General features: G+C 48.8%; 1 non-coding gene and 2 pseudogenes across 1 annotated transcript; 1 reads left to right on the top strand and 2 right to left on the bottom strand.

Moving 5' to 3' along the window:
- Positions 1-34,747: 34,747 nt before the first annotated feature.
- On the bottom strand, positions 34,748-116,803 carry LOC103000883 (cytochrome c-like; annotated as a pseudogene).
- Positions 105,733-105,859, top strand: LOC114236343 (small nucleolar RNA SNORA49). Its single transcript, XR_003622318.2, has one exon. It is a non-coding gene; the product is annotated as a small nucleolar RNA SNORA49 (small nucleolar RNA).
- A 9,715-nt stretch (positions 116,804-126,518) lies between the features above and the next one.
- LOC114236332 (mpv17-like protein 2) lies at positions 126,519-127,174 on the bottom strand (annotated as a pseudogene).
- Positions 127,175-144,179: the final 17,005 nt, after the last annotated feature.

Genomic DNA, 144,179 nt, shown 5'->3' with positions numbered 1-144,179 from the left:
AAATATTTTCCTTGTCTACAGAATTCTAGGATGACTGTTTTGTGTTCTTTTGTTTTTTTCCTTTTCAGTACTTTAAAGATTTTGCTCTGCTGTCATCTGGTTTACATTGTTTCTGATGAGAAATCAGCTGTCCTCATTTCTTTCTTCCTCTGTAAGTAATGTGTCTCTTTCCTCTGGCTGCTTTTAAGATTTTCTCCTTATCACTGGTTTTGATGAATTTCATTGTAATATGCCTTGGTATAGTTTTTTCATGTTCCTTGTGCTTGAATTTTGTTGAGCTTCTTGGATCTATAAATTCAAAGTAGTGACCAAATATGGGGAGAAAATTGACCATTATTTCTTCAAATGTATTTCTGAACCCCTCCCCTTAATTTTAGGGACTCCAGTTACACATATAACAGGCAATTTGAAGTGGTCCCACAGATCACTGATAATCTGTTTATCTTTTTTTATATTATTCTTTTTCTCTGTGTGTTTCCTTTTGGATACTTTGTATTTCTGTGTCATCAAATTAGCCAGTCTTTTTTTCTGCAATGTCAAATTTGCCATTACAACCATCTAGTGTTGTTTTCATCTCACACATTGTTACTTTCATCTCTAGAAGTTCAATTTTGCTCTTTTGTATATCTTCCATGGCTCTACTTATCATTTCCAATCTTTCTCCTATATTTCTGTACGTATGAAATAATGTTATAATCATTGGTTTTACCATTCTTTTCTGCTAATTATATCATTTGTTTTATTTCTAAGTTTTGATTGATTGATTTTTATACTTATTATAGGTCATATTTTCTTTGCTTGCCTGGAAATTTTTGACTGAATGCTAGTCATTATCAATTTTGTCTTTCAGGGTACTTAATATTTGCGTATTCTTATAAATACTCTTAAACTTTGTCCTGGGACACAGTTAAGTAACATGGGCACACATATTTCAAGTCTTGCTTTTAAGCTTTTTTAAACATGAACACAGCAGCATTTAGCCTAGAGCCAATTTTCCCACATTACTGAAGCAAGACCCTTCTGAATACTCTGCCCCATGACTGATTTGGTTTTCCACTCCGGTGGAGTAGGAACTGTTTGAGTTTCAGGATTGTTCCCTCAAATCCTTTTGGCTGTCTTCCCCCAGACTCAGGTGGTGTCCACACACCAAGATTTGAGCAGACTCTTGCAAATCCTCGGTGTCGTCTCTGTGTGAAGTTCTCTCACCTCCAGTACTCTGCCCTGCAAACTCAAGCTGCCTCATTCTCCCCAAATTCCAGCTCAATCTCCTTAACTCAGGAAGACAACCCAATTCTGCCTGGATTTCCTCTCTCTGACACCTGGCCTATGATTTCTCTTTAGGCAGTAAGCTCAGGAAATTATAAGGCTATTTCCCATTTCTCAGGGATCATTATTCTTTGTGGCTTGGTGGCTGATGTCTTGGAAACTGTTGTTTCATATATTTGGTCTGTTTTTTAGTTGTTTCATGTAAGCAGGTAAGTGTGACCCCTGTTATTCCATCTTGGCTGGAAGAAGAATTCTTGGTAATTTATAGAGCACTCATAGATGCCAGGCCCTGTTCATAGCATTTTCCTTGCATTAACTCATTTTATCTTCACAGCAACCTATAATATAGGGACAATCATTGTCCCCATTTTACAGATGAGAAAACTGAGAGGCAAGAAGTGGAGTTACCTCCCCAAGGCCACTCAGCTGGTAAATGGTACAGCCAGGATTCTTACCTGGCCAGGCTGTCCCATAGGCTGCCCTCTTCACTCTACCCAGCACTTCCTGACCCTGGTGCCTCAAATGGGTTATGCGTGGGTTTCACTTATCCAGCGGTCTGATGGCTGGTAGCTCTCACTCAGGAAGCAACATTGTCTCCCTCCCAGGGTGCTGGAGAAATGCCGCCATTATTCTAGGTGGTCCCTGACAATGGAAAGCACAGCTATGTTCCATGTGGTGCATCCTCTCACAGTAGGCACTTCATAAAGTAGCTGTCACTGTTGTTGTTATTTATATTATTCTTACTACGAGAGTCAGGACTCAACATGGTGCCTCAGGATGTCTGCACATACCAGCAATTCAGAAAAATGCACATCACTTAAGAGCACATAGGTGTCAGCTACAAATCCCCACTGGGGCTCCTGCTCTGGAGAACTCAACCAAGACACTTCTGACTCTCCCAGACCCCCTGTACTCATTAGCCCAGATTAGGAGGGGGTCCTTCCAACCTGCTCTGGGCCTCCAAGGAATGAGGCTGTAATCTTGTTGCCAAAACAGGTCTGCTGTTCTCCTCTATGGGCTTCAGGAAGAATAAAGACACGTGGGGAACATTCATAATATGAACGTTAGGGCAAGAGACACACAAGTTCAAACCCTGAGTCCTTATGAGCTCTGTGACCCTGAGCTTCAGTTTCTTCATTTATAAACAGGGAGTTGTAATAGCCACCTTACAGGGCTATGGAGAGGGTTAAACCAGATCATGGATGGGGATGGGCTTAGCACAATGCCTAGAACAGTTTTCTCTGGTCAGAACTGTTGCAGTCATCACCTACTAGCCCAGTGACCTTGGATAAGTTATCTCATTTCTGTAAAATGGGGGAAATAATAGGATTTTCCTTATAGTCAAATTATAAGGGTGAAGTGAAATAATCACATCTGCCTGATTCCTACATCACTCACCTCCACCCCTTTTGTTTCACTGACCCTCAAACCCCCTTTCTTAGCGCTACCATCCTGAGAAATCCCATGCTCTGAGGCTGGGGGGAGCAGAGGCAAAGGGTCTCCATGCCCCCGTCTCAGAGCAGACTAGGCAACCACAGCACTGGAGTTGGCTTGATAGTTTACAAATGTCTCATAAAGCCAAACAGCCTGTCAGAGAAACAAGGGTGTCATCTCTAATTTCTCTGATGCTTCATTTAAATGCAGCTATTGCCCAAAGGCCTCCAGGTATTTAGAGAAACATCATAACAATATGATCCCTGCCTCATGTGCATGTGGAATTATGCTCTTCCTGAAGCCCTGTGAGTGCTACACATGTTTATTTGAAAACCAGGTGAGTCTCAGCCATGAGAAATGGAGGAGACTTTGCCCCCACAGAACATCTGGATGGTCCTGAGTTGGCTGGGGGTCATGAGACCCACAGTATGGACTGGCAACAACACACATCAAATGGTTCAGGGTCACACCCACCACCTCATCTGGTCCTGTGGGTCTGAGTGAGCTAAGGCAGGCCAGAGCCCCAGAGTTTGCAGACATAGCAATCGGCAACCACAATGTAAGGTCAACAAACTAGCAGCCAATGTTTCCTGAGTGCTTTCCATGTTCCAGTCACTGCTCATCATCCCCATTTAGCAGATGAGAAAACTGAGACACAGAGAGGTGAAATGACCTATGCAAGGTCCCACAGCTGGGAAGTGGCAGAGTGGGATTTGAACCCAGACCACCAGGTTCCAGAGCTTGCAGTAAAGTCACTGTAATGAAGTCCAGACTCCCCACCTAGCACAGAAGGCAACTCCCCTCCCCAATCTGACTCCTCATGTGTATCAGTTAGCATTTGCTGCATAACAAATCATCCTAAAACTTAGAGCTTAAAACACAAGCATGTACATTTCTAATGGCTCTGCTGGTCAGCGAGGCAGCTCTTCCAGGCCAGGCTGGCCTGACTGGGGCTGATGGTTCCAAATGGCCTCAGCCAACTGTATGGGCCTCCAATGGAACAGCTGAGATGGCTGGGGCATCTGTCCACATAGTCTCTCATCCCCAGAAAGCCAGCCTGAGCTTGCCCGGGGGTGGCGGTCACAGGTCTCCCAGCAGCAGGAAGGGGCTCGCCCCTTGCAGAGCATTTTTCAAGTCCCTGCATGTGTTATGTTATTAATGTCATCTTGATCAAAGCAGGTCATTGTGCCAGGCCCAGATTCAAGGTAGAGAAACAGGTTCAACCTCCTGGTCAGAGGAACAGCAACCAACACTGCATAGCAAAGGGCATACACTGTGGGGGAGGCTGGGGTTTGTGAGCACTTTGCAATCTGTCACACCATGTCTCCAGCTTCACCTGTTGCCAGTCTTCCCTCCCCTTGTCTGCTGCTGAAGTTGCAAAAATACTCTGGATTTCCACACATGCTGCCCCTTCTGCCTGGAGTGCTGTTTCCTTAACTGTCCCTGGGAAGATCTTTCAAAATTCAGCTCAGGGGACAAAAGACTTCCCTGAGCACCCATCCCAGCCCCCGGCAGGCTGGATAGGGCCTCCCCTTCTCATCCCTCTCACAGCACACAGGGGGTGAGTACACCCCCTCTAGGAGGCTGGGAGCCCTGAGGTCAGGAGCAGAATCTTACAACCCCAGGGCCTGGCATAGGGCCTAGAATGAACAATTAGCTCAGTAACTGCTTCGGAGGCTGGGAGGGAGGGAAGGAGGCATGAAGGGAGGGAGAGAGGGAGGCAGGACAGGAGCGAAGGAGGTGGGGAGGCAAATGAATGAGCCTTGGGTGAAAGAGACAAGGCGATCTAGGGTCAGATGCCAGGTCAACGACCAGGCAGGGCCAGGCCCAGGGCAGGTAGCAGCTGCCCAAACACCCACCAAGCCTGGCACAGAAGAGCCTGAGCTCAGGGTATATATCCTGGTGGGAGGAGGAGGGGTAAAACATTTACTAGCTGATAACAAAGTTAATTCCCACAGGCAAGTGTTGCCAAGGAGAAGGGAAGGTGCCTGAGATGGGTAGCAGGGCTTGATACGGTCCCAGGTGAGGTTGGGGGAGCCTTCTTGAAGGAGGTGACATTTGATCGGAGACTGAAGGATGCAGTGAGGTAAGTAGAGGCAGGGGTGTGGCAGGCAGAAGGAGCAGCGTGGATGTCCTCTCCTGAGGTGGGAGGGGCAGGGCCAGTCTAAGGAGCTGAAGTAAGACCCCCAGGCTGCTACCCAGAAAGGGAAGCAGGAGGGCTTTATGTGAGGCTGGGAGGGTAGCCAGAGCCTGGGGTGGAGGCTTGGGCCCTCCTCGGAAATCCTGTACAGCTTGAAGGTATCTGTGGGATGGGAGGAGGGGCTGAATCTCAGCCCTGAAAGGTCTGGGGTCTCAGGAAAAGGAGCAAAGCAGCAGCTCAGATGCTGAAATCTAGAACAATAAGGATAAGAGCAAATCCTCACATACCACGTACTACTACAGGCCAGGTCAGTGCTACATGTACCCACTTAATCCTTACGACAACCCAGTGAGGCATGGTGTCCTATTGTTCCTATTTAACAGATGAGAAAACTGAGGCACAGGGAGACTGAGCAGCTTGACCAGGGTCACACAGCTAAGAAAGTGGTGGAGCTGGGCTTCAAACACAGATCATGTCACTGCAAAGCTTGTGCTCTTACCCACTATCCTCGCCTGCCTTGTTGTTTGACAGTCATTCAACAAGCATTCATTAATCATGTAGCACATGCAGACACTGCCCTTGGTGCTGAGGATATGGCAAGGGACAAGAGACACCTGGTCTTGGTCTCTTGGCACTGATGCTCCAGAAGTAGAGCAGCAAATGTCAGATAGCAATAGAGGCTATGATGCAAATAAAACAGGGCAATGCAATAGAAATTATGTCTGGGTAGGGTATGGGGGCAAAGTTGGGTGAGTGAATGGATAGTCCCCAGAGGAAGTGACATGTGTGCCAAGACCTCAATGCCATGAATGGATGAGGAAGAAGAGAGCCTCCCAGGGAGAGGAAACAGCAAGTGCAAAGGCCCTGAGGTGGGAGTGAGTTCCGTGTATCTGAGAAACTGAACAAAGGTCAGTGTGTTGGAGACAGGGTGAGTGAGGGGCAGAGGGCAGAAGACGAGGTCCGAGGGGCAGGCCGGGCAGATCTGGTTGGGTCTCAGGGGCCACATGTGTTGCTGTCCTCTGTGTGCCCTCCAGATTCACCCTCACCCTCCTCCACTGCTCTGTGCCTGGGACACTGACCTGCAGGGGCAGCACCAACAGGGCCTTGCACCCTCCTGGCCCCCAGCTTCTGTTGGGTCCTGGAGGCAACAGAGGAGACCGGGGGAGGAGGAGAGAGGTCAGGTGTTTATTCATGGCTCTTCCCGCTAAGCTATGTTTGGCAGTGGCTGCGTCTCTCTCCTGTAGCTCCAGCTCCATCGGGTAGTCCCTCTCCCATGGCTGCAGCTCTCTCTGGAGTCTGATAACCACCCCTCCTTCGGCCCCGTCAGGACTGAGATAGACACAGCTCCCCACTCTTGCTCATCCCAGGGGCCCCACCATCCCTTGTTGGTTTCCTGTATCCTGTCTATACCTTGATGAATCATTCCTCCATCAAACTCCCTTCAATCACCCTCCTTCATTGGTCATTTGCTCCCTGAAAAGACCATACTTGATTCTCCATGATGAGTTCAGATTTTATGTGAAGTTCAATGGGGAAGCCACTAGTGAGGGGATGGACTTATTCTGACTCACCTTTTAGAAAGATTCCCCCCTGGCTGCTGTGGAAATGGATGAGAAGAGGAGGCAAGGAAGGATGGGGGACACATGAGGGTCCAGGCAGATTTAATGAAGTTGGTCCAAGGTGGACACATTAGAGATAGGACCCCAGCCAGACAGGACCAGTTGCATCATCTACTGAACCCATGGCTCCCAAGCTCCTTGTTCAGGGTCCTGAAATCCCCAGTGAAGGGGAAGTGGCGGGTGTAGAACCAAGGACCCTGCTGAGGCTGGGGCAGGGGCAGGGGAGCTCAGTGTGGGAGTGCTCCCTGGGGCCCGCCCTCTAGGATTTAAGAAGGAAGGACAGGAGTGGGGGCTCGAGTGGGAGCCAGGAGCTGCTCTGGGCCTTGAGGAAGAGCTGCCTTGAGCTGGGATGTCAGGAAGCCCATACATTCCTGCAGCTCCATGCAGCCTGCATCTAGACAAGGGACCATTAAGGCACTAAACCAGCAGCCATAAGCCTCATTTTTTTCTCTCCATCTAATTGTTTCAGTCTGGGGAAGGGGGGACAGCATGGGGCAGGGCAGTGATGTAACTGACCCTCCATCATCTCCTAATGAGCAGAACCCAGATGCATCTCAGACTCCAACAAAGGTCCCTGGTCCTGCCCTGCATCTTTCCCTCTATGCTCTGCCCCTGGAGGATAGGAAGTGGAAGGGTTGGGGGATCTCTGGTTGGTGCAAAAGCCGGGAAGGTCAGGTGTCTTTTCCCAACTGGTCAATTTTGTGTTTAGGAGGGATTTGCTGTGGGGCACTGGGCAAGTCACTTAATCTCTGTGAGCCTTACTTACCTCATCTGGGAAATGGGATAATACCTGCATCACAGGGCTGATGTGAACCCTGAGTGAGGTAACCCTGGTGCTGTGCCTGGCCCTCAGCGGGGGCTCCATGTGGGTGAGCCCCGTCCCTACTGCGGAGAGCTTGGCACTAAAGAAGCTCCTAAGATGCAGCCCCTGCACCATTCTCCCTTCAACATCCCCATGTCTGCCTTCGTCCCCCCATCTGGACAGTCAAGGCATCGGGGGGATGGTCACCAAGGCCCTTTTCAGCTTGGACAGTGTGGGACCCCTTATTTCTTTACCGAGCAAGAGCCTCACAGCCCGAGCGCTAACCACTGCACTCCCGGCCTCAGGAGCCTGTCGGGGGCATTCAGGAGACCCTGAAACCTCCCCTGCTGGGCCCCTACAGCTGCAGGCAGGAGAAGAGAGCCCCGCTGAGTAAGGACCCGCTGTGTCCAGGTCCTGGGCTCATAGGGAGGCCCTCTTCCCGCTGAGGTCACGTGCCTGTCGGCAGTAGGGAGCAGGAACCACGGGGACGCACCCTGGGCCCCCAGGCACCCCTGGGAGCAGGGTGCTCACCTGGAGACCCAGGAGTAGACACGCTGGGTGCCTGCGTGAGTGCTGGGCGGCGGCGGCAGCTCTGGCTCTGCAGCCTGTCAGCATTGGGAATAATTAGAATCCTAAAAAAGCCCTCATTATTTCTCCCAGGGCCAAGGCGCCCTTTGGAAAAAGGGATGTCTCCTGCCAGATCGTCCCCTGAAAGTGCGTTTGTCACAGGCTATTGCGTAAATCCGTGTTTGCCCCATTTGAAAAGACGTGATTTAGCCAATTGACTGGCCTTAAGGCTCCTTCTCCAAACCCTCAAAATGCGGCTGTGATTAGGAGCCCAGAGAGGACCCATGAAGCATGAGAGGGCGAGGCTGGTGAAGTCACCCCCTGGGCTCTGAGCCCCTCCTCCTCGTGCTGCACAGGAGAACCGGAGGGGAGGGGATGGGATCGTCCTGCTCAGGAGCTGGGACACTTTAGGACACAGGTTGGTCCTCCAGGAGAGAACATGGGATGCCAGACAAAGGCCCAATGTCAGGTTCACTCATGCCGCCACCAGACTTATTGAGGCCCTACTGTGTGCCAGCCCACATGGGGATGAGGGTGCAGCAGCAAACAGACGAGGTCCCTGCCCCCAGGATCTGACGTCTGGAGTGGGGAGGCAGGAAGGAACAGGTTAACAATCATAGGCAAGAGTATCCCAGGCGGGAAGAGGTGTTGGAAGAAAGTAAACAGGGTGACGTTATCGAGTCTGGCTCTGGCGTGGAGGATGAACTGTGCCCGTCAGATGGGCAGGTCAGTGAAGGTCTTTCTGAGAAGGAATCCAAGATGAGACGTCAGTGAGCGGATGGAGGACAGAGTGGTTAGTTCTGCCTGTGGGAAGGGGCAGGCTCTAGGGAGGAGAAGACATCTGGTCTACTCTTGACGGATGCTTAGAACGGCACCAAGTGGGAGAGAGGAAGAGACTCCAGACACGGAGTCAGGAGCAAAGGCCCAGAGCAGTGCAGGTTCACAGTATGTTGGGGAAGCATTTATTGTGGCCAGAAGTGGGGCTGGAAGTGTCCTGAGGGCTGCATGAGACAGACCTCAAATCTGTGCTAAAGAGATGGGATGCTATCCTGAGGCAAGGGACTCTTCGGACATGTTTATCAGCGAGCGAGTCACACCTCTGAAGAGGATACACTCTGTGGCTTCTAAGGTCCCTTCCGCTTCTAAATCTCCATGAGCCAGAAGGGCAAAGACTTTAGTTGAATGAACATTGAATGCTAATAGACTTGTACTCAAATAATCTTGAGTGTCTGGGGTTCCCAGAGACCAGGGCTGGTGGGGGAGACCCGAGCCTCAGTAACCAAGGCTCTCTTGCATGGGGACCTCACACAGATGGATACAGCCGAGGGCAGGGACTCCCACCCTCCTCCCAACAGCCTCTCCACTCAGCTCTACAGCCCAGAAGTGCCAGCAGCACCTGGACCTCCCCCTGCTCCTCACCAGCGCCCTCGGGAGCAGCCCGCAAGCCCAGCCCCAAATAACCGGCCCCGAGCCGGGTCAACCTCCCTCCCCGTCTACTTTAGATCAACCCAGTCGGGCTCCCCTTGGGGAGGAACAGACTCTCATTTCTCTCCCGGGCTCACTAAATTGCTAAGACCCTGTGACTGGCCCAGCAGGCAACAGAAGGAAAAGTTTCCCAGAATTTCAGGCCCTCTCATGGAGAAAGTCTGCCTAATAAATAATTGAGAGGTACCTCAGCTTCCTGAGAACAATGCCAAGCAGTGAAGGTGTCCGTCCCAGTTCCCCCAGCAAAGCAGAGCTTCTGAGCACTCCAGCGGAGGTGAGGAAAAGCCTTTACTTAAAGATGAGTCAGGAAAGGCAAGAGGGCTGCTGTGGAAAGAGGCTGGAGGAGCCAAAGGAGGGTAGGGGCAGGGAGGGGGCCTGCTTCAGGAAAGGATGCAGCCAAGGTAGTTAGTGATTACGACCATGGGCTCCACACTCAGACCCAGGTAGAAGAGCCATTTATGCAGCATAATGCAGGTCAGAAGCCCAGCTCATCCTTTCTTCCAAATGGCCAGATGCATGGAGAGGACAGGGTGGAAGACACCACCAGGCTTACCGTGGCCCAGAGGAAAGAGAGACCTTGCCCTGCCCAGCATCCATTCATCAACCCCTAGAGAAGAGCTCTGATTGGCCTGGCTTGAGCCATGTGCCTATCCCTGCACCAATCACAGTAGCCAATTGGGTTGGGTACTGTGATTGGTCACTTCTGAGTCACATGCTCCTTCCTTTGTTGGGAAGGAGGTGGTTGATTGACAACCAGTCCAGAGCCACAGAGACTGGGGAAGGGGCAAACAAGAAGGAAATGAAATGCTGTTAGCAGAAGGATGGAGAGAGGAGGGAGTGTTGCTGGGCACTTGAACAGGTATTCAAATCCTTTCGTGATCTGGCCCCAGGCTACCTGTCCAGCCCCTTCCAGACACACCCCTCCTGCACTCTGTACTCACCTGAATATTTGCAGGGTCCTCTTGCCACACTCTCTGTCACCTTACCTCCATGCCTTGCCCGTGTGTTCCCTGTGCCTCTGATTGCTTCCCTTCCACCACCTGCACAGCAAACACTGTCACTTCTTTAAGTTTCAGGTGTCACCTCCTCTGTTAAACCTTCAGTTCTGCCTCCTGACAAACTGTGCTCCGTTCCCACCACACCCTGTAAAACTGGGATGATGCGCATGATGGTGACATTGACTATGAAGACGATGAGGAGGACGAGGAGGATGTGATTTTTTCTGGTTGGTCTGCCTCTGCTCACACTCCAACTCGAGAACAGAGATTTAATCTTATTATCCTCTATATTCCTCGTGCCTTGCTCATTATTGGGCACGTGGTAGCCATCAGTGGATGTCTTTGGAATGAATCAATTAATGAATTAATTGCAGTTATTGGCAGAACTGGTCTTTTGCTTACCTGGGAAGGGCAGCTGCTCTCCATGGGCTGTGGGGTAAGGGGTTTGTGGGAGATATCCTTGTCCCAGATTATATTCCCAGTAGACATCCTGGAGAAGTCTCTTCTCTCTGACCTTGGTTTCCTCATCTGTGAAATGAAGGGCTGGGCTCCTCAACCTTTAGCTCTGGTTCCAGTCCTGTGAGTCATTGAAAGGAGCCTCCTTGGGAAACACAGGGCCAACCTGGGGGCCCCTGGACATCCAGGAGGGCCCAGGGAGACTGACTTTCTGGGCAGCATAGGGCAAGGGGCCAAGATAAGACAATTTTCCAAGTGCATAAAAGAAATTCTGTGGAACTTACAGTTTTACTAATATTAGAATACTGTCAGATATTTCCAAAACAAAAAAAAAAGGAGTTCTGAGTCTTGAATTAGCCTTTGCCATTTAAAGGGGAAATTTAGACATGTCTTTGAAAATACAATAAAATGTCACTAACACAAACTGATCATAATTCCAGGGAGGGAACAAAAAATATTTTGTGAAACCATTTAATATTACAAGAAGGACAGGAAGTGAGAGTATTTACCCTACTAAAATTAGCAAATTGTTTTCAAGCCTCCTATTCACAAATTCTTGGGTTTGGAAAGGACCTCAAGATTCTCTCACTGGTCTCCTCTCTCTCCTCCCACTCATGTTACCTGTACCCAGGTGAGCTCTCAGAAGTAGGGAAAAGTTATAAAGGACCTACTGTGTGCTAGCAACTGAGCTAAACACTTTTAATCCTCGCAATTCTATTTCTGCTTCTCTGACCTCATCTCCTACTGCTCTCCCCTCCCTCACTCTGCTCCGGCCACACTGGCCTTTCCTCAGGGCCTAGAACATAGCCAGCTAGCGTGCACTTCCAGCCCTTTACACATGCTGTTCCCTCTGCCTGGAGCTCTCTGCCCCCTGATCTCCACATGACTGGATCCTTCTTACTGCTAAGTCCTGAGTCCAAATATCACCTCCCTCGAGGAGCCCTCCCTGATCATCCGATCGTGCATTTCCGTCCTCCTGTCCCACAGCATCCCCTGTTCAAGCACATCACCCTCAGTTACTACCTGCATCGCCTTCATCATGGTCTGAAGTCAATCTACTTATTGATATACTTGTACATTACCTGCTTCCCCCTCCAGAATGTGAGTTCCTGCAGGGTGGAGCCCTTGTCTATCTTTTTCATGGTTGTATTCCCAGTGCCCAGAACAGTGATTGTCAGAGACCTGGGACTCCATAACTGTGTGTTCAGTGAGTGGATGAATGAATGATTGAAGGGTTTCCATTTCCCCAAACCCTAACCTTGCCCATGGTGCTTTCCAATAAATGCTTATTAAACTAACAAATGGATGTAGGAAGTAGAGTAGACCCAAATAACTCAGAATATATCATGATCCAGGCATGAGTTTATCTCCACTTCATCAACAAGTTTTCCTGAGTCATTTGAAAGATTGTAAAAGGCATATCTGTCCTGTTTTTGAAAGTTCCGTGTTTTCCAGCTATTTGTATTTACAAATTCATCGCCTGAATAGGATTTCAGTGATCACATAGACCATGGCTAATTTAACAGATGAAATAACTGACACTCAGAAAGAGGGACAAGGGTTCAGCAAGATTATATGTGTCAGGTGAAGACCCAGGAAAAGAAGCCAGCTCTCTCCATCCTGTCCTTTCCATGTCTAAAACACTCAAGAGGTGCTGTCAGTCACTAAAATTAGCACAACATTTCTGGAGGCACTCTAAGAATAATAATTAAAAAATAATAGCAGTAGCTACAATTTCTTGAGTGTTTTCTTGAGTGGAGAGTGTAGTAAACACTTTAATTTATCACAACAACCCTAGGAGGGGTGGGTACTGTTATCATCCCCATTTTTCAGGTCAGGAGACGGAGGCACAGAGAGAGGAAGTAGTCTGCATACCGTCACATAGAGAATAGATGGTGGAGCCAAGGCTTGACCCAAGGCATTCTGGCAAAGTGCATCAAAAGTATCTGTCTTGACAAATCCACCCCTGGATACTTCTCTTAAGGAAATGATCATGGTCCAGGGAACGATGCATATTTAAAATGAGTGACCCTCTCTGGTGTGCCCCCTTTACATGGACTTCAAGGCTGCCCATGAGGAGAGGGAAGGAGTGAGCCTCACGGCCTATCACTGGGGGAGACCTATGTGAGGAGGGCCAAGCCCCACCCCCTGCAACGCCCCTCCCCCCAAGACAGGGACACGTGAGGGAGATCCTGACACACTTTCTATCATCTCACTCACCTGGACTCATTTATGGAGACATTAAGACACACTAAACGCTGAGTTCACTGAGATCTCTCCATCCTGCAGTTTCAACTGAAAATTATATCTCTCGCTTTCTTTTTTTCCTTCTCCTACATGTCAAGTGGGTCTTTTCTAGAAGCACTGAATGGAAATAAAGGGGATTAGAGGATAATTTTATCCCATTTAAATGTAACCTGCAGCGAGTGGGAGTAAAGAGACCCACTTGGCAGCCACGTCTCATCCCCCTTCTCCCTCCAGGCTCCTGCCCTCCTGCCCCCACTTCCCACCTCCTCAAAGGCGCCCTGGGAGCTCCTGATACCGGGAGGATTCAGGCCTCCACCGGGGCCCTTGCCAAAGCCTGCCTTCCAGAAGTCCAGTTCCCATATTCACCTCGTGTGAGGCAGGTTGCCAGTGAAAGGCTCTGGTCTTCTGGAAAAGTAAAGGGAGGAATCTCCTGGGGAGAAAGCAGGAGCCCCTCAAGCCTTGGCATGGGACGACTTTGCCAACACTCCTCTCCGTGAAGCCACAGTCCGCAATGAACCTATGCCAGGAGGTCTGATCTGTTGTTTCCTAGATTCCGCTTACCTGCCTGCACGTGCCGTGTTTGCAGCCAGATACCTTGTAGGAGGTGACTCTGCAGCACCGGCCAAGAGGCAAAGCTGAGCGTGGGCAGGTGTGTGGAGGCGGCCTGGGCAGGGGAAATAGTGTAGGCAAAGGCACAGAAGTGTGGAAGGAAGCAAGAAGGAGCTTGAGGTGGATGGTGATGGATGGGGGCAGGGGATGGAAAAGTAGGGGCAGGCAATGAGTCTGCAGACTTTGCCCAAGGACAGACTTGCAATGCCAGGCTGAGGAGTTTGAAATCTATTCTGGAGACCAAAGATTTTTGTGGCCTGCTTCCTCTGAGGTGGCTCAGTGGTTGGGTTGCCAGATTTAACAAATAAAAATGTAAGAAAGACGGACTCTTCATTACATTTGAATGTCAGTTAAACAATGAATATTTTTTTAGTATGAGTATGACCCGTACAATATTTAGGATATACCTATTCTGTTTTTAACTGTTTTTTATTCAATAAATACATTTATTGAAATCCAGGTACTGGAGTTAGACTTTTAAAAATAATTTTCCCAGCCATCCCATGAGATACGTACTAGTAATAAATCCATTTTATAGATAACATCTAAAACTTAGAGAAATTATCAATGACACACAACATAAGCACGGCAGCTGGGAATCAATGTCAAGTCAGCTCAGGTCTTCAGAGCTCCTGTTCTTAATAACTCTCTGTTTTCCTATACAGAATGCTTCAATTAATTCTGCTTGAGATATACTTATCGTAAAAAAGAAATCCGTTGTTCATCTGGAATTCACATGTAATTGGATGTCCTGTATTTTATCTGGCAGCCCTGCTTGGGGATGGAGCAACAGGAGGGGAGGTTGAGAGTGGGTAGGCTCAGGCCCTTCCCCACTGCAATCTGAGAAGCTTTGCTGCTGTCAGTTTTAAATCTGGAGGAATCCATGTCAATTTCCCTTTGAAAACAAATGTCTGACTTTTCATAATAATATCATAATGTACATAAAACCTCTGCATAAATTATGTGTAAGAGCCCCTCAGGTAAGTGTCTAGAAAAGGGAAGGGGTCGGCACACTTCTCCTAGAAAGGGCCAGATAGTCCATGTTTCAGGCGTGTGGATTGCACAGTCTCTGATGCAGCTCCTCAGCTCTGCCGGTGGAGCATGAACGCAGCCTTAGGCAGTACAGGAGAGGATGAGTGGGGCCGTGTTCCAATAAAACTTTATTTGCAAAAACAGACTGTGGGGTCAGACGTGGCCCGTGGGCTGTGGTTTGCTGATCCCTGGCCTAGACCGTTGGGCACCCTCAGGGCCAGCTGAAGGAAACTGTGTTCTTTCCCCTGCGATCCATAAAATGTAACTGGGGGCATCAGCATCTCTCTTTCTGCCACTGACTTATAGGGGGATCGAGAAACAGGCTGCCTTTCCTTCCCCAGGTCTCAGGGGGCGGGCCCACGTCTAAGATGAGGTCGTTGGACCCTCAGGATCTTCCCCAAATCGGATTTGATGACCCGGTCCTGCCAGAGAACACGTGTCTCCGAAGTGGTAGATGCCTTTCTCCCTGCCTCCTTTCCCGGAACTCCCCACTGCCTGGCCAACAGATTGCAAGATAAGACACCGATTTCTTATTCTGTCCACTTCCACCCTTAAAGACTATGGTTTCTGACTTCCAGGGACTCCAGAACCTCTGGCAGCCCTCCACCTCTGCCACCTCCTCAGTCACTTAGCTGGGTGGAATACCCCAGAACAGGAGCACTGATTCAGCCTCCCACCAACTCCCCTCCTGCAAATAAATAGGTGCTAACTCACTGCAAGTTGCCAAGGGCCCTCATCACAGGGAGCTCGCACATAACCGGAAATATCTTTAACACCCTATTGATGGTTCCCCACCCAACCCCCCCATTGCTCTGTGACAAAGTTGAAACAGTGAAAGGCATCGATTTTCCAGGTCTGAGCTGTGAGCCCAAGATCAAAGCAGGGAAGAGGTGGGAGGGACACAGTACAGGAGGGCGTGTTTTACAATGAAATTATGGTTATCATAGACCTGGTAGCATTTCTTCTGTGCCACCATGGCAGACAGCTCTCTGAGTAAGAGCAGGTTTGTGTTTCATTAGGACACTTTAGTCAAAAGATCAATGATACTCTCAGAACGGCTCTGTCAGTCCACAGGGGCGGATGAGCCTGGTGAGAAGCCTGCAAAGATCCAGCTAAAATTAGGCAGCTGCTGACAGACACTGGATTTGCAATCATGGCGAATCGATTTCCAAAGTGATGCTGAATCCAAGTGAATTTCATCGGCCTCCGTGTTGTGTCTTTGTGGAGGGGGGCCTTTCAGAATGAAGCGGGTCCATCTCTGGAGAAATGGAGGTTTTAAAGGCAAGCTTGGGTTTGGCAGAGTGAGAGGGTACGAGAAGGTGGTCAGCAGGTTGGGAGCTCTACATGCTCTTTTAACCCAAATCTTGGTTGTCAGGCTCTGGGGCTCATAAGGAAAAGCAAAGGGCTGCAGGTGGCAAGAGAGAGCTCAGCTTCTGACCAGCTGAGTGAACTCAGGCATCAACTTTTCTGGCCTCCATTTTCCTCATCTGTAAAATGGTACCTTATTCATTGGTACTATCCAATGGTACCTCATCAGGGGGTTGTTCTGAGAATTCAGTGATTGAATTGGTGCAGAGTGATTGGCAGGGGACCTGGCACAAAGGAAGAGCTCACTATCCAGAGGCTGTCATTGATGCCTCTTACTAAGTAAGCATCCCCAGCCCCACACACTGCACCTTGTATTTTCCTCACCCACCTGGATGTGACCCCTCCAGACCCTCCTGGGTTCTTAGGCTCTTGGTGGCCTGTGGCACTGACTGCACCCCAGCACTCATCCCGGCCTCTCCACTGCTCTGCCAATTTTCTGATCGTTTTGAGGAGCACCACGGTTCAGGGAGAAGAGGATTGGGCTTTGAGCCAGACAAACCTGGATTCCAGTCCCAGCCCAGTCACTTCCAAGCTCTGTGATCACTCTCAACTCATTTACCTGCTGAATCTCAGACTCTTGGAATAATTATGTCCACAGACCACTGGGATTGAATGGGAGGAAAATCAGCATGGTCACCCTGGTGAAGCTGTAAGCCCCCTGGGGTGGTGTGCAGGGTGGGAGGTGGTATGAAGGGGGAGGTGGGGACAGAGTCACCACCCTTCACAGCCCCGTGGTGCCCGGGGTAGTCATACGTTCTGCCAAATCTTTTCACATCTCCCCCTTCCAGGTGTGTGATGGTACTGAACTTCCTGTCCCCTGTGGCTCAGTGGGACCATGTGACTTGTTCTGGTCAATGAGTTGTGTGAATGAAGTAATGCTTGTCATTGCCCTGCTAAGCATTTAATGGCTAGTGTAAACCCACCAGGGCTCTCTCCATCTCTGGCTTGATAGCTACTTTGTCACCTGGGGTCCGTGAATGGCCCTGATGAGCAGAGCCACCCCACCCAACTCACAACGGGCAGGTAGGATTAGCAAGAAATAAATATTTGGGGTTTTATATGTGGAATCCAAAAAGATAAAACAACAAAATGTGTGTAACAAATGTACCTAACAAAACAGAAACAGATTCACAGATATAGAGAATAACTAGTGGTTACCAGCGGGGAGAGGGAAGCAGGGAGGGGAAAGATGGAGGTATGGGATTAAGAAACACTCTACTATATGTAAAATAAATAAGCAACAAGGATATATTGAACAGCACAGGGAAATATAACAATTATTTTGTAATAACTTTAAATGGAGTATAATCTATAAAAATACTGAATCACTATGTTGTACACCTGAAACTAATACAATATTGTAAATCAACTATACTTCAATTTCAAAATAAATTAAATAAAGAAAGAAACAAATAAAATGTCAGTGACCTAAATATATATATATTTTTTAAGCCACTGGGGACTGTTTGTTTCTAAGTAAAGCCTCACCTATGCTGACTGATACAGGGTTCCCACAGGCAAGGCCTCAAACTAGGTGTCCTCCATGATTGGCTATTGAATTACATGCACAAGCTGCCCCTCTGATGCTGCTCCAGTAGGGCCGGGGATGGGGGCAGCAGTGACTGGAGGCATTGGTCTAATCATTGAGAAGAAGGAACAGTGATGATCAAGTCCCTCCCCCCCCGCACTGTGGAGACTGTCAGAGTCCTGGTAAAGGTGGCCCTAAGTGACACAAAGGACCTGGGTTGGCAAGTCAAAGCCAGAGCCCTTTAACCACAGAGGCCATAATTCAGGGCAGAACAGCCACCCAGGCTGCAGCCAGCTCAGGAGCTCAGCCCATCCATCCTCAAAACAGCCTGAAGGTGACATAGAGCTTCGGGCTCCTGGTTTCTGGCCACCAAAACCGAAGACAAGTTTGTTCTCGCTCCTCTGTTTTCCCCTTAGAGAAGTCAGACTCAGAGAACTCCCCCTGCTCAGGAGTTCAGAACAAGGGCTCTGGAGTCAGTTATTGATGCCAGGCGCTGCCTAGCTGTGTGACCTTGGACAAGTCCCTTTGCGTCTCTGAGTTATATTGTTCTCAGTTGGAGAACAGAGATAACTAAACTGGCCTCTTGGGGTTGCGGGGAGTTAGGAGGACTAGAGGAGATCTTTGTAGAGGGCTTAGTATAGGGCCAGCACAGGGAAGCATTCAGTACCTGGGAGTCACAGCTGAATAGATGCCATCCTCTGTGCTCAGGGAGGCCAGGACCAAGGATGTGACAGTCCAGCTTCTTAAATAGTTATTTTATTTATTTTTTAACATGTTGGAATGGTTTAGTAGAAAAGTTCAGAGAATAATGAGTACCACAAAAGAGAGGCAGCCCGTGATACAGAACCACTGTTAAAGCACAGACCTGGGACATGGGAATGACGTCAAACCTTGGCCATGGGAATGCTGTGAGGGTGACATGAGGGGTGACATGCACAGTGCGAGACGAGGGGCTGGCTCACAGCAAGAACGCACGGACATCAGTTTTGCAGAACTGCAGGTATTAAATCTTACCTATTTTTATCGATGACCTGGAGGGTGACTAGAAGCATAATGAAGTGAGGATGGGAGGGGTTGCAGCACCCTGTCTTTAAACCTGAGAAGAGAGACATCCATGGGCAGAGCCAAGGCCACTTGCAGCTGTCTCTCTGGCTGTCCCGGAGAGACACACAAATACGTCCTGTCCCATGGGGCTCAGGAGAAAAGCTAAAACAAAAGAGGGTAAGCTGGGACAAAGTGAGAGAGTGGCATGGACATATATACACTACCAAATGTAAAATAGATGGCTAGTGGGAAGCAGCCACATAGCACAGGGAGATCAGCTCGGTGCTTTGTGACCACCTAGAGGTGTGCAATAGGGAGGGTGGGAGGGAGATGCAAGAGGGAGGAGATATGGGGATATTTGTATATGTATAGCTGATTCACTTTGTTATACAGCAGAAACTAACACACCATTGTAAAGCAATTATACTCCAATAAAGATGTTTAAAAAAATAAAATTTAATTTAATTTAATTTAATTTTAAAAATAAATAAATAAATAAAATAAAACGAAGGAGCGGGGCTGAAGGGGGCCAGGTTCAGCCTCCCACATGGAAGAACTTTCTGAAATCCACAAGTTCTCTGACTGCTGAGCCCAAGCTTCCTGGCTTGGCATCCAACGCCCCGCAGGATCAGGCCTCCTCTCCAGCATCTTCTCCCAGCCAGCCCTTTGCCTCCAGCCCCGGGGACCCACCTGCAGCTCCCTCCCCTCCCCTGCCTTTGCCCCTGCTGTTCACCCAACTGGATCCCCCTCTCCTTTCATGCCCGCCTGGCAAACAGCGCTCAGGGCTCTCCAGGACCCAGCTCAGAGAGCCCCTCCTCTCCAAGTCCACCTCCCCAGGCACTGGAGGAGCTCCATAAATGCTCCGTGTTATTATTTTTAATCTGTTAGTTCCAGGCTCATATCAAGGCTCTGCCACTTCCTGGCTGTGCGTTCTCACATAAGTGACTCAACCCCCCTGAAATGCTACTTCACGGGGATGCTGCGGGGAGAGTCAAGTCCACATGTGAAGCTCTTGGGCCAGGGCTTGGAGACACTGGGGTCCACTGAAAGGAAACCTCTCCACAGCCCCCCAGGGCCTGAGGGGCCTGCAGGGCACGAGGCATTTATTTGCAAGAGAGATGGTTGGTTATTCCAGAAAGGAAGTGGGGGAAGGAAAAAGAAATTCCATCCCTCCCGCCTGACTTTGTAAGCGTTATTGATTTGAGGCAGAAGTCACCACCGTTGCAGGTGCATTGATTGACTGGGCTGGGCTGGGCTCTTCAGGGTAATGTGAGCTGCGTACACGATCAGTTCTGTCCCTGCCCTCCTGGCACATTGATTATGGATTAAAGGTGCCATAAAGCTTCGACGGCACAGTCAACAACCAGCCGGTGTTGGGGAGAGGTAGGGTGCCCAGGAGTGGTGGCACCTGAAGGAAAGACGGTGCTCAGTTTGATGTGCTCCGCCCCCTTTTCCAGGAGGGATGCAGGGGCAGAGACCAGCGGGACCCACAGAGGAGGGAGCAGCAGTAAAGAAAAGGAACTCCCTGCCCCTGTAGCTCCCATTCTGTACGTTACAGGGACTTTTCCTTATTTCAGGAGTGAATGTCCTCTCTCTAGATCTGTTCTTTGAGGCCAAGAAACGGATCTGCTTCCTTGGGACACAGCCTTGTGCCTGGCACATAGTAGGTACATACATGTTTCATAAATAAAGCCTTTGAGCTCCCCTTTGTCTGGAACCTCACACTCCTGGAACATTCAGACTATAAATATCAGAGTTGATGAAGGAGATGCTGAGACCCAGAGAGAGGGAGCAACTTTCCCAAAGCTGCACAACAAGCTCTCAGCCCATCCAGGACTGATTCTCAGCGCAGGGCCTCTTCCAGCTCCCGCTCTCATCCACTGGGCATGTCGGAGGCTGCAGAACAGTCACTTTACGAGAGTGTAAAGAATTTATTTTCCCCTAAAAATAACGGAAAAATAAATGACTGAAGAAGATACCCAAATGTTTATAAATGTGCTAAAACCACCATATCAGCACATAAACTGCAGAAGCATACAGGGGAAGAAGGCTCCCGCCCGCCAGGCAACAGCAGGCCCATTCAGTGTGCCCTTGATGACACCAGCTCTATAGGCACCCACTAAAACCCAGTGGGAAATTCTGTGCACAAGGGCAGCCGGACCCCCAGAAAGTGAGTTTCAGATGCCTTCGCTATTCCTACTTTACAGCAGCAAGAGCAGAAGACAAAATCTACATTGTCATATAAAAGTACCAACCAACCAACCTAGCATCTTTCACAGAAAATCACAAACTGCTTTTACTTACCTAAGGGGGAAAGCTGGCTACTTCTCATGGAGAATTTGATGGGTTCTGACCAAGAAAAGAAAATGTGGTATAGGACAAGAAGGAGAAAAAGCACATCATTTATTGCAATCCTACTGTGTGTGACACAGAGACAGGCACTTTTAACTCATTTTCTAAATTCACCCACGAGCCATGTGGAGCAGGTATTATTATTCCCAAAGCCCAGCTCTGAAAATATCTGCTGACATCAAACACCCGCTGTTGGACCTGTTCAATTCACCTGATGGCAGAACAGAGCCGCTCTACCCAGTGGCATCCATCAGCCAAGCATGACAGTGTCTGTTTCAGCAGCTACCTGCTTTCTCAGCTCTGTATCGTGGCATCTGGGGGCAGGCACTGAGGTTTCTCTCTCTCTCTCTCTCTCACTCAGTCTGGACATCTCATCTCTGCCTCTCACCCTGGCCCTCCTTCACCTCCTTTCTCTCCCCCTTCCCTCCTTCCCTTCCATGCTGATGTTTATTTTTCAGAACCTCAAAATCCTTCCCAAGCCTCTGACATTTACTCTTTAGAATTAGAAAAGTTTCCAATTCTCTTTCCCAGAGCAAAACTGGTGAATAAGGTTTCCCCAGGGATCTTGCCTGCCCTTCTGGAGGTGAAGTCCTGGAGGCAGAGCTGGCTTATGTCAGCCCAGCACCGACTGTGTTAACCAGCAGTTATTAGGCACCCACTGTGCACCAAGCCCTGCTCGTGAACATTCAATCCATTCAATCCATTTAAGAAGCCTGTGGGGTTGGCATTACCATCTGCACATGCAGGATGAATGAACCGAGGCTTAGAGCAGTTAAATAACAAGTCTAAGGGGCAGGGAGAGGAGGGAGGAGGAAGGGGAAGAAGAGGGGGAGGAGGAGTACCAGATCACAAGAATGAGCAGGTGGTGAGGGTTTTACACACACTAACTCATTTATCCTCATAACAATGGCATGAGATACATATTATCATTATCTCCAGTTTATAGATGATGAAACTGAGGTGCTAAGAATTTAAGTAACTCATTCAGAACCAAGATTTTAACCAGGGTAGCCCGGCTTCAAAGTTGGGGTCTTAACCACTGAACTGCACAGCCTCCCTGCAGGACTGTTAATGGGTTCAATCAAGGTCAGCCTCACCTGCAAAGTTGAGTGGCTTCCTTTGGTAGGAGAGGAAGAACCCTGGAATGTTCCTAAGCAGGGAGGGGGCCGGCACGGTCAGGGCTGTGCCTGAGACAGAGCACATGGCAACTGTGTGACGGTAGGTCTGGGGCAGGATGGGGGGAGGACTGGGCAGTGTCCAGGCAGGGCCAGTGAAGACCTGATGCAGGCAGGGCAGTGCGGAATTTGGCGGGGGGGGGGGGGGGGGGCGGGGCTCTGAGATGCCTATTCATCTTCCCTTGGCCATTTGCCTTTGTGCCTGCGAGCATGGGGTGGGGCCTTGTTGATGATACACAGCCTGGTTCTGAAAGTGTGCCTGCCTGGGTAGGCGTCCTTTCACAGCGCTCCTTGCCTCCCAAAGGAAGCAGCCAGTGCCAGACTCTGCAAACCCTCCCCGTTTTTGGGCCACAGGAACAGGCCTGGCTACAGGGAGGGCATCCCAGCCAGCTCTGCTCAGGATGGATGAAAGCACCTCAGCTGCAGCCCTGCCACAATGTTCCGCTTCCAAAGGGAAGACCAGGGATTCCCTGGGGATCCAGCAGGAGTCAGGGACACAGCCTGTCTCCATTGGGTTGTGTTCTGGACATTTGGCAGAAAAGCTGGTTGACTCCAGGTAAGATGGATGGAACCGTTCCTCACAGGGTAACTGACTTTGTCAGAGAAGGAAATAGGCAAGGAAACAAACCATCCATCACCTGCTTTTCCATTTGAGGGATGGAGGGAAGCAGAGAGTAGAGCCGGGCTCTGGAGAGGGCAGAGGTTATTCTTCTCCACGGACAGTGTGGAAGGTAGCAGTGCACTGGCATTCTTCCTTATTGTCATCCACTGGGGAACACCAGGGAGGCTCTGATTTGCTAAGACCAATAAGGACCATCAGACCAATGATATCCCTTTCCTCGGCTCCCAAATGGCCCACTTAGCTGTGCTGCCAGACCCAGCTGTCTTTCTTTTCAGGCCTTGCCTCAACTCTAAACCCATCATCAAAGGAATGAAAAATAAACCACCCCGGCACCCGAGATCTCCGTTCCACGGTCCCAGGAGTCCCGACCAGTCCTCTGGGTGCAGCCAAATCAAAGCACTTTGTTGATTTTTCCATTCATTCATGACCATTAATTGAGTATCTGCTGTGTCCTGGGCTCCGTCTGTTGGTGTAAGGGGTGCAGAAGTGAACAAGACAGGCACGACTGCCCCTGCCTGTTGAGGATACAGATGTTATACAAGTAAAAACTGTCCCCCACTATAAACTTCCTGCATGTGCTCTTGCTGGGCCCTTTGACTAATTCATCCAGCTATTGATCCATCACTTACGTCTGTAACTCTGGACACAGGACTGCAATTGGGAAAACTGAGGCCAGGGCCAGAACAGAGACACTGTCCAAGTCCTGGATCCCCATATCTCAGCGACGGCGCCACCCTCCCCAGGCCTGAAACCTACACACCATCCTTTATCCCTCCCTTTCCCTCACCCTCCCTCGAAATCGATCACCAAGGCCTGTTGACTCTAAATCCTGAATTCCCCTAAAAGTCACTCCCAGGCCCTCTGCCTCAGTTCTGCCCCTGCTCTTTCTCCCAGTGCACTGGGCCAGCCTCCCTCCCGGTCTTGCCGCCTTCCATCTTTCCTTCTCCAGTCCAGCCCCACACTGGGAGCCAGAGGGCCCTTTCAATTGCACAAGTGTGACCATGTGGTCACATGGTCCTTTTGCTCAAAAGCATTCAATAGCCACCCAGCAGGGACTCAGCATGCTTCCCAAAGGCCCCCACACGGCACCGAGCCTCCCCAGGACCCAGCTCCCATTCACCTCTCTGCCTTGGGGTCTCCTCTCTCCCCATCACAGGATATACCCTAACCACACAAACTACTGGAGGTCCCCAGGGCTCAGCTTCTCTCCCCTGGGCCTCTGCACATGCTGCCTCCTCTGCCTGGTGCACCTTGCCCCTTCCCACTGGTCACTTACTTTTTCAAGGCCGTGCACAGGCATCACCTCCTCTGGGTTAAATCTGCCGCGTGTTCTCAGAGCTCTGACACTGCCAGCCAGCAGGCGGCTTTCCTCCATGCAGTGATTTAGGGCCCAGGCTCCTTCCATCTCATGGCTCCACCTTCCTCCAAGGCCTCAAATTGCTCTGCTTCCAGCTTGCAGAGGGGAAAGAGAGAGTGGAGAAGACACACCCGCTTCTTAATCACCTCAGCCAGAAGTGACAATCACATCACTTCTTCCAACTCCCTGGTGAGAGCGGATCATATGGCTCCACCTACACGCAGGGGGTGCTGGGAAAGGTAGTCCCAGGCAGCCCCTTCCCAGCAACGTCTCTACACAGCCCCTCACATGCATTGCCACCTTGTCGTCATCTCTGTATTAGTTTACTAGGGCTGCTGTAACAAGATACAGCAAACTGGGTGGCTTAGAACAACAGAAGTTTACTTCTCACAGTTCTGGAGGCCAGAACTCTGTATCAAGGTGTCAGCAGGGCCATGCTGCCTCGGAAGGCTCTGGAGAAGGACCTGTTCCTGAGGCCTCCGCAGGCTCAGGCATTCCTTGGCTCGTGGCCATCTTCTCCCTGTGCCTCCTGATATCGTCTCCTTCTGTGTCTGTCTCTGTGTCCAGATTTCCCCTTTTTATAAGGACACCAGTCATATTGGACAAGGGCCCACCCTAACGATCTCATTTTAACTTGATTACCTCTGGCAAGATCCAATTTCCAAGTAAGGTTACATTCTGAGGAATTGGGAGTAGGACTTGCATGTATCTTTTTGAAGAAACACAATTCAACTTACAGCAATCATCAGCTCCGCTTCATCTGCAACACCTGGGCCATTTTTACCACCATCATCATCTACATCTGGGGGCCTACAGGAGGGTGGAGTAGGTTGTTAAGAGGCTTTGAGGCAGACAGAAGTGGATTCAAGCCCTTCTTTCCAAGGGAGCAACGATCAGGAGGAGACCAGCCCACTGAGGGGCGGGGAGGAGGAGCAGGAAGGTGCTGGGAAAGGACCGCTCAAAACGGCAACCCAGCTGGTCTTTAATGCTGCAGATTCTGAAATGTGATGCACAAAAAGAAAACAGACTCAATTGAAATGGAAATGCGTTATGATGGGTAAGAGGGGGAGAAAATGGAAACTGTACTTCCTTTCAAGAAATGTTTTATGTCACTCCTGAAAGGAGATCTCCTAATAAAAGCAGCCCTGATGCTAATTGAGACAATAGAGATGAGAGAGCATGGAGCCCCGTGGAAAGATGCCAACAGTAACTGCGGTCACAGTAAAGCTTGTCCGCTCTGGACACAGCCCAGAGAAGAGGGTCTGGCGCTGATGATGGGGAGCCTGGAAAGAGCTGGGAGCCCCACTGGCACTGACTTGCCGAGTGACCCTGGGGAGGTCATATAAGGACTCCTCCCTCCCCACCCACCTCCAGCAGCCACAATGGCCTCCAACTTCCTTCCTGGGCCAGAAGGTCAAAGGTCATGGGCAGGCCAAGTACTGTGCAGGGGAAGAAGAGGCTCTGGGTTTAGCTACACCACGGGAGCCTGGGAGGCATTCAGATACTCCATCTGCACAGGCGTTAGTTACAGGTTCACCACTTTCCTGCAGGAGCTGGGCCAGAGGGGGGCTCCAGGGCCCAGTGCCCACCCCTGACCTTGCCACCTGGCAGGCAGCTTTCCTTCCTCCTGGGCAGAGGTTCAGGGCCCAGGGATGAGGGCAGCCCCCTCCTGCCTCTCAGGAGCTGACCATCCCTGTGCAGGACAGACGGTGGCAAGTCTGTGGGGTCATTCAGAGGTGGATTGGAGGAAGGTGAGGACAGGAGACTCACAGCCCTGCAGGAATCACCCTGGGCTATTTCTTCACATAGGGCAGCCCATCTAACCCTCATAGCAAACCACAATGACCCCATTTTGCAGATGAGGAAACTGAGGTCGGAGGGATGTGCCCGAGTCACACAGCAGGAGAGTGGTAGAGCTGGGGCTTGAACCCAGGCCTTCTGGCTCCAGAGCTGGTGTCTTGCTCAGCCTCACACTGAAGCTCTTTACAAGTGGGCATCTCCCCTCTAGCCCCTGTGCCCCGTCATTCATCTCTATGTCCCTGTTGTGCTGATTCCCATACCCCAGCCTAAGGAACCCCTTCATCAGCCTCCTCTGGGAAGCTCATTAAAGATGCAGGTTCCTGGACCCCATCCACAGCTGCTGCATCAGCCTCTCTGGTGCTAGGGGTCCTGAATCTGCAGTTCTTTAAAAACTTCCCTGGGGAGTTATGTCCAAGGAGTACTGCCCCAAGCCCTAAGTGCCACTCTCTCTGTGTCTTCGGGCCTGGGGGGCAGACACCGTGCTAAATGCTTTACATCTAGTGATTCAGCCAAACCTCACTGCAACCTATGAGGTCTCCACCATTATGTCCCCATTCTATGTCCCTAGAGAGTTTAACTCAGTGCCTGGCATATAGTTGTCACTCAAAACACACCTGTTGACGAACTCGCTTCATATATGTGAACTCATTTAAGGCCCAACAGAAGTATGAAGTGGATTTAATTCCCATTTTACAGGAAGGGAGACTGAGGCTCAGAGAGGTTAAGTGATTGGCAGAGACAGGGTCAGGATTCAACAGGGCCAGAGCTGGCTGGTTTGCAGAGCACTGTTCAAGGCAAACTGGGCTCTCCCCCTCCCCCCGTGCACTGAGTGGCAGCAAGGGCTGTGTCAACGAGGAGAGAATTGATCCTATGGCCCAGTGGCTTTGCTGAGGCCTGAGGCCAGGAGCCACAGGGTGCCAGCTGGGCAAGGAGTCCAGCTGAATCCAGAGAGGCTATTTTCACGTCCCGTGTGTGCTCAGAAGCTGTAACTGTGCTGTCTGCTTCCATCATTGGTTTATCCCCCCAGAACACCCCCAACCCAAGCTAGAAGCACTGGAGGCAGTGCGGCCTGAGTGCCTGCCACAGGGTCTCCCTCCAGGCCTGACCTGGCTGTGCCTGACCCCTGGGGAGGGGCGCTGTCCACTGCCCTGTGCTGGGCAGCTCACCTGATCAGAAGGTCCCTTCTCCTGAGCTGAACTCTGCCTCCTGGTGGTTCCTCTTGAAGATCCCAGCTCCACATCCAGGGACAACACAGAACAAGTGGAATCACCCCACCCCCGACAGCCTTCACACAGCATCAACCACAGCAATAGCGCCGGCAATAAGAGCTATTTACTGAGTGCTCACCACCTACCGGGCAAAGGGGTTCACTCGGATCATCTCATCGAGTCTCATGACAACCTGTGAGGTGGGGGCAGCTATTGTCCAACTGTGCACATGGGGAAACTGAGGCTCGTTGAGGCAGAAAGGTTTGCCGAAGATCATGCAACATGAGTGCTCGAGAAATAGTACCCTCTTTCCCCTTTCCCCTCCCTTGGATCCTGCTGACACCTTGCTGGTGTCCCTTTCTGAATTCTCCTAAAATCCTAGAATAGCCCTTGGGCTGTCAATTCAACCAAATCTGTAACCTCATCCACCCCTGGATTCCCTTCCCGTGAAATAATGAATGTCATTATGATGCAAGCCACGTTGATTGGGGTTTTATTGATTTGGAGTCTGAGCAACATTACATTACACACACAAGGTTCATGATAACGCAAAGGGCTGACATGACTGTTAAAAGAGATTATCAATGAATTAGACACAGAGCCAGGACACATAGAGACACCAGGGTAATTCTGACCTCTTGCACCCATGCCCCCTGCTGTCTGCATTGCCTTTCACAGCTCTCCAAGCACATTTTGCTCTGGACAACCCCACTCACCCTTCACAGGGGATGCTCAGAGAGGTGAAGTCACCTGACTAAGGTGACTCAGCTAGTGAGGGGCAGAGCCTGGGAGTGGACCCACTTTGGTGACAAATAGGGAGCATTTCCCTGCACCATGGTCCTCAACTGGGCCAATATTGCTGGTCCAATTAGATTGGTTCAATCTAATTGTGTGGATTACAGAATGACAATGTCAATTGAATGCACTCATCAGACAAGCCCCTGCTTCTCCCTTAAATAAGAGAAAGTGAGAGGTGGAAACTGAGGCAAATGCTTCTGGACAATAGTCCCAAGAGTGTGGCGGCTCCTACTTTAAGAGTCAGTAGGAAAATTGTAAGGGGGAGATGATGATGCCCTCATTACCCCAACTATTAATGTTACATCATTCATGGTCACTGACCACAAGACATGGTACAGGTGAGGGGGGCTAAACTTCTACCCAAGCCCCTAGCCAGCTGTAAGCCCACCCCTTCCCTCTATTCGAGAGAGCATGGGAACACAAGGGAACAGGCAACGGAGACAGAGTTAATGCGGCTCCCGAGAGCACCCACTCAGGCCTTCCTGGAATGGGGGTGAGCGGTTTCCCCAAAGAGGAAGCGCTTTGGCTCTCTGTGTCCTGAAAGGATTGATCTTTCCCTGTTTATGCTGAGGCTCAAAGGGCCAAGTTTAATCCAGAGAAGGCTTTACACTTGGTTATTAGACAAGAGTGAGGTCAACAAGGGCTAATGGGGACTATTTCCATCCATGCACATGGTCACAGCAGCCGCCAAGAAAAGTGTGTTAGCAGCCAAGGTCTGTCCGGGACTCGGGCCTCAACACCAAGAGTGTGAACCAGGGGCATCGCCACAGCCAGTGTTTTGCTCTGGATTCTTTCTTTCCCCAAGGAATGCAGTGACTCTGGCTCTGACATAAGCAAATCTAGATGTGCGGGAACACGGTTGAAGACAGCAAAAGAATCACAGTGGCCTCAGCTCTCTCTAGAAGTGGAGGATGTTTTAGGAGACTGCCAGACTAGGGCTCACACTTCCCTGCTCAAATGCCTCCAAAGGCTTCCTGCAGCCCTGACTGGAGAGATAGCCTGGGCCAATGTTGCTCCAGCCCCACCTTACCCCGCTCCCCTCACTTTATCTGCTCCAGCCACATTTGCCTCCTGGTCATGCTAACCTGCCCACCCCAGGGCCTTTGCACATGCTGTTCTTTTTGCCTAGAATGCTTTTTTCTTCCCACTTACCTGAGAAACTCGCATTCGTCACTTGCTCAAGACAGCCTTCCCTGAACCTTTACTAGAGCTATAGCTGTACATAGATGATTTACTTTTTTTACTGTCTGCTCCCACTGTAGTCTAAGCTCCAGGAGGGCAGGAACCATAGCTGATTCTTCTCTCTGTTGTATCCCCAACCCCTAGCACAGGTCCTGTCACAGAGCAAGTAGCCAGTAAATACTGAGAGTGAGTGAACGAGTGAGCGTGTGAATAAACAAGGAGTTTTAGCAGTGGTTACCATAGATGTATAAGGCTCTGTCAATGTAAACGTTACCTAATTATCCAAATGTTCAGGGGGGGTCTCCCTAGTTTGAGGGATCCCAGAGCTAAGAGATGATCCAGAAGGCACTTTGAGAGATCCAAATTAAGGCAACAAAAGAACCACGTATCAGTGTCAAGTTTGAGAAACATGGAGTGGAAAGCAGATCTTGGGGGAGGGAAAGAAGGTGGAGAGGACAGAATGGACCCAGCTCCTTCCTCTCCCACTACCAGCTCCACCCCAACTCCCAGAAACACCCCTCATCTACATGCCTGAGTGGGACGGGTCTGCCAGTGTCCCCCCAGCAGATTCTCCCATCTTCCTTTAATAACTGAACCTCAAATTTCGGCTTTGTCCGTGGCTGCTCAGACTACATCTCCCAAGGCTAAGAAAACCTTTGCCTCAGCCCATTACTGCTGCCTTGACTTGGGCACAGCCAGCCCACAGAGCAAGGGAAAGGGAAGGAAGGAAAATTTACGGCACCACTGATGGGGATGATGGTTATGAATGGGGGGGTGTCCAGCCACCCACCCATCATACCCGCCGATTGAAGCCTCGGGCAGGTGGGCTCAGGGGCCAAGTCCTCCTCACTGCAGGGTTCCCTCTGGCCCCCCCCCCACCAGGCCTAGTGGAGTCATCAAATAAATCCAACATTAAGAAAAGCGGGGCAGGGGTGGGGGACTCAGCAGACACTTTCCTGAAATTCAATGGTAATAAAAGAGAAAAATGGACCCACTCGCTCTAGACAACCCGTGCCAGAAAAGTAATTATCCCACTTTCTGGTCCTCCGTGAGGATGCCAGTGGCAGAAGCACCTGCCCAGGTAATTCATCAGCCTCAGATTTATGGACTCCCCGGGAACCCAATGTACAAAGATTCCTCTCCAGCTCACTTGAAACAGTGCTATTTAGATTTTGTCAAGATTATTGCTCTTCTCTGCCATCCCTGAGTGGGAAGGCAGGCACCATAATGAGTGGCACAACTGAATATCGATTTGCCAGCACCAACCCTGAAGAAAAATCGCTACAAATGAGCCAGTTGTTGTCAACTGCCCAAGCCCTCCGCAGGGCCGTGGTTTCCCCGTGAGTCACTGAGCTGCCGCTGTCACACCAGGCAGACAGAGAGCCCAGCTGCGTGATCATAGGGGAATAAGGTGTTGTATAGAAAGTACCACAAGCCTCAGTTTCCTCATCTGTGAAATGGGAATCACAGCACATGCTGATGAGGGCTCTCATCTTCTTTATTGCTTAAAAAAAATTTTAAGATGAGCATATATTTCTTTTGTATGGAGAAAACTAAGCACAACGAAACATAGATAAAATGAGGGTGTAGTACACACCCAATTGATGTGCAGTGAGAGCTGAATTAGATGATACTCACGGCGCCCACCGCACAGGGCTGGGCAGGTGCTGAGTGCACAATGCCTGGGGCTGCCAGGCCGCTCTGATGACTGTGGCGGATGCTGGATGTGCCTGTCGCAAATCAAGGCTCTTGGCATGGTGCTGCCTGTGACACTGGGCAGGGAGGGTGACTTCTCTGATTCATCCATCAAATAAGAAAGACACTGGCTTCCAGCCTAGAGGCAGGGGCATGGACTGCAGACCTTCTCATGCCATTTCCAGTCCCTGAAACCCCTGTTTGAGTCAACGAGGTGTTGGTGACCTTTGATGTCAACCCTTCAGGAGAACAAGACATGACCGCCAGGGTCTCTTCACTTCTCTGTGGTCCAAAGCCTTCACTCACCTGCTCACTCATTCATTCATTCAGGTGCCCAGAAACACTTATTTAGCACTTTATAAGCCATACCCTGGTCCTCCGGGAGCTCTAAGCCTGGTGGGTGAGGAATACAGGAGCAGGAGAGTCTGGTGCAGTGGGAGGTGCCGGCTGCAGAGATGTGTGGGATCTGCGGGAGCTCTGAGCAGGGCTTGTGTGAATCTACCTGGGGAGGTCGGGCAAGCTTCACAGAGTGACATTGAACTGAGGGGGGTGGGGGAGAGTTTGTTGGGATGTCATGGTGGGAAGGGCACACCAGACAGAGGGAACAGCATGTGCAGAGGCTCAGAGGCTGGGAAGCATCTGGCCTGTTCAAGGAGGAGCACATGGTCTGGAATGGCTGGAGGATGGGCTGTAACTTTAAGGGGTGGAGCAGAGGTGAGAGACGAGGCTGGAGAGGCTGGTGCCTGGCAGACAGTTATGTCACCTCTCAGAGCCTCAGTTTCCTCATCTGTAAAATAAAGGCAATAACAGTTCCATCCTCATAGACTTAAATGAGAAGAAGCATAGCATTGTGCGAAGCACACAGTAGGCACTCACTAGTTGGTCCCCATCACTGGTCTGACAGGTATTGAGCTCCCCCTCAGCCTCTCTCAGGTCCTCCCTCTGGCTGCCCTGTCTCCCCATCCTGGGACCCGCCCCCACTTGTGCTCCAGGCCTGATGTCACCCCAAGGTTCTGAGTAGCTCTAGCCCAGCTCCAGGCTCGGCCACAAGCTCAGCGCCTGGCACAGGGTGGGCACTTGTGCACGTGGGTGAGCAGTCCTGTCGGGACAGCGTCCTCCTCCAGCTGCCCAGAGCTGCCCATGCCTCAGCCACTGCCCTTTTCTGTGGCCAACCCCACCCCCTGCCTCCCCACACCCCACCCCTCCCCCCGCCCAGGGCACCATCCCAACCTGCAGCCCTGCTCATGGTTCCTGAGACCCACATCTGGGATCTGCTGCATCCCAAAGGCCCCTATGAAGGGCACACCCATGAGATCCACTTCCTGTGGCTCCCACCTTTCTAAACTCTCTTGTCTGACAGGACAGCCTTGTCATTTATCTGGGGCCTCCAAGGTTAACTGTACTCTGAGCTGCGACCAGCTGGTGTCTGGGCTTTGGGAAACCTGGGTCTTCTGAAGTCAGGCTGGGGGCACAGAACATGCCAAAGTGAAGACCTCCTGATTTCTTGATTCTGCCCGGTCTTAGAATGAGGTCATTTCCAGGAAAAAGAAACTGAGAGAAAGAATTAACAGCCAGACTGGTAAAAATAAAACATGAACATATGGCCATTCACAATAACATCATAAATAAGAAAATACTTAGGAATAAATTTAACAAATGAAGGGCAAGATTGTGCACTGAACACTATGAAACATGGCTGAGATCAATTAAAGAACATCTAAATAAATGGAGAGATATTTCACGTTCACGGGCTACAAGACTCCATATTGTCAAGTTGGCAATTCTCCCCAAATTGATCTACATATTAAATGCAATCCTTATAAAAATCTCAGCAAGCTTTTTTATAGAAATTGACAAACTGGCTCTAAAATTTATATGGAAATTCTAAGGACAGAGAATAGACCAAACTATTTGGAAAAAGAACGAAGTTGGAGGACTGATACTACCTGACCTTGAAACATATTATAAAGCCATAGTAATCAAGATAGTGTGGCATTGGTGCAAGATAGGCATATAGATCAAAGAAAAGAAACTGAGTCCAAAAGTAAGCCATTAAATTTATGGTGAATTGTTTTTTAACTAAGGTCCAAAAACAATTCAATGTCTTGTTGAATTGTCAAGGCACGTTTGACCATTTGTTCAAACTTGTCAACCAATGATGCTGGGGCAGTTGGCTACCCACGTGAACTTAAACCCTCACCTCATTCCATGCACAAAAATTAACCCCAAATGGATTAAAGCCTTAAATATAAGAGCTAAAACCATAAAACTCCCAGAAGAAAACAAAGGAATACATCTTCGTGACATTGTGTTAGGCGAAGAATTTTTCGCCTTTTTGGAAGAGACCAAAAAGAAGATCCATAAAAGAAAAAAAAATCAGCAAATTTACTTTATCAAAATTTTAAAAATTTGTTTCAAAGGACACCATTAAGAAAATGAAAAGACAAGCCCACAGACTGGGAGGAACTATTTGTAAATCCCATACTGATTAAGGTATTGTATCCAAAATATATCAAGAACACTTATAATTCAATAATAAGAAGACAGACAACTCAATTTAAAAATAGGCTTAAGACTTGTGTAGACATTTCACCAAAGAAAATACATGGATGGCTAATTAGCTCATAAAAACATGCTTAACGTATTCAACTAATGAGATTAGTCATTAGGTAAATGCAAACTAAAACCAGCAGTGAGATACCAATTCACACCCACTTGAATGACTATACTTTTTAAAAGGACAATATCAAGTGTTGTTAAAGGAGTAGAGAAATAGAAACTCTCTTATACTGCAGGTAGGAATGTAAAATGGTATAATTACTTTCGGGAAACAGTATGGCAGTTTCTTAAAAAGCTAAACATAAACTTACCATAATACCCAGCAATTCCATTCCCAGGAATCTTCCTAAAAGAAATAAAAAACCTATGTTCACAAAAAGATTCATATGCAGACGTTCATAGCAGCATTATTCATGACAACCAAAACGCAGAACAACCCAAACGTCCATCAAATTCGAGTGGATACATAAATGTGAGTATCCATCCAGTGGACACCACTCAGCAATAAAAAGGAAGAACTACTGACACATACTGCACATGAATGACCTCAAATATATCATGCAAAGAAGCCAGATGCAAAAGACTACATACAGTAAGACTCCCTTTATATGAAGAGTCCACCAAAGGCAAACTTACAGAGACAGAAATCAGACCTTGAATGCCTAGGACATTATGTGTGTTTGGAGGGGAGGGGAAGGTGGGGATTAACTGCAAGCAAACACAAGGGAACTTTTGGGGTGATAGAAATGTTCAATAACTGGATTTCGGTGATGGTTACACAACTCTTGTTTGTGTGTGTGTGTGTGTGTGTTCAATATTCTTTGATATTATACATAAACTACACTAAAATGCCTTTCATTAAATAAAAGGCAACATTTTAGATACAGGGAATTTTAATTAAATAGGCATAGTTAAGACCAAAAAGATAAAGTAGACATTGCCAGCTTATCTTCAACCCTTGCCTTAACAGGCTGATAAACACAACTTGAAACACACAGGTGAGTCTTGCTCTGTTTTATGAAACAATAAAGGAATCTCCTCAGTACTTAAATATGTTAATATAACCTGTTGTACAGATCTACCTATAAAACCAAACTCCTATAGGTTTTGAGATGGCATTCACCATCTCTGTGAAAAGTTGAACATTACTAATCAAATTCAATCATATCTTTAGAAGGGGAAAACAGTGACAGCCCTTGCTGAACCAGAATTATTATCAAAATTCAAAAAGCTGTTCATCGTTTAGCCACAAGCCAGTCCTATTTAAATCAGGACTGTCCAACAGAAATATTCTATCAGCCATTCACCATCTGAATTCTGGTATATGAGATCAGTTTAGATACGATATGCATAAAAAGGTCATAGACATTTCTGTGTTGTAATAAATAGGACAGTAGCCACCTATTACTCAATAGTAGCTTTTTTGAGAGAAGTTACTAAGTTTACGCTTTCTGCCTTCTTAATGCCAGTGAAGATTACTTTTGTTCCAGGAATGTACTACTTAGGATTCTCCAAATACTCCCCAGTGATGCCTTTGTTCTTGTTGACATCTGCGTAAGAGAATCCAGGGTCCTGAACTGTCTTTCGCCCAAATAGAGCATGGAGGTTTGGTCCAGTCTTGTGCTTGCCTCCCTTTTCCACGGTAGGGCACTGGACACACTGCTGAAAAATCGTCTTGCCCTTCCCCACATCACCCACTTTGAAATTGTTCCTTTGTCATATGTGATACGAAAGTTCCAATACAAGTTGGATGTCCACTTTCTCCACAACTCTTGAAGTTTACTAAAAATCACTGAATCATACTCTTAAAATGGGTGAATTTTATTATAACTTATATGTCAATAAAACTATTTAAAAGAAACAACTACATGGGAATGCACCACAGAGCGGGCTAAATGAGGAAGACAATAGGTGATGGACGCAGTTCTCTGCCAGCTCCCATTTCCTTCTGAGAAAAGAAGAGGGAGCTGGAGAGTGGTCTTAGTGATTTGGACCAGTCTTAGCAGGAACAACTCCCACAGCTCTTAGAATAAAGGCCCAACTCCATCCTGGCCAGGCCCTGCCCTCTCCAGCATCAGTTCCCAACACTCTCCCATGCCTTATGTCCTCCCCAAATACACTGGCCTTCTTTCAGGACTTCATATTGATGTAGTCCTTCCCACCTCAGGGCCTCTGCATGTGCTGTCACCCCTACCAGAAACACATTTCGCTTTCTGCCTCGGTACCTTCTCATCAGTCTTCAGACCTCAGCTCCATTGTCTCTTCCTTGGGGAAGCCTTCCTTGATTTCCTGAACTTGGTCAAATTCCTCTATGAATTGGTATCATAGACCCTTTCTCCCTATAGTATTTATCACAGTAGCAACTTTTTATTTATTTGTGATATCATGACTCATGTTAGACCAGTTACCATGAAGATAGGAAACATGTCTAATTTGCTCACCATTGTATCCCAGGGCCCAGCACAGTGCCTGCCACATAGTAGATGCTCAGTTAATTGTTAATGACTTGCTGAAAGTTAAAATTCTAAACTTCTTAAGATCAGGGGATTGTAGTATTTAAAACTTCTGTCATTTTGAGATATAACAACTCAATACATTATGCAATTATTATGTTCCTGAAATATTTCATGTGCCAGAGAGCAAAAAAATCTACAAAAAACTAGTAAAACCTGACCTTGAAGTTTACGGTTTCATCATTTAAGGAGCTTTTTTCTCTTCTCTAGCCATGCTGAACAAGAAAACAGGAGAGAATGTACAAATTACCAGTATCAGAAATGAAAAAATGGTCATCAGTACTGATCCCATGGACATCAAAAAGATACTAAGGGAATAATAAGGGAACAACTTTATGCACACAAATTTGATAACTTAGCTGAAATGGACCAGCTCCTTGAAAGACACAAACTACCAATACTCACAGAAAGACAAATAGATAACCTGCATAGCCCTTCAGCTATTAAAGAAATCGAATCAATAATTCTTTTAAAGTCTTCCAAAAAAGCAAACAACAGGCCCAAATGGTTTTGCTGGTGAATTCTACCAAACATTTAAGGAAGAAATATTACCAATTCTCTACAATCTTTTCCAAAAGATAGAAACAGAAGGAACACATCTTAATTCATCCTATGAAGTCAATAGTATCCCAATACCTTAAAAAAAAGACATTATAACAAAAGAAAACTACAGATCAATATCTCTTATGAACAGACACAAAAATTATCAAGAAAATATTAGCGAATCAAATCTGACAATGTATAACAAGGATGAACATGTCAACCAAGTGGATTTTATTCCAGGTTTATGGGCTAGAAGACTCCGTATTGTCAAGAACTGTTAACATTTGAAAATGCAAGGATAGTTCAACATTTGAAAATGAGTCAGTGTAATCCACCATAGCAAAAGGCTAAAGAAGAAAAATCATACAAATCATATCAACTGATGCAGTAAAAGCATTTAACAAAATCTAATGCCTATTCATCATCATTCAAAAAAAAAACAAAACAAAAACCTCTCAGCAAACTAGGAATAGAGGAAAACTTCTTCAACACAATAAAGAACATCTACAAAAAACCTACAGCCAACATCATATCAATACTTAATGGTGAGATTAAGATCAAGAATAAAGTAAGGATGTCTTCTTTCTTATCACTCCTATTCAACATCATACTGGAAATCCTAGCTAGTGTGATGAGACATGAAAAAGAAATTAAAAGCATATATATCATAAAGGAAGAAATAAAACTGTCTTCATTCATAGTTGACATGGTTTTTTACAGAAAATCACCAAAATTCTGCGAAAAAAACCTAAAATAAGTATAGCAAGGCCACAGGATACAAGATTAATATACAAAAGTCTATTGCTCTTCTACATACCAGCAATGAACAAATGGAATTTGAATTTTTTAAATACCACTTACAATAGCACCAAAAACCCAAAGAACTTAGGTATATATATTAAAAAAAATATATTCAGGATCTATATACTAAAAAACACTGATAAAAGAAATTTTTGAAGGTCTAAGTAGAAGAGACAGTCCATATTCATGAACTGAGACTCAATATTGTTAAGACATCAATTCTTCCCAACTTGACATATAGACTCAATGCAATACCAGTCAAAATCCCAGTAAGTTATTTTGTAGATATTGACAAGCTGATTTATGTGGAAACATAATACTGAAAAAGAACAAAGTTGGAAGACTCACATTATCCAATTTCAAGATTAACTCTAAAGCTACAGTTTTCAAGACAATGAAAGTTAGACACTTAGATCAGTGGAACAGAATAGAGAGCCCCAAAATAGACCCACATAAAAATAGTCAACTGGTTTTTTACAAAAGGGCATGGCAAGCCAATGGAGAAATAATAGTGTTTGCAACAAATGGTGCTGGAAAAATTGTATACCTATTTGCAAAAACAAATGAACCCAGGCACAGACCTTACATCTTTCACAAAAATTAACACCAAATTGATCATAGACCTAAACGTAAAATGCAAACTATAAAATTTCTAGAAGAAAACATAGGAGAAAATCTAGGTGACTTTGGCAGCTATTCCCCCTGCCATCCCTCAGCTACCCTTCTGTGTATAGTTATGCCCCTTCTGGCTGCCCCACCAGCCTGAGAGATGTTGAAGATAAACACAACCAGACATTAGTTACAGCAGTGAAAATAGAGTTTATTCAATAACTACTGACACTAAGGGAAAGAGCTGAGCTCTACCCCAATCTGTGCAGAGGTGACTGGGTGTTTTAAAGGGGGAATGATGAGGAAGAGAGGCAACGGCAGGGTCTTGAGCAGAGTCAGGAAAGTGAAAAATTACAAAGAATGGGAAGGAAGGTTGGTCCACGTAAAACCCATCTGGGTTTGCTAAGTGGCACTCATTGATTTAGGCTCCTGCCCTCCCATGAAGGTTGGGAGACAGCAGCCATATCTTCAGGTGTTGGCTGGAACAAACAAAACTTCTTTTGGCATCCTTGAGCTTTGTCAGGCAGGCTCTTTAAGAGGGGCTAAGGACACCCTAGGGATGTGGCCTTGAGCTGTTAGAAACTGTTGTGTTTTGTTCAATCCTTTAGAGCTAAGGTTAGGCTTAGTCAAAAGGAGGGTTCAGAGGACCCAGGCTGGAGTCCAATCAAGGAAAGAATTTTTGTCAGAAACCAGGGGCATTTATTCATTCTGGGCTGTCAGTTCAATCTGCTTATGGTGCTTAGGGTTTTGTTAAATTTCCTGTGGCATCAGCTGCCCAGGTAAGTTCTTCTTAAAAGCCTTCTCTGTAAGAGAGTTGACAGTGCCAGTTTCCCTTGGAACATGGATCTTATTCATCTCTGTCCCCCCACAGTGCCAAGCACAGCACCCAGCTCTTAGTAAGAACATGGGAAAATACTGGTTGAATTGGACAGAACTTGAAACAGAAATTGAGAAGGTTTTCAAGGGTTGCATTGGAGCAGAAAAGAAACGGGTTTATAAATCAAAATCATTTTCTGTAGCTCTCTGGAGAGTGTAGCATTTCAAGGAAGGCTTTGGAAATCTTTTGTAAAGTGTGGAACTGCTTTCTATTGAAAATAGTTTTGGCTTGTAAGGGTGTTTCACACACACGCATGAACTTGTGTGCACAAATTATAGAAATAATATATGATTTTTGGTAGAAAGAAAGAGAGAGAGAAGAAGGAGGTAGGTAGGAAGAAAGAAGGGAAGAAGGGAGGCAGGAGGCCAGGAAGGTAGGGAGGGAGGAATGAATAGACAGCTGGATGTATAAGCCTAAAGTTCAGGGAGAGGTCCAGGTTGAGATGTACATTTGGGAGCCATCAGCATATGAATGGCATGTAAAGGCCACAAGTCTGGTGAAGTCCCGAAGGGGGTGAGGGGGGATAAGGAGAAGAGAACCAATGGCAGAACTCTGGAATAACTCAAGGGTTACAGGTTGAGGAGCCAAGAAAGAACAAGCAAAGGAGATGGAGGAGGAGTAACCAGGGAAGCAGAAAAAAACAAGAGAGAGTGGGATCCCAGAGCAGAGAGGAGGGAAGGTTTGAGAGCCATGAGCAACAATTCCAAATACTGATAGGTCAAATGTCATTGAAAGTTGACCATTGGGTTTATCAGTGCATAGGTAATTGATGACCTTAACAAGAGCAGTTATGGTGGAGTGTGAGGGGATGAAATCCAATTCGAGTTCAGTGAAAAGAAACTGGGAGGAGGGGAATTAAAGATAGTAATAATCCTGACTTTTGTTTTATTGTAAAGGGAAACAAAAGTAGCAGAAGAGGTTGGATATTGACTTGTTTCTATTTGGGGCGATTAGAGAATTAATGGTGTGTTTGTACACTAATTGGAATGATCCAGAAGAGATGGGAACATTACTGATGTAGGCAAAAAGGGAAAGGATCTCAGGCACAAATGGCTTGGATAAGGGACATAGAGTTCATGTAATGAGAGGGCCTCAATGCATGAGGAATTTTCCTGAGAGTCTCCCACACAGGCACATATCCTTCCAGATACTCACTTATCTGTATACAAACCAAGATTATTAGAATCTTTATAATGCTATTTGTATTTTTCATCAGTCTACTTTCTTTATTCAAAAACACATCATGGACATTTTCCCAAGTCAGATCGTAGAGGCCAAATTCAATCATTTTAATGGCTGCTCTGTACTCAATGGTATGGATATGCCATAATTTAAGTAACCAATCTCCTACTGATAGACATTTAGATTTCTCCAATTTTGCTATTACAAATAACATCGTAGTGAAGATCCTTGCATAGCTTTGTACTCTAGCGTATTTCAGAATGATCAACTCCTAGAAGTTAAATTGCTGAGACAAAGGACACGTGCATTTTGAATTTTGATAGACACTGCCCAACTGTCTTCCGCTAAGGTTACCCCAGTGACTATCCCACCAGCAGGATGTGAGAGAGGGAGTGTAACACCAGGGGATTGGTTTGAGTTTGGACTTTCCATAGCAGACTTGCTTAAGGTAGTTCAGCCTGAAAGTACGTCTGTGTCAGAACCATAAGTGATAAACAATTGCCCTCTCATCTTCAGCCCGCAGGAATGTGCTGACCCCAGCTGGTCTGGGGAGCTGGAGAAGCGGAGAATTGGGACGGTGAGAGAGGAGAGAGCAGACAATGCGGGGCAGGAGGGCAGATCTGGGGAGCTGCAGGGAGTCAGGCTCTAGCCTTGTTCCTCAAGCCACTCCTGTGGGGTCCCGGGCAAGTGGCTCAGCCTCTCACTGCCTGATCACAACAAACATGCTTGTGTGGATCCAGGGAGGTAGCAAACATGAAAACGAGATTGTAAATGTTGGGGCAAAGACTGCAGGCTGCCCATCAATAGTCACCCTCCTCTGCTTTCCTCCTAACACGACCCCTATTTTGTCCGGGACAACAATTTCCCCTACTTAAAAACATTACATTTCCCGTCCTTCTGCAGGCTGTCATGTAACACAGCTCCCACCAATGAGACGGGGCAGAGGTGGCTGCGGGGCATTCTGGGAAATTCCCTGGAAGGGTAGGGGCCTCTGGCTTCTCCCAGAGGACCGCCAGCTGCCCAGCCTGAAAGGAGGCCCTGGTGGAGCAACCACGCTGTGACCTCAAGGGCGTCCACACACCCTTAGGACACTGAGGGGAGATAGAGGAGGAGGCTGGCCAGATGGTATCTTGGAGCTGCTGGGCTTTCACCACCTCCCACCCCAGTGATTCATTGAGTGAATCCCGCCTCACTGGGTGAGAAAAATAACCCTTGACTTGTCTAGAGCTCCACTGGTCGGGTTCCAGTTACTCTCAGGAAGGCCATTCCCAACTGTACAAGTGGCAGTGTGCAGGGTGACAGGGTACCAGACTGGACTCCAGGCATGCTGGCCCACCCCCTCTTCACCACTGACCAGCTGTGTGAGGGAGCCCAGAGGGCCGGGCCCCTCTGAGCCCCATTATTTCATCTATAACTAGGGCAACAGTTAGAGGGACTCCAGCCTTGCGGGGATCAAGGAGGATAAGTGACACAAACTCTTTGAAGGCTTCTGTCCTGAGACACAGGGGGCTGGCCCTGATCTCTGACTGGTGGGCAGCTGACCTTGGACAATCTTCAACTGCTTTCTGGCCCTCATTTGTTTCATGTTTAACTAGGATAGTGGATACACCTTGCAAAAATTGTGATACTGTTTAAGAGAGAGAGGTTGTCCGTGTGTAAATATGTGGATGGTTGATAGTCCCCATCAGAGGCCACAAGAAGGGCAGCTCAGGGCTCATGCAACCAGCAAGGCCAGTGGGGTGGTGGGAAAGCATCAGACTGGGAGCCAGGGGCCCTTCTACCTGGATCGCTCTGCCTGCATTGGAATGTCCCTCCTCTCCTGGGCCTCAGTTTGCCTCCTATAAAATGCAGGGTTTTGGCTAGATGACCATGAAGAGTCTCACCATTTTTCATACTCTTGGAGTTAATTTTTCTGCTTTCACAGACCTGCAGGGAGGCAGGGTCAGGTGGCAGAGGTTGGGGTCAGCTACCGATCAGGAGTGTGAAACGTGAAGCGCCCCAGGATCCTCTGAGAGAGTCTCCAGCAGGGCACAGCTGGGTGTATCTACGGAGACACCTGCCCATGCTGGGGGGTTGGGGGCAGGGAGGTGATGAGGGACCCGTTTTTCCACGTGCCCAAGGCAGGATGGACTCTAGCCCATGTAAGCTTTCCTGCCTGGTTTGAGTGAGAGCCAGGCTTGCCTTGCACAGCATTCACTGTAATTCAGCAGCACCTCTGAACAGATGGACACCGGCTGGAACGACCTCTGCCTGGGAAGACCTGAGTCTTCTACTAATGAGCCATGTGACCCTGAGAGAGTCACTTAACCTTTCTGGGTCTGTTGCCTTATCTCTAAACATAAGGATGTCACACCAAGTGCTTTTGAAGATCCTTCCAACACTAAAATATAGGATTCTGGATTTAGGATAATACTACTCACACTCTAATTAGACTACTGGGAAGATGAAGTAAGATCAGCCATGCTTCATGGATATTAGGCTTTTCTCCCACTATTCCTCTTGATTTTATACATTAGCTATTCTTGCCCTCTACCCTAACCCAGTGGAAGATATCTGTAGGCTGTTGCCATCCAGTATCCTGTCACCATTTTACTAGTAAAGCTGTAACTTCCCCCAGAATTTCCCCCTCCCCTAGTCTCAGCCCATCCCAGGCTTAGGCTGGATCAACCCCACCTCCAGATTGCAGGATCTTTCTTGATTGGATTAAGCCAATCACCACATTCCTTCCCACTGACCCAGATCGGTTCGGGGATAGGTGTGTGACACTTGGAGCCAATGGGAATCGGCCCAGGACTTTTTTTTTTTTTTTTTTTTTTTTTTAATGAGGATCTTGAATCAGATGCGTATGTTTGATTGATTGATTGATTGATTGATTGATTTTGGCTGTGTTGGGTCTTCGTTTCTGTGCGAGGGCTTTCTCCAGTTGTGGCAAGCGGGGGCCACTCTTCATCGCGATGCGCGGGCCTCTCTCGTTGCGGAGCACAGGCTCCAGACGCGCAGGCTCAGCAGTTGTGGCTCACGGGCCCAGCCGCTCTGCGGCATGTGGGATCTTCCCAGGCCAGGGCTCGAACCCGTGTCCCCTGCATTAGCAGGCAGATTCTCAACCACTGCGCCACCAGGGAAGCCCGGCCCAGGACTTTTGATTAGTTGTTGAGGAAGCTCTTTCTTCTCTGCTGGACTCCAGTCTGGATGGAAAACCATCTGGCCTCCAAGAAGGGGGATCTGAGCATGGCCTTGCATGGGGGAGAGACGCTAAAAGATGGGAGAACATCCTGGTGGCATCATTTGAGCCCCTGCAACAAGGTGGAACTAAAGGTTCATCCCTGAGCTTGTCAGTGGCATAAAACCAATAAATCCCTTCTGAGCTCAAGCCAGGTTTACGCACTGAGGTTCCTGTCACAGGAGATGAAAGAGCCTAATGGCTGCCTCCCCTCCAGCATCTAAGTCTCCAAGCTGAGACCAGCACAAAACTTTGCCGTGTCAGCCTCTCCCCCAGGGGTGTGAGTCAGGTTCATCTCCCGCTGCCCCTTCTCCCCGGTTTCTTCCCTCCCAAGGAGGAAGCTGCAGAAACCACCCCGTAATGGCATCTCCAAGGGCGAGGGCACATTATCCCCAGACTCTAATGAACCGAGCAGTCCCGTCATGGCCAGACCTGCATCACGCAGCGACCGTGAGGGCTGCTGACTCATCCTGTGGGTTCCTGGTGCTGACTTGCCTTCTGGCAGGAGGCGGGTTTGAGCTGGGAAGCCACGGGTCATATTTAAGGTGGGGGTTGGACGGAAGCATTCACACAGAACTCTTTAGAGTCAAGGCTCTGGGAGGGCTCTTAGAAGTGCCTTGTTCTGCAGCCGTGCAGAGAGGTCACGTGACTTGCCCAGGGTCTCACACAGTGATCTGGAGACTGAGTTGGGCCCAGAACCCAGATCTCGCTGTTCTGAGTCCGGTTGCTCCTTTCACTCTGCCATGGCTTCTTCCCAGGATGAGATCTGTTTCCTCCCCGGGTCCTAAGCAGCCCCTCCCGTAGAATCCTTGCTATCTCCCAGAGCCTACACTACACTGAACACCCCCAGTTATTCCATCAGCTGGCCCCGCATCGGTGGGTGCAGAGGGGATATGGATGTGTACCGCGGGGTCTGCTGCACTCATTCCCAGGGCCTGAGCTGAGCTCTGGGCTCAGGCACCTCCCTTCTTCTCAGATCTTATGGATGCCCTTCTTCACCCTGAGTCAGGATCTCCCCTCACCACCCGCTCCCGGACCCCACAGCGGGTGGAGCTCCGCCTGCCTGCAGGACACACCGTTGCTCTGTTTTGTTGCTGGAAGGCCTGGGCTGACCTTGCTGGCCATCTCTCACCTGCCCCAGTTTCTCTAAATGCTGTCTGGTCTCCTATCAGCCATGGCTGGGGCTGCCTCCAAAGCGCTGCTGTCTGTTTGAGCAGGAAAGTCTATTGCCCACATCCCTGAGTCTCCATGTCTGGTTGGCCTCAATGTAGACCCACTCTCCCACTGCCCAGTGGTGCCCAGAGCCTCCGCAGACAATCAGTGGTGGGACAGGGGAGGGCTGGAAGCCAGGGCTCCCCATCACCACCTCACCCAGCTCAGCAAGTCATCTGGCACCCAATTCAAGTCAACAGCCACTTATCTGAGCAGCTACTGTGTGCAGGCAGCGTGCTCAGAGCTTCCCACAGCCCCTCCTGTGACCCTCACAAGCGCCCTGTGAAGGAGGGTTCATCAGCTCCACCTTCCAAGGGGAGAAACTGAGGACCTGCCCCAAGGTCACCTGCCTAACCCTAAGACATCCTGAAGGGGATGCACACACATTCCCTCCCTCCCACTGCCCCTGCAGGGATGTGGTTTTCTGTAACCTCCAGGTACAACCCACTCTGCAGTCTCCCTTCTTAAATCCTTGACCTTTGTTTACCTGGAATCATCCCATGGATCTCGCTGGGTAAATGTCAGAGACTGTCTCCTGGAACCAGAGGCCAGGACCAAGTGGCCAGCAGACCCCACAGCCCTGCTCCAGCGAGGGCCTTCTTCAACCACAGTCACGAGGGTGCTGCGTCTGCCCCACTTTGGACTTTGTGACAATCACAGGAGGGCTTGTTATCAGAACTGATTTGTGAGGGTTGAAAGGCTTCGGATGAAGATCTCTGCGATGGGACTGCTGGACTCAGGCAAAAATGCAAGGCCATCATCAGCTGTTTGGGTGAAACATGATGACTGTCATGAAATTTTAATTAAACTCTTACTGGCGTGAATAATTGAGCATGACGGTCAGGTGCACTGACTTCCTCAGGCCTGCTCTGGAAGGAGACCAGGGGCAACCTCGGTGTCAGGTGCAGGGCTCTGGGGGAATCTGCAGATGCCCCAGGTGCTGAGGGGGCAGCGACAGGACTTCGCCCTCACCGGCCCCAGGAGCTGCCCCCATTATCTCTCACCTCAGGGGAGTCATTTTTCCCTGTTTCCTGCTCTGCTTGGCCCAGCAGGAAGCGGCAGGTGAGAGGAGCAGATGGTAGGAAGAGACGGAAAAGCAAGAGGGGTTGAGGATTGCAGTCTGGATTGCAGCTGAACCTCAGGTATAAATCGCGATTCTCCAGCTTGCTAGCTGTGCTATCTTTAGCAACTCACTGTACCTCTTTGAGCTTCAATTTCCTTAACTGAAAAATAAGGACCATAACTCCCATCATTTTAGAAATACTGATTATTTTCTCCTGACCCATCCCTCCCTGCTCAGCCCGCAGCCCCGAAGTTCCTCTCCCGCTCCCACACCACCAGCAACCCTCAGCTGATTAACAGTATTGAGGTGCACACCTGGTCCACACTGGCCAAATTAGCAGATCTCCCCTCTCGGGAACCTCAGTTTGGAACATGGAGACAGAGTCACTAAACTGTGGCAGCCAGCTGTAAGAGGGGTAGCTCAGGGCAGGTAGGGGCCACCATTTTGGTGTGGCCATGGTGGGTCAGAATGGGCAGAGAAGACCCCACCCCCGGCCGTACCACGTACACACACATACTCATGAATGAGTACAAGTGAAAACTGGGGAAGTCTGAGTCAGATGGGTGGGTTGTATCAATGTCAATCTCCTGACTGTGATACAGTCCTGCAGTTTTACAGGATGTTACCATTGGGGGAAACTGGACAAAGGGTACACAAGATCTCTCTCATTCCTTTCTTTTTTTAAAATTCAGCTGAATGTCAATGCCCCCACAGGATGATGAATGCTTGACCAGCTGGGGGCTGTGGTAGGATTCATCTGGCCGGTGTCACCTGATTGTGTGGGCAGGGCTCCCATTAGATCCAGTGAGGAAGGAGCTTACCTGGGCTGCCTTCTGTTGCCAGGTTGGGGCTAATAGAGGAACCGGGCCTGGGTCTCCTTCTTCTGTGGGTGGGTGGGATCTAAGACATCCTGCCGCCGTGTTGTGCCTCCAGTCTTGGGGCCCTTAACCCGCCTGCTTTCCTCTGCCCACTTTACAGAGTGCTCCTTTGGTTCTCGTGTCATTTCCAGCAACGATAGTTATGCTTAGTGGGGAGGAACAGGGAAACACCTCTGTATTATTTCTTATAACATCACAGGGCTCTTCAAGTACCTCCCCCCACAAAAAGGCTAATTTTTAAAATAAATTATATGCCAGAAAAAAATAAATAAATAAGACTAATACCGCCAATCTCATTGCATCACTGTGAAAATTAAGTAAATTAACATATGCAAAGAACTTAGGCCATGCCTGGCATGCAGGGGTGCAAGATAGATATTCATTCTTCTCCAAGAGTTTAGGAACATTATGTTCCTAAAGTTTTTTTTTTTTTAAAGGGAAAATATTTTTTTTAATTAATTTTTTATTTATTTATTTATTGGCTGCATTCGGTCTTCATTGCTGCACGTGGGCTTTCTCTAGTTGTGGCGAGGGGGGGCTATTCTTCACTGCGGTGCGTGGGCTTCTCATTGCGGTGGCTTCTCTTGTTGTGGAGCACGGGCTCTAGGCGTGCAGGCTTCAGTAGTTGTGGCACGTGGGCTCAGTGGTTGTGGCACACGGGCTCTAGAGCACAGGCTCAGTAGTTGTGGTGAATGGGCTTAGTTGCTCCACGGCATGTGGGATCTTCCTGGACCAGGGATCGAACCCGTGTCCCCTGCATTGGCAGGCGGATTCTTAACCACTGCGCCACCAGGGTCCCCCTAAAATTTTTTTGAAGTTCAGAATAGAATTTTCCCTAAAACTCTGTTATAGCCTGGGGTTGGACCAAAAGTCCTAATGGCTTCTACTACTACTAATCACGATAACAAGGCTTCTTTGGGGAAATGTAGTCCAAACGCCAGACACCAACAACACATCCTCCCTTCCCTGGGCCGTTCCCGAGAAATGGGGGGAAAATTAGATGGGTACCCTAAGCAGAGAGAGCAAAGCAGAGTGAGACCAGGCTCTGTAGGCATAAGAAGTCAGAGTCAGGGTCGACGGAGACCAGGACCATGACTGTGCCTCCGATTCGCGTCCCTTTAGAACACCAGTGACACGGCCCACGGTTGGCTGGGGGCTTACTGCGTGCCAGGCTGTGTGGGCACCACCTCATTAATTCTCACCACCACTCTCCAAGGAAGGGACTGTGTTAACCTGTTTTACAGCTGAGGGAACTGACACTGAGAAGTTAAGGAACGGAACTTCCCAAGGTCACAGCTTGGATCTAAATCCCAGCCCTGTGGCGACTCCACCCCTGGCCCCTGACCACTGCCCTCACTGCCCCTCTACTCCTGGGTGTCCATCTGTACGGCTTTTAGGGCTCATGTCCTCAACCACCCTGTGAGGGAAGGGCTGTTTAAATCACTGTCCCCCATCTACAGATGAGGAAACTGAGGCCCAGAGAGGGAAGACAACTTGCCCAAAGTCACACAGCAGGGAGTTGGGGGATCCCCGTGTACCTAACTCCTCTTCTAGGCCTGCCTTGCCTGCCCCCCACCGCCCTCCCCACAACAATCCTCAGAGGAAAGCACAGACTGAGGCCCCCTTCTCCCTGGGGCGGGGGTGTCGTGGGCTCACAGAAAAGCCTCCATTCGCGGTACCTCCTGTCCTGGTGGCCAAACCCCTCTTTCTAGGTCTGCACCACATCCCCGCTTATCCTCCCCGCCCCGAGCCCCGGGGCTGTCACTTCCCTAATGTACCTGCTTTACTTATTACCTTCAAGGAAGACTTCATCCAGGAGGCAAACACAGAACACCTGCTTCTGATGATTGAAGGCATCCTGCCTCCCTCAGATGCAAAGGGAACCCCTGCAGCCCCTGCAGTAACACACCATTAACCTCTGCCAGGGCTGGACAGCCCCCGACACCCCGACACGGTGCATCCCCGTGCCCGTGCCCGCAGGCGCTGGGCCAGTGTGGGGAGGGAGGAGGGGGTGGGGCTCGGCTTTCTACAGAGCCCAGGGGTCAATCTAGGGCTCTGGGCTGCATAGCCAGGAATGGGGGTGGGGGTGGGGTCCAGAGGAATCAGCACACAGCCAGTAGCAGCTCCAGGCTGTGGGAAGGATGTGCACAGTGGGCACCTTTACCCTCTGAGACCCAGTCACACCCAGCCTGGCCAGACCCATCAAGGGACCACTCCTGGATGTTCAGGCATCTCTAAGGACCCTGCTCCTAACCAGGCACTGTTCCCCGCTCACCCATCTGCCTTGACTGTGGGATTTAGCTTTCCTAGGCCTGGCTCTCAGCTTCCCCTTGGGCTCTCTGCTGTGGTACATTCCTCCTGCCCCAGTTCCATGCCCTGTCCTGGATGGGAACTGTCCTCTGACCTGGCCCATTGGGAAACACCCCAAGACCAGCCTCAGGACAGAGCCCAGCTAGACTTTTCCCTGTCCCCTCCCCCCTGACACCCTGGAAAGAAGAGTGCAGTAAGGGGAGAGCCTGGGCTGCCCTGCAGGGTCCCTCGAGGCAGTGCCTGGGGTGGACGCTGGGATGAGTGGGCGGACTCGGGGATCACGCACGTGGCTCATCCTTGTCTGTTTTCTCGGCAGCGTGTCTGTTTTCTCCACAGGGCAGGGCCGAGCCCGCCTTGCTTACCACTGTGTCTCGGTGCCCAGCACACAGTAGGCTCTCAGTAAACATCAGTGCACAAACAAGGTGACCTCTAACCAGCCTGCTGCTTAGTGTGTACTCCGTGGGCCAACAACAGCAACATCGCCTGGGAGCCTGTTAGAAGTGCAGCATCCCTGGGCCCATCCAGCCTCCTGCATCAGAACTGCACCTGCAGGACCCCAGGTCCAATGGCCGAGGCACAGCATGGAAGCCCCAGCTGAGCCCTCGCTCCACACGTAGGGAGGGTGGGCTGAGGCGGGAGGTGTGCAGATCCAAGTGGCCTGGTGGCAGCAGGAGGACAGCTGTCACTGACGGGGGCTGGGTTGGCCTTGGTCAAGAGAGAGTGGAGTTTGCTGGTTCGGAGCCCCGGCGCTCCGTGCACGGGATGCTCTTATGATCATAGCAGACGCTGTGGCTGACCCGCCCGTGTGCCCTGGGCACTCACCCTCACACACCAAGGAAGGCGGCCCCCTGAGGACACCCGCAACTCTGTCCTCCTGTTTCCTCCACTAGAGCATGTCCAGTGACATTCACTCACAAAATAGTGTGTCCACTACACACCGGGAGCTGTCCCAGGCTTGGGGACACGGCTCTGAGCGGGCCAGGAAAAGGCCTGTCCTCGTGGAGCTGACATTCGGTGGAGAGACGGACGGGAACAGACACAGCCACGTCCAGAGGCAGGTGGTGACACTCACTAAGGGAACACAAAGCAGGGTGAGGGGACAGACGTGACAGCGTGCGGGTCAGAGGCCGATGTGGCCTCACTGTGCACAGAGCGAGGTGGGGACCAGGGCTCGTCCTGCCTGAATCCCCGGCCCCGCACAGAGCCGGGCACGCGCTGCCCTCGGCCAACACCTGCTGACTGAGCGTCCAGAGGGACAGAGCCCCCTCCCCGGGCCCTTGTGTGGGGAAGGGGCGGACAAGAGGGGCGGGTGGGGCTCATCTTTGTCCTCCCGCCCCAATGAGATGTCTCCACACGACCGTGTTCCTGGAGAACTGGGGCCCCTGCACCCTGTTTTCCCAGGATCTCCAGGCTCATTTCAGCAGATGGGGCCCAGGAGGGAGGAGGCAGATGGGGGGAGGGAGGAGGAGAGAGCAGGACCCCTCCCCACCTTCCTTTCCCAGGCAAAGCCATCACCCCCCAGAGGAGAGGAGAGTGGCTCAGAAGCCCCCCTCCCAGTGGGGGCAGATCGGGAAATGAGCAGAGAAACAGATCACACAGCAGAGAAACTGATCCAGGACGTACATTCACCTCTTGAATGCAAAGGCAAACGTTTGTGACAATACGTGAGTTCAGCCGCACGTGGTACACAGGCTCTCCCCTCACCGTCTCCATCTTGATACCTGACAGCCCTTTATTCCCTTGTATAGCGTGTTTCAAGTGCATTATTTTTCTCCGTTTGATAAAGTGTAATTCGTTTAAGGCTCTCATGGTTATTGCATGCCTTGAAAGCATACTTTTCATGGGAAGATCAGTTCCAAGAAAACACTTAAAGCCTGTGGAAGTTAGATCCATTCACAAGTGCTAAGTGGGCAGTTGCTTACGGAGGGGGCCTTTGACTAAGACCAAGAAGTGATAGCTCTGCTGGGAGCCCTGGAACAAGGTTCTGTGAGCCTTTTCTTTTTCCTTTGCCTGAAATTAAAGTTCATTTTGGAGACCAGAGAAGATGATCAGAAGAGCAGACAGCCAGTCAGGTGCGGTAGACAGAGGAGGTGCTCCCAGATCACTCCTTGGAAAGGGTCTCTGCTCTGCAAAGACTGTAAATGTGTCGGCAATTTTGTGGATCCAGGGACCCCTCGTAGTGTGAATCAGTCCTCATGTGCATGTGGGCAGTGGGAGCCAGGAAACCTGAATGCCACCTCAATGCTGGAGTTCACTGGGAAAAGGAAGGCCAGGTGGGGGGTTGTGAATTAGCAGAGGTCATTTCTGGAAGAAGAGGGAGGACCAGGGGGAGAGCAAGAAGGAGGGACAGACCACTTACTGTCAGGGGTAAATGATAGGGTTCGTTCCAAAGACTCAGAGTGCTGAAAAGAGGTAACAGCCAAAGCCTCATCTGATGACGGATCTCCTCAACAAAAAGAAAACGTAATCCATTTTCAGTTTATTTTTGTGTATGGTGTTAGGGAGTGTTCTAATTTCATACTTTTACATGTACCTGTCCAGTTTTTCCAGCACCACTTATTGAAGAGGCTGTCTTTTCTCCACTGTATATGCTTGCCTCCTTTATCAAAGATAAGCTGACCATATGTGCGTGGGTTTATCTCTGGGCTTTCTATCCTGTTCCATCGATCTATATTTCTGTTTTTGTGCCAGTACCATACTGTCTTGATTACTGTAGCTTTGAAGTATAGTTTGAAGTCCGGGAGCCTGATTCCTCCAGCTCCATTCTTCGCTCTCAAGATTGCTTTGGCTATTTGGGGTCTTTTGTGTTTCCATATAAATTGTGAAATTTTTTGTTCTAGTTCTGTGAAAAATGTCATTGGTAGTTTGATAGGGATTGCACTGAATCTGTAGATTGCTTTGGGTAGTAGAGTCATTTCCACAATGTTGATTCTTCCAATCCAAGAACATGGTATATCTCTCCATCTACTTGTATCATCTTTAATTTCTTTCATCAGTGTCTTATAATTTTCTGCATACAGGTCTTTTGTCTCCTTAGGTAGGTTTATTCCTAGATATTTTATTCTTTTTGTTGCAATGGTAAATGGGAGTGTTTTCTTAATTTCACTTTCAGATTTTTCATCATCACTGTATAGGAATGCCAGAGATTTCTGTGCATTAATTTTGTATCCTGCTACTTTACCAAATTCATTGATTAGCTCTAGTAGTTTTCTGGTGGCATCTTTAGGATTCTCTATGTATAGTATCATGTCATCTGCAAACAGTGACAGCTTTACTTCTTCTTTTCCAATTTGAATTCCTTTTATTTCTTTTTCTTCTCTGATTGCTGTGGCTAAAACTTCCAAAACTATGTTGAATAATAGTGGTGAGAGTGGGCAACCTTGTCTTGTTCCTGATCTTAGAGGAAATGGTTTCAGTTTTTCACCATTGAGGATGATGTTGGCTGTGGGTTTGTCATATATGGCCTTTATTATGTTGAGGAAAGTTCCCTCTATGCCTACTTTCTGCAGGGCTTTTATCATAAATGGGTGTTGAATTTTGTCAAAAGCTTTCTCTGCATCTATTGAGATGATCATATGGTTTTTCTCCTTCAATTTGTTAATATGGTGTATCATGTTGATTGATTTGCATATATTGAAGAATGCTTGCATTCCTGGAATAAACCCCACTTGATCATGGTGTATGATCCTTTTAATGTGCTGTTGGATTCTGTTTGCTAGTATTCTGTTGAGGATTTTTGCATCTATGTTCATCAGTGATATTGGCCTGTAGTTTTCTTTCTTTGTGACATCTTTGTCTGGTTTTGGTATCAGGGTGTGGATTAAAGACCTAAATGTAAGGCCAGACACTATCAAACTCTTAGAGGAAAACATAGGCAGAACACTCTATGACATAAATGACAGCAAGCTCCTTTTTGACCCACCTCCTAGAGAAATGGAAATAAAAACAAAAATAAACAAATGGGACCTAATGAAAGTTAAAAGCTTTTGCACAGCAAAGGAAACCATAAACAAGACCAAAAGACAACCCTCAGAATGGGAGAAAATATTTGCAAATGAAGCAACTGACAAAGGATTAATCTCCAAAATTTACAAGCAGCTCACGCAGCTCAATATTAAAAAAACAAACAACCCAATCCAAAAATGGGCAGAAGACCTAAATAGATATTTCTCCAAAGAAGATATACAGATTGCCAACAAACACATGAAAGAATGCTCAACATCACTAATCATTAGAGAAATACAAATCAAAACTACATTGAGGTATCACCTCACACTGGTCAGAATGGCCATCATCAGATAATCTGCAATAAATGCTGGAGAGGGTGTGGAGAAAAGGGAACACTCTTGCACTGTTGGTGGGAATGTAAATTGATACAGCCACTATGGAGAACAGTATGGAGGTTCCTTAAAAAACTAAAAATAGAACTACCATATGACCCAGCAATCCCACTACTGGGCATATACCCTGAGAAAACCATAATTCAAAAAGAGTCATGTACCAAAATGTTCATTGCAGCTCTATTTACAATAGCCAGGACATGGAAGCAACCTAAGTGTCCATCATCAGATGAATGGATAAAGAAGATGTGGCACATATATACAATGGAATATTACTCAGCCATAAAAAGAAACGAAATGGAGGTATTTGTAGTGAGGTAGATGGAGTTAGAGTCTGTCATACAGAGTGAAGTAAGTCAGAAAGAGAAAAACAAATAAGTATGCTAACACATATATATGGAATCTAAGGGGAAAAAAAAAAGGTCATGAAGAACCTAGTGATAAGATGGGAATAAAGACACAGACCTACTAGAGAATGGACTTGAGGATATGGGGAGGGGGAAGGGTAAGCTGTGACAAAGTGAGAGAGTGGCATGGACATATATACACTACCAAACGTAAAATAGATAGCTAGTGGGAAGCAACCGCATAGCACAGGGAGATCAGCTTGGTGCTTTGTGACTACCTAGAGGGGTGGGATAGGAAGGGTGGGAGGGAGGGAGATGCAAGAGGGAAGAGATATGGGAACATATGTATATGTATAACTGATTCACTTTGTTATAAAGCAGAAACTAACACACCATTGTAAAGCAATTATACTCCAATAAAGATGTTTTAAAAAATAAATTAATAAATCAAATTTTAAAAAATAAAATAAAACGTAAGACACAAGCGGGAGGAGGTATGGGGATATATGTATAGATATAGCTGATTCACTTCATTATAAAGCAGAAACTAACACACCATTGTAAAGCAATTATACTCCAATAAAGATGTTTAAAAAAATAAAATAAAAACAAAACAAAAAAAAAATGTAATGACATCAGCTTCCAGCCACTGGGAAACTGTGTTTGACCCTTTTAGTGTTCTACATGTGTTACTTCAGTTTAGTCTTGTAATACTTTAGTGAAGTATAATATAATTGATGTAAACTGCATGTATTTAAAACATACAATTTGGTAAGATTTTTTATATACATCCTTGAAACCATCACTGCAATCAAGATAATCAATGTACCCATCACCCCCAAAAATCTCCATGTCCTCCTTTATAATCCCTCTCTCCTGCCCCCATCCCTGGACAGCCATGGATCTGCTTTCTGTCACTATCAATGAGTTGGCATTTTCTAGAATTTTATGTAAATAGAATCATACAGCAATGTGATCCTTTATATCTGGCATCAGTGTATTTATTTTGAGATCCACTCATGTTGCATGTATCAATAGTTATTTTATTGCTAAGTAGTATCACATTATATAAATATGCCGAATTTGTCCATCCATTGACCCGCCAATGGACATTTGGGTTGTTTCTAGTTTGAGGCTATTATATTTAAAGTTGCTATGGACTTTCATGTTCCCCTTCGGTGAATAACTGGGAGTGGAAGAGCTAGATCATATGGTAGGTGTTTAACTTTGTAAGAAACTATCGAACTGTTCTCCAAATTGGCTGTATGATTTTACATTCCCACCAGCAATGTGTGAGCATTCCAGTTCTTCCATACCCTTGGCAAAACTTGATATGATCCATCTTCTAAATTTTAGCCATTGTGATACCCCAGGTCTATAGAGGCATTTCATTGTGGTTCTAATTCGTGCTTTCCTAATCACTAGTGATGTTTGGCATCTTTTCATGTGTTATTTATTTGCCATTCACAGATCTTCTTTGATTATGTGTTCAACTCTTTTGTCTATTGTTTATTGGTTGTTTGTTTTGAGGGTTCTTTACATACTCTGGATATAAATCTTTTATAAGATATACGCTTTGCAAATATTTTCTCCCAGTCCATGGCTTGTATTTTAATTCTCTGACTATCTTTCAAAGAGTAAATGTTTTTTTAACTTTCATTAACTTCAATTTATCAGTGTTTTCTTTTACAGACCATGCTCTTGGTGTCATCTAAGAAAGTTTGCCTAACCCAAGGTCACAAAGATTTTTTCCTCTGTTTTCTTCTAGAAGTTATATCATTTTAGGATTTATATTTAGATCTGTAATCAATTTTAAATTAAGTTTTTGTGTGATGTAAGGTATGAACTGAAGCTCACTTTTTTGCATAGGGACATCCAATATTGCCAGGACCATTTGATGAAAAAACAATTTCTCTACTGAATTTCCTTTTCACTTTTGGCAAATCTCAGTTGTGCATATATCTATGGGTCTCTTTCTGGACCCTCTATCTTGCTCTATTGATCTTTCTGACAAATATGTCAATATGACACTGTTTTGATTACTTGAGCCTAATAAGTCTTGAAGTTAAGTAACGTTAATCTTCCAAATATATTCTTTTTCACAGTGTTTTGACTATTCTAGGTCTTTTGCATTTCCATACGAATTTTAAAAACAGCTTGTTTCTAAAAAAACAAATGCCTGTTGGGCTTTCAATTGGATTGAGTTGACCGAGAGAACTGACACATCAATATTAGGTCCCCTGACCTTGAACGGTATATGTCTCTCCATATATTTGGTTCCTGTTTAATTTCTCACACCAATGTTTTTTTTTTAGTCCAGAGTGTATAAGTCTCATACATCTTTTGTCAGAGTTATCCCTGAGCATTTAAAAATTTTTGATGCTGTTGTAAATGGTATTTTTTATTTCAATCTCTAATTGTTCATTGCTAGTAAATATACAGTTGATTTTTCTATATTGATCTTGCATCCTGAAACCTTGTTAAGCTCATTTATTAGTTCTAATAACTTAGATTCCTTTGGGTTTTCTATGTAGCTGATCACGTTGTCTGCAACTAAAGTTTTACTTATTCCCTTCCTGTGTGGATGCATTTCATTTCTTTTTCACACCTCATTGTACTGGCTAGACCCTTAAGTACAGTGTTGAACAGAGCAGATTCTGAAAAAGGACATCCTTCTCTTGTTCCTGATCTTAGGGGTAGAATATTCACTCTTTCACCATTAAGTATGTTAGCTGTTGGCTTTCATAGGTGCTCTTTATCAGTTTGCAAAAGTTCCTTTTTATTCCTAGTTTGCTGAGAGTTTTCATAAGGAATATAAATGGTGAATAATGAAATGTTAAAACATATGTAAAAACTGATTGGAAAATGGCCACCATACTTCTTCTTCTCTGTCAGCATCTGTCTCCTGACCTTTGAAATATGACTTTGCTTCTCTTCCCATCAAGAGATGAGGTCTTTTTCCCCAGATCTTGAACCTGGGATGGCCCTGTGACTTGCTTTGGCCCATAGAATGTGAAAGAAGTGTGCCAGTTCCCAGCTGTTCTAAAATATGCCCAAGGTTGTTGTCTTTTTGTGTTTTTTTAAACTTTTTATTTTATATTGGAATATAGTTGATTAACTATATGTGTGTTAGTTTCAGGTGTACAGCAAAGTGATTCAGTTATACATATACACATAACTATTCTTTTTCAAATCCTTTTCCCATTTTAGGTCATTACATAATATTGAGCAGAGTTCCCTGTGCTACACAGTAGGTCTTTGTTGGTTATCCTTTTTTTTTTTTTGGAGTATAATTAGAGGACAGATGTGTGGACACAGAGGGGGAAGGGGAGGGTGGGATGAATTAGGAGATTAGGTTTGACATAAATACACTACCATGTGTAAAATAGATAGCTAGTGGGAACCTGCTGTATAGCACAGGGAGTACAACTCGCTGCTCTGTGATGACACAGATGGGGGGATGGGGGGTGGGAGGAGGGAGGTCCAAGAGGGAGGAGATATATGTATACATATAGTTGATTCACTTCACTGTACAGCAGAAACTAACACAACATTGTAAAGGATTTTTGTTTTTTTTAAATCAGGTATGGTAAGACACGCAGACACAGAAATGATTGTCATTAGGGAAGAAGTTTATCCTCACAGAACCCTAGAAGAAAGAGGCAGAGCACACTGCACAGGGCCATCTGGGGAAGCACTAGGGTGGGTTAGGAGGCAGAAGGAGAGTAAGGGAGAGCATGGCCCAGAGTCTTTATTAGGGTTTTTGTGAGAAAGAACGGGTGAGGCAAGGTAGGTATGCTGAGTAACCTTAGGATTGGACAGTTTGAATAATTTTTGCAGACTATGGACTATTGAGTCATCCCGAGGTGTCTGGTAACTGGCTCTGGGGTCGTTTAGGGCAGGGGAAATATTGGCATGGTATGTGAGAGTTTGATAAAGAAGAAGAGTGGGGCTCTGGCTTGCATCTCTAGGTGAGTAACCTTTTTTCCTTTTTTTTTTTTCATGTCTGTCTTTGACCATAGTTTCCTTTTATTCTTTTTTCCTTAGGGTGCTTACCAGCTGGACTCTGCGTGGTCCCCAGTGGTCTCTGCTGTGAGTGGGGGCCTCCCTTTCTAGGGCATCCCACTCCAGCTCAGAGGGTTTACATCTGCGAGAGCACTAGTGCTATCAGCTTTCTTTTTCAAGTTTTTTTCTTTTGAGTGTGGACGTCCCTGGTACCGACACGCAGTACTTCAGAGAGCCCTTGCACATTGATTACATGTTTTATGTTTTTTAATTAATTGAACCATATCCTCGGGGAGTGAGGGGTCTGAGGGGAGCCAGGGCTGGGATGTTCCTTTCCTTTCCCCCCTTTTACTAAACATGGAACCGCTGGTCTCCAGGGAGGGGCCCTCCTATATCCCACTGGGTGGGGGAACAAATCGCGACAGCAGCAAGCAGATGACAGCAGAGAAGCTTGCAGCCTGAACCACAGGGATTGCAGGACATCGCACCCCCCGGAAGAGGAGGAGGAACTCGCACTGACCCCGCAAATGGGACCCTCCACACATGGCAAAGGTTCAGGTGGCGCAACTCCCGACGACTCTACAGAACAGGCGCAAATGCGACTCCGCGAAGCTCCAAGGGGAAAGGGGAGGTGGTTTACTGACCGTCACCAGGAGTATATAACGTCCCGGGTACTAGGCACGTTCATCGAAATGACTCAGATGGCCCCAAGGCTTGTAGGTCCTGCCCAGTCAGCTGGTCAGACTCGTCCCACAGCACCGGAAGTGTGGTCACTCCTTGTCCCCTGCAGAGGGGTCTCTTGGGGAATCTGAAGTAGCTAATTACCTCCACACCCCCAGATGCTCTGTCCCGAACACCTGAAACTCTAGACCACCAGCAGCTCGGGGAGGACTCAGCTTCTCGAGTTCCAGCATTTGCGGCTGGGAAATCATGGAGCCACAACGCAGTCACCGTCGAGCAGCACGCACCCCGACACCTGGCTGTGCCTCTCGGGGCAGTGGCCGCTGCCTGTGGGGGCCGGTTAGTAAGCAGAGAGCAGTCTGAAGACATAGCCTCTCCATCTAGTGTCAAACCGCCCTGCTTGGCTGTACCAGTTGTGTTAAAATGTACCCAGTGTTGAGCATCTTTTCATGTGCCTGTTGGCTAGCAAAATAATACAAATGAATCTATATACAAAACAGAAACAGACTCACAGGCATAGAAAACAAACTGATGGTTACCAAAGGGGAAAGGGAGGGGGGAGGGATAAATTAGGCGTATGGGATTAACAGATACAAACTACTATACATAAAATAGATAAGCAACAAGGATCGACTGTATAGCACAGGGAACTACATTCAATATCTTATAATAACTTAGAATGAAAAATAATCTAAAAATATATATAACTGAATCTCTTTGCTGTGCACCTGAAACTAACACAATATTGTAAATCAAATATACTTCAATTTAAAAAAATATACTCAGGGTTTTTTTAACCAGGTATGGTAAGACGTGAAGACATGTTATAAAGGAGGAAGTTTAAACGCATAGATCCCTAGAAAAATGAGGCAGAGCACAGCATGCAGGGCCACATGGGGAAGCACCAAGGTGGGTCAGGAAGCAGAAGGGGAAGAAGGGAAGGCATGGCCCAGAGCTTTTTTCGGGGCTTTTGTGGGAAGAAATGGGCAAGGCAAGGTAGGAATGCTGAGTAAGCTTAGGATTAGATAATCTGAGTAATTTTGGCAGCTCTGGGCTATAGGGGTGGTCCCTGGTTGCCAGTACCTAGCTTGGGGTGATTTAGGGCAGGAAGAATATTGACTTGATATGTGAGAGTTAGATAAGGGTGGTCGGGGCTGTAGGCTCTGGATTGGTTGGTTTGTACATCAAAGGCATTCTCACAGGGGAGTCACTTGTTATCTCTAGGAACTAAGTAGCCCTTCCTGGAGAGAACCAGGCTCTAACACAGAGCATCAAGAATATGGAAAATAAGAATATATGGTCAATCTGCCAACCCATGTCTCAAAACAACTTTGTGCGCTTTCACTTCCTCTTTTGAACTTTTATCTTCACCATGAAGATAGGAACAGGCCCACTGTCAGATGAGGCCACATGAAACAGAAATAAGCCATCCCAGCTGAGGCCATGCTAAACCAGGGACTGCCCCCACCCTGAGCCAGTCCACAGCTGACTGCAGGTGCATGAGTGAACCCAACCAAGATCAAGCAGACCCACCCCATCAGCAGAAGTACCCAGCTTATGTACACACTCCTAAATAAGCTAAATAAATAAATAAGCTAAATAAATGCTTATTATCTTATGCCAATAAGTTTCCGGGTTATTTGTTATGCAGTATTAGCTAACTGATACACCACATTTCTCTCACTGCAGAGCTGCAGGACTCAATAGCCTTGCAGTATTTCCTCTAGTGCCTTGGTTCTTCTCAATCATCTCTTCACCATTATCTTTGTTCCTAAGATTCCACAGGTATTTCATCCTGCCTAAAGAAACTGAGCTGGTAGAACTCATTTCCCCCTTTCAGTGCATCCTTTATTCAACCACCCAGCAGATACTTAAAATGTGCCTACTATATGTGCCAGGCACCAAAGAATAGAAAAATGACGAAGATAGTGATAGAACCTGCCACCAAAGAACTTACAGGAGATATGAAAATTAAATAAATAATTGCAAAAATAATTACAGTGGAGTTAAACGTAGCATTTCACCCAGAATTTGTTCCATTCAGCATATAAAGTACCCCAATCTGCAATTAAGTTGCAACCACAACACTCAGCCAGAACTGTCAGAGCTTACCTTGTGAGAGAGCAGGTGCCCATAGTGATTGTAATTCACACCCCTCCATGAATAGCGGGACTCCCTCTGCAAGGGGGTACACCAGCTCCAGACCAGAGGAGTCCCGCACAGCTGTAATGAAGGAATTACAGGGTCCAGGAGAAGGAGTCTGGAGGGCTTTGAAGACAGACCACCATGAGGGAGAGGCTGGGTGGGTTGGAAAAGGAAGCCTCCACCAGGGTCAGCCAGACTGGATCTCGGTCTCAGATCTCCCACCCACTCACTGGTGACCTTGGGAAAGCCCCTTAACTCCTCTGAGCCTCAGTTTCCCTAGGATCCTGTGAGGGTTGCATGAATATAATGCATGTGAATATGCCCAGCACAGCGCTTGGCTCAGAAAAGATGGGGTGGAATGAAATTTCGTCCACTGTGATGAGGAGACCTGGGACCAGGACCCAGTGTTCTGATGTCTGAACTCTGACCCTTCTGCCTTCCCTCCTGTTCTAGAAGCTAAACCCAGTGTCCCTCCTTTTGGACCCAACAATGAGTCACTTTACACTTGGTGCCTCCCTTGGCCACGTGCCCCTCACAGCATTCAAAGATGCCGGGATTCATCAGAGCACCGCTTCCTGGGATGACCGCAGCTCCACACCAGCTCCTTTCCCATCTCCATCCCTCCCTCGAGATTCCACATCCCTGGGACAATAGCTGAGTGCATTTGCAGAGAGTTTCTAATGGCTGGTTGGGTCCCTCAAGGACTACTGTGCATTCCCTATAATGACATTCATTAGTCTCTCTGACACCAATACTGTTCTCAGGTTAATATGTTTAACTAAATGAGGCATTATTTTCAGTTAGAAAACTCCTGAAGAAGCATGTTTTCTCCTGGTGAACGAAGCTGGTGAATAGATTAATACCAGGCTTGAAAAGCCGACCAAGAAATTGAGTCTAACCAGCTCCTTTTTCTTCTTCAGGTATAAACTGAGCTTGAATTAATTTGAGTTAAACTTGTCATTTCTTAGAGTAAGAAACAGGAGGAAAATCCCCACTTTGGCTCTGGGATTTGTCTTCCATGTGCCTGCTGTTTCCCTCCTCCCATCCCCAGCCCCAGCTCTAAGACCAAGGACCAGCAAATGATGGCGGGGGCGGGGTGGGGGGGGGCGAAACGTAGCATCTGAAGTTGAGCAGTAGGAGGGGACAGAGTATGAAAGGGGAGCTCTCACGTGGCTACAGAGGCCACAAGCACAGTGGACACAGCGGGAGTCCAGCTGTCCTGTCTCTGTCATTGCCTGCTTTGTGGGGTTCACTGTGCCCAGAACCTAGTAGGCACTGAATAGACATTTGTTGAATGAGTTAAGTAGATGATCAACAAACGGCTTTTATTTATTCAAGGAATCACATGATACCAAGAGAGAGAAAGTACTCAATGTCCCAGATACATCTGGTGGGTGAGTCAGTGTTTATGACTCCTGGCCTAAGGGCCAAGTATGACCCAAAGGCCAATCTCCTTTGATTAATTGACCAGTGGATATTCCCACATAACTTTTCCCAAGGGCACTTAGAGACACTGCCAGCCATAAGATGCCAGCTGGTATGCACTACCCCTTCTCCCAGAAATGGGCTTCCAAGTCATACCAATTCAATGCTGTGTTTGCACAAAAGTCAGGTGGCAGGAAGGGACTCAGCACCCTTGCTGTACCCACCCTCCCCACTCACTCCGGACAAGTCCAGCCCTGTTTCCATTGCATTCAGAGTCAGGGGTGGGAGTGTTTGCTATGGAATGAATGAGGGTTTTACAGGCAGGCAGAGTTTATTCCAAACTCACTTCTGTCCCCTCCCCAACCTGAGAGAGCTTGGGCAAGTCCCTCCACCACTCTGAGGCTACGTTTACTTAGTTGTAAAGTGGCAATAATGCTGCATTCTTTATTGTATCACTAAAACGAATTAAATGAAACCACACGTGTAACAGAGTGAGTGCTCGGTGAATGCAAATTTAAATTGGAAGGAGATGATTTCATCAGGCACTTCCCAGGATTTTACCTTCTGGCCTCCTCAAATCTACCTTCCCTCCTGCAGTTCTCCAGCCCAACTGATTCCAAGTTGTGAGTCTGACCATGGGATCTCCTACCCTTCCTGGCCCATCTTTTCCACATCCCTGGTCTCCCACTCTGTTGGCTGTAGCTGCTCCTACAGGGTCTTGACAGTCAGCCCATCTAAGGTCTTAGATAATAACCTGACCACAGCTTGTGAACGTGCCCTTTAGTGTATCCAAGAGTGCCCCTCCCACCATCATATGGTATCATGGTTGATGGAGACAGCTTAGCTTTGGCGTTCTTTTTTCTGGACCACCCAGACCTAGGACAGGCCCTCACTCTCCTTTAGAACCTTGGATATGGCCATGCTGGCCTAGGTTCTAACTCCAGCTTCCGTATGTCTTTCATGACTCAAGGAATAGTAAATTAATATAGTGAAAAGGAATCTCAGACAAAGAGTTTAACAATCTCTCTCTTCATTTTACAGGTGAAGAAATGCCAGGAGTGTTGGAGTAGTGATGTAAATTGGTCAACAACAATGGTCACTGGACTAAAAGGCCAGTGACTTGGATCAGCTTTATATCCCCTTGGGGAAAATAAATTCCCTCCATGAGCCACAATCCTCTGATTCTAGGATGCCTGGTTTGATATACAATGCAGGTGCTATCTCTGAGTTCCACAGCCCTAATTCTGTCCCCATATGGGGAAAAGCACCCAACAGGCTTGTGAGTCTGCTGATTGCCCACCACATTTTTGTACTCCAAGTATTTTATCCCTTCTGTTCTCCTATACAGAAGATTCTTGATGAATGGCTAATAAATGTGGCCATATTCATCAACACCAAACTAATTAGATTTTTTAGAAGCTTCTTTAGCAGACACCTCATGAGACATTGAAATGTTTTTCAACAGGTCAAGAAAGCAACTCCCAGATTCAGAGAATGTTCCAGCTGGAAGTGTTTTGGCAATTGTTCTATCCAAACTTCTGTATTTTAGAGATGAGAAAACTGAGGCCCAGGGAGAGAAAAAGTCTTACCGAGGGTCCCTCTGTGAGTTAGTGGCAGAGCTGGAACCAGAACCAAGATCAGCTCCTGGTCCCCAGCCAACAACCCCGTCTACTTCCCTCTGCAAGTGCTGCAGAAATCCACCCAAAATATTTCAGTCATGTCCCTGGGCTGAAGACCCTAAAAATCAGCCCTGCTATGATGATAGCTAACAACAGCAATGATGTCACTGTGTGTTGGCTGCTTTGCACTCATTATTCCATTGACCCTTCATGGGAGCTCTATGAAGTAATCCCCAATGTTAGTGGCATTTTAAAGATGAGGAAATTGAGGATAAAGATACTTGGCTGGTTGGCGTGAAATATGAGATACGTGTCAGTGCTCTTAACCACATGGCTCTTTACTTCTCAAAGGCCCTCTAAGCCAACTGCAGCTTCAGCTTATTCTACCTACTCCAAGACCTCACCCTACCTCGCCTACCCCCAAATCTCTGCTTCTCCAGTTGGTGGATTCCCAGGCACAGCACCTTTTTGAATGATAAGCCAACCTTCCTAGAACGTCCATACTACTCAAAGATTTAGTGGAAGATTTTTTTTAATTCAAGAAAATACAAATATATAATGGAATACAGTGAAAATTAACATGACTTTTTTCAAGATCAGTGAGCAGTCCTCAAAATGTTCTGTTCCGTGGTGGCTCATGTCTGTCAATGCCCTCAGATTCCCAGAGAGCATTCACTACCCTCTGCCCTAAGAGGGTTTTGTAAGAAAAGTTTCAGGAGCATTGCCCTTAATAATAACTGGCACCCTAAAGATCATCTAAGCCCTCAATAACCTTAATCCCTAAAGGTCAACTGGATCATAAAAGGTGTGACCCATGCATGTACCTGGGGAGAGCACTCCAGGCCACAGGAACCACAATTGTGAGGCAGGAGGTGGGAGTGTGCCTGGCATACTAGAGGGTCATCAAGGAGGGCTGGCCCCCAGGTGACTGGGGCAGAGTGGGGAGCGAGGGTTAGGGGAGGGGAGGGGAGAGAGGTCACAGGTATCTTGGGTGCCCATGAAGGATTCTTTCATCTGAAGAAGATGGGAGCCATGGAGGGTGTAAGCAGAAAGGACCTGGTTGCACTGGCACTTTCATAGACTCTATTCTTCTGCTCCATGGAGACAAGACCATAGAAGGCAAAAATGGAACCAGGGAGAAAGTTGAACAGCTCCCGCAATAATCCAGGCAGATGTGGCTGTGATAAAGGTGGGAGCTTAAATACACGTATTTTCCAGGGTTACCGTAAGGATCATGAATAATGAATAATAAGTAAACAAACAAGCACCCAGCACAGCGCACAGTACATTGTAGGCCCTCAGGAGATGGTAGCTATTATCATCAGTAAATGCAAAGGGCTGATAAATCTGAAATCAAGTCTTGTCGCTGCCTGTCTTCATCTGAGTCTAGTAGCTCCGTCTGGTCTCTTGAAACAAACCCTCAGGCTGCAAAGAGAAATTGCTGATGATGCAATGCAGCAGGGAGTCCCTGGCCTAGGTCTTCCCATCACTGGGGAAAGGCTTAGATAAGTGATAAAACACTCACATTTCACACATTCAACATGTGCTCAAGCAACGTCATCTGGGGTGTTTTTAAGGTGAAGGTAACCTTTTAAAATAATTTGCTCTCTCCTGACTTAAAAATTAAAGTAAAAGTCTGAAAGCAACTTGAGTTCTCCCAAATCAAAGCCCTTCACTTGTCATAAACTTTTTTGATGGCATTTTTAATTACATCAATAGCATGCTATGTTCACATAGGCAATAGATCAAGCGTGCTTGCTTTGGAGTGAAGCTGACAGCCAGTTCAGATCAGAAAATGTGGCTTTGGGTGAGTCGAAAAAGAAAATAGGGCCCCAAGACAAATCAGCTTCCAGCTTTTCAAAGGCAGCGTTCATGCTTGTTGGCTTTTGTTCTTTCTGAGAATATCAGTCAGAAAATTCCCAGACGAGGTTGAACATCTCCCTGGAACATAGAGTAGGAACCACATTGAGCAAAGACATTGATCCTGAGTGGAGCTGGGAGCTGGACCACAGCTGGCTGGGTGACCTCGAGCCCATTGCTCTACTTCTCCAGGCCTCAGTTTCCCCAATGTGTAAAGCAAGGGGTTGGGCCAGTTGGTCTCTAACAATCTTTCTGAGTCTAAAATTAAAATAAGTCAAAGAAAAAGTGAGACAAAGGAAAGTAAGTGAGCAGGGAGTGGAAAAAAGGAGGGAAGTGGAATCCTGAAGGGTGATACATAGAACCAAAGTGAGGGAAGCACCAGCCTCTGAGAGAATGTGATGACCAACCCAGAAAGGATTAGGCGGCAGGGTTTGTTAACCCCTTCACCTCCACCGTCTCACTCAATCCTCTGCAGAGTCCCAGGAGGTCGGTCTTTTTATCCCCATTGCATGATTGTGGCACCTGAGACACAAACAGGTGAAGGGACTTTCCCAAGGTCACACTGCTGGACAATCAGAGAAGGAAACAGAAGGAAACATGGGTTTGGCTGACTGCAGTCCCTAGAGAGGGTCACAGAGGTGACACTCTCCAGATCTTCCAGCTCCAACCCCAGGACCCTTGCCATCAGTCTCTGGATTCCTAACAGCCCACTGGACATGTCCTCCTGGATGCACTGATGGCATCTCCACGTGTTCTAATCACCAAAATTGGTGCTATCACCTTCCAGTCGCACAGCTAGACATGAATGCATTGGAATTTGAGCCCAGATCCAACTCACTTTAAAGTTCAGGTACTTTCTAGCCTATGATATCACCACCCCCACCCCACCCCCAGTAAATCAGATGCCAGGTTCTATGATTCTTTCCATGTGAAGTTTCCTCTGTCAGTTTCTTCCTCTCACATCTGACTACCCATCTTTGAGTCACAACAAGAGAAACCCAGGCAATATCTCAGACACTACTCTGTGAACTGTGCAAGGGCAGGACCTACACCTGGTTTATCAAAGACCCCCAGTGCTCAGCAGAAGGCCTCAGCCATGGGCCGGTTACCCCAGGAGGTAGGTCAGGATGCCTGGGTACCTCATCCCCCAACAAAGTCCCTAGGGTGGGAAAGGCAGCCAGGCTGGGCCAGGTCCAGATGACCTGGCCTCAAGCCACTCACCCAGAGTGGCTTGAGAATGTGTCCCCAGGACCAGGGCTGGAAGGAACCAACAGCAGAACCAGGGAAGAGGAAGACCTTCACTGAAGCCCCAAGGAGGGGCAAGACTGGGAAGGAGCAGTGAGCACCTGGGCCGGGGGCCTGAGACAGACCAAGGGTGAGGTGAGGTCATGGGGAAAGCGAGTGATTCAGGGGCATGTGGGGAAAGGATGGGCCTCACACACTGCTGGTGGGAAGACGAATTGCAATAAACACTTTGGAACACTGTGTGATGGTATCTTTTATGGCTGAACATACGTATAGTCATATATACATATACTATGTGTATATATATATATATATATATATATATATATATCTCTCAGTATATGTGTACATTGCTATACATATGTTCATGAAATAGTCCATGAAATCCAGAAATTCCACTCCGAGGTGTCCACCCAGCAGAAATTCATCCATATGTTCCCCAAAAGACACACGCAAGAATCCCATAGCAACACTGTTCATAGCAGTCCCAAAGTGGACAGTACTCAATTTCACCTGGAGTTAGATGGGTAAATAAATAGTTGCATATTCAAACAATATACATGTATCATACATCAACATGAGTGAACAATGTACAACAACGCAGAAACTTGGATAAACCACACAAACATAATGTTGAACAAAGTGGGAACAAGGCACGTAAGAGCACAAAATAGTTCAAATCCACTTGTATGAAGTTCTGGATCAGGCACAGGCCATATACAGTGTTAGACATCACGATACTGATTACCAGTCTAGGCTTGGAGGGACAGTGACAGGCTGGGCTACTGGTAACATTCTCTTGTTTGACCTGGTGCTTGTCCTACAAGTATATTTAGTTTCAGAAAATTCTTCTAGCCATACACTTACGATTTGTGTACTTTGCTCTATGTATGTTTTACATTACATTATCCTATAATAAAAAGTTGGCTTTAAAAAAAGATAAGTCCCAAGGCCCATTCTACTGAAATGCCTAGAAAATGCCAGAGAGGTGGCATGGCTGCAATCACACCAGACAGATGCACCCCACACATTGCATATGAACAAACCGTTCACAGTCGAATGATGAATGAATGAAGGGATGGACAACTACATGAACCATTGAATAAATGAGTGAACCAGGGAATAACAAACAAATGAAAGAATGAAGTGATGAATGAAAGAGCACATCCTCGAGTGGTAGGATGAATGACCCAATGAAGTAAAGTGTGAAGGAATGAAGGAGTCGCTGGTTGACTGAGTGAGGAACTGGGTACATAAATAAACAAGGGGAGAAAGAGTGAATGAAAGTACAATCAATGGAAGGAGGAATGAATAGCAAGGAATAAATGAACACAGGATGAGTGTATGAATAAATGAATGAAAGAAGCAATAAATGCATGAAAAATAAAACTAGTACTAGAGGTGAATGAGTGCATATAAAAAACAATAAGCAAATGCATAATTGTACAAAGGTATAAATGGAGTAATGGTTTGATGTGTTCTGGCTGGACATGAAGGGGAAGTATCAATAACCTTGAGGAAGCACTTCCACTCAATTTAGACGTAATAAGAATATAATTGCAAATATCACTGGTGCCACTGAGTACGCCGCTCGCTCCCCAGGATTAACTCTGGTTTCAGTGGGAAGAGCTAAATAGCGTTGACTACATTGTTTTCCCAATTATGTTCCAGATAATTACCTATTATGTAGCAAACCCCCAGCATGATTTTAATAATCACTATTTAAATAACACATTTTCATTGTCTCCTTGCAAGTTAAACTCTGGTTAGTATAATTACTGTCAGCGTGGGAAAGTTTGCTGTGTGGCCTGGGAATGAAGAAGGGGGTTGCGTCATCACCATGATTGTCCCATAAGCCCCCGAAGCCAGGTGATGCTGAGGACGGAGCTCAGGTTTGGGGAAACCTGGATCCAGGACATGAGGCAAGTCCCTCCCCCATCTGGGCCACCTCTGTCAGCTCCCCTGAGAAGTGAAGATGGTCTCCAAATGCCCAAACTCCCCAGGTTATCGGGAGCTCTCACTCTAGACCCAGGTCAGGGTCAGAGTTAGTCACCCCCCAACTGTTTCCCCACAGCTCAGGCACATCCTCATCAAGGGGTAATGGGGTCTCTATTTCTCCCCCACCTGACTGAGGGCGGGACCCATCTGGTCCTCAGCGCAAGCTCGGCTCCCAGCGCAGGGCCTGCACACAGTAGGTGCTCAGCGAACGCTGGGAGAGGAACGCATGAATCTTGCTGTGCAGTGTGGGTTTTGAGAAGCCACTTCAGTCCCTTTCAGAACTATGACGTTTGATGAGCAGGCGGCCTCTCACCACGTCCTCAAGGAGCTTCTCACGGTGGCCCCATCGCTGACGCTCTCCCAGGTGTCACTCCTTCTCTGGACTCCGCCTGCGTCTGCCCATCTCAGCCCCTCCCCCACTCCCTGTGCGCTGCCTCTAGTACGTATGGAAACCGGTGCGATTGTACACAGAGTCTCAATGGGCTCTGCTCTGATCAAAGTGCATGAGGGTTAACGTGTCTCCGGGTCCCCACACTGACCCTGACCCGGCCCAGGTATTGATGAGAGGTCAGCATGGGGGACGGAGGATGGGGGACGGACAACTGCGCAGTCCCTCATGAGTGCCTGAGGAGCTGACTCCCTGACAATGACCTGGATGCCACACCTGCTGTCTGTCGTGTGGACTGAATGCTGTGTCTCCAGTCTCTATCCGTGATTCTAGAATTTCTGCCTCCTTCCAGAGTGAGGGAGAGTTGCAGAAGGACTGTCCAAGAGGGACACCGGGCTCCTCTTCTTAAGTTTGCTACATTTTTCGAATTGTCCTTGATCATGACAAATTGCTCCTAAGAGAGAAGAGAAATAGACAGAGGTGGCCCCTTTGAAATGAAGTCAAGTTTCCTTCTACACAATGGGACGTGGGCATTTAAAATGCCCTTTCACATGGTTAGCGTAGATTCTTCAGTAATTGAGTGACTGGAGAGTTTGGCTATTTTAGTGGTATAGGAATCTTGGATTCTCAGCTTAGAGGATTCTGCCCCTTCACAGGCCAGGAAACAATGTTTGCCCTGATCTCTAGGTCACAGGGTCCCTTTCTGGTTTCCCTCTTAAGTGGGTAAGGGAAATCAGGATGAAATTCCCAGGGGGATACGGAGATGATTAAGGGGGAAGAGCCAACTTGTCCCACTGGGGGAGGGAATGAAGATGGCACCGTGATAGTTTTAATCATCTGAATTAATTAATAATAAGTATTATCACTCACGTGGATTGAGAGATTTCCATATACCAAGCACTGTTCTATGTATTAACTTATTTAATCCTCATGACAAGCTCATGAGGCTAAGTACCGCTATCATTCCCATTTTACACATGAGAAAACTGAGGCACAGAGGAGTTGAGTGGATCACAGGAAAGGGAGGTAGGTGGGGTGAGGGCCACAGACTTGGGAGTCAGGCAAGTCAGAGTTCATATCTCTCCCCGTTTTGCTACTCATCACCTGTGTGGCTTTGAATAAGTGACTCCAAGTCTCTGAGCCTCAGTTTCCTCCTCTGTGAAATGGGGAGATAGGGTATGACACCTGCAGACACTAGAGTGTGGTAGGGGCTGCAGAGATGAGATGCCCGTCTCCTGTCTTGAAGCTGGAGTCAGCACCAAGCCCCCACCCGTTGGATTGGGGCACATTCAGGCCTGGGCACGATCAGAGGAGGATGCTGGTCCCTCAGCAAGAGATGGATTGTCTGAGCCAGGACTGCCGCCAGGTCTGTGGGTCAGAGAAGATCTAGGGACACATAATCCCAGTGCCGTTTCTTGGCGGAGGCCCATCCCAGCAAAGGGCAGTGGACACTCAACATCTATTCTGAAAAGCTTTCCAGCGGAAGAGCTGAGTTCCCACAGTCAAGCCCAGAGTTTTGGGTAAATGGAGTGGAACGGCTGGATTGTGGGGTAGATGCAGTCAAGTTTTTAAGAAACCACCAGACTGTTCTCCATTGTCATTGTAACATTTCATATTCCCACCAGCAATGTATAAGGGCTCCGTTCTTCCACATCCTCACCAATACTTGTTATTTTCAGTCTTTTTAATTTTAGCCACTCTAGTAGGTGTGTAATGCTCTCTCATTGTGGCTTTAATTTTCATTTCCTTGATAACTAACAATGTTGAGCATCTTTTCTTGTGCTTATTGGCCATTCACAGATCTTCTTTGATTACTTTTTAATGAAAAACACATTTGCATCCAAACTGAAATTATGTTGTCAGCAGTTAATTATCACTTGTCAAGCAACCGTGTGCCCAGATTGTGGATTTAATTTTCATACAGGTTTGCAAACGCCTCGTTCCTCATGTTTGACGAGGCCTCTGTGAGCGGGAGACATTCATTGTTGGAAATGGTGCTTTTTTTAAAGCAGTTTTAAAAATAAATAGGTTTTCTTGGTGTCCGAGTTAGGGCTCTTTGCAAAAAACAGAAAACCAGTGTAGCTTAGGCAAGAGGAAATTGTGTGTGGATAGAGTACCAGGCTTGGGGTCGGGGGGAGCGTCTCATGGAAGACCCTGCCACACTAGAGCCTAAAACCAGGGCCTGCAGCCCCCGCTGGGACCCTAGACAGCTGCTCACTGCCCACCCCGGGGGCTCATCTCAGCTTCTCTCTGGGCACCTGTTCATCCTTCTCTCTACAGCTGGTTTTCCTGCTCCTCTCCTCTCATTGCCAGAATCACCTCCCTCCTCCCTTGAAACCACACATCCTCAGGTCAAGGGCCAGCAGAGATGGACCTGACTGGTGTGTCTCATCCTCCCTTGGCTGCTGACCCGCCGGTGTCCTGAGAATCCTCAGCCTCTCGGATCTGTAAGTGTCACCAGGTTGACCTGTATCATGTGTGTGTTGCTTGTCATCACGCAAGTAGAGCTCTTTCCTCGGCTGGGCAAGGAGCCAGAGCACGAGGTGTCTCTGCCTGGCCGTGGTGGGGCCGGGGGCTCGAGGAAGGGGGCTCAGGGTAGGGGGGTCATCAGAGCTGGGAGCAGAATCCATTCCTGACTCCTGAGAGGGTGAGGGTTGCCACCCACTCCACCCTCTTCATCCTCTCCCTCCAAAGGGGAGTTGGGTGGAGCGTGGGGGATGGGAATGACACTCACAGCACCCCCCCCCTCCGCTGCCTTGTGGGCTCACCTTCCCCTGCCTCTGACTGCGGCCAAACGAACACATCTGTGTGTCACGTGAATGGGTGAGTGTGTGTGCGTGGGGGAGGGGTGTATGTGTATCCGGGGGGAATACGTGCCTGTGTCCACGTGTATCTGCATCTGTCTCTGCCTGTGTGTATCTGTGTCTCTGTGTGTGTCCATGTGTGTGCTGACCATATCTGCACACCCGTCTACACATACAGAGGTTCTGGATGGAGCCCATTGGGGTCTGACTCCGGGACCCCCAGTCCAGTGCTCTCTCCACTTCCCACACTGCCCCCCCATTACTGAGGAGAGCGTAATGCACCCCAGCCCCACCTCCACACAGACCACCTTTCTCTCCATCCCCAGCTGTAATTGACATAAATGCCGTTCTAATTTCTAATCATTTTGTGCAATTTGCAAAATGGTTTCTTTGGTTCCTGCAAAAGGGGCTACACAGTCGGCTCTGCTGTGCTTCTCCCTGGAGGATTTTTATGAAAATGATGTGGCAAAAAGTGTTGTCTTATAGTTAAGCAAAAAGAAGGAAAAAATAATAGAGCATCCTGAGGGGGAGGGAGTGCAGAGAGAAGACAGGTGGTCAGGGAGCATGCAGTGATCACAGGAAGAAGATGAGAAGCCTGTTATTTCAGCAAATCATTTCTTAACTAAGGGTTAGTTCCATTCATGTACTAATAGGCCAGCCTCGCCATCTCCTGTGATGGGAGTTTTTTTCCTTCCTTTTTTCCATCCAGCCCCATGGCCCTCAGCCCTCACCATTCCCTCCCAGGAACATGGGGCTGACACCAGTGGAAAACTCAGGTATGGTTTTGCGTAAAAACAGATGTGTTCGGAAGAATCTTCCATACAGGCTGGGAGCAGAGATGCAGGCGTGGGCCATGCAAGTGGGAGAGACTGAGGTCAGATATCTGACCCTCGGCCGCCCACTTCCCTGCTCCGCCCTCCTGCCCCTGGACACTGGCAGCTCCCACAATGTTTCTCTCAGGAAAGAGGGTAGATGGCCTTTCTTGCTTTTATTTTTATTTTCAGAGTAGCATTTTCACATGGATAACTATCACAACTTCCATTCCAATTTGATGAACATCTGGGAGTCTGGTAAGAACTCTTTCCTCCGCCGCTGGGAAGCAGCCGGCTCCTTCCACGTGTCCCTGAGATGCCAGGAGTGAGCAGTGAGGCACGTGAGCGAGGAGAGGCCTGAGCAGGACCGGGAGGCTCGCCCCGCCCCGCCCCGCCCCTGCCCTCTGCCTTCTCCCGCCCTGGATGAGGGTCCTGCTGGTAACAGGTAACCCGGGCAACCTCTGCATTGTCCCAGGCCCCTCACAGACCTGGTTGCCGAAGAGTGAGTAGAACAGAGCATCACAGCCCCATTCTGCCCGAGAGGCAAGTTGCCCAGCCCGCGTCACGGCCAGTGCACGCACAGGCAGTGACATTCCTGACCCCAGGGCAGAGACGTCCCTCCCTTGGCCAGCGGAGCTTCTGTGAGAGACATTCCTGGTGGCTCCAGTGGCCGTGCCCAGTAAGGAAAGCAGGTGATCTGACTACCCACCGCCACCCGCTAACCTGTCCAGGTGCCGGATCTCGTCTGCGGGGAGCTGTGGCTCTGGTTCCGTCCTCATGGTTCAGGCAGCTGCGAGCAGAGCAGGCCGACCCTGTCCGCATCCTGTAGCACCTGCGGGGTTGGTCCCACACCGGCCCACACCCCCTGTCCTGTCATTCCCTCTGACCTCCCTGGTGAGGATGCTCCAGGCAGAGGGAACAACACGTGCCAAGGCTCAGACGTTTGGGTGGCAGAAGAAAGACCAGTGTGCCTGGACCATCTTGAATGGGGGGATCAGAGGCGGACAGAGTCAGACTTCCCTGGGCCTTGGTGGCTGCATCAGGAATTCAAGACTTGAGCTTAAGTGCCACAGTAAGTCAATGAAGTATATTAAAGTCATATTTCTAAAGCTGTCTCTGGCTGCTTTGTGCTTAGAGGTGATGGGGATGAGACCTCAGGGCCCAGGGCCACTATCAGCGTGGACGGTGCCCCTGTGAGGCAGGAACCCTGGGGTGTGGAGCAGAGCAGGGACGGCTCTGCCCCGAGTCTCACAGGGTCACCCGGCTCCTGCGGGGAGAGTGACGGGAGCAGGGCCAGGGCAGAGGCAGGGACTAGGCAGAAGCCCACTGCACCGGTGCAGGCGTGATGGTGATGGACCAGGGGGAGAGCCTGGACAGTGGGAGAGGATCTCAGTTCTGGGATTAAGTGACAGTCAAGCAAATGGAAATTATTCACTCCCTATATATTAGGCATTATCAGTTCTTAAAACTTCATACTACTTTATCTAACATCTCCTTCCTTATAGAAAGCTATTCTAACAAAACAGAAGCTTAGAGGAAGATTAAAGGATGAAAATATTAATCGCAGTGTTATTCATAATAGTAAAAAAAGAAGCTATCTAAACTACATAAATAGGATGTTAAATAAATTATGAAATATTAATCAAATGGACTATTTCCAAGAACATATGAGATGGAAAACTGGTCAGAGGGGAGTGCCAGGCAAGAAAGACCCAAATCGGTGTGTGCAGAGTGGAGGGCACAGCTGGGGTTCTCCAAGACCCAGTTCTCCTGAGCCGCCCGCCCTCACAGTGGGGGAGTGGCATGCCCCCATCACCCTCATGTCAGTCTTCATGCCCATGAGACTTGCTTTGGCCAAGGAAACATGAATGGAGGTGGGGAGTGTCCCTTCCAGGAGGGAGCACCTAAGGGTCAGAGCTCAACATTCCAATCTTCCTTGTCACAGTTGAGAGACACACGTGGAGATGCTGACATCCTGAAACAGTGGCGCCTCCATCAGTGAGGGTCCCTGGTGATGAGCAAAGCCCTCCCCGCTGACTGCAGCGGACACATGACAGGAGCAAGGATAACCTCGGTTGTTTTGCAGGGTTGTTCATTATTGCATCATATCTGAGCTTATCCTGACAGTCACATAAAAATGAAAATGTACACAGACAAACAGAAGAATAAAGAAAGATATCAATAATTTACCAGCCACTATCTTTGGGAGATGTGGCATCAGGTGATTTATGTACTCTCATATTTACCATTTTACACTCCAAACGCTTCACCGGAAGTAGGCATCACTTACTTTAAGGGGAAAGGTCAGTGTTATTAACAAGAGTGCCGGGCCCTGGCGAGGCCATCCCCATCTCAGGCTGCGTCTTAGGCTCCAGGCGCACCGAGCAGCTGTCCAGCCCAATTAGCCCTTTATTACAGATGGTTTTGTTCTCTAATTGTCTGCCCTGCATAACTTAACACGGTCATCTACTGTCTTGTTCTCAAATGTTTAATTTAGTGTCGCTTGGCCTCGGTTTCTCATCTCTGAGTGCAGCAGTGGCAGAAAGGGACATCTTTTTTTTTAATTAATTAATTGTTATTAGAGTATAGTTGCTTTACAATGTTGTGTTAGTTTCTGCTGTACAGCAAAGTGAATCAGCTATACGTATACATACATCTGCTCTTTTTTGGATTTCCTTCCCATTTAGGTCACCACAGAGCACTGAGTAGAGTTCCCTATGCTATACAGTAGGTTCTCATTAGTTACCTGTTTTATACATAGTAGTGTATATATGTCAATCCCAATCTCCCAGTCATCCCACCCCTCCCCTTCCCACCTTGGTATCCATATGTTTGTTCTCTATATCTGTGTCTCTATTTCTGCTTTGCAAATAAGTTCATCCATATCATTTTTCTAGATTCCATGTATAAGCGATATTATACAATATTTGTTTTTCTCTTTCTGACTTATTTCACTCTGTATGACAATCTCTAGGTCCATCCACGTCTCTACAAATGACCCAGTTTCGTTCTTTTTTATGGTTGAGTCATATTCCATTGTATATGTGTACCACATCTTCTTTATCCATTCCTCTGTTGATGGACATTTAGGTTGCTTCCATGTCCTGGCTACTGTAAATACTGCTGCAATGAACGTTGGGGTGCATGTATCTTTTTGAATTATGGTCTTCTCTAGGTATATGCCCAGGAGTGGGATTGCTGGGTCATATGGCAGTTCTAATTTTAGTTTTTTAAGGATCCTCCATACTGTTTCCATAGTGGCTGTATCAATTTACATTCCCACCAACAGTGTAAGAGGGTTCCCTTTTCCACACAGAAAGGGAGATCTTTAGAGACCCCTCAGTGCCAACACTCCCTCGGGGCCTGGAATAGCAAGAGCTGACTCTATGCCAGGCCTGGCGCTTAGCTCTTCATGTGCATTAGTTCACTTAATCGTTTCAACAATCCTATCAGGGAGGCACTGTTGCTATCCTCCCATTTTAAAGATGAAGATACTGAAGCACAGAGAGGTTTAGGAACTCATCCAAGGTCACACAGCTCAGAAGTGCTGGAGCTGGGCCTTGAACCCCAGCAGTCTGCTCCCCAGTCCCTGCTCTTCCTGCTGTACTGAGTGTCGACATCTACTGTGCCCAGACCCTGTGCCGGGGCTGGGCTTGATGCCCAATGTCAAGATGGCGGCATCTACCTGTTAGCTGATTAATGATCATCATCATAGTCATGATAACCATGCCAGTGAACATGCATTCGGGGCTCATCGTGTACCAGGCATTTAACACACATTAGGGGGTGGAGTCCCCACAACGTCCTTCCCACCAGAGACTGTCACAATCACTGTGTTACAGATAAGAATCCGAGGCACAGAGAGGCCCTGGGTTTGCCCAGAGTCCCACCTCCAAGTGCTGCCTGGAAGTGCCATGTCAGCCCAGGAATCTGCCTCCCGCTGAGGTAGCCTCATCAAATCCTCACAATAACCATATGTGGTCAGTATTACTGTGCCCATTTTACAGAGGGGAAAAGCGATGAGGCTCATAGAGGTTAAGCCACTTGTCCAAGTCACACAACGAGTGAGCACTAGAGACTGAATCTGAGCCCAGGTCTATAGGATCCAAGGCCAATCTCTTCTCACTGCGTCAATGGTGAGAGGCCCAGGTGGAGCCAGCACCCTCCAGGTGCAGGGGGAGCTGCCCACCTCGGGGGGCTTGGGCCAAAGAGATCACCAGCCATGACACAACACAGGAGTAATACTAACAGAATCTGTCACTGAGTGTGTCACATGTGTTACCACATCTAAGTCTGGCCCCACCTATAAGGCAGATGCTTTTATTACCTTCAACTCACACATGAGGGGGCTGAGCTCAGAGAGGTTAAGAAATTTTCCTGAGGTCCCACAGCAAGCAAGCGGCTAGAAACCAGGGTTGGCCAGAGCTTGTGGTCTAACAAGTAGGCCACACTGTCTCCCTCTAACACAGGGACCATTAACAGAGACTGACTCTCCACTATTGGTGTTCAGAATCATAATATAAAACCCTTCAGGAGAGGCCCCCAAGGGTCTATATTCAGATGCTGTCCTGAGAACAGGGAGGGGGAAAGTCCCTGGTGACCCAGGGCAGCTGGAGAGGGGCAGGGGCTTAAAGGAAAGAGCTTCAGAAGAGATCCAAATTCAGGCCTTTCTATCCCCCTAGCCATCTAAATAGCTATCATCTATTTACTCAGGGCTGGAAGGATGCCTGGAAGACCACCCAGACCAGGGGTCTCATTCCAGGACCATTAGAGTCACTGGCTTTAAAACAAGCCTGATGCCCAGACACCCTCACCCACCAATTGTACAGACAGGGAATCAGAGGCTCTGGGAGCTGAAGAAGGAAGTGTTGGTGTGAGGACTGAGCTCAGGCCTGTCCGGGTCCACCCTCTGCTTCTCTCATCTCCTGAGACATCCCCCGGCTTGGTGCCCTGAACACTATGGACTGTCGTCATTTATCTAAATCCGCCTCCATCCCTGAGGACAGGGACCCGTCCTTGCTTCTCTCTGCTCCCTTCGCCCTCAGCATGGGGCCCCCACCGGTGACCCAGAGACATAAACGTTTGCAGAACCCACAAGTGGGTGGAGGGCCATCCTCCCTGGGTGAGGTCGGTCCCCCGCCGGCCAAGCCCGTGCACATTTTATCCCTCAGGGGCCAGAACAGCTCCGCCCTCACTTCCTTCAGTTCTCCACTCAAGGTCACCCGCTCAGCGAGTTCTTCTGGGACCCCCACCGCCCACTTCAGTTCTCGCACGTGGCCCATTACCACCCGGCACTGTCATGTCTCCTCCCACAGGGACACCGGCTCAATCCCGGTGCCCAGAACAGAGCCTGGCACCTCGTGGGCACTCAGCAAACCGTTGGGTGAGAGAGTGATGGGTGAAGCCTCAGTTTCCCCGTCTAGAAAAGGGGAAGTTCATTCTCGGTGGTCTTCAGGGTCTCTTCCACACCCATCCCCCACAAGGTCTGTCTCTCTGGGAGCTGAGAGGACCAAGAAGGCTGGAAACGGTGGGGATGGGCGCAGGTCTGAGTGGCGGGCCGGCAGGGGAGACAACCAAGGCATCCCATAGGGCTGGGCTGCAGTTTCATTTCACACTTGGTGTCCAAGTTTGCATCACGGTGCTGGCCAGGATCTTCAAGTGCAATTATTAAATGTGATGTGCTGTAGGTGTATAATTGTCAGAATAGTTTTACATATTTTGATAAATCTATATATATGGGTTGTAATTATCCATCATTAGCATATGCTTATGTTCTCATAAGTGTACATTTTCTCCCCGAGGATGCAAGTTGCCAATTCACGACCAAGACACAGGGACCCCAGCCTGATGCTCATGTGTCCCCCATCACCCAGGACACGGAACGTGTCCATTCATCCTCCTGGGGAGGAGGGGCAGCGGGGACGGTGGGCAAATCTCCCCGCACCACAGGCAGGTCCTGGAGTCCTGGAGCTCCGGAAGGACAGAGAGCAAGGTCAAGAGACAGGTCAGCCCCAGCCACCAGCCTGGACCAGGTGGCAGTTGAGGGGGGAGGGGTTACCTGAGCACCTGCCTGTGGCGCCACCCAGGGCCCTGCAGGGGGTCAGAGCTGGAGCCCCGGCTGCCCTCACTCACCTGGGGTCACCCCTGAGCCTCAGTTTCCTTGGCTGTAAAATGGGGATGAAAGCAGCTCCCTCCTCGAGGGGTGGCGGTGAGGATTAAGGGAGCGAGTGCAAGTGAAGGGCGCCCAGCAGACACAGGAAGTGCTCACTCGTGTGAACTGATGCCCCTGCTGTTGTCACCCCAGGACTGTGACAGAGAAGGCACATGGGCCCATTTCACAAATGGGGCTAATGGCTGCGATGGCTCCTGGCTGCTGACACCCCCTTGGGCCAGGCGCCTGCTCACATGACCCCACGTCCCCTTCATAAGCGCCCTAAGCGGCAGGTGCTGTTCAGGTGCCCCCTCTCTACAGGGGGGAGGTTATGCCCCGGGCGGGTCAAGTACCTCTGGGATCACACAGGCCACATGGGGCAGAGGCTCAGAGCAGGGCTTTCTGTCCCCAGGCCCCAGGCTGGGCCACCACCCCAGACCCCACACGGCACAGGACTCTCAGTCACAAGCACTGATGAAAAGGTGGCAGACACTCGTGGCTGCCCGCCCAGCAGCCCACCCCTCCTTCCTTCACTCACAGAGCCCTGGGTTTGTTCTGCAGCAATGGGCTCAGGCCTGGTGGGCCTCCCCAGCCCAGGGGTGAAGCCAAGCCTGGCATCCCACCTCCCTTCTCCAGACATTGTTTTAGGGGTAAGAGTGTGACCCAGATCTGGCCATTGAGATATAAGGGAAAATCTGGTAGAGGGACTTCTGGGAATTATTTTTTCTGCATCACTCCACTCCCTCTCTTCTTCTCAACTTGAATGTTTTAGTGTGAGACATGATGTTTGGAGCTGCAGTAGCCATCATGCAACCATGAGGCAACAAGTAAGGAAAAAGGTCAGTATGGTCAAGGATGGTAACCAGAAAAGAGGGAAAGACCTTGGTTTTTTGGCATCACTGAGTGTCTGACCAACCCCAGAACTACCTCCCTCCAGACATCTTTTTATGCCCGATCATTACATGTCTCAATAACTTGAGCCACTGTTGTTGGATTTTCTGTTACTTGATACCCAACACATCCCAACTGATGGAAGTACTTACCATGTACCTAGTCCATGTCTCTCATAACCCTCAACACACAGAGTCAGGGCTATTTGTCTACACCTCTGACTCCCATATCAGACCCTGGACCAAGATGGCCAAGGATAGTAAAGAAGCGAGAGAGAAAGTGTCTGGGTTTGCTGATACCTCTGAGCTTCTGACCAGCCCAGGAGCCCCTCCAGACATCTGTTTATGTGAGATCATTTCATGTCTCAATGGCATGAGCTACTGTTGTTGAATTTTTTATTAGTTGCTGCTCAGAAAATCTGAACTGATGGTAGCACCCCACTATGTGTCAAGCACCCAGCTATTTGTTTACAACTTCGTCTCCCTCACCAATTCTTGACCTATGAGAGGGCAGAAGTTGTGTCTTGCTGATCTCTGTACCTCCCCTGCCCTAAGGGCAAACAGGGCATGACACACAGTCAACCCAACTCCACAAGTAGTGTAACGGGGTAAATGATGAGCAAATGAATGGATGAATAAACGAATGAGTGAATGGGTGAGCATAATGGATGTGCAAATGCTTTGCAAACTGTAAAGTGCTGAGCCCAAATGCAGGATTAAGATCTGGAAGGTGGACAGAGATGTGGGATGGAAGAGGGGCAGGGCGCAGAGCCGGGATTAGAGGAAAAGCAGCAGCCCCTTTGCTCCAGCAGGAATGAGGCACCTCTGTCTTCCCAGGTGTCTCCCTGCCTCTCCATCCTGCTGGCACAGACGTCAGGTCTAAAATCCCTACCCTGCGTGCAGTCACTCCCCTGGGCTGCGGGAGCCTTTGGCAGCCAGCGCCTGCTTCCCCAAGCCGGAGACACAGGCTTTGTGCTCTGCCATTTTCCCCCTAAAAAATTGTTTCAAGAAACCAAATGGCTATCATTACACCAGGTGCAATTCTTTGCTGCATTATTTTGTAAGAGATGGAGGACAGAGCGCCGGGAGAGGAGGTGGAGGGAGAAGTGAGGAAAACCATTTAGGGTGAACAGGCTCTAAAATTTCAGCTCCAGGTTTTGCAGGGAAACTGGATTAAAGAATCAAATCAAATGAATTTTGCCATCAGAATAAGAGATCTGTCTCCCCTAAAATGCTTTAATTTTACAGTTGGCTTCAAGGGGGTTGGCAGAATTCGTTTTGTGAGCAGAAAAGATCAAAGAAGGAAGCAAAACACAGCCCGCCATGGGAACTTTGTTAACCACTTGACATCATTGTGTTTCACTCAGAGTTGGATTTTTGGCAAAACTGAGAAGTCATTTTCTTTCCACTGACGTCTGATTTTGTGGTGTCTGGAAAAGGTCCTGTGGGCGGGCGGAGTCAGCAGACAGGGAGGGGCCTCCCTGCTCTGCCCTCCCGACCTCAGAGTCGCCCAGGGACAGCTGGCAAAGGAGAGCCCTGAATAGTAACGGGCTCTGGGCCTCGACCTGTCTTTCCACGTCGGAGCTTCCCCAGGGCCTGCAGCCCATGCCCCCGCCCTCACCGTCTCTCTGCCAGGGGGTAGATTTGGAGCTGGACATTGACCCCCTGACCCCATCCTGGCTGCTCAGATCAACACCCTTCCCCACCCATGATATAAGCACATTCAGCATCATCCTGGCCGCTGGTGGTCCCAAGTCGGGCCTGAGCCCTGCCCCCACCTCCTCATCACGGCCTCTCCAGGCCCATTAAATGGGCGATTTACAGGCCTGACACATAGATTTGTATTAGCTGCACCAAGATCAATTTTAATGCCTCCTCTAAGATTATGCCCTTGAACGTCTCCTTCCCCTCGGAGAGATCTGAGTGCTCTCCCCTCACCAGTTACCTGGCAGCCACGTCCTCCTATCAGCCTGCCCACCTCCTTACCAACATACAGAGTGACTAATTCATTCATTCACTCATCAGTTACCATGGACGTACCAAGATGAATAAAACTCCCTTGCCCTCTGGAGGTTTACAATCTGTTTCTTACTCTACCATAGCTGGTCAGGGTGGAGGAACTGGGTTGGACCTCAAGAAGCACTTCTTGGGGGGAGGGCAGTGCAGTGCAGTGGTTACGGGCACAGACTCTGAGGATGACAGACCTGGGATTGCATCCCAGCTCCACAGCTCACCAGCTGTGTGTCCTCAGGCAAGTAACTTAACCTCCCTGAGCTTCATGTTCCTCACCTGGAAAGTGAAGGTAACAGTATCTACCACGTAGGCCCTTGTCAGGGTTAACTGAGACATGGTCAGGGAGGCACAAGGTGAGCGCTCACTTCAGAGCAGCCTTTATTCTCTTGGAGGGAGTCGGGCTTTGGGGAAAGAACCAGGCAAATCTCAACTCCACTCCTTCTGCCTCATTTGACCTCTCTGAGCCTCGGTTTCCTCATCAGTGAAATGAGGAAAACACAGCCTGACTCTTGGGAGGGGATTGGGGGAGGAGCTGGAGAAGGAGGAGGTGAATCGATTTGGACCCTGAAGGTCCAAACCCAACCCTCCCCTCCCCCATGGGAACTGTCAGCTCCTCCTCCCCGCCTTCTTCGTCTCCACCTTGGTGTTGGGGTCGCATGAAGGGCGGGGTGGGGGAGACGTGCAGAGATGAAGTCTCAGTCATGCCCTGATCCAGCGTTTGATGCCTCAGTTCCCTGCCAAGTGCTGCCCAGGCTCTAGGGACCCCTCCAGTGATGGGAAGCTCACCACCCCCTGGACCGGGCGGCAAGAATCCCAGGGCACCAGAGGGGACGCGGCAAGGAGCCCTGAGCTGCTGCAGCCTCCAGGCACCAGCCCTGCAGGGCGCAGCCGGCCCAGGGCCACATCCTGAGAGGTATCCCCAGCGTTGCAAGAGCAGTTTTCTTCCTTTCTCTCTAAAAGAGAGGAAATAAAACAATCTGTACTGTAAACACATTTGGCCCCTGATGTGGCCAAATGTGTTTACAGTACAGATTCCAGGGGTGGTGCAGTGGTCTTGGCCACTCAGCAGTCATGTTCAGGCAACACAGTGTGGTGGGAAGAGCCCTGCTCTGGGAGCCCCATCCATCTTGCTGTGTGCTCTTGGGAAATCAAGCTCCCTCTCTGGGCCATTAAAAGGTGCAATCAGTGGGCAACACATAATTGTAAAGGGAGGGGTGGAAAAGACACTGGACAAAAAGGGAAGAGGAAACTTCTTACACCTAGAAGGTGAGGAAGGGAAAGACCAAAGAGGGGTGACCCCAGTGACCATGACCTTCCCCCAAACCTGGCTTCCAGGTCCTGACTGCTCTGGAGCCTCCACCAGGAACCCTGGGGCATCTTGACCCCTCCCACTCCTTCCCTGCAGCCCACATCAAACCCACCTCCAGTTTCATCTCCCTAGACTGCTGCTGTCATTCTCTCTCTCCAACTCCATGGCCTCTTCCCACCCCATCATCTCCCATCTGGACGTTTTCTCAGCCTCTTTCCCGCCTCCTGCCCACCATCCTCTCCTGACCAGAGACTGCAATGAGCGATTCACCACAGTAATCCACTCAGGCCTCCTGAGTTCTGACAGTTCCCCCATGCTCTCAGGAGGAGGACAGAACTGCTCCCCGTGGCCGACCTGGTCCAGCAGGGCCCAGTCCAACTCCCCACCTCCAGCCTTACGTCCTTCCTCCTTTCGCATCACACCTCCACCCAGCCTGAAGCACCACCACTCAGGCCCTGAATTCACCACCCCACCACCACCACAGGGCCTTTGCACACACTGTTCCCATGGCCTGGAGCACGCCTCCTCCCCATCTCCCCAGGGTCTCCCCTCCTCACCCCTCAGATCTCAGTGCAAGTGTCCCCTCCTCAGGGAAGCCCTCCTTGACATTCCAGTCAAGGTCAAACCCTGGCACAGGCTCCGGAGCCCTGGGAACCTCATTCTGGGCACACTGGTCACAGGGCAGGTTCCAGGTCATTTGGGGACTGTCTGTGCCCCCACTGGGCTGTGAGCTCAGGGCTGGGGAGTGTCATTGTTTCGTTCACTGCTCTAGCCCCCGGAACAGGGCCTGGCACATTGTAGGTGCTCAGTAAACACTGGTGGGAGGAAGGCATGGAGGGAGAAGAATCGGTGGAGTTCGCCCTGTTCAGAGAAGGTGCCTGGAAAACAGAACAGAGACACAGGACTAAAGGAGGGAGGACCAGGGGCCCCCAGGCCACAGCCGGGGACTCAGGAGATGATGTCATCTCCAGCCAGGAGCCCCTGAGGCCGAGTTGGGGGACAGAGGATGAGAGTCACTCTGGGAAGCCCCAGATAGAGGCCAGAGAGGCGGGAGGGCAAGGAAGGACATGGTCTCCCCAGAGGAACACGGTCTCCACTCAAGGCTCCCATCTGCGGGAGGACCCGCCACTCTGACCACATCCCTCCCCTGCCCCTGAACCATCCATGGCTCCCAGCGCTGCCTGCTCAACCCACCTTCCCCGCCTCACCTTCCTCCATTTGTCCCCACAGGCCCTGGGCATCAGGCCCCCAGACCAACCCCCTGGTCCCTAATCCACCACACACTTCAGCTCAAGTGTCACCTCTTCCAGGAGGCTTTCTCTGATTCCCTTTGGTGCTTGTCCCTCCTCCGTTCCCAGAAAACCCAGCAGATGTCCCTCCTACAGAGCTTGTTTCAGTCTCACCACTAGATTGTGAGCTACTGGAGGTGACGGGAGGTTTTATTCTTCTCTCCCTCATGCCTGGCACACAGCTCGGCACACAGTGGCTCTCAAACTGGGCTGGACAAATGAATGAATGAGTGAATGAATGAATGAATGAATGGATGAACATTACTAGCCTCCATTTATTCAGGACCTGCTGTGTCCCAGGCACCGTGCTGACATTTTACAAGCATCGTTTCATTTAATCCTCCCTACAACCCCTTTGTAGAGTGTACTGATATGTGCCCATAGTATAGATGGGGAAACTGAGGCTCGGGGGGTTGGGTCACTCACCAAGGTCACACAGCGAGTAAGCTGAGGCAGTAGAACCTCCCTGCTCAGCTCCATCCGATGCCTCTTGCTATCCTCCTAAGCTGAGTACACAGCTCATGGTGGTGTCCGGGGCTTCCCTGCTGACCCCTTCACTCACTGAGGACCCACGATGGCTGCTTTGGCTGAAAGTCATGATCACAGACATCCAGCCTCAGTTCTAGAGCAACAAAGAAGGACCCACCAAGAGTGTGTCTTCAAGAGTGTGTCAAAGAGAGTCTCTGCATCCACAGGAAACCCTCCCAGTCCCACCCACAGCTCCTCAACTGTCCCCAGCAACAGTGGAAACCCCTCCCAAGCCCACACAGACTCTGGGACTTCCCTCTCCTCAGCCCCGGGGTGATCTATGGATCACGGGAACACAGGCTGTAAAATCAAGATCTTGTGTGTGTCTGCATTGAGCAGGGGCCACAGAGCCATTCAAATCCCAGAGATTCTGCGGAGGGGAGGAAATATCTCAGAGAAGGAGCAAAGAGAGTGAAGAGGAAACAGAGATGTGTCCGGGAAATTAATCCAGCACTCAGACATGAAAGAAACATGTTCAGTTATATTCTGTTGCATTTCATTGAAATGTACATGTCATACTTAGCAGCCTGCAAGCCTCAGATTACCCAAAGAGAAAGCACAAGAAAGACAAGAGAATAAAAACACAGACAGAAAATGATCCTGAAATTGGAGAACCACTAAGAGAAAAAAAAAGCCAGATTTGAGATGAAAACTGCTGCTTGGCACCGAGGCCCCTCAGCAGGTCCCTGTGGCCGTGCAGTCCAGCACCAACCCAGATGCCCTGCTCACTGGCACCAAGGAACGTCCCAGGCAGGAGTCAGGAGGCTCCACTTGCCGTGTGAGAAGCCTGAAGCCTTCAGAGGCCGTCAGAGGGGCGGAAGGATGGAGAAAAGAGCAAGAAGAGATCACACTGGACCCAGCCCAGGACAAAGGGAAACCCCAGTGACCCCTCCTGGCAACTGTGCCCTCCTCCACAGGTCTGCTGATGAACCTGGGCCAAGGCGCCTCATGACTCAGACGCCTCCTCCCTTCCAGCACCTTCTCTCCCTCAGAGAGAGAGGGTCTTGGAGAGAAGGGGCTTCCTGGAGCCTCCAGCTTCCTGGCCACTGATTCCATCCTAGAATTTGGAAAACCATGGGAGGTTGCACCAGGCTGAGAAGCTGGGAAAAGACCCCCCGCTCAGTGTGTGCATGTGTGCGTGTATGTGTGGGGTGTGTGTGTGTGTGTGTCCACTCACAAGCTGCCAGACCAGGCTCTCCCTGACCAACACCAAAGTCTCCAGCCTCAGCTGGACCCGCGGCTCTGCCAGCCCAAGAGGCCCTCAGGAAACTTCTAGGACCAGGGCCTAAAAAGTGTGTCTGAGCTGTCTCCTGCTGTGCAGTATTACTGAGGTACTGCTCTCTCTCTCTCTCTCTCTCTCTCTCACACACACACACACACACACACACACACACACACGCGCGCGCAACACAGTCCATAGTCCAGGCCACAGGCCAGATTTCACCTTCTCTGCAGCAGTCCCTCTTCGGCCCAGCCCAGGTTCAAATTTCTGCAGCTCCTTACTGTGTAGCCTCGGCAAATTGCTCAACCTCTCTGAATCCAGTGTCCACGTTTGTGACATGGGAATAACAGTCTGCCTCAGAATGGAATGAGATGGTGCAGGCAGCGCCTGGCATGGAGGAAGCACTCAGTGAATGTGTGTTGTTGCTAAGGTTCTGCACTGGTTCTTCATCCTTCAAAGCTCAGCTCAGACATGCCCTCTAGCAGGGCTGCTATCTGCCTGCACAACTCTAGGGGGCGCCATTCACCACATTTGTGGTACATGTGTGAGTTGTACAGTGCACAGCCTGCACAACAGTACACTGTGGCCCTGGGTTCTGGGAAGATTTTCCTGACTGGTCCAACTTGGTCAGAGGCCCCTTCCTCCTCTGTTGTCCCCACCCCACCAGAGTGAGCTTCATGAGGAATGGGACCTGGTCCTGCCCACACCTGTGTCCCTAGGATCAGCTCAGGACCTGATCTGAAGTAGGGCAAACACCAGCAGCCATTCTTACAACTAGTAAATGGCTGAACAGGGGTTGACACCTAAGTTTAGGCACCAAAGCTCTTAACTGCAGTCCAGAGAGGTCAAGTAACTAAAGTAGTTACCTACTCTGTATTGACAATGCAAAGCCAGACACCATTAGGTGGACAATTAGACTTGCTCTAATTGTGACTTGCTCTGGCCAATGAGATGTGAGAGGCTACGGCGTCTGTCACTTCCAGAAGGGAGCTTTAAGTGCCAGGGCCCAGTTTGCACAGTGATCTCAGAAAGCCCACGTGGAGGTAAAGCCGCGTCAGCCCAGAGCGGCTGCGGGGAGCAGAGCCGGCCACCTGCCCTGGGCATGTCAGCACAGAGAGGGGGCCTCCTCTCAAGTTGGGGATGCTACGGCCACTGGTTACCACAGCATAGCCCGGGCCCCCCAGAGTGATGCCACCGCTGAAACCAGGTCACCTGAGAAGTCTGCCCCCAGCCTCCAGGCCCCCATGGATGCTGGTCTCTGTGGGAGGGGTCACTCCACACCACCCTACTCACAGGTCTGGAGGGTCCTGCCAGTATCTGGGAGGCCGGCTCCCCAGGGTCTGACTTACCCAGACCTGGGCCAGACACACACATCCCATAATGATGCGCAGATCACCCGAAAGCATCTGGGCTCCTTGCTCCTCTCTGTTAACTCGTCCCTTCAACAAAGAAGCCCCTGGACACTGAGTCTGTGCCAGGCATGTGCTGGGCGCTGTGAATATCCAGGGAGCAGGACCGATGCAGCCCCTGCCCTCCTGGAGCTCACAGACTAGTGCAGGTGACAGTAGGTACCAGTGAACACCCAAGAAAAGAATTAGAGTGCTGAGTGGGGCCAAGGGAACAATCAGGGGTGGGGAGAGGGCACAGGGGAGGGGAAGCAAGTCTGCAGCTGGGGTGGACCAATTGTAGTTAAGCTGAGACCCAAGGGTGAGAGGGACCAGCCAAGTGAAGGGAGGACAGGAAAAGGCATTCCAGGTGGAAGGAACTGCATGTGCAAAGGTCCTGAGGTAGGAAAGGCCTTGGGGAGAAACAGCAGAGCAGGGAGAGGGGAGGGAGATGCGGGGTGCACAGGGCCGGACCACATAGGCCTGCTGGCCACAGGGAGGAGTCTGTACTTGATCCTGGGGTCAAGGAGAAGCCACTGAAGGGGCTAGGAGAGGAGGGCCATGACCAATTCACATTCAGAACATTCTCTGGGCCCAGGGCTTAGCACAGGGCCTGGCACACATTAGTGCTCAGTGAATGCTTGCTTACAATGGTGACACATGAGGGAAGTAAGGAGATGCTCTTTAGGGCACTACTGACTCGCCCTGGTCAGTGTGCATGCTCCCTACACCCAGCAAGGGGTCCACTTGAGGACCGGGAGGAGCTGGGGCTTGTGGAGCAGCTGCCGCTGCCTGGAGCCCAGGCTTCTCACGTGTCAGCTCACGTGTCAGCTCATGTGTCAGCTCACGTGTCAGCTCATGTGTCTTCAGTAAGGACCCCACAAGGGGGTGCACAGACGTCCCCAGAGAGTTACTGATGTTGTTTTTACAACAAAATAGATCCAAAATGAAAACACTCTAACCCTAATTTGAAGACACGTGAAACAGGATTCTCATTAGAAAGGGCATCAAGAAATATTTCAATATGGAAATCAATGGACTCTCGTGAAAAGAATTACCAGCTGAATAATGAAGAAGGGCAAGTCAATAGAACTGAGAAAATATGGAGGAGAAAAGCCACAACTCTTTCCCTGATTATAGGGTCGGAAACACTGAATTGATAAAACAATGGCATTGAATTATGAGGAAACGTGCAACTTCTTAACAGAGGGGGCAGAAACCAGCTAATGTGATAATGAACCACTGAGGGAGCACCAGAGCCTATGGCCAGGTCTGAGCATTTTCTAGGCACATGAGTGGTTCCCGAAGTCCAACCTGAATCCCAAAGTGAGGCCTGGGGCTGGACCTCGACCTGGTCCCATCCTCTCTAAGCTGCATCTCCCCAATACCTTCTCTGGACCACAGGTTGTTCTGTCCTGCCCACCTCTCCACCCTCAGTGTGCAGTTCACCTCTTCCAGGAAGCCTCCTCTGATTACTCCAGACCCCAGTCACCCCAACTCTAACCTCAGCCCATCTTCCCCCTAAACATCAGGTGGTCACAGCAGAATGTGAGATTAACAGATTACAGAACACAAAGGCAAATAGTAGGTTCAAGTTCTCTCTCCTGTAGAAAGTAACCACGTCTGGCAGTCCAACAGCACTTTTCAGTTGGCAGAGCCCATCCACGCCCTTCGACTTAGTGGACCCTCAGAATCCCAAATTGGAGGGACTTCCCTGGTGGTGCAGTGGTTAAGAATCTGCCTGCCAATGCAGGGGACATGGGTTCAAGCCCTGGTCCAGGAAGATCCCACATGCTGTGGAGTAACTAAACCCGTGCACCACAACTACTGAGTCTGTGCTCTATAGCCCATGAGCCACAACTACTGAGCCCACGTGCCACAACTACTGAAGCCCATGTGCCTAGAGCCCGTGCTCCGCAACAAAGAGTAGCCCCTGCTCGCCGCAATTAGAGAAAGCCCACATGCAGCAGCGAAGACCCAACGCAGCCAAAAATAAAAAAAGATAAATAATTAATTAAAAAAAAAAAAAAGAATCCCAAATTGGAGCTAAGAGTGTGAGTCTGGGGCCAGAATCTCTGGGTTCAAATCCTGCCTCCACCACCTCCTAGTTACCCTGTGCAAGTTCTTTCCCCCATTTGACCTTCAGTTTCTTCACCTGTAAACTGGGGCTAACAATACTATCTCTTTGTAGGATTGTTATAAGGTCTATACATGTAAAGCATGTAGGACAGTGCCTGGCCTGTAAAATCTGTCCCTCATGTCTGAGATCTTTATCATCCTCCCCATTTTACAGATGAGCAAACTGAGGCTCAGAGAGGCTAAGGCACGTGTCCAGGACCACACAGATGACAGCTGTCAGAGCCAGCTCTTTAACTCAGATCCACAGTGTCTGGACCTGCATCCCACCTACCATGTGTCAAGGGCTGTGCTGCTCCCTTTACGCCTCATCTCGTCCCACAGTCGTCCTCAGAGCAAAGTCTCCTCATCTCCCATTTCACAGGTGAAGAAACTGAGGGCCAGGGTGCACATGGAACTGGCCAGAGGTCCCACAGCCAGTAAGGGAAGAATTCCCCAGAATTCAGACCCAGGGCTCCCTGTTCCCAAACCCGCAGTGAAGGCGGTTTCCTCCTCCCTTCCTTGTTCCCAGGCTGCAGGGCGACCGTCGGGCCCCAGCTGAGGGGAGGGGCTGCAGGGACAGGGGACCAGCTGGGGCCTGTAGGGAGGGCAGGCTGGGTAGCCACCCCCGGGGCTCCGGAGATCGCCCGAGTTCCGAACTTTGTCTGCCGAAAACTCTGCAGATTTCAATCCTTTGCAAAGCCAGAGGGCTTAAGGCAGAGCCAGTTCTCCGAGAGCCCGGAAGGGGAGGCAGCAGGTGAAGTTCATTTCTTGGGGTTTATGTTTCCTGTTCCTCTTCTGCAGAGATGCTCTAAGGGGCCAGCGATAAACCCTGTGAAGACGGATTTGTCATAAACTCATTATCTCTCCCTCCCTGGGGTCGGAGGTCACATCAATAACTTCCTGCCCACTCTCCCGTGCAGATCTGTGGCAAGGCTGCAAGCCTGTTTTAGGAGCTGTAAATCCATTCCCCTCTCCCCCTGGAAATCAATTGGAAACCCGTTTGCTAAATCAACCCTAAATGTAAACGCACACAAACTACAAGCCTATTCTGGGCTAGGCTGGGGCTCCCAAAAAACATGCCCAGAGGAGATGCCACCCTGGAGTCAGACCCAGGTTCTGTCCAGGGTCGGGGGGCACAGGGGGGACCGACCAGGCCAGGCCCAGTCAGGGACACAGAGAGCAGACGGCAGTGGGGAAACCTCAGCTGGGTGGGGCTCTGTGCTTAGCTCGTCCCCTCCTCCCACTCAGAGGCCCATTCCCTCCACAAGTCTCTCTGTCAAAGGGGAGAAGATCCGCTCAGAGAGGGCAGGGGTCTCACTGGCTTCCCCCGAGAGTCAGGCTAAGGATGGGGAATATGGCCTGGTCCCTCAGGCCCACCTCAGTCCCTGAGACGAGGCTTTCTCGCTGCCTTGAACATGGAGTCCCAAACCCAGGCTTTTCCTTAGGGTACGCTGGCTCTGAATTAAACCAAGAGATTCATCCCCATAAGCTGCTCTGGCTGTTTTCGGAGAAGAGAAAACTTTCACATGCAGGCAAAGAACTGACCGTCCTCTCTTCACAGAAACGGGGGCACTATTCCTGTGAGTACTGCTAGGGTTCGAGTCTCCTCTTGGGTTCTAGAACAGAAGGGAACAGGCCACGCGTGTTTGCTGAGTGAATTGACTGATTGATTTGGGTGGGTCAGATCCAGATAGATGGAATTTGGGGATAACCTTTGACCAGATTTCCACAACAGCAATATTCTCCACCACCCATGGGGATAATTTTAAAGCAAGATTGCAAGTTCTTTGATGTCTCCTCTCACAACACTTTGATCAACAATGAATGGTGGAAGCCATATGACGTCCAGGGCTAGATCCCAAAAGCTCCCATGTGAGAAGCCCAACCACCCACAAGGCTGCCATGCTGTGAGGAAGCCCAAGCCACAGGGGAAGGCTTTGGTCAACATTCTAAGCTGAGCCCAGCCTTCAAAGCCATCCGGACTCAACCATCAGACGCGTGAGTGAACGATTCTCTGGACGCTCTCAACACCCAGCTGTTCAGGTGACTCCCAGCCATTTGAATCTTTCCTGCTGAGGCCCAGACATTGTGGAATAGGGATCAGACCACCCCCACTGCACCTCATCCAATTCTTGACTCACAGACTCTGGTTGTTATTTCACATGACTAAATTCGGGTGGGAGCCGGGTGGAAATTATTATATAACAATGGATAACCAGACTACCAACCTAGGGTACAAAACAATATTCAAAGTGGTTTGACTCTGAGCCTCTATCTTAAAGTTCTCAGGAAGTTAGTGTTTTTATCCTGAGAAAGACCACCAATGCTGAGTGTTTTGGGTAGCCTTTGCTGTGTCACAAAACACCCCAAACCTCAGAAACGAAACAGCAGCAAGATATTGTTTCTTATAAACCAGTGGCTGGCTGGGTGATATCTCTGCCAGTTTCACCTGGACTTACCCCTGTGCTGCATTCCATCTGGCCTGGAAAGTCCAATCTGGCCTCCTTCACTCCCCTAGTAGTTGGATGTTGGCCAGAGGGCCTCAGCTCTCCACACGCCCACTCATCCTCCAGCAGACCAGGCGGGCTTCCTTACCTGACGGTCTCAGGGCAACATTCCAAGAGGGTAAAAACAGAGGTAGCTACGCCCTGAGGCCTACTCTCAGAAAGCATATAATATCTCTTCCGCTGAGTTCTAGGGTAAAAGCCAGCCACAAGCCTGTGTAGATTCAAGGGGTGGGAAAGGAGACTCCATCTCTTGATGGAACAAATGGCAAAGTCATGCTGCAAAAGTGCATGCACAATATCTGTGGAACCTAGAAAAATGGTACAGATGAACCGGTTTGCAGGGCAGAAATAGAGACACAGATGCAGAGAACAAACATATAGACACCAAGGGGGGAAAGTGGTGGGGAGGGGGTGGTGGTGTGATGAATTGGGAGATGGGGATTGACATGTATACACTAATATGTATAAAATGGTTGACTAATAAGAACCTGCTGTATTAAAAAATAAATAAAATTCAAAAATTCAAAAAAAAGAAAAAGCTATTGAAAACAGAAAAAAAAAAGTGCATGCACAGGGAGATGGAGGAACTGTGGCCCTATTTTACAACCTACGCCACTGGGGAAGCTCTAGGTGGGCCAGCGGGAGAAGACTGTGTGTTCTGTGTGAAGAGAGAGGCTCAAGGGTAAACCTAAGGCTCCCAGGGGGCTTACTCAGTCCCACAAGGCAAGCCCAGCTCAACACTGCATCCCTAAGAGGAAACAGGTACATGTTCTTTCTACATGGCCCACGTGTCGTCTGGCCGGTCCTGCCCCCAGTGTCAGGGAGCAGGGGCCGGACACTCCCCTCCCTGGTGTCATGTCTACATTTGCTTTCTATTCCCAGCCCCACGGTCTCCTGCCGTGGGTGGGTTTTGTACACACACAGAGACAGCCCTGCTGAGCACCTGGGGAGGTGTGGGTGGCAGTGGGGTCTGGAGGGGCTTTGGCTGCGAGGCAGAGGGTGCTGAATGGGTCTGCATAATAGAGACAGTGGAGATCCATTCCCAGAGGCAACCCAGGAGGAAGGAAGGGGGCGAGTTAAAAGCAGAAAGAAAAGCTGGGAGATGGCGGGAGGTTAGGGCAGGTTGAGAAAGGGGGTGCCTATGCCCCACTGGAAGCTGCCCGTGGCGGGGGGAGAGATCCTCCCTCCCAGCCCCCACCCCAGGTATCTCCCACCAACAGCACGTGGAATAGGGATCCAAATCAGTCTTGCCTAAATCTTGAAGATCTGTGAGCCTGGGGACCAGGATCGGCCTGGCTTGGTTCAGATACCAAATTTAGACTAAATCATAGTGGCCAGGGGAGGGGACAGGCCAAGTATGACCAAGGGCACCCCTACTATCACCATTTGGAAAGGGATGGGGGGCAGATGGCTTGAGGAGGGAGGAGAACTCTCTCAATCCTCAGGAGGAAACAGATGAGGAAACTGTGGCTCAGAGCAGAGGAACTTCCCAAGGTCATCCAGTGATAAAGCAGCCGAGCTGGGACCTGAACTCCAGAGCCTCTGCTCTAACCACTGGGCGGCAGAGCCTCAGGCTGCAGACTTAGGAGACCCCACAAAGGCTGGAGGGACTGCGGAGCCCCAGGGACAAGACAAAAAGGCCCTGAGTCCCAGGACACCAGGGAAGGCAGGTGCTCTGCCCTTGGTGCCCTCAGCCCCTGTCGGAGGGCTCGGCTGTGTGAGCGCGTCCAGGGTGTGGTGGCTGAAATGGGGGTGCATCTCGAAGCTTCCAGTTCTCACAACCAAAGCCGATGCCAGTAAATTACTCCAAATAATGAGGCTGTTTGCTCAGGAAATCGAGAAGGCAGTACACAGTTGTCAAAGTAAACACAAATGGTGGACACACCAGGCTTCTCCACAACAGCCTCCCCGCCGGCTGAGACAAAGCCACCAGGTTGTTTGTCTGTTGAGCTGAGCATCTGAGAGTCAGGGAATCAAAGAAAATCCAGAAGGGATAGAGTAGGGGTCGGGTGCCTTGAGAAACACTGAATAGAAAACCCTTGATTTACAGATAGGGAAACTGAGGCCTAGAGAGGCGGAGAGACCTGCCCAAGGACAGCAGACTAGAAGGCCGAGGTAGGCCAGGAATGTTCCCAGCACATTTGGCTAAGTGCAGGGTCAAGGTCATGGGGATAGGATGGAATCTGACAGATGATGAATAAGGAAACTGAGGCTCAGAGAGGGTAGGTACTTGCCCAAGGACTCATAGTTAGTGGTGGAACTAGGAGTAGGACTCCAGTCTGTTTGGCATCTTTTAATTGCGCTCTGCTGCCTGCATCTCTTCAGCCTCTGCATCAGGACTTAAACGGGAGGGGTTGGGAGAGGTCAGGAAGAGCAGATTTCCAGAGGCAATGGATGGCATTCCAAGCAGAGGGAAAAGCACAAGCAAAGGCACGGATGTGAGACCCTGTTTGGTGTACGTACCAGTTAGTCCTCTGGGTGGCAAGTAAAAGTCCCACTCACCCTGCCTTGAGCAGTTAAGGGAGTAGACAAGCTCACATAACTGAGAGGGCCCAAGAAGGTCAGAGGTAAGACTGAATATCTCCCATTTGTCCAACCAGATCCACCCCACCCCGCTCTGTACCCCAGAAGGATGACCTGTGTGGACTGCTGTTCCTCTGACTTCTCAACCAGTGGGGAGCACCAAAGGAAGGCTGGAGGCAGGGAGACCAAGATGTTCATTGCTTCTCTCCCTACATAGGGCCACCAGGGGCAGTGAACACACACAGCTTCTATGGGCAGCCCTCCCCAAACAGCCCTCTGCCTCCAGGTTCTGATAACTGCTCACTCCCCCTCACCCTTTTCAGGCCCAAGGGTAATAATGGCCCCTCTGTTACTCACCCTGGCATGCTGAACTATCCCTTGTGGTGTCCCTCCACACCGCCTTCACTCTTGTAAATTGTTCGCTTATTAAACTTCCCTCAAATTGCTCAATTTTGTTTCCTACTGAGGCCCAGACTCATAACATTGACTTCAGGTATGGCTTGACCCAGCAGCTCAAATGATGTCAACAGAGACCCAGGCTCCGTCCATCTCCCTGCTCTGCCTTTTGTGATACCAGTTTCATCCTCAGGCTACCCATGGTAGCCCCCTTCCCCCTTACCTTCCTATCCCATCCCCTCCCCTCACACTCTCATCTCCAATGACCCACATTCTCCAAGTCTCACCTCCCCACATCAGACCATTCGGGGGAAGAGAGAGTCCCTTTGGGTAGCTAAATGGGAAAACCTATTTGTTTCCCTGAAACTGGAACAAACTTCTCTACATCTCATTGGTTCTGATTTGATTATGTTCCCAGGCAAGCCAGTAACTGTGGCCAATGGCTAACTGCCTCAAGCCAATCAGGGCCCACCCTGAAGCTGAGCAGGCCAATCCCACCTAAACCACATGACTGAGGATAGATAAGGTGTCAGATCCATAGAGGGGGATCCAGGAGAGCCTGGAGATACTGGGGTGGGGGAAAGGCAGTCAGGAGGCAATGATCTAGGTGAGTGCTGATAGGGTCTGGCCTGCCACAGGGCTGGCAGCAGCGAGAAGGAAAAGGGTTCAGGGAGAGATGTGTAGACATCCATTCCTGCATCTCAAGGGCCCAGGTGAAGAACTGAATTCCAGAGGAGGCATCTGGCCCATGTGGCTCAAGACCTGCTTCCCAGGCCTACCCAGACCGTGCTGATGGACAAACAGCAGCCGTAGGAAGTACGAACACAGAGCCAGGGCCCAGCAGCCACCCACACCTGCAAGTCATGGGGACCAGGCCACAGATGGAGCAAAATTAAGCACCAGATGGGCCTCAGACAGGGTAGGGTCCTCTAGTGGGGAAAGACTGACAGCCACACAGGACAGGGGAAAGGCCTGGACTCTGGAATCTCATGGACCTTGGCCCTGCCCCTCATTTGCTGTGTAACTTTAGTCAAGTTACTGATCTCTCTGGGTCTTGGGTTTCTTATCCATACAAAGATGGCTTAGACTTGATTAGAGGGACCAGCTGCCCAAGTCAGATTGTGGAAGCAACGCAGGCCGTAGCTTGAAGATCAATCCGTGGGTCAGGAAAGGAGAAGTTCCTCTCGGTAGCCCACCACCCCACCACCCCCTGATCTACCAGAGAGGAAACGCAGCACCTAATTGGACTGTTGAGGTGCTGGAGACAACATGGGCCTCGTTAGGTCTCTTGTTGAGCCTTATGTGTAACTTGACCAGAAAACCTGTCAGAAGTATCTGGGGACCCGAAGAGAGCAGGTGGTACTAGAGGCAGCATGACAGAGTGTCTCAGAAGCCCTACGCTGGGGACTTGCAAACCCAAGGACGCTTGTTAACTCAGGTCTGGCTGCTGATTGGAGCCCCTGGTGACGGGGAGGTAGTCCCCGCCTGCAGGTGCTCCTTGGGGATGCACATGCCCTGCCTCCCTAGCCAGCTACCTGGCTGCCCTCCATCTGAGAAACAGCTTCTGGCCCGCTAGGGGGCACTGTGGAGACTAAACCCCCGATGCAGGACCTCCAGGGAAGACTGCACCCCAATATTCCCATCTTGGGTTCGGTCCACTCAGGGGCTGACCCCAGCGCTGGAAAGACACAGCAAGACTGGCTAATTAAATGGAAATGGAATATTCAAGAGGGAGCCAGTCTGGCCCTACAGGTGTGTCCCCTAAGCTGAATTGGGTATAACCACAACTTTAGGGGCCATTGTACTTCTCAGTCGCCCACAGGAGCAGCTTTTGGCTACTTGAAGATACCAGTTTTGGTTCCAGGAAGTCCCTTGGGGTGCTTGGGCTTGGTTTACTGACAGCTCAGCCAGCTGAGGATGATGGTGTCCACTGAGAAGCTGTCCAGCTCTAGCAACTCTGGAAGCCCTAACTGAGAGCCATTCCCCTTTTCTTAGACAACACTCCTAAGGACAAGACATTATATTTTATATATACATTATATACATTATATTTTATATATACATTATATTTTCACCAACTCTTGGTCTGTGGCTAATGGCCTAGGTATCTGGTCAAGCACACAGGTGATGGTTGGCTGATATATTAAAGACACCCTTCTGTGGAGCCGTGAGCTCTGCAAAGTCATTGCCGCAGCCCAATGAGACATTTATAAACCCGTGTGGATGCCATACTCACATGACAGTGGATGGAGCAATGAGGCCAATCAGGCCTGACAGCCCAGGCAGCCAGCATCACTGCTGGGATCCTTCACTGGATTGGGCACAGCAGCCCTGCCACCAAAACCTAATGGCTCCAAACATGGGTCTCCATCTGCAGGACAGGAGGGACTGTGGTACCTGTCAGCAGTCACCACTCTAGCTGCTCACTCTTTGCAGGAAGGGGACTGGCTTGTTTAGTGCCTGTTACAGTGTTTGCTTCATGCTCGAAAAGTGCTGGAGCCTTAGCCCTGGGTTTCTCCCCTTCACCACAACCCACTACATTGTAACATCCACGTGGGTCTACCACTCTGCCCTGTGGGACTTAGGGCAGGGAAATCAGTGCAACTTTGCTAATGGTCCTACTGTTTGCTCTGTGGAGTAAAAGATGGTCTTGCTCTGGTCTAAGTCTCAAGTCTACTCTGGCACCTGTGGAGTGGTGGCAGGGTTACTCCTTGCCATCCTCTGTGAGGTTGGGAGTCTTCCCTGACAGGCCCCCAGGGCTGGGGAACAGACAGGGGGAGCTCTCAAAACAGAAGAAGAGCTGCAGGAATTGAAGTCTTGGTACCTCCAAGGATTCTTTCTCCACCATCTTTCATCTCTCTTGTCTCTGCTTCATTCAGCAAAGTGGTCTCACCTGCTCTCATCAGACCCATGAGGACAAGAAATGTGGCCCCAAGCAGCTGTTTTCAGTTCCAGGATCCCCAAAACAAGAGTTTCTCCCACTAGCTCCAGCAGAAAGTCTCAGGGAAGGCTCTGATTGGCCCATCTCTGAGCCAGTCAATGGGGCCCAGAACACAATACTCTGATTGGCCAAGCCTGGGTCACACATCCAACCCTGGGCCGGGTGAAGTACAGTTAAGGAATTAAGGATTCTCAGAATCACACGGGTTGATGGAAGTTCTCACAGAGTGAAACAGGTGTTATCGCCAGAAAGGGGTGGGGGGGCGCTGTAAAAAGTTAAACATTCTACTCACCCCTCACACACTTGCACTCTCAGAGTCTGTTCCATCTGGTTAATTCCTCCTCAGCCTTTAAGACTCAGCCCTGCCTTCCCCTCTGCTAGGAACCTCCCTGGCTACCTTCAGACTCTCTCAGAAGCCCCTCTTCTGTGTCCCTGCAGCTATCACAGCCCCGCCAGCTGGTGCAAATGCATCTTCCCCACTGGCCAAGACTCCTGGAGGGCAGGGCCCTGCATAGTCACCCTGGCATGGCAGAGGTTTCAGAGGCAGCTGTTGGTGGAACAATTTGTTGAACTCCTCCTGACCTTCCCTAGGACTCACTAGTAGAGTAGACTGAAATCCTTCAAATAACTGCTCAGGCTGGGTCAGTCAATCCAAAGCTCAATCAGTACCAGGAAGGAGAGGGAGGCAGAGTGCATAGGGCTGGCCCTGCAGGTGACCCACAGGGCTGTTCTGATCACTCTGCCCAAATGGCTACATGGCCAAGAGTTCTGTGTCATCAGGAGCTGGCCAAGAACTTGGCTGCATACAGCAAACTACTGGGCAAAGAAGAGATCCCTCCTCTCTTGCCTAGTGCTGGCTGCTTTTGCACAAACAGCCACCCAGGACCTGCAATGCACATCTTCCTCAGCCTCCTGGGAACTCAGACAAGAGCTAGCCTGGCAAACCCTTCAACCCAGCAATTCTACATCTAGGTATCAATACCAGAGACAAACTTCCACATGCACACAGTAAGGCATGAACAAGGAGGTTTGTTGCAGTCATTTTTATAGAAAGAAACATAGAAACAACCTAAATATCCATAAGGGAATGATTTAGGAAGGAAGAGAGGGAGGGAGGACATCCAAGCAATTGAACATGACCCACGCCTTGTGAAAGAGGAGGTAGCTCAGTATGTACTGACATGGAAAATGTCATTTATTTTAAATGCCAAAAAGCCAGATAACAAAGCTATACATACAGTATGCTACCTTTAATGCTTTTAAAAACGCACAGAGCAAACATGCATAGCTCAGCATACATTTTTATGTACAGAGATGCATATTCAAAGGGTCTGTAAGGATTGCATACCACACTGATAACAGTATCTATGGGGAAGAGATTGAAAAAACTGGAGGTGATTATAGAGGAGGATAGAACAGAGGCACTTTTCCTTTATCTGAGGTCTTGAATACAAAACAATGAGAATGTCTGTGCACAGCACTTGTGTAATTAAAAATAATTTTAAGTGAATAGGGGAAATGGCAGGATAAGCTTATTGCAACATTGTTGTAATAGCAGATATCAAACAACCTAAATACTCATTTATAGGGAACTAACTGAATAAATGCTGGTGCCTATGGCAACAGAACACCAGGCAGCTGGGAAAGAATGGAGCAGGTCCATGTGGGGAGATGTTCGCAAATGGAAAAGCAACTTGAAAACCGTGTGTATTGTGATGATCCCATCTTTGTTAAAGAAAGAAAACTTAGAATATACATAAAAATGCATGCCATATTATAAAGAGTGGAGCTCTGGAATTGTACAGACCTGGGTTGAAATCTCTGCAGAGTTACTAACAGAGTGGCTTGGGTGACTCACTCCACATCTCTGAACCTCAGCTTGGCCAGCTTGTTCATGGAGGATTGATTGAGATAATGTATCCAAAACGGTTGTCACAGCAAAGACAGGAGAGCAAATATATGATTTTTGTGGTTGTTGTCATTTGCAGTGTTTCATCTAGAAAGTGGATTTGGGGTGGAGGGAATATGGTGCTTTTATTCCTTTAAAAAGAATTTTATTGGTGTATAATTGAAATGCAATAAACCGAACGTATTTAAAGTGTAAAACTGGCATGAAACCATCACCATAATCAAGATAATGAACATATCCATCACCTCCAATAGTTTCTTCATGCCCCTTTGTAATCCACCCTTCGTGGTCCCCAGCCCCAAGCAAGCACTGATTTGCTTTCTGACCCTATAGATTAGTTTTCATTTCCTAGAATTTAATGTAAATGAATTCACACAATATGTGAGCTTTTTTATCTACTCCTCCCACTCAGCATAATTATGTGGTGATTTAGCCATGTTGATAAATGTATCAAGAGTTCATTCCGTTTTACTGCTGAGTAGTATTACATTGTCAGATTTCTATAAATCTTTTGTTAGATTCATCCCTAAGTATTTCATATTTTTATGCCATTGTAAATAGGAGATATGAATTTAAGTTTCTGATTGTTCATTGCTATTGAAATGATTTTTTTTAATTTGTGAATGTGGTGAATTACATTTATATACATATAACCCTATGTCTACTACATATATTATTATTATTATTATTACTATATATATTATAGTAGACATAGGGTTGTTCAAGTTATCTATTTCTTCTTGACAGAGTTTTGGTATTCTGCGTCTTTAAAGGAATTGGCTCATTCCATCTAACAAATTTATGTGCATAGTTATTCACAGTATTTCCTTATTATACTTATAATGTCTATAGGCTCAATACTCCTGATATTGATGATTTGCATTCTCTCTCTCCTTCTCTGGCTTAACTAGAAATTTACCAATTTTATTTATCTTTTCCAAGAACTAGCTTTTGGTTTCATTAATCCTCTCAATTACCTGTTTTCTATTTCATTGATTTATCCTTCAATTTTTATTATTTTCTTCCTTCTGCTTGCTTTAGATTTAACTTATTCTTCTTTCTCTAATTTCTTAAGGTTATTTTTAAAACGTTCTTCTTTTCTAATATATGTATTCAGTGCTATAAATTTCCCTCCTAAGCATTGCTTTAGCTGCATCCCACAAATTTTGATATGATGTATTTTCATTCTCATTTAGTTCAAAATAAATTTTAATTTTCCTTAAGACTTCTGCCCCTTTGATCCATGGGTTATTTAGAAGTATGTTGCTTAATTTCCAAATATTTGGAGATTTTCTAAAAATCTTTCTGTTATTGATTTCTACTTTAATTCCATTTTAGCCAGAGAACATACTTTGTATAATTTATATTCTTTTGAATTACTTAAGGTTTGTTTTTTGGCCCTAGACACAGTCTATCTTGGTGAATGTTGCACCATAATTGAGAAGAACATGTTTTCTGCCCTTGTTGGGTGGAATATTCTATAAATGTCAATTCGTTAAGTTAGTCAAGAGCATTGTTCAAATCTTCTATATGTTTACTGGTCTGTGTCAATTGTGGATCAGTTTCACTGGACTTTTTCTCCTCCTTATGGGACCTATTTTCCTGCTTGCTTACAAGCCATGTAATTTTTGATTGGGTGCCAGACATTGTGAGTTGTGTCTTCTTGGGTGTTGGACATTTTTGTATTCTTATACATAATTTTGTGCTTTGTTCTGGGATGCAGCTAAGTTACTTTGAAACAGTTTGATCCTTTCAGACGTTGCTCAGCCTTTGTTAGACAGTCCCAGGGGAGTGTTCAATCCGGGGATAGCTATTCCCCTACTCAGTGTCATATCAGTCATAAGGTTTCCCAATTTGGCTGGCGGGAGCAGATGCTATTCCTAGCCCTGTGTGAGTATGTGGCACTGTTATCTGGGTGATCTTTTCCCCCAAGCCCCAGGCAGATTCCTCACATTTTTGTCCTGATTAGAACTTAGTTGAAAACTCAAGAGACCCCTTTGCAGATCTCTAAAGATCTCTGTGTATCAATATCTCTTTCTTTTCCAGTACTCTGTCTTGTGAACCCTCGCCACGTTAGTCTCCCCAAACCCTCGGCTCCATCTCCTCACATCAGGGAATCCACTGTGCTCTGTCTGGGTTCCCCTGCCCTGCACTACATCCAGCTGAAAACTCTCTCAAGGGAGTAAGCTAGTGCTATCATAGGGCTCACCTTGGTTGTTTCCTGCCTCTCAGAGATTACTATTCTTCCTTTCCTGACATCTAGCATCTTGCAAATGACTGTTTTATATATTTTGCCCATTTTTTGGTTCTTCTAGGTGGCAGGAAAAAAATCCAATCCCTGTTATTCCATCTCGACCAGAAGCAAAGTCCCTCTCTTTTACTTTTACACTGTGTGAATGTTTACAGTATGCGTGTATTATCTTCTAAATTAAAGAAAAAAATACTAATTAATATTAAGATGAGGTGAGGGATTAACCCCAACCCGGCAGTTGCCTGTGATATGTCCCTTCTGCTGGGCTTTATATCCTTGAATCACCCTGAAATGGGGATCCTGGGGCCAGCGTGCCCGCCATTGCTGGCTCCAGCTTCTAGCAAATGTGCCTGCTCATCTCCACTCTCATCTCAAGAAAATTGCTTTCAGTTCTACAAAAGTGATTGTGGGAAAGTGCACATGAAATGAGCCAGGTCCTTAAAGCATAGTGAGACAGGCTAAGATCGTCCCTCCCTGGAAGAGCTGGGATGTGGGTGACAAGTGTTCTCATACTGCTCACACATGCTCTGTGATTTAACATAGGTTTGAAATTTCTCCAGCTCCCTGTAGCCAGGGCTCCAACCACATGAAATTGTGCAGATAAAAACTTAAGCAAAGGGCACTGAGACCTTGGCTCCCTGATATTTTGCCGCTGGCTCTGCCAGAGCCCAGCTAACACATTAAACTGCTGGAGTCAATAATAAGATGCTGCAGGTACTGAAATAAAGGGGAGAAGAGGGAGAAAGATTGGGAGCAGTGCAAAATGGATTCTCCTTTGAGAGTCACGTGGTTCTGTTGCTGTTGCTTTTGGCATGAAGTGGCATCAGGTTAAGTCCTGCGAGGCTCCATCCAGTTGTGGAGAAGGGACTCCAGGCAACTGGCAGCATGGACAGGGCACTGGCTCCACAGAAACGCTCTGTGGGTCTTTGACCTGCAGGGCACAGGTCACTTCTGTAAAGGAGGAAACGTCAGTTAGCTCAGCTGTGTGGTGAAAGCTAAGGAGCTCCAGGCCCATGCATTGAGCACCTACTGTGTGCCCGGCCAGTGCAGCCCCCAAGGATGCAGCAGTGACAAGACAGGCAAGTCCTCTGCCCATGGACACCATCAGGATAAACAACAACTACTACTAAAATAATAATAACATCATCGTTCCTTGGTTGCCTACTACGTGCCCAGCTCCACATGCATTGTTTTTTTCATTTAACCCTCAAAACACCCTCTGAAGTAGAATTTTACAGAAAAGAAAGCTGAAGTTCAGAGCAGTTGAGACATACCCACTATGACACACTTTGTCAAAGGAGCTTCCAGGTTTGAACCCAGATCTCCTCTGTCCCCAGAGCCCACGCCCAACCACTGCAGAGGCGGCATCTCTCATTCTCTAGAACTTCTCTGGGGGCCTGGGGACCTGAGTGCCAGTCCCGGTTAGGTGCTGTGTGGCACTGGGTGAGCCGTGAAACCTTGTATGATTGGCCAAGTCACCCCTGCCCTGGGAACACACTGGGTGATTTCAGCCCCCACATCACGCACCTTTCCTCTGATTCCTGAGCTAATAGGTCTGGCATGGAGGCCTGGAGTCTCTTGGGCAGGTCCAAGGAGGGCCATAGGTGAGGGAGGGCCTGACAGGGGGCAGCAGTGATGCTAGAGGGGTTCCCCTGGGCTGACACTAACAGGCACTGACCTCTGACCTGAGAGACTAAACTCTGAGCGGGTGAGGTAAGGGTGAGGGAGGAAACTGAGGGAACGAGTTCCCAGGTTGGGGCTTTAGGCCTCAGTGTCCTCATCTGTAAAATGGGGATAATAAGTTCAAACTGGGGAGGGATATGATAATGTGGGAAGAAACACGGAGCACCAGGCAACAAGAGAATAACAGCTAATCACATACAAAGCCACCCCCATTTCCTCTGTATTATCAGCTGATTTTTCAGCAGAAATTTTACAGGCCAGAAGGGAGTGACAGGATGAAGTGCTGAAAGGAAAAAACTTACAACCTGGAATAGTCTACCTGGCGAGGTTATTATTCAGAATTGAAGGAGAAAATTTCCCAGACAAGCAAAAGGTAAAGGAGTTCATCATTAATAAACATATGCAAGAAATGTTAAAGGGTTTTCTTTAAGTGGAAAAGAAAAGGTCACAGCTAGAAACAAGAAAATATATTAAAAGAACACAAAGCCCCATCCTCTGCATGAAGCAGATGCTTGGAAAATGTTAGGCTCTCTTTGCTGTGCTCACAGCTCCTCCCTGCAAAGATAAAGCCAAAGCCACTTGGAACCATTTGGAATTTTTTTATGCAAGGGATAGAAAACCTAATCTGAGCTTACTTAAGAAAAAAAGGAATTTATTGGACGCAGTAACTGAAAAATGCACAGGGAGTTCTAGTTTCAAACTTGGCTTCATCCAGGGGGTCCACATTATCTCCCCAGGACCCGGTTTCCCTCTCTTCCATCCCACACTTCCAGTTCCTCTGGTCTGGCTGCATCCTAAGACACACCCTCCGCTGACGGAGACAAGGTGGCTGCAGCAACAACACATCTGTCCTGGGAGTCAAAAGAGCTTCTCCCTGGTAGACTCAGCTCAAGTCCTAGGGGTCGCATTGATTTCCTCCCGCATCTTTACGATTTCCTTTCTTCAGCCTCCTTTGAGTTTACTTTGTTATTCTTTTTCGAGTTTCTTAAGGTACGAGCTTCAGTCACTGATTTTAGATCTTTCTGCTTTTGCATAGGTTTTTATTGCTATACATTTTCCTCTATGTACTGCTTTAGGGGCCTCCCACAAATTTTAATATGATGTGCTTTCATCTACATTCAGTGCAAAATACTTTCTAATTTCACTTTGATTTTTTTCATTGACCCATGTTGTTATTTGGAAATGTGCAAACTCATAGACACAGAGGACAGATTGGTGGTTACCAGAGCCCAGGGATGGAGGTGGGGGAGTGAAACACGTGAAGGGGGTCAAAAGGTACAAACTTCCAGTTATAAAATAAATAATTCATGGGGATGTAATGTACAGCATGGTGAATACAGTTAATAATACTGTATTGCGGGCCTTCCCCGGCAGTCCAGCAGTTAGGACTTTGCCTTCCAATGCAGGGGGTGCAGGTTCAATCCCTGGTTGGGGAGCTAAGATCCCACATGCCTCACAGCCAAAAAACCAAAACATAAAGCAGAAGCAATATTACAACAAATTCAATAAAAACTTTAAAAATGGTCCACACCAAAAAAAAAATCTTAAATACTGTGTTGCATATTGAAAGTTGTTAAGAAAGTAGATCTTAAGAGTTCTCATCACAGGAAAAAAATTCTGTAACTATGATGATGACAGAAGTTAACTAGACTTATTGTGGTGATCATTTTGTAATATATACAACTATCAAATCATTATGCTGTACACCTAAAACTAATACAATGTTGTATGTCAATCACACATCAACTTTTTAAAAAGAAATATGTTTTTAGTGTCCAAATATTTGGTGGGTTTTCCAGGGAACTTTCTGATTTTAGTTTCTAATTTAGTTCCATTGTGGTCAGAACATACTTTGCATAACTTAAATCTTTTTAAATTCATTGAGACTGTTTTATGGCCCAGAATAAGATATGTTTTGGTAAATATTCAATGTGCACTTGAAAATAATGTATATTCTACTGTTGTTGGATAGAGTGATTTACAAATATCAATTAGGTAAAACTAGGTAATAGCATCATTCAAGTCTTTTATAGCTTTACAAAATTTCTACTTGTTTTATCAATTATTAAGAGAGTGATATCAAAATCTCTGACTATAATTGTGGATTTGCCTATTCCTCCTTGCAGTTCTTTTCGTTTTTGCTTCATGTATTTTGAAACTCTGTTATTAGGGACATAAAAGCTTAGGATTCTTAAGTTTTCTTGGTGAATTGACCACTTTATCATCATGAAAGGTTCTTCTTTACGCCTGGTATAGTCTATGCTCTGATATCTACTTTTTTTAATGTTACTGTGGCCACTGCAGATTTATTTTGATTGGTGTTAGCATGGCATGTATTTTGCAATCCCTTTTACTTTTAAGCTATCAGTTTCTTGATATTTAAAGTGTACTTCTTGACTCCCTCAGCCTTACTCCAGGGACTTTGCTGTAAAGTGCCTGGCATTGCTGGAGGGTACATGAACGAGCACACATCCTTCCCTAGGGAGACTGCTGTCCTGTGGGGCCTACACGTGGAGCTGACAGCACAGGTCGGGTGGGGTCTGACGGTTTCCTTTTTGTACGTGCTGACTGGTGATACTCAAACAGGGTAGAGACATTAGCTATCGGTAAGCGAGAGATGACGCACATGCCTGAAAGACCCAGAATAAAATGCTATACTCCAGTGTAACTGGAACACAGGCCACGTGTCAAAGGAAACACAAACCGAACAGTTTTGTTATGGAATAATTTCTAACTGATAAGTATCAGAACATGTCAGAGGTTTCCTGTCGTTTTTCAGGAATGCTAACTCAGGGGTATAAATAAATAAATAAATAAATAAAGTGTACTTCTTGGGATGTCCCTGGTGGTCCAGTGATAAAGAATCCACCTTCTAATGCAGGGAACATGGGTTCAATCCCTGGCAGCAAACTAAGATCCCACTTGCCATGGGGCAACTAAGCCCGCATGCCCGCACAACTACTGAGCTCATGTGCCTCAACAAGAGAGCCCGTGTGCCCACAAACTACAGAGCCTATGTGCTCTGGAGCCCACGCACCACAACTACAGAGCCCATGCGCCCTAGAGCTCACATGCCACAACTAGAGAGAGAAAACCCACACGCCACAACTAGAGAGAAGCCCGAGGACCACAACGAAGACCCAACACAGCCAAAAAAATAAAGTAAATAAATAAGTGTACTTCTTGTAGGTAGCCTATGGTTGAATCATGCTTGTTTATCCAATATGACAATCTCTACCTTTTGATCAAAGTGATTAGACCATTTACATTTAATATGATTATTGATATAGTTAGGTTTAAGTCTCTTATTATGCTGTTTGTTTTCTATTTTTTCCAGCTGTTCTTTGTTCCCTCTTGTCTCTTTTTCTGCCTTCTTTTGGATTGAGTTTTTTTGTGATTCCATTTTATCTTACTTCTTGATGTATTAGATCCATCTCCTCGTCATGCTAGTGGTTTGCTTCAGGGTTTATAGTATACATATTCAACTTAGTATACATATTCAACTTATCAGTCTGTCTTCAAGTGATGTCACACTACATCATGTATAGTATGAGAAACTTAAAACAATGTACTTTCTTTTCTCCCTTTCTGGCCTCTGTGCTATTTTTTCTCATACATTTTACCCTATGTGTGTTATGCAGCCTACAAAACATTGTCATTACTTTTGCTTTAGAACCAGTCAATTATCTTTTAAAGAGATTTAAATAATAAGAAAAAAGTCTTTTATTATTTACCCATGTATTTACCATTTCCAGAGATCATCATTCTTTGTGTGGATCCCGATTTCCATCTGGTATGATCTTCCTTCTGCCTGAAGGACTCCCTTTAACATTTCTCATAGTGTAGGTCTGCTGGTGACAAGTTTTTCCAGAACCTGGTCCTCAGGTCTTTTGCACTCAGAAGCCCAACACCACAGTTTCCTAAGGTTAACACTCTCCAAAAATTTAAAGTGAACCAACATTTCCTGTCAGTCTGAAGTGGGGGCATGGAGAGCTGGATATAAACACTACAGGACCACTAAATTTCAGTCATACAAGTTCCTCTTTACGATTAATTCAGTAGGGGACCCTTCGAGCTGATGCTTGGGGAGTGGGAACGATGCATGTTGAGAATCTACTATGTGCCAGGCACTGTGCTAAGCATGACACATACCTTGTCAGCTTGTGAAGGGGATGAGATGAGCCCAGCACCTGGTACATATCACCCCTCAGCAAAAGGTAGCCGTTAGGATGACCTTCCTCAATAATTTTAACAACGTCATGGGACAGCCATTTTGATCCCTGGGTGACAGATGAGAAAGCCAGGCTCAGAGAACTGAACCAGTGAGGGAACTGGGATTCAAACCCAAATCTGTGTGACTCCAAAGCCTGGGCTCTATAACACCTGCTCTGTCCTCCAGGGCCAGGAGTTGGCAGGAACAGGGCAGGACTGACCTTCAGGCAATTGAGCCCATGACCAGAGGAAACATGGGAAAAAAATGTCCAGGAAATGGGGTTGCATTGAGCCAGACCCTGCACAGGAATCAATCTGAAGGGTCCAGGCAGGGGTAAAAAGAGGCCCTGGCAACAGCAGGGGGGCAGAGGGAGCACTCAGAGCAGGGTCTGGGGCTATTTGCCCAGAAACCCAAAGCACTCCACCTACCCAGATTTGTACCCAGGACACGGAGAGCTTGACAGCACTTTTAACAAATCAGTATGTTTTTGCCTTAGCTGAGCAGCGTGGCAAGTACAATGTGTGCAGGCATCAGAGGCATAAAAACTAAACTCTGATTCTGCAGGTTTTATTGGTCTCACCCATGGTTGCCCACGGCCACCCCCCAACTCAGGGATCACCCAGGGCCTGGCTGTGTGCTCTCAAAGCCCTGTGCTCCAATCCCCAAAACAATTAACATCTGTTTTCTCTTTATGCCTTTTTGTTTCTTTTTTTCTCTTTTTCTCTCCTTTTTTCTCTCCCTCCTCCTCCTCCCTTGTTGCCTGCCATGTCTGAGCACAGGGAAATGCCATCTCAGAAGTGTCGCCTTCCTTTAATCATGACCTAATTCCTTATCACAGAGCTCAGAGATGAAGGCTTCCAGGAAGACAAAAATAAGGCACTAGCGGTGATTAACATTTCCCTGTTCTCTGGAAGACAGGAATTATTCCAGGGTGCAGGTTTCTTTTTAAAGAGCTTTAGCATGGGAGACGCTGGGAGGCCAGCTCATGGATTAGTGGATACCCCATCAAGCAAAGCAAGAATTCAAAGGAAAGGAGAGTTGCCAAGCTGAGCACAAGAGGGTGAGCCTTTAGGAAGAATTAGGGAAACTCCACGACGGGGGCTGGAGGCAGTCTGCCCCACCTCCAACACACCAGGGCAGCTGGATGTTATGGGTGCGGGGTCAGGAGGAGGGAGGGAACAAGGGCATCTAGATCACTTCTGCCAAGTGTGCAAGACTGTTTCCAGTTGTAAACCCCTCCTAATTTTCTTTCCCTGCCACCTCCCATCACACTGTGGGAGTTAAAATGGTCTCCATCCCAGAAGGTGATGAGAGAAGATCCCCATGGCCAGAGTGGAGGGCACATTGGGGAGACTCAGTAAATGAGGCCAAAACAGGCAGACCCAGGAGAAGCTGTTCCAGTCCTGGGGAGGAAGGAGGCGGCGGGCGGGGCGGTGGGGGAGGGGTGGGGGGGGTGGAGAGAAGACACATCCCGCCAGGAGGCGGCAGGTGGGGTCAGTGAGACTTGGTGACTGTGGCCATGTGGAAAAGCACTTATGAGAAATGGGTATGAAGACACCCCTACTAAGTGGCAGAACCACATCAAAACCCGGACTGTGCTCAAAAGATGATGTTTCTGAAGGGGATATGACGGTCAGAGGTGGAGGGGGTGGGAGCAGGGGAGCAGGGGTGTCTGCATTTTCTGTTCCTCCCTTTTTCTCCTGCACGTTTCAGGCCGGGTCCTCTTCCCCATCCCCACCTCATGGTTCACCCTGTCTCCTAAGGGCTGACCTGCAGTCCAGGGCCCGGCCCATCAGCCCCACCCTAGCTGGTGGCCTTATCTCTGAGCCTCAGTTTCTTCCTCTGTCAAGTGGGTTAATGCCCCCTTCCTCCCATCCTGTTGGGGATGCAGTGAAACTGTGGAAGTATAGGAAGCCGGGGGTGGCCCAGCACTGAGGTGATGGGGACCAGCATCTGTGCCCATCTGTGTGACTGGGTCCCTTCCATGCCCTTAGGTAACATTGGGTTTTACCAAATCTGGGGAATTAGAGGGTCCAACACAAACTAGGACCTCAATCAATAAGAGTGTCACATGAACACATCTGTTGATGGGTCCGAATTCTTGCTTTGACATTTAATAGCTGCATAACCTCCAGCTAGAACATAGAGCCATTCATTCCCTGGATTCCAAGCAAAAAAATCTCAGTAAAACAGACTCAGATTCCGGGACGGGGCTGGGGACTGAAGAACAGAAATATTTTTAATAACACCGTCGGGGAGACCGTCGGGTGCACATAGACACCCAGGACCCAGCATGTTTGGTTAAATTCTCTGCTGCCACTATCTTGAAATTCGTCATAACTTGTGTTTTGTAAGTGAAGTCTGACAGGATGGTGGAGTACATGCGTGTGAGCAGAGGGTACATGCAATGTGTGTGTCCTCTGTTTTTTGCCGCCCGTTCACGTATAATGTCCACGATGCCCCCATGAGTTCAGAATTCCAGGGACGCCTGTGTGGGGCAGCTCAGCAAGACTCACTGTGAGTACAAGGCAAGAGTGTTACGTCTATGGCTGAGTAAGGGGGTCCTGACAGCCCCAAAAGGCCAGGCTTCTCATTTGAACCAGGACACTCTACAAGCGCAGAAAGAACTCGGTGGTATTCTAAGAAACATAACCTTTCTTTCTTACTTGTGTTACTTCCCTGCACTAACCAACCACTGAAAATTATGACGGGAGGTGAGGAAAAGATAAAACAACTCCTGGTTCCTTTCCTTTCAGCCTTGCCTTCCTCACCAGTGAGCCAAAGGTAGAGACTGTTGGTAGCGTGGACGCATACCAAGAAGTGAAATAAAAGCTGTGGAGCTGGTTTTATGTAGTTTCCACTCTTCCGGGAAGAACGAAATGCACACTCAGGAATGAGCTTTGAAATACAAATTGTGTAATTTCAGTGATTCCCTATACGAATGAAATGCTCTTCTATTTGCATTTAAAGCTGGCATTGCACAAAATAAAGATGAACGGTAAAGTTCACACTAATAAATTCTAATTTTTCCTTACTTAGAACAACACTAACTAGGAAATAAAAAAACACGATGACAAGAGAGAGAAAGACTGCAGCAGAAAGGAAAACGCTTTATATTTTCTAATGCTTAATGGCATTTTTTCCAGCTTTCTGAACAAGGGCCCCAAACATTCATTTTTCACTGGGCCCGCAAATTATGTAGCCAGTCCTGCAGTGAGAAGCCAGGCACCAATGCACTTCGCCTGGGCAGAGACGCTGGGTTTCTGTTATATAACTTTTCAGCTGGTGGGATGTGCTAATTAAGCATGGGATTTCAGGAAACGTGAGTCCTGGAGGAAGTTTCTAATTACTATTGCCCTGAAGGTAGGGAGAAGGTAGGCGGTGGGGAGCCGTGCGGGGGAGAGGAGCCCTGGGTCCCATCAGAGGAGGAGGTGAGACTGGAAAGAAGTGAGGCGGGAGGGAGGGAAGGGGCTGGTGTCTGGGGAGCACGCACTGCTGTGTGCACCCGGCACCGCGCTTTCCGCACGCGGCTCGTTTCATACCACAGCCATCCTGGGGGATGTGAGTTCACCCCTTTTACAGATGAGGACACTGAAGTTTTGAGTGGTCAGGAGACTCATCTAAGGTCTCACAACTAGTGAGGCGCGGAACCAGGCGCTGATGGAGGCAGGCCTGGTGCCAACCAAGGAGACAGAAATACACCACTCCCCGCTAGTCCCGCAGTCCCGTGGGAGACAGACGATGAGGATGCAGTGGGATCGGATGGGGAAGCACAGGTGGTGTGGGAGCCAGAAGGGAGCCCTAACCAGCCTGGGGTGTCGGGGGCCTCCCTGAGGAGGGGCTGTCTGCTCTGGGGCCTGAGGGAGAGCAGGGGTTAATCCTGCCAGGAGGAGGAGGAAGAGGAGGAGACAATTAGTTCACAGGCTTCCCTTGCTGAGCCGCTTTCATTCCCTCCCTGGGAAGGAAGCATCTTAAATTCACTGTCCTGTTGACGAAGACCGCCCCCCCCAGACCCATGCCCCCTTCCCTGGGCTGCCCCTCCTCCTCCTCCCTCTTTCCCCCTTCCCCAAAGCAAAGGCAGCCCCTGGGGTCCCAGAGCAAGGCCTGCTGTGTGTCGGGTAGCGGGGTGGGGGGGGGGGGTCACTTGATCTCTCTGAGTCTCAGTTTCCCCATCAGTGAAGTGAGGGGCTTGGACAAGGGAAGAAAGTTCACCTCAATGAGCCCTCGTGTGTGCTGGGCCCTGGCCTCCCACCCTCCCCAGAGCCCTGGGCGCCAGGACTACGGTTCAGGTGTTCCCTCTTGAGCCCTGAAGCACAAACTCTGTTCCCGCTCCTCCCCTCCCCCTGCCTGACATCAGGGGTCACCGAGCAGAACAGCCATCCTCCACATCACCTGCATGGCTGCTCTAGGACCTGCTGTGACTCCCAGTGTCGGCTGCCTCAGGCCACCACGCCTCCCTACTCGGCAGCTTCACCACCCGCCATCCCTCCCATCCTTCCCCCGCCAAGAAACTCCAAGCAAAGCAGGTCTTCACTGTGCGCCCAACACCCTAACATCATCCCCACCCTGCCAAGGCTTTTCTCCAGCTGTATCCCCATTCCCCTCCTCCCTCTGAGAAACTCCTATGCATTCTTCAAAGCCCAGAATTCACCTCTGTGGTGAAGCCTCTTCCAGGCAGAGTAATCGCTCCTTCAACTGTGCCCCAGAACAGCTGGTAGAAGACATGTCCTGAGCCCATAAGAACAGCTTGTAGAGAACATGTCCTGAGCCCATAACAAGTGCTCACCCGTCACCTGTGTCATCTAGCTTAATCCTCACCCCCACCCTGTGAGGCAGGATCATTATTATCGCTGCTGTACAGATGAGGAAACTGAGCTCAGAGAGGTGTGCAACTTGCCTGAGGCCACACAGCCAAGAAGCAGTGGCGTCCCCACCTCTCCGCTTTGGGTGATTAACGGTGTCCCAGGTTGTCTCCCCAACTAGGTGGTGAGCGACTCAAGCAAGAGTCATCCTGAGTCCTCCCTCTGTCCCCAGAACCTGAGAAAGCGGGGCCTGGCTGGGTCGATGAAGGTTTGTTCAGTGAATACATCTGCCCCTGGATTCCCGCCTCCCAGCTGTGCCCTGCGGCGCCCCTCCCCCAACACCCTTCCCAGTCCGTATGCCGGCCAGTCCTCTGCGGTCCCCAGAGCCGGCTCTTCAGGGAGTCTTGGGGTTCCCCAAGAAACCCCTGAGCCTCTCTCCCCAGCTGCTTGTTTGGAGGTTAGCCCCCGATGAGGTGCACGTTCCCGGGGGCCCAGGACCTGCCTCTCCCGGACCCTCCTCAGAGCCTGGGCATCACAGGAAATGCTCAACACTCAGCTGAACGGAACATGGGTCAGCGACAAGTCCCACCACTGATGTCTGGGACCAGTTCCCCCGATGCACACATCACCATGTCCCTCCTCCACAGGGCCAGGGAAAGAGCCGGGACCCCGGGGTCAACCAGGCCTGGGCTCTCATCCCTTCCTGCCACTGGTGAGCCGAGTGACCTGGGACCAGTCAGCTCATCCCTCAGAGCCCAGACTCCCCTGCAGAAAAGTGGGAGCAGCAGTGCCCATGGGGCGGGGGGGCAGTGCGAGGCTGATGGGGTTCAGCATGTGCCCCTCCCTGCACACCGTAGACCCCACCCCTGTCCCCTGCAAAGGCAGCAAACTGTAAGTTGCTTCCGGTTCAGAGCTTCTGAATGAATCCTTTATCCAGCAGCCTCCGAACCACCCCCAGCCCCACCCCTCCCTCCCAGGCCCCAGCCAGGCCTCCAGCCCACCTCAGCCCTGCTGCTCCGAACATAATTTGTGTGGTATTTGTTCCATCCATTACATAGAATAAATCTTTCAGAATGTTTAAATTCCAATCTTTTAAAAAAAATTCTTCCCACACCTAAAGGGGAATGGCTGTGTTTGGCAAAGGTCACACATAAAACACAGGATACAGGACAGGAAGAGGAGGCCAGGACTCGATTAGGGAGCAGGTGCCGTTCATTAGGGAAATCGCAGCTCTCCCTCCAAGGAGCACGCGCTCTTCCAGAGCTGCAAACCCAGAGAGAAGGCACTTTTCTCCCCGAAGCCTCAGAAATGCGCCATGTGGGAGCTCCGAGCTGGGCGGCTGCTATATCAATTCCCTGAGCTCTGGGTGATGAGCGCCTGCTTCCTTGGGCCCCGAGCCCCGCACAGCCCGGAGTGTTACCCCCCCTGCACGGTGGGGGCCACGCGACACTGAGAGGAAGGGACTCGCCCAGGATGGCGCAGGGCACTAAGAGTGGGGCTGGGATTGGAACCCAGGTCTGCTGGCTCTCGGGTCCCTGCTCCTCTCCGGATTCTCTGCTCCCTGGGAACGCAGGAGGATCGCGATGGGAAAGGTGAGCAGATAAATCAGCCCAATCCAGGTGGACGCCCACCAGGCTTTGGGTTCCATCTTGGTACCAGAAACCTTAAGTACAGGCCAAAAAAAATACAAAAACAAACAACCATTGATGCATCAGTGCAGCCAACTGTGTGTTTAGCTGCAGGATATGCGCAGAGTGCAGTCACAGAATGGATTCTGAAATGATGCACCTCTTCACCTCCAGGGGCAGCAGAGCCCACCTGATCTGAGACCAGCCCCATGACCCCCTCCCCACCTCCCTCCCCAGCTATCTCTCTCCGGGTCAGGGGAGGAATGAAGGGGACAGGAAGCCAGGTCTATCTTTATCCTTGGGATGTCTGTGCCTTTCCATAGGACGTGAGTAACAGGATGACGGCAGCCTCTGTTCACTGCAAACGCCCTAGAGGCAGAACCTTCTCCCGGCCCAGAGCACGTGGTGCTCGCACACCCTCCCCAGAGGTGAAAGGACTTCCTGGGGCAGAGCGAGGGCAGGTGGTCTGGCCCAGGTCACCCAGAAACCCAGAGGGGCAGCGGACACCCCTCCAGATGGGCTGGAGGGACCAGCCTGGAGGGACCAATGAATAAATGCTCTGAAGAGGAGCACGTGACCAGATGGGAGAGTAAATCTGCGCCTGACTGACCGTCTACACAGATCCTGCAAGGATGGTGGAGGGAAGGAGGGAGCAAGATTGGATGGACGCCCGAGAGCAGACAGAGGGAAGCCTTGGGGCATGGGGAAGCAGAGGTCTTCCCCGCGCTGTCTCCTTTGGTCTGGCTGCCGCCCTATGGAGGAGCTCCATCATGATCACAACCTCAACCTGACCTCATGAAGGTGGGATGTGAAGCACAGAGTGGTTAGGTAACTTGCCACACATCACACAGCTCATGGGGGCAGAACTGAATCCCAGCTCAGACACTCGACTCCCACAACACGCCTTGGGCTCCTTCCCCAAATCTGCCGTGGGCCTCCAGGCTCGCCAGGAGACTTGGCCTCCTTTATAAACTTAATAAAATCCAGCTCTTTATGTCAGAATAAAACCTTGCCAGATCCTTCTAAATTGCTCCAGTGTTCCGGCGCTGGGTTCACCATCAAATCGTTCCGTGTGCTTAGGGCTGGGTGTTGGCTGGGAGCTCTTGTCTCTTCTGATGATTGTTTCTGACGTGTTTTAGTTTGTTCAGCTTTCCTGTCCCTGCCGTGCACTGGGGTCCCAGGAGGCTGGGCAGCTGCACTCTGTCCCCAGGCTGAGGACGAAAGGAGGGTGGGGCATCTTTGCAGGTGGGCACCTCCTCCTGCCACGGCTCCCAGCGCCCTCACTCCACCCTCCAGGACAGGGGCATCCAGGGCCCCCCTGCCCCCAGACCGTGCCTGCAGCTTCCCCCCAACAAACCCCGATTCTCCAAGAACACATGCTGCTCCCCAAGTACTCCTGACAGGCTCATGGCTCCCAGGCCCTTGCACAGGCTGTTCCCTCTCCTGGGAATGCCATTCCACATCTTCTTCATGTGGAGAAATCCTGCTCATCCCCCAGGCACGAATGGAGGGTGGGGAGGAGCTAACAAATTTACCCTCCTGCCACGTGCCAAGGGCGCCGCGAGAGGTGAGCACCTTCAGCGAGTCCACTGCCACCTGGGCACTGATCACAGAGTGGGCTTCATTAGCCCATTTTACAGATGGAGAAACTGAGGTGCTGAGACACTGAGTAACCTATTCAAAGTCACCCAGTGGTCAGTGGCAGGGCTGGGATAACCCTGACCAGGTCGGCCGACCCACAGATCAGCCTTGTCCACCACCCCTGGCTCTGGGCATCCTCCTGACCCCAGGAAGGGCATCACTCCTTCCTTCATGTCTCCTGGAGCATTACTGAGCATCCTTTCCTCATGGTCGTTCCCTGTCTGTCTGCCACTATCCCTGACTGGTCCCTCCTCAAGGAGAGGAGCAGACTGAATTCTTCTCTTGCTCACTCTGTGGGTCAAGGAGAGCCACGTGGCCCCATCCCATTCCCATGTCCTGGTGCCCAACTCTGCCCCAGAGGGAGACAGACCCCAAGAGGATACAGCTGTACTTGCCTAGGTTAAGCCTCTGTGTTGGTGTCCAGTTCACTTTTTCCCATGTTCAGTTTCTCATGAGGAGCTGGGGGCTCAGGAAGGAAGGGTGGGTGAGTCACGTGGGAGCAGATTTAAGTTCAGCAGCAGCAGCCCGATATGCCCAGTACTGGGACAGGTTCCCCTGTTTGGTGGTGAGCTCCACATCCCTGCAAGAGTTCAAGTTATTACAGGACAGTGAAGAGAGTGTTTCCTGCATTACCAGGGGTGCTGGACTAAGGCGGCTTCCTGTGCTAAGATTCTGACTCCAGGGTGTCTATTTCAATGCCACGTTCCTCCGGATTGATTCTGTGATTCCAAGGGTTCAGTAAGTGAGGCTCCAGGTCTTCGCCAGAGTTTCCTTAATTCTGCAGCTCTCGGGCCTGTGAGTCCTTGAATGCTCCTGTGAGTCTAGAATTCTAGTATTCTGTGAAAAGGACCAGATGCTCAGGTTCTGTGATTCAAAGACTGTGTGAAAGCATCTGTGAGTCTGTGAAAGATGCTCTAATTCCAAGATCCCATGCATTGCAGATGCCATGAAAGGGGCTGACAGATCTGAAAATCCTGGGCTGGGAGAGAAGTAAGGTTCCCCAACCCTCCCCTCCCCGGTTTCAGCATCTGCAGGGGGAGGACACTGGGAGCTCCTCTCAGCACTAACATGCGGGGTCCCCGGGAGCCCTCATCTCCACACTCCCCCTCCTCACCTGGCTCGCCCCCCAGGCCCCCGATGCTGAGGGGGTGACACAGGTCCTGAAGCCCCAGGGACAGAGCCATTGTGACCATTACATTGATGGATATGCCCCAGATGAGCCCTTTGCTGCTCTGTCCTTGTTTTCCTGTTGCATTCATTATGAGGAGCAGCCTTTGCTGAGTGGAATTTTCTGGTGCATCTCCCGCGGTATAAGCAGCTTGGGGACAGGAAGCCAGGAGCCCAGTTTCATTTCAGTTCTGTTTGTGTTTCCTGGTCCTCTCACCCTGCTCCACGGAGCTCTTCTCCTATGTTCACTGTTTAACCTGGGAGCTCTCAGTGGGCTCTGAGCACCGGCTGTCCTGCTGGGTTCACTCTGGCTTCTCTGGAAGGAACTGGATCCCAGGGAGGGAGACGTGGGAGACAGGCAGGGAGGGGCCGGAATTCTGGAGGCTGGGTCCACAGTCAGTCCTCCAGAACGTCCCAGGGCGGCCCCCTCCCACCCATCCCGACCTCAGTGGGCAGGTGGGTGTCCTGGGCACCTGCGGCAGAGAGGGAACCCAGAGCCCAGAGCCCAGCAGACCTGGCTGTGGAAGAGAGAACCAGGGGTGGCTGGGGTTAAATCTACCACAGCCTGGGTGCAGAGGCCTGCACGTGAGGGAGGGGGAGTCCCTCGGGGCCAGGTGGCGAGGGCACCCACCAACCTGCTCCCTGTGGTCCAGACGGCAGGAGCATCTCTGGCAGCTGCTGCCCGGGCCCCTCTGGTCCGATGTGAACAGAGGGGAGCCCGCACCCACCCCAGGCCAAGGCAGGACAGGCCTTTGGCTCAAGGACCAGAGCCCGGGCTGCCTGCATGTGGAGAGATGTTGTGAGGCCAGAGCATCAGGGGACAGATCAGAACCGTGCAGCCTCATTACCCTCTGGCCTGTTTCCCACCGCACGGGGCTGAGGTGGCGGCTACAGTAACCACACAGACAGCCGGGGTGACACAGGCAGCTGGGGTCAGGGCCAAGGGGAGAGAACCCAGGGCCTGGAGGCCTGAGGCAGGGGATGGCCTGGGAGAGAAGGGGGAGGGGGGGCAGAGGGGGGTTGTGTTCGGAGCCCCCACCCCTCACCTGTGACGGGCACTTCACACACTCTGTCTTCTGTAATCCTCACTCACAACAGCCCTGGGAGCCTCTGTTATTATCCCCATTTTTCAGATGAGAAAACTGAGTGTCCACGGTGATATGACATGTCCAATTCACCAGCTGTTCAGTGACAGGGCCAGAATTCCCACCCAGGGAATGTCAGGTGGTTTTCCTTGTGCCCCAATCAACGCAGACATGAAATAACCAACACTGACAGGCTCCATCAGGCACAGGCATCAGGCCCGCAGGAAGGGCCCTGGAAACTGAAGCTCAAACCGCGGTCTGCTCACTTCCTAGATGCGTGCCTTGGGCCTCCCTCAGCCTCAGTTTCCTCATCTGTAAAATGGGAGTGATGACCCTAACTGTGGGGATAGCATGAGGGTTAGAATGAGACCTGTGTGCCTGGCACACAGTGGGCCATCAATAAACATGAGCCGAGGCAAGATCTGAGGCTGGGCTCTGAGCTCTCTGCTGGCTCCTTTCTGGGAGCTCTCTTGATTCCTAACTCTTTGTGAATCCATTCATCTGTCCATCCATCCACCCATCCATCCACAGCCATCCATCCACCCACCCATCCATCTACCCATCCACCCATCCATCCACCATCCATCCATCCACCCATCCACCCATCCATCCACCCATCCATCCACCCACCCATCCATCTACCCATCCACCCATCCATCCACCCATCCATCCATCCACCCATCCACCCACCCATCCATCCATCCAGCTGTTCTCTTGCTGATTTACAGCATGAACCTAGAACTGCTTTGTGCAGGAGGGAGACACTATGAGGGATAAGACTCTCACTGATGCCCGAAGGCCCTTCCAGCCCAGTGAGAATGACCATAGGTAGAGGTCTGGTGGAGTCCCGAGGGAGCACTGGGGAGGGAGCACTATCCCCGGGGGAGTCAGGGAGGACTGAAGGAGGGAGGGGCGAAGTCATCACCAGCCTCAGCAGAGGAGGAAGGGCATTCTGGGCAGAGGCACGGCATGCGCAGAGGAAAGGAGGAACAGAAGAGCCTGGCTCATGTGAGGAAGAGCTCAGTGTGGCTGGATCCCAGGTCCAGCACCCGGTGGGCGTGTCATGGGGGAGCAGGGAGAAGACACAGCCTGAAAGGAGGCAGGGCCAGACTCAGAGAAGCCTTGAATTCCAGGCCAAAAAGGTTGAACCTGAGCGCACAGGCAGTTAGGAGGCAGTGCAGGTTCTTGAGCTGGGGCATGGCAGGAAAATTCACATATTAGAAAGCACCTTCCAGCAGCAGGACAGGAGTGAGGGGACCCGCTGGGAGGCTGGTGCATCTCCTGGGCCCAGTACTTTAGGGCCCTCCTCTCACAGAGGGTTTCCTGGCACACAGGGACCGCAGGTTGGATGACTCGGGTGCAAATAGCAGGGCGGATAGGCTGAGCAGTGGTTCAGGGTCAGTTCAACCCAGAGCCCAGCACGTGACCCAACCCACAAACGCACAGCTCACACAGCCCCACAAGGTCCAAGGGATTCCCGGAGTCAGCGCCTCCCCCAGTTCCCACCCACCCCCAACTGCCTCACCACCAAGGGGACTGTTTCAGCCCCTCACCCCTCCTCCTGCTCCCCTCTCCCTCTCCTGTCCTTCTCAGCAGGTGAGCTCACTCCTCTGCCCAAAGAAACCCCAAGCCTCAAAACAGAAACTCCCTAGATTTCCTGACACCAAACATTCAAAGCCCCCGGCACCCACACAGCCCTCCTCTTCCTCCTCCTGGAGATGGAGATTGTCCCCTCCCTCTGTCTGGGCTCAGACATGCTCTGTCAGGCCCCTCCCACCCACCTCCTCAATCTGTCCAGGGGAAGAGGGAGGGGCACCTTTAATCTCTTTATCTGTCTGTCTGTCTATCTATCTATCTATCTACATTTATTTCTCTCTAGCTCTATCGTCCCCTCCCCTCACATCTGATTCATATTTGGTTATGTTCAAGTCTCTCTCTCCTTATAACAAACAGCAAGCAAACCTGAACTCGACGTCCCTGCCAGCTGTGTCCCTCTCTTTCCCTGCCACCACCCGTTGCTGCCGCATCTCCGGGCCAGCCCTCCACCCGCCTCACCTGCTTTAACCCCCGCCACTGACCCGCGAGTTGCTACCGCTCATCCCCGCGTTACAGAGGAGGAAACTGAGGCTCACGAGGGGCAGTGAGCTGCCCAAGACGCCCCGTCCCCCCACCGGCAGAGCCAGGCTGGACCCCGGGGATCTCGCTCAGGCTCGTGGGCCTCCTCAGTGCCCCCCGAGCTCCAGTAGCTTCTCTGACCCTCCCGTGCGTTCGCCACCTCCACCCTCCACCTGCACGACATAAATTTTGATTCAATCTGTCCCTTTAAATTGACTTGAAATGACCTCCCTTTTTCAATTTGCCTCACCCCAAGCAATAACATCCATGAAATCAAGGGTTTAATGCATTAATTGCGTGTGAGTATTTTTCCTGATACCCATTAAAATAAATACACGACTGGTAAAATATAAAATACTAATGTTTGTCCATGCAGCACCCGCAGTCACCTCTCAGACCCCCACTCCCTGGGAGACCCCGGGGCTGCTGCTGGAGAGGCTGGGAGGAGGGGGAGAAGGCGGCATCTGGGCAGTGGACGTGGCCTGGCCGCTCCCAGCCCAGCCCGGCCCAGGGCTGCGGCCGTTTCTTTCTCCTGGGGAGGCCCCACCCTCATCTGCCGCCCCAGGCTGGGTCTTGGAAAGGGAAACACCGTGGCAGCTGGACGGGGCCCACTGACCACAGGCCCCAGGAGGGAGGACCCTGGGGGAAGGGACCAAAAGGCCGTGATGGCCTCAGTGGCCCTTTAGAATAAGATGCACGTGGGATGCTTATCACATACCCCTCCCCCTCCCAAAGGAAGCCCCAGGCACCAAGGAGCAGAATTCCCGGCAGGGAGAGAAGCCCGGAGGTGCCTTCTGTTCCTGTGCAAAGGGTCCTGCCAGAAATGAAGACAGGAAACTACAAAGGAAAATCTGACAGCAAGAAAAGGGAACAGAACCTTCCAGAAAGGCAGCCACATCCCCTACCAGCCGCAGCAAACATGGTGGGGTGGGGAGCTGGCAGAAGAGCTTCCAGGCTGGAGTTGGGGCTACAGGGATGGGAAAAGTGTGCTGAGATGGGGTGTCTGCTCTGGGCCCACGAGAGGGGATGTGGTCAAGCTGAAGGAAGTCCAGATGTAGCACCGGCGGGGGCGGGGACCCCAATTCAACTGCTCCAAAGAGTTTGTGGGGGAAGGAAGGTTTTCCACTGGGAAAGAGAAGCATCAGGGGCCACGTGGGCCAGACAGGCCTGAGTTCAAGTCCCAGCTGGGTGCTGGGTGTGGGTACAGGGCAGGGTTGGACCCATCTGGGAAGCAGGGTTGGGCCAAACTGGGCATGAATTTATCTGCAGTCATGTTCTCCCAGTGGGGCACCTAGAAAGGGCTGATGCTGGCACTGGAGTTTCGGGGACGGTCACAATGAAAAAATGCCTACTGTGTGCTGAGCAGGGGCCAAGGCACGTTCCACGTGCCTTGAGAAGGCAGCACCTCAACAAGCCTTCGGTAGAAGCAGCCGAAGACGCAGTAAGCACTAATCCCCCCCTCACAGAGGGACGGGGAGCCTCAGAGAAGGGAGGGACTCATCCAGCGTCTCGTGTGCCGGAAGCCAGAGCCGGTCTCCCACCCAGGCCTGGACAGAAGCAGGGTCTCCTTGGAATGCAGGTTCCAGGGCCCCCGCCCACTTGAAGATCTACCAGATGGAGACAAAGAGGGAGTGAATATAGCAGGAAATTTGGAGGTAATGGGCCTGGCTTCCAATTCCATTTCCAACTCAAGTGCCTGAGCAAATCCCGCACATCTCTGAGTCTCCATTTAACACCTTCACAATCCTCCCTGCTCCTCATTCCTAGCCCAGCGCCCTGCACACACCTGTCTGTAAAATGGGTCTGTAAAATGATCACTGTCAAGTTAGAAAACCCATGGAAAGTTTCCGGCATACAGTAGGTACCCAAGAAATGGTAGCTCAGTAGAGGACCAAGGCTGCCCGGACCCAAATCCCCAGAGATTGCATCCCCATGAGCAGAGCAGCCCTTCCCCAGGCCAACATACCTGATGCCAGTCGAGCTCCAGTGACCAAGCCTCCCAGCCACGAGGCAGCTCTGAAGAGGGCGGAGGCATGTCCTCCTAGCACAGAAGTCCCCTCCCCATGTCTGTCTTCTCCCACATAATTATATTTGCAACTGGGACAGATGAGGTGTTGGAATTTTCATCCCATTTTTCGCAGACCTTTGAGCCAGGATATACCCATTCAACTGAAAAAGGAGAAATTCAAAGCCATCCTCTGAGCGGGAGTTAACTATCTTCCCTCCCTTGTAAATCTACTAATGAACTATAATTGCAAAGGTAGACCCTTTATTGAAATCTGATAACCAATTCACTTTGGGACAAAGCTGTTCCCAAGACCTGAAGAAAGAAAGAAGTGTATATTAATTAGCTTAATTCTTTATCTATATAAAAATCAAGAAAACAAAAATATTGACTAGAGAACAACTTGCCAATAGACAGTGGCTGCCCTGGGGAGATGCTGGTTTCTTTCATTTGTTTGTTTTTCTGGGACTTGTTTATAACCTTCTGTTGATCAGACCTGGATTGGAGAGAACGTGGGAATTACATGGAGAGGGTGGATGGAATGAGACCCTGGAGCAGACGTGGGGAGAATTGGGATGAGTTCGCAGCAGGAGTTTGGGTTTAAAAGATCTCAAGATGCCAGCCCCCTTCTTCCTCAGAGTCTGACAAGATGGTCCTTTTACACTCATCCCCTCTCAGGGAAGAATGTGGTCCTCAGGAGGGTGGCCGCGTAGGTGAGGCTGTGCCAGTCAGGGATCCAGTGTAGGCTGGGTTCCTAGAAGCAGAGTAGGATGGGGACCTGTGGGCAAGTGGCTTGTGGAGGGGGCTCTCAGGACGGGGGCGAGGGAAACAGGGGAGGGAGGAGAGGAGCCGGGCAAGGCTGAGGGCTCAGCTCGAGTCTGGCCCCAGCCTGAGCCCACAGGGAGCCCTGGAGCATGGTGCCCCCCCAGCAATGAGCCGGGCCTTTTGTACCTGTGTCCACTGGTCATTAATTGGAGGTCACCAACTGGGGAAAATGTAACCTCAGCCTTTTCAGGGTGAGTAGGAAGTCAGCTCCCTTCAGCTGAGGTTAATACTCACCTCCACTAGAGCATGGGTACACTGGCCCAGGAAAGAGGATCTTGCATGGCAACCCCCATACCTGCTGTGGGTTGAAAAAATTCATGTGTTGTGGGACTTCCCTGGTGGTCCAGTGGTTAAGACTCCTCATGTCCACCTCAGGGGGTGCGGGTTCGATCCCTGGTCAGGGAACTAAGATTCCACATGCCGCAGGGCACAGCTAAAAAAAAAAAAAAAATTCATGTGTTGAATTGTCCTCCAAGAATTCATATGTTGAAGTTCTAACCCCAAGTAACTCAGAATGTGCCCTCATTTGGAGATAGGGTATTTACACAGGTAACAAGTTAAAATGCGGTCATTAGGGTGGGTCCTAATTCAATATCATTAAGGTCCTAATAAAAACAAGAAATTTAGACATAGACATGCACGCAGGGAGAAGGACGTGTGAAGATGAAGGCAGAGACCAGGGTGATGTTTCTTCACACCAAGGAATGCTGAAGATTGCCAGCAACCCACCACAAGCGAGGAGAGAGGCAAGGAACAGATGCTTCCTCACAGCCCTTGAAGGAACCAACCTTGCCAACACCTTGATGTGGGACGTCTAGCCTCTTGGAACTGTGAGACAATGAATTTCTGATGTTTAAGCCCCCCAGTCCACTTTGTTACGGCAGCCCGAGAAAAGAAATAAGGCCCAACTCTGACTCTGAACATGATTCTGCCCATGCAGCATCCAGGCCTTGCCTTTGATATCAGCTTCCTAATCTTCCTTGAGGAACCTCTGAGCAGCCCTCTAAGTCCTTGGGGGTCCTGCAGAAATCACTCCACCCTCATGTCAATCTGGCCACCCAGAGTCCTGTATCTGCCTGGCCACAGTTATTGGTTCAGAAATGAGCACATGACCCAACCTGAGCCAATGAGGCTGAATTCTGGGACTTTCTATGGACTTGGAGACAGCAGGGTGTGAGCATGGTCCCAGCTGTGGGATCACCTAGAAGAAAGGGCCTGCAGGAAGGTGAGGCCTCCATGACAGAGACTCAGCCAGGAATGGAGACCTGATGACATCATTTATTTAACTAATAGGATTTCGTTTCCCCCATCATCCTAATTTCTATCTATGTGTATATATTGCATCAAATGTATAGCTGTTTCAGATCAATTTGGGAACATAAATTTTAAACTACAAAAAAATGGATAGATTCAGACTGTAGTCCAGGGTGATCTTGAACTGGGAGGTAAGACTGCATTATTAAGGAAAAATTAGAGTGATCATTTATTGAAGTTGAATTATATACTACATGTGCTGAGCATTAATGCATTTGTTTTACATGCATTACCTTAAGCCCCACAGTCATCCCTCTGAAGTAGGGCCTGTTATTCCTTCAACTTTTTCAGTTGAAGAAACTTGTGTTACTTTCAACCAGCCATTTCGCTACCCTGATACCAAAAACAAAGATAAAACACAAAAAGAAAACTACAGACCAATATTCCTTGTTTATGTCTCGTGCTTTCCTGTGCATTACCTGAACAATTTTTAGACTTCAGTTTTGATTTATCTATGGTGTTTTTAGTATATCTTTTTTATAGCTTCTTTAGTGTTTGTTCTAGGTGTTACATTATATCTACATCACTTATTACAGTCTCCTGGTGGCGTGATTTTACCAGTTTGAGTAAATATAGAAAACTTGCCTCCCTTTACCCTCCCCCATTTAAAACATAAATGTCTTAACTATTTCTTCTATATACATTTAGAACCATTTCAAATAGGGTTATAATTCTTGTTTCAACCATCAAAAACAATTTAGAAAACTTAAGAGGAAAAGTCTATTGTATTTACCCATATTTTTGCTTACTGTGTTCTTTCATCTTCTTGGTATTCCAAGATTCCTTCTTTTATTGTTTCCTTTCCATTTAGAGAATTTTTTAACCATTCTTTTAGGGTAGGACTGCTGGCAACAAATTATCTTAGTCTCCCTTCATTTGAGAATGTCATGGCTTCCTCTTCATTTATGAAGGATGTTTTCACCGAATATAGGATTCTAGGTTGACAGTTCTTTTATTTCAGCACTTAAATATATTTGCCACTTCTTCCTAGCCTCTGCGGTTCCTGAAGAGAAATAAACTGTCATTCTAATATTTATCCCTATTGGTAAGGTATCAGTTCTCTCTCTCTGCTTTCAAGATATTTTGTTTAATTTTTAGAAGTTTGATTATAATGTGTCTTGGTGTGGATTTCTTTGGTTTTTCTTATTTGAGATTCATTCAGCTTCTTGAATGTATAGGTTTATGTCTTTTGCCAAATTTTGGAATTTTTCAGCCATTATTTCTTTGACTACTTTTTCAGATTACCACCCACACTTCTCTTCTCCTCTGGGATTCTAATGATGCAAATGTTAGATCTTTAGTTATAGTTCCATAGATCCTTGAGGCTCTGGGTTTTTTTCCTCCAATTATATTTTTTCTTTGTTATTCAGATTGGGTAATTTCTACTGCCCTGTCTCCAAGTTGACTGACTCTTTTGTCCCCTCCATTCAACTATTGAACACATACATTGACTTTTTTATTTTGGTTATTGTTATTTATGACACAGAATATAGTCTATCTTGGAGAATATTCCATGGGCACTTGAAAATTAATGTGTGTTTTGGATGGAGCATTCTGTATATGTCAATTAGATCCTCTTGATTGTTTGCTCTGCTCTAGATTTTTGCTGATTTTCTGTATATTAGTGGTATCAGTTGCTGAAACTGTGCTTTTGAAGTCACCAGCTATAATTTTGGATTTGTCTATTTCTCCTTTCAACTTTATCAGTTTTTGCTTCATGTATTTTGAGGCTTTATTATTTGGTGCATACATATTTAGGATTGTTATGTCTTCTTGGTGAGTTGATTCTTTTAACATTATGTAATGTCCCTCTTTCCTCTCTGTCTAGTAATTTTCTTTGCTCTGAATTCTACTTTATCTGATATTAATATGACCACTCCTGGGTTGTTTTTTTTTTTTCAGTTACCAAGAGAATTTAGTGGAATCTCTATAGCCCATGACCAGAGAAAGATGAAACCCTGCCGAAGGTTCCAGATTCTGGGAACCAACTCCAGGCTGGACACTGCTTTTGGGGGATGGATGATGTCCCTACCTTAGTCCCAGGGCTTGAGGGAGCCCAGTGCAGCTGCTCAGACCAGAGTCCTGCCCACAGCAGTGTTGAAGACTTAGGGCTTGGAACTGGCTGACTGGCTGGGACCCGGTGCTGAGGATGGGACATCTCAGTCACCAGTCACTGAGGCTCCTGGTGAGAAGGGCTCGGTGATGCCTGTCCATCTTCATGGTTTTGTTCCAGGTAAGGAAACTGAGGCCAGGCAGAGAGTTTGGGAGGGGCAGCCCAGCTAGATGCCCAGGAGTTGGGTGAGGCTAGGATTCAGCCCAGGACCCTGGCCTGGCCTGCCATGGGAGCCCATTCCCCTTCCCACCCAGGAAGATAGTCAGCTGAGGGGGTTAGCCTCGCCCTGTCTGACATCTTGTTGAAGGGTGAGGCAGTTCAGTCTGCATGGTACACAGGACCACAAAGCCTGGGAGCATCACAAGGCCTAGGATCTGGTACTTCAGGTAGGACAGGTACCTGTCCCAGCCCAGTATCAGGCTGTTGGTGTAGGTGACTCAGAACCGGGGGTAGGTAGGAGCCATGAATAGAAATTCACCAGCTGCTCAGCTGGCCTCACATACCAGTCAGCCTTGAAGAATTCCCAGAACTTGTCCCACAGCTCCTGGCAGCTCTCGGCCAGCATCCAGCCCTCCAAGAAGTACCAGAGACCCAGCACAGGGAAAACCATCAACTAGTTGACAAGGACCTTCCTGAGGATGTTTAGGAGGCCACAGCAGTTGGACACAGGGAGCAGGTAGTCCAGGCAAAGGTATCAACATTGTGTGAAGGGGCCCATGCTGTAGGCCACCACAAACGTGCTTGATGAGCACCTTGGGTCAAACTTCTGTCAAGGCCACGCACAAATCTCCCAGGACTGGTATGTATTGTCCCCGGCCTCCATGAGAGTGCCACAGCCCAGATTATTGGTGACGAACAGTGCATGGCCTTGGAACAAGGGCTGCCCTGCAGCCTACAGGCCACACAGCCAGTTCCAACCACCATATACCATCACCTGCCCCTACTTCTTTAATCAACATTTTCATGGTGTATCTTTTTCCATTCTTGTAATTTCACCCCATCTATGTTGTTGTATTTGAAGTGAGTTACTTATACATAGCATACTGTTAGATCGTGTGTTCTTGGGGTAATTATTTATTTTATTTTGTTTTTGGTCTACTCTGCCAATCTCTGCCTTTTAATTAGTGTATTTAGCCCATTTACATTTAATTAGTGCTATGTTAAGGCTTAGGGCTATGATGTTATTTTTTATTTTCTGTTTGGTTTCTTTGTTTCCTATTCCTCTTTATCTTTCTACCTTCCTGTGCATTACCTGAACATTTTTTTAGGATTCCATATTGATTTATTTAGTGTTTTGAGTCTATCATAGTTTTATTGGTGTTTGCTCTAAGTATTATGAGATATGTACATAACTTATTGTACTCTACTGGTATTGATGTTTTACCACTAAGAGTTAAGTGTTAACACCTTACTTCCATTGAGATCCCTTTACCCTTCACACTTTTTAAGTAACATAGTCTTAAACACTCCCTTTAGAGATCTTGAATACCACAGTAGATGGTTTTTAAATTTTGCCTCTACCACAAAATATGTAAGAAAACTCATGAGAGAAAGGATTGCATATTCTATTTACCCCTATCCATTCTGATAGTCTTCATTCCTTTTTGAATTTCCAAGCCTCCTTCCGCTACCATTTTCTTTCTGCTTAGACAATTTCCTTTAATCCATTCTCTAAGGATACATTTTCTAGCAATAAATTCTCTTAGCTTTTCTTCATCTGAAAATGTCTTTACTTTCCCCTAATTCTTGAAGGATATTTTCACCAGATATAGAATTCATGGTTGACAGTTCTTTTCTCATACCTGAAAAACTGTTGTACCACTTAACCTGAGCCTCCACAGTTTCAAAAGAGATATCCACTGTCATTCAAACTAATGTAACTTATAAGTAACAAGTAGTTTCTTTCTGGATGCTTTCAAGACTCTTTCATTGTCTTTAGTTTTTGAACATTTAATTATAATGACTTGGCATCAGTTTCTCTGAGTTTATCCTATTTGGGATTTGCTAAGCTTCTTGAATCTGTAGGTGTACGTGTTTCATTAAATTGGGGAGGTTTTAGCCATTATTTCTTCAAATACATTTTTACTCCCACTCTCTCTCCTCTCCTTCTGAGACTCTAATGATATCATTGTTAGTTCTTTTGCTATTGTCTCTCTGGTCTCTGAAACTCTGTTTATTTGTTTGTTTGCTTGTTTCAGTCTATTTTCTCTCTTTTGTTCAGATTGGGTAAATCTGTTGATCTGTCCTCAAGTTCACTGATTCTATCTTCTATCATCTTCACTCTACTGTCAAGCCATTCACTGAGTTTTTTATTTTGGTCATTGTATATTTAGTACTATAATTTCCATTTGGTTCTTTTTTATAACTTATATTTCTTTGCTGAGATGTTTTTCATTTGTTTCCAGAGAATTCATAATTGCTTATTGAATCATTTTTGTGATGGCTGCTTTAAATCCTTGTCAGATTACTCCAACATTTGATTCATCTCAGTGTTGACATCTGTTGATTATCTTTCTCATTCAAGTTGTGATTTTCCTGGTTCCTGGTATGATGAGTATTTTGTTTTTTGTTTTTTGTTTTTTTGTATCCTGGACGTTTTGTATATTATAAGACTCTGGATTCTACTTAATCTTTTATTTCTTTTGGTTTGTGTGTGTGTGGCTTTTTGGTTTTTGTGGAGGGGGGTTGTTTGTTTGTTTGTTTTGGCAGCTGTTATAGCAAGAGGCCAGATGGGTGTATATGCTCAGCTTCCCCCAGCATGCCTGGAAATTGGACACCAACTCTACCTTCTTGTTGCTGCTGAATGAGGATATTAAGCTCAGCTTCCCAGTGCCCTACTGACACCAGGGACGGGAAAGCCGAAGGCTGACTCATGCCGCTTTGTTGCTGCAGGGTGGAGGCAGGAACTGAGCTTCCCACTGGGTCCTGCTGACACCAATGGAGGGGAAGAAGAGGAGCAGAGTGCCAACTAGCCCTGCCACCACCCCCTCATTCTGCCTCATTGATGCCAGGTGGGGAGACTCTTCTCTTTGGGTCCTACTGATACCAGCTGGATGATGGATGGAGGCATTGAGTGTGAATAGCTGCACCTTCTATCACCATAAGTCTCATTGCTGCCAGGTGGGAGATGCTTAGCTCATGACTAGACCCATCTGACACTACTCTGGCAGGGGAATCAGAGCATCTATGCTTCCTTGCAAAGGGGGTGGGGGCAGGGGGGGGACATCAGCTTCCTGCTCAGTCCCACTGAAAATGCAGAGGGGTGGGGGGAAGAGTAGTTCTTCTGTTGCTTTTTGACTGGAGTAAGGCAGATTTTGACAAAAAGTTTTTCTGCTATTAGGCCACCCTTTTCCCAGTCCTTTGGCTAGAGTGGCAGCTTTTTCTTGGAGCTTTTTTAGTCTGTGTCTGTTTGTGGTTCTGGGTTGGAGGCTTCTGCAGCACTCTGTCGGGATATATGGGAGGCAGTAAGTAAACCACCTCATCATTCCTCTGAGATTCCCAAGGCAGGCTACCTTCTTCTTTCCATCTTTCAGAGTCTTCCCATGCTTGTTGTTGTGTTATGTCCAGGGTTATTAGTTGTAAGTGGGAAGACCTGGGAGGCCTGGGGCTACTCCATCTTGGAAGAAACGGAAGTCCCATCCTTTAGATATGTGTTGTCATTCTTAGATATGAACACAGAAGCCCTCCCAAACCCCTACAATAGGTCAGCCCCCTTACATGTTTCCATGGCAACCCATGTGCTTCCTGTGTGGCACCATCAATTGTATGTGCATATTTATGTGTGTGGTGGGGGGAGTCTTCAAGTAATATCGATTCCCATCCTTCCACCTTAGCAATAGAGCCCACAAGGGTCCAAGGACAAAGACAGGTCCTGCTCACTGCTGTGTCCTGTGTGCATAGAACAGAGCCTGAAAAGGAAATGGAGAGATGCACTAAAGCACAGGGATTTGGGTGGCGGGGGGGGAACTCCTTTAGACAGGAGTTCAGAAAAGACCTCTATGAGGTGGTGACATTTAGGCTAAGACCAGAAAGACACAACAACAGAGCCATGCAGGTGAAACCCTGAGCTTCCCCAGTGACAAATCCTTGCGGTGGGGATGAGTCTGATGCACTCCCAGAGCAGCAAGGAGGTCAGTGGCTGTAGAAGGACCTAAGGAAATAGATCATCCAGGTCTTTGTAGGCCAGTGGAGGAGGGGGAGGAGAGGTCATTAAAGGATGAGTGGAGGAATAAGGGGACACAATTTGACTTGGGTCTCAGGGAGATGTCCTCTGTCTACTGTGATCTGTGGGAACATAACAGGCTCCCAGTGCAGAGGCCGTTGAAACACTGGATGAGAGATGGGATGGGGTGGGGTAGGGGGGCCTGAGTTAGGTTAAGAGAGGAAGTTATGGGGTGATTGGATTTGGGAATGGACAACTTTCCATCTGCAGAGGGATGTGAGGGATAAAAATGGAACGGAGTATGGAAAGCATCAGGCATATAGTAGGTGCCCCCCTATTAGAATCTGGTTTCCACCCCTCTCAGCTCAAGGCTTTCACCCCATCCCAGGGCCTCTGCAGCCAGCAGGGTTTGCACAGGCAGCTCCAGCTCTGAAGGGGATACTGTCAGCTGGCTCCTGCAGAAGCCAATGGTGTTCCTGAACCTTCTGCCTGTGACTTGTGGTGGCAAGTACCAGTTGGAGCCCAGCTTTTCTGTCCCATTGCATTCCAACACTGGGGGTCCCCCAGAAGCACCTCCTCCAAAGCCTCACCTGCTGAATCCAGCCCACCTCACTTCAGGCCAATCTGCCAGCCACTGCCTGCCAGAAATCTGACACGTCATCCAGGCGCTGTGGCCAAGATCCTGGTTTGAATGTACAAAAGGAGCCCATGGGTTCTGAAGCCTGCTCCGAGTCTGGAATCTCCACTGAGAATCATAGAGGCAACGAATATTAGCCCTGGGACCCGAGGCATCACGCACTCCAGCCCCTTCAACTTACAGATGGGGAAACTGAGATTCACAAAGGCAAAGGTCCTGAGGCTTAGTTACTAAAAGTACTTTAGGGTCAGGTAGCTCTTGGATCCACATTCTAACTCTACCACCTCGTTGCTGAGATCTAGGGCAAGTGACTTTCCTCCTCTCTTGGTTTCCTCATCTGTAAAGTGGGATAATACTAATAGCCAGCACTGACTCTGTGACAGGCATTGTTTTAAGCCATATATATTATATGAGCTCCTCTTTAAATCCTCATAGCAACTCCATGAGGCAGGTGCCATCGTTACTCACTCCATCTTACCTGAGGAAACTGAGGCACAGCAAGCTTATGTAACTCCATAAAGATTTATCCAGCCAGTAAATGCAGAGGCAGGTTCAAATCCAGCAGGCCTGGCCTTCAAGTCTCTGCTCCCAAACCCAATGCTGTCCTGTCTCCTTGAAGATGACTTTGAAGGTTAATTGATATATGCCTGTAAAGGCTGAGCACGGTCCCCAGCACACAGTCAGTGCTCAATAAATGCTGGCTAAGGTGTCGGGGACCTCCCCCTACACAGTGGGGAGATAGCAGTAACCGAGCCAGACACAGATCCCTAAGGGGCTTCCGGTGCCATGGGAGGATGGAGGAGTGAACCGGCACTTACAGCGCAGAGGAGAGCCGACTGGAGAAGCTCGGGGGCCACGGGAGCCCAAGGAGGGGCAGTGGAGACAGAGGCGGGAACAGCATGTGCAAAGGCCTGGTGGTGAGGAGGACGGGCCTGGCCCCAGGCCCAGAAAGGGGCAGGGGGAGCCATTGTAGGCCCCATGGGGTCCAGGAAGGGACACAGTGAGACCTGAGGGGTTTTTCAGACTCACTCTGGGGCAGACAGGGATTAGCTGGGGAGGGGCTTGAGCCTAGAGTTGGGGAGGCCAGGGCACAGCTGCTGGGCGTAGGCTGCACTCACTTTCACGTCCTCACTTCCTTACATTTCACGGGCAGGGGACTTTCACAAGAAGGGTAGGGGGTGCCCTTCACTCCCCTCTACTGACTGCTCTAGACTGGGGAGAGTGACTCTGCGGACTCTGGGGCTGCCAGGCCGTGGTGAGCCAGCCTCCCCCTCTCCCCTCTCCTCCCCCCACCCCGTCCCCTCTCCCTCCAAGGCTGTTCCAGCGCATTAAATGGTGAAGCAGCCTCATTACTGAAGCCTCTGGCTCATTAGCAGGCAGCTGGAGGGGCTGGGAGACCACCGAGGAGAGACCAGAGGGGAGGGGGCGGGAGAGCGGCAGAGCCTGGGCAGTAATAACCATCTGCACTGTACCTTCTGCTGGGTTCCGTGTATGCCAATCAGTACACAGGCGTCCTGGGCTTTTTTTAAATCACTGACAAACCCATTTGATCTTCACCACCTGTGTCTCTGTGTTGTTATTACAATGGGCCCCATTTCAGGCTGGGCTGGAGACACAGAGAGGGGAAATGACTTCCTCAAGGTCAGACAGGTGTAGGTGGCAAACCCGGCCCCAATACCAGCGGCCACATGGGTAGAGCTCCTCCTGTGTGCCAGGCTGTTACCTGCAGTACAGGCGGGATGCTTACAACCCTACCAGGGAGGCAGCATTATTATCCCATTTTACAGACAAAGAAACTGAGGCACAGAGAGGTCAAGGTACTTGCCCAAAGTCACACAGCTTCATTTTCTTACCCTCAGACCCTGTTCCTTCCACACTGAGATGGAGTTGGGGTCTTCTGGGGAAAGGACCAAGCCTCACAGGGGTCCCAGGTGATGGCATCCTCCCCCTCCTCACATCACCCCCCATCCAGGAGTTCTGGGATCAATGAGGGGCCAGGGTATGGAATTGACGGTGCTGCTGAGACTGACACAGACCCACAGTGAGCCCTTCAGAGGCATGAGGGAAGAGGCCCCTCCTCTGACCCAGAGCCCCCCACCCAGGCCAGCTCACGCTGTCCTCCCTCAGTCACCCAGGCTCATAGGCTCCCTGAGTGGTCAAAGAAAGGAGTCTGGAAAGACTAAGAATGTCTGAGGACTTCTATGATCCTGGGCAGGCGGGAAGCCCACGGTCACCTCCCCCTCTGAGGCCATGGGTATCTGATGGTGACCGTCATGACGTCATTGGAGCATGTCCAGCCAGGAGAGGGGACTGGCCAGGCCCATCCAGAGCATCCCAACTCAGACCAGGATAGAGATGGAGGGCATGCTTATTCCCAGCTTTGCTCCTGGAAGGTCCTGCCCAGGGAGACATGAGGATGGGCTTTCCAGAAGCTAGGGCAGCCGGTGAGAGAGGATGATCGCTCTGGAATGGCCAAAAACATGGTTCCTCATCTGAACCTTTGCCTCCTATGGGAGCTGATGGCACCGTGGGGTTGCCTCTGCTGGGGAGAAAGTGCTGGAAGTAGGAGGGTCATGGGAGAGCAGAGGTGTGTATGAGAGTAGGGTCGGGGGCACAGGTCGGGGTGTATGTGCAGATGGGTGTGGTGTGTACATGGGGTGTGGGGAGGGAACTGCGGGTTATGTGACCAGTGGAGTGTTTGCCAGCATGGGTGTGACACTGGGTGTGACCCAGGAAAGGGAGGAGGTGGGAAACACAAACTTCTCCTTTCTTTGACCATTCAGGGAGCCTATGAGCAGAAGTCAGGGGTATGGTAAGGGCCAGAGAGGGCATTGGTGGGGGAGGCCACATGACAAGCAGTCAGTGAAAGATCTGGGAGTTCCAGGCTCCAGAGGACCTTGCTGTGTGACCTTGGACACATCCCTTCCCCTCTCTGAGCTCCCTGTCCTTATCTGCATCATCCCCGATCAAGATGCGCTTTGCTCATGCTAATGTCAATTATTATCATCTCCTGCTGGGACGGGGGGCCAGGAGAAGCCAGGAGAGGCCTGACCTCAGGCTGGAAAATGGAAGCTGAGAAGGGCCTGGGCTGGTATTCACAACAGGCTAGTGACAGACAACGAATGGGCTGCTGACCAGGACACTGGGGCGATTCCCTGCAACTTAAAAGCACGAAAGAAAGAGCTGAAGAGCACGGCAAAGGTGTTTCTATACCTCCCAGAGCACAGGCTGTCAGTACGGGGTGTGCCCTGCCAAGGCTGTGCAGGATGTATTTCAGTTTGTCAGCATTCATTATCTACTCTCGGCTCTGTTCCACAGAAGATTTAGAGGCGCTCACAGCAAAAGGCCATTCATTAAAGTGATAAAAATAGATAGAAACACACAAGTGGGGACCAGAAGACACAAGTCTGCCATCAGCACCTGGATGTCAGGCTCAAGGCCCCACGGGGTCTCAGAGCATCCTGGTGACCCAGGGGAAAGGGCACAGGGTCGTTCCCTTCCATCCCATTTCTAGCTTTTCTTTTCTTTACCGCAAAAATCCAGTATTGTAGCTTCTGAGTCATTTTGCCTGGGCCTCTGAAAGAGCTCTTGTCATGGGCGCCCCAGGACCAAGAACCAGGGCCCAGGGGTGGCATTTGGAGCCTCAACCATTTCACCTGGGGATAGGTCCAGGGGGTGGACGGGAGGACTGCCAGTGCCCTTGTCACCCGCTCCCAGAGTCCCCTGCACTTCTGCATTAAGGCGTCCCCGCACCTTGCAGCCCCAGTATTAGGGATTTGTGATACTTTGGGATGAAGGGGCCAGATGACGGAGGGCCTTGTAGGCCATAGGACAGAGTGTGGGTTTTATTCTAGACTCCCCGGGAAGCCAGTGAGGGGTTTTAGGCAAGGGAAGAGGGGCAGGATCTGGGTTTATTGTTTAGAAAATAGCTTGTCTGTAACAAGAGGCAGAGCCAGGATTGACCCACGTCTGCCTAATTTCCAGACTCACACCCAGCCCACATGACATGCTGCCCTCCCCCACCCACCCCACCCTCTGTGAACAGCTCAGGGCCCTGGACAGCGCCCTCTGTCCCTGGGGTGGGTGACATGCTGTGTGACCTCAAGCCACTCTCCTGCCCTGGCTGGGCCTCAGTCTTCCCCTCCCCTCTCCTTCCCTTCCCTCCCCACTGATGGGTGACGTGGGGCGGGTGAGTAGAGGACCCTGGAGTGGGCCTGGACGGGGCCGCAGGAGGGAGCTGGCTCTGGGGGCACGGTCCTGGGCCTTCTCTGGACTCTCGCTGACCCCCAAGAGCCCCAGACAGACCGTGACTCTCTGGGACCCGGCTTCCCCACCTGGGAGCTGGGAATCAGACCTGCCCCCCCCTCCTCGCTGCTGGTGCCTGGCGGTCAGGTCAGGGCTCTTGAGCCCCCTGTGCTCTGGGTGCCTGTGAGGGGGTGACCCGGCTCCTTTAATGGACCCCGCACCCAGGGGCAGTCTGGGTGGGTGACGAGGCCGCAGTGTCCCCTGCCCCGGCCGCTCGTTCCCTCCCAGGCACAGGTGCGTGCAGAGGGCTGTCCCTCCCGTCAAGGGCAGAGGGGCCTGCAGGGGTGGGCGGCACGGGGACCGCAGTGGGGACTGTCTGCAGGGGAGAATGCAGCAGTTACCTCGAGTGTGTGAGTGGGGGTGTCCGTGTGTGTGAGCGCAGGCGTCTGTGTGTGAGCGTGTGTTTGTGAATGTGTGTTTGTGTATGTACCTGTGTGTGTCAGAATACATGTGTACGAGTGTCTGCATGTGTGTAAATATCTGTGTTTGTAAGTGCATGAGTGTGTCATAGTGTGTCTATGTATGAGTGTGTGTATCCATATGAGCGTGTCTGCATATGTGAGCGTGCAGTGCATTTCTCTTTGTGAACGCGTGTGTGCATGACTGTGTGTGACAGCTCTGCTTCCCTCCAGGCCCTTTCCCCACCTCCTTCTCACTCCAGCAGTGGGCTTGGGGAAGGTTCTAGAAGGGACCTTGGGTCCTGGTCCTCAGAGACTGAACCCGGCCAGCCCTTGGGTCAAGGAAGGCCCTTCTGACCTGTCGGTCCCCAGCCAGCCCCGTCCCCAGCACGGAAATCCCTGCTGGGGGTGCTGCCCTGGGCCCGGCCTGGGGAAGGACTGTGGCCCACCTGTGCTGTTTTCTTTGCACGCTGCCAGGAGAGACCACTATGCCTACTCCTACTACCCGTAAGTAGCGCACCTGCCTCAGAGCCCCGCCCCTCCTGGGGAGCCCCTGCCCCCACGCCGGCCTGGCCTGGCGTCAGCCCCTCCTCCACGGCCACCCTGTCTCTGAACTTCCCTCCTCTGCTCTGTCTCTCCTCCCTCCGTCGTCCTCCTGCGTGGAGGTTACAAGGGCTGGCTTTGTGGTCAGAGTCTCAGGTTCAGACCTGGCTCTTCTCCAGTATCAGGATGGGTCCTAAGTCCTTTCCCCTTTGTCTTGTTTGGCACCTCAGTCAGGGAGCTGGGCCCCCTGTTGCCCCACCCCGGCCCCTTTGCCCCTTCTTCCTGGCCTCCTCAGGCTCCCCTCCTCCACCCTGTGAGTGAATAAAATCAAGCCCTTCCATGGTCTTCACCATATCAGATGATTTCTATATTACCCCTAACCAACATTGAAGCATCTGTTGCGCTCCTACTGGGTACCAGTACTCACACTTAAAATACAAAGAAGACACAGGTATTATCCTGGTACTGAAGAAGCTTTAGGAAAATTTAGGATGTAGACACAGACTGACACAGAGTTATAAAAGGAGTGAAGAATAATTAACCCTCTACTGGGCACTGCCCTGGTCCCACCTAACAAATATTAAAAGCAAGACCCAGCAGGATCAAACTGTTTCCAAGTAACTTAACTGTATCCCAGAACAAAGCTCAAGAATATTTATAAGAACACAAAAATATCTGGCCTCCAACCAGGTAAAATAGACAATGTCTGGCGCCCAATCAAAAGTTACCAGACATTCAAAGAAGCAGAAAAATATGCCTACAAATGAAGAGAAAAATCATTCATTTGAAACTGATCCAGAATGCAGAGCGTGGTCAAAGGTCGGGTGGCTAGGAAATTCAAGCTGTGCTCAGGAGACTGGAAGGGGGTCTTAGTACCTTCTATGTCCGTTCCCCACTCACCACCCACCGGCCCAGTCTCCACCTCTGTCCTTTCTTCTCCAAGGAGTAGGAACCTAACTCCTGTGGTTTATATCCTAAAGCCATGTTAATTTTGACACTTTCTTAACATGCAAATTTTTTTTTTTTTTAATGGACTTAGGGAACACACGTAGCATCAAGATTTGGATTCTAATACCTTTTCCCAACAAAAGGAACCAAGAATCCTTGGGGAAATGGCTGAGTGTAGGACTAAGTCAGGAAATGTACTAGATGAGACTGGAGTGCCTTGTAGCGCCAGAAAGTAAATAGGAAGTACTAAACACATACACATACAATGACGGGAAAATGTCAAAGGAATACAGGAGCCCAGGGAAGAAGCTCCCAATGGCCAAAGCCAGAAACAGTTGAGCAACAAAGTAAATAAAGTAGTATCAGATTATAAAACCCCAAGTATAAAATAAATATTCATGAGTCCATGGTAATTTAAATAAATGATTAAATAAATTAATAAATGGAGGAGATTAGACAAACCTCCCATGCAGAAGAATTCAAAATAATTTAGGTAGATTCTCAGCATTCAAGGAGGTGGAACTTAACTCCTCCATAAGTGTGGGTTACACATCATGACTTCCTTTCAACAAGTGCAGTATGAAAAGGGGAAAAGAGTAACTTTTGTAGAAAAACCTGACAAACACTACCTTAGCCAGGTGACGGATTATCATCATCACTGATAAGTCACGCTGATAGCATGTACCCTTAATATCATGGGATGCACATGGCACTTTCCACCCAAAAACTCATAACCCCACTATAATCATGAGAAAAAAAATCAAACAAAACCAAGTGGGGTTCAACAAATGATGCTGGGACAACTGGATACCCACAAGCAAAAGAAAGCATTTGGACCTCACCCCACATGCAAAACTAACTCAAAATGGATCTAAGTTTTAAAAGCAAAAACTAAAACTATAAAATTCTCAGAAGAAAACAGTTATAAATCTTTAGGACCTTGGATTAGGCAATGGTTTCTTAGATATGACACCTAAAGCATAAGCAACTAATTTTTACTTCACTGAAATTAAAAGCTTTTGTGATTCAAAGGACACTCTCAAGAAAATGGAAATATAGCCCACAGAATGGGGGAAAATATTTGCAAATCATACATCTGATAAGGGCCTAGTATCCAATACATATAAAGACCTCTTACAACTCAACAATAAAAAGACAAATAATTCAATATTTAAATGGGCAAAGGATTTGTATAGACATTTCTCCAAAGAAGATACACAAGTGGCCAATAAGCACATGAAAAGATAATTAACATTATTAACCATGGGAGAAATGCAAATCAAAACCACAATAAAATATCACCTCACCCACTGGGATAGTTATAATTTTTAAAATGAACACTAACAAGTATTGGTAAGGATGTGGAGAAATTAGAACCCTCATATATTACTGTGGGAATGTAAAACGGTCCAGCTGCTTTGGAAAACAATTTGACAGTTCCTCAAAAAGTTAAACGAGAAATTTGAAAACATATATTCAAGCAAAAATCTTACACACAAAAGTTCATATCAGCATTATTCATAACAGCAAAAAAGAGAAATAACCCAAAAATGTCCATCAAGTAGTGAATAGATAAACAAAATGTGATACATTCATACAATTGAATATTATTCTCCATAAACAGTAATGAAGACCTTACATTAATTAGGATGGCCACTATTTTTTTTTTTTAATGGAAAACAAGTCTTGGTGAGGATGTGGAGAAGTTGGAACCCTTTTGCACTGTTTGTTAGAATGTAAAATGGTACAGCCACTGTGAAAAACAGTATGGCAGTTCCTCAAAAAATTAAAAATATGAATTTTTCATATTCTTATGAGATTACCATGTGATCCAGCAATTCCACTTTTAGATATAGATCCAAAAGAATTGAAGGCAGGATCTTGAAGAAATCTTTGTACATCCATATAACAGCATTATTCATGATAGCCAAGAAGCAACCCAAGGGTCCACTGACAGATGAATGATAAGCAAAATGTGGTATATCCATACCATGGAATATTATTCAGCCATAAAAAGGAATGGAATTCTGAGCGATGCTACAACATGGATGAACCTTGAGGACATTATTCTAAATGAAATAAGCCAGTCACAGAAAGACAAATACTGTATGATTCCACTTATGTGAAGCATCTAGAGTAGTTAAATTCACAGAGAGAGAAAGTAGAAGGGTGGTTGCTAGGAGCTGGAGGGTGGGGAAGATGGGAGCTGTTTAAAGAGGCTCGAATTTCAGGTTAAAAAGTTTTGGAAATTGGTTGCATAACAATGTGCATATAGTTAACATTCTTGAACAGTACACTTAAAAACAGTAAGTTAAAGATGATAAATTTTATGTTATGCATATTTAACCACAATTAACAATTTTTTAATTTTTTTAATTTTTAAATTTTTTTTAAAAGGCATGAAGTACTGATCCATGCTACAACGTGAATAAACCTGGAAAACATTATGCTAAGTGAAAGAAGTCAGTCACAAAAGGCCACATGTTGTAGGATCCACTTTATGTGAAATGTCCAGAACATAGAACTCCATAGAAACAGAAAATGAATCATTGGTTGCCAGAGGGTGGGGAGAAGGAGGGTTTGGGGGGTGACTGCTAATGGCCACTGGATTTCTTTCTGGGGTGATGAAAATGTTCTGGAATTACATACTGATGACGGTTGCACAACCTTGTGAAATACTAAAAAACCACTGAATTGTATACTTTAGAAGGGTACATTTTATGGCATGTGAATTACATCTCAATTTTTTTAAATCCCAACTGAGAAACATCCCACAAATTATCTGACCAGTAATCCTCAGAACTGTTAAGTCCATCAAAAAAAGAAAAGTCTAAGAAACTGTGACAGCCAAGAGGAACCTAAGGAGACATGACACTAAGTCCTGTGTGGGATCCTGGAACAGAAAAAGGATATCAGGTAAAAACGAAGGAAATCCAAAAATGGCATAGACTTTAGTTAATAATAATGTTTCAATATTGGTTCATTATTTATAGCAAACTCAGATAAGATGTGAATTATAGGAGAAACTGGGTCTGGAATATATGAGACCTCTCTGTACTATCTTGGCAACTTTTCTGTAAATCTAAATCTATTCTGAAATAAAAGTTTTATTAATGTAAAAAGAAATCGACTTAACATATCAAGGCAAGTTGTGGCAAGCTGGTGGGAGGGGGCTTGATGGGAACTTCCCTTTCTATTGAAATTTGAGCCCCACTGACTTCAAAGCATTGCCTGGAAAAACCCCCAGATCCCTCTGGACCCCATCCATCCTGAGCTCTTGATCCTGCTGGGTGCCAATTGATTCCACCCGGACAGTTTGCCAGGTCAGTGGGTTTCTATCATAGTCACCTGATAAATGTTTCTTTACCAGAAGAGGGACAATAGGGGAAGACTGATGGACAACAGAACCCCAGAGTCCGACAGGCCTGGGTGTGAATCCTGGCGCTGCCACCTCCCTGCTGTGTGGCTGGGGAGAGCCCATCTTGCTGGGCTCAGGGTACCCAGGGCTGAGATCAGTGGCATCACTCACTGCCCTGTCCTTGCCCACCAGCTGTATTTACAGAACATCTTGTGTCGTCCTTCTACTCAGCCAGGATGCTGCCCTGATTCATGCTGGCCCCTGCTATCACCCTGATCGGGCGGTGTTATTTGCTTGTCCTCAGCCAGCCAGGAGCTCCTCCTGTGTCCCCTGCTCTCTGAGCCCCTGAGGGCGGCCAGCCCCTCAAGGAGCCCTCTCACACCTCCTCCTCCACCTGGAGAGTTCTCTGTTGAGTTGTCAGCACAGATTCCATAAAGAACATGAGTAATCCTTTGTCCCCAGTACCCCCTTTTAGAGCTCCTGAGAGCTCCTCGAGCAGCAGAAAATTCCCTCTTGAAATCCGACCGCATGTGTGTTAGCTGCAGCTGCCTCTAAGAATCATCTCTCCGAAGCTACAGTTCAAGTCCTGGTCCAAATCCTTACACTAAGGCGGATTAAAAGCAGGTCAAGCTGAAAAGACAATCCTCAGAATGGGAGAAAATATTTGCAAACAAATCAACAGACAAAGGATTAATCTCCAAAATATATAAACAGCTCATGCAGCTCAATATTAAAAAAACAAACAACCCAATCCAAAAATGGGCAGAAGACCTAAATAGACATTTCTCCAAAGAAGACATCCAGATGGCCAAGAGGCACATGAAAAGCTGCTCAACATCACTAATTACTAGAGAAATGCAAATCAAAACTACAATGAGGTATCACCTCACACCAGTTAGAATGGGCATCATCAGAAAATCTACAAGCAACAAATGCTGGAGAGGGTGTGGAGAAAAGGGAACCCTCTTGCACTGTTAGTGGGAATGTAAATTGATACAGCCACTATGGAGGTTCCTTAAAAAACTAAAAATAGAATTACCACATGACCCAGCAATCCCACTACTGGGCATATGCCCTGAGAAAACCATAATTCAAAAGAGACATGTACCACAATGTTCATTGCAGCACTATTTGCAATAGCCAGGACATGGAAGCAACCTAAGTGTCCATCAACAGATGAATGGATGAAGAAGATGTGGCACATATATACAATGGAATATTACTCAGCCATAAAAAGAAACGAAATTGAGTTATTTGTGTGAGGTGGATGGATCTAGAGTCTGTCATACAGAGTGAAATAAGTCAGAAGGAGAAAAACAAATACCATATGCTAACATATATATATGGAACCTAAAAAAAAAATGGTTCTGATGAACCTAGGAGCAGGACAGGAATAAAGACGCAGACGTAGAGAATGGACTTGAGGACACAGGGAGGGGAGGGGGGAGCTGGGGTGAAGTGAGAGTAGCATCCACATATATACACTACCGAATGTAAAATAGCTGGCTGGTGGGAAGCAGCCACATAGCACAGGGAGATGAGCTCGGTGCTTTGTGACCACCTAGAGGGGTGGGATAGGGAGGGTGGGAGGGAGGCTCAAGAGGGAGGGGGCGTGAGGATATATGTATGCATATGGCTGATTCACTTTGTTGTACAACAGAAACTAACACAGTATTGTGAAGCAATTATACTCCAATAAAGACCTATTTAAAAAAAAAAAAAAAGCAGGTCAAGCACCACTCTTGTCGGCTCCTTCTTTTCTCTGAGAAGCTGCCCTCAGCTTTCTGGGACTCAGTGGGTGTCTGACTTCACAGTAAATTCCAATAATACCAAAAGCTGCTGTCTGTGGGTATTCACCAGTTGCCAACAATGGACTGGGTATTTTTCATGCATCATCTCACTTAATAATCACAATACCTCTATTGTATAGTAGTGACTTTATCCTCATTTGGCACTTGAAAACTGAGGTTCAGAAAGGGCTAGTAATTTTCCCAAGGATACACAGCCAATTAGTGACATTAGTAACTGGGATTCAAACTCAGGCGTGTCTTAACAGAGTCCTTGCTCTTAATCACCCCATTGCACTTTTTATCTAAAGATGTTTAGTGAAATAAGCAAACAAGAAAAACTCCTTGGAAAAAAAAAGAAATCAGGGAAGTGTTACTACCTCTGCTCTCCTCCTGGAGAGTCACAATGCATGTTAGCTTGCTGCCAAGTCCTGAGATGTCCTGCAGGGAACAGACCTATTTAATTATGTTTCAACCAAAATTTTCCAGATTCATTGTAAAAAGCTGAATGTTTATTTTGTAAATGGACTACCACTTAATCATCTTGCACAACTGGTGTTCTCTGAAACACACTTTGGGAAATATTACCTGTGGCAAGTCCCTTCTTTCCAAGCCTCAGTGGAGTTTCTGGCCATGATGGAATCACGGCCAGGCTTCCCTCCCACTGTAAGCAACTATAAAACAGGGCAAAATACTTGAGACAACTGTTTTCAGATCTTGGGCCACAGGCAGCTCAGGACTGTGGTCCCTGAGAAGAAAAACAGCACAAGGTGTGTCCTGCGATTGTGTGAGTGTCAGAAGCTGGGTGTGGCTGAGCGGGGTGGGGGTGGGGGTGGGGGATGTTTCTCAATCCCAGGACTGAGATGCTGACCAGGAGAGCCAGGCAAGGGTGGTCTGGAGGGAGGGGATAGTTTCCCGGGGCCTGTGGGGCACTATGAACCTCTCCACCTGTTCCCCATGGGCTGACAATGGAAATGCTTACGCAGGAGAAACGCTTCTATTCAGGTGCTTCCTGTTAATCTGCAGAAGGGGTGGCAGCAGCAGCTAATTTTGGGACTTGCTTGTCTTTGAATGGGGGTAATTGCTGGGAGTTGTCAATGTTCCAGATTGTTCCCTGGAAGAGGGGAAGGAAGGAGGGATGTCATGGGCTCTGCTGAGCGCTGCCCCCTGCAGGCAGCAGGTGAAGTCACAGAGGGCTGCTCCCCACTGGGAGACCTGACTTGCCTTGGGAGACCTGACTTGCCTTGGGAGACCTTTAGCAATTCACATGGCCTCTCGTAGCCTCAGTTTTCATACGCATAAAATAAAGATAGTGGCGTTTAACCCTCACTACAGCCTCAGGGCATAGGCATATTATTATCCCATTTTATAGTTGGGTAAAACTGAGGCTGAGAGATACAGGAACTTGTCTAAGGTAAGCAAGGAGGCTGCCTCTGGTCTCCAGGGTTCCATCCAGGCCCTGGGCTACCTTGCACAGGGAGAAGTGCTGAGCACCACCCAGCCATGAGGGGCCATTGGACCAGATGACCACTAGGGTCCTTGAGAAACTCTGATTCCAGAAGGGGAGAAGCAGACCCAGGAGAAGGGAGCGGGGCAGCCTGGGTTTCTGCCCTATGTCGGTCGCTCTCACAGTGTAAGCTTGGCCAGGGCCTCTCTTTCTGGCCTTTGATTTCTCCATCCATGAGACAAAGCTAACAGCCCCGGCCAAAAGACCCTCATGAGGCTGTTAAGAGACCCACGTGCCTCATTCCTCCCCCAACTCCTGGGAGATACTCGGTCACACCAGCCCTGGACATGG

The sequence above is a fragment of the Balaenoptera acutorostrata genome, chromosome 1, assembly GCF_949987535.1.
Source record: "Balaenoptera acutorostrata chromosome 1, mBalAcu1.1, whole genome shotgun sequence".
Taxonomy (NCBI): domain Eukaryota; kingdom Metazoa; phylum Chordata; class Mammalia; order Artiodactyla; family Balaenopteridae; genus Balaenoptera; species Balaenoptera acutorostrata.
Note: the sequence above shows the minus strand (reverse complement) of the source record. Positions and strands in the feature narration are given on the sequence as shown.